The sequence below is a fragment of the Ochotona curzoniae genome, unplaced genomic scaffold, assembly GCF_017591425.1.
Source record: "Ochotona curzoniae isolate NIBS_2020 unplaced genomic scaffold, NIBS_Ocur_1.0 scaffold_3208, whole genome shotgun sequence".
Classification (NCBI taxonomy): Eukaryota; Metazoa; Chordata; class Mammalia; order Lagomorpha; family Ochotonidae; genus Ochotona; species Ochotona curzoniae.
This window is the reverse complement of record NW_024467106.1, coordinates 487,644-609,873: the sequence shown is the minus strand read 5'-3', so window position 1 is coordinate 609,873 and position 122,230 is coordinate 487,644. Positions and strand designations below refer to the sequence as shown.

General features: G+C 68.1%; 17 protein-coding genes across 42 annotated transcripts in view; 9 read left to right on the top strand and 8 right to left on the bottom strand.

The window, feature by feature from the left end:
- Nucleotides 1-1,870: 1,870 nt before the first annotated feature.
- AJM1 (apical junction component 1 homolog) lies at nucleotides 1,871-4,809 on the top strand. The gene has a single exon (XM_041004657.1). The coding sequence runs from the start codon at nucleotides 1,871-1,873 to the stop codon at nucleotides 4,781-4,783; it is 2,913 nt and encodes a 970-aa protein (XP_040860591.1). The 3' UTR covers nucleotides 4,784-4,809.
- Nucleotides 4,810-5,860: 1,051 nt separating this feature from the next.
- PHPT1 (phosphohistidine phosphatase 1) lies at nucleotides 5,861-6,893 on the top strand. Of its 2 annotated transcripts, none has more exons than XM_041004663.1 (3): nucleotides 5,861-6,035; nucleotides 6,265-6,407; nucleotides 6,731-6,893. In XM_041004663.1, exons 1-3 carry the CDS (start codon nucleotides 5,879-5,881, stop codon nucleotides 6,821-6,823), a joined length of 393 nt encoding a protein of 130 aa, XP_040860597.1. In that variant the 5' UTR covers nucleotides 5,861-5,878; the 3' UTR covers nucleotides 6,824-6,893. The 2 variants fall into 2 exon arrangements, with proteins under 2 accessions (XP_040860597.1, XP_040860596.1); XM_041004662.1 differs by having other exon boundaries at nucleotides 6,283-6,407; nucleotides 6,731-6,892.
- Nucleotides 6,894-7,606: 713 nt separating this feature from the next.
- MAMDC4 (MAM domain containing 4) lies at nucleotides 7,607-14,780 on the top strand. Its single transcript, XM_041004601.1, has 28 exons — nucleotides 7,607-7,652; nucleotides 7,768-7,875; nucleotides 7,958-8,131; nucleotides 8,201-8,326; nucleotides 8,436-8,566; nucleotides 8,634-8,718; nucleotides 8,801-8,926; nucleotides 9,024-9,161; nucleotides 9,637-9,725; nucleotides 10,343-10,516; nucleotides 10,664-10,985; nucleotides 11,063-11,191; nucleotides 11,279-11,410; nucleotides 11,537-11,661; nucleotides 11,758-11,869; nucleotides 11,982-12,098; nucleotides 12,172-12,306; nucleotides 12,390-12,520; nucleotides 12,635-12,851; nucleotides 12,911-13,048; nucleotides 13,126-13,244; nucleotides 13,326-13,416; nucleotides 13,501-13,647; nucleotides 13,763-13,897; nucleotides 14,007-14,131; nucleotides 14,205-14,313; nucleotides 14,444-14,667; nucleotides 14,745-14,780. Exons 1-28 carry the CDS (start codon nucleotides 7,607-7,609, stop codon nucleotides 14,778-14,780), a joined length of 3,741 nt encoding a protein of 1,246 aa, XP_040860535.1.
- Nucleotides 14,781-15,526: 746 nt separating this feature from the next.
- Nucleotides 15,527-18,044, bottom strand: EDF1 (endothelial differentiation related factor 1). Of its 3 annotated transcripts, none has more exons than XM_041004659.1 (5): nucleotides 17,886-18,044; nucleotides 16,429-16,480; nucleotides 16,102-16,262; nucleotides 15,872-15,965; nucleotides 15,527-15,720 (listed from the first exon to the last, which is right to left on the bottom strand). In XM_041004659.1, the coding sequence occupies exons 1-5, from the start codon at nucleotides 17,961-17,963 to the stop codon at nucleotides 15,659-15,661; spliced, it is 447 nt and encodes a 148-aa protein (XP_040860593.1). In that variant the 5' UTR covers nucleotides 17,964-18,044; the 3' UTR covers nucleotides 15,527-15,658. The 3 variants fall into 3 exon arrangements, with proteins under 3 accessions (XP_040860593.1, XP_040860594.1, XP_040860595.1); XM_041004660.1 differs by having other exon boundaries at nucleotides 16,156-16,262; nucleotides 17,886-18,021; XM_041004661.1 differs by having other exon boundaries at nucleotides 16,165-16,262; nucleotides 17,886-18,021.
- Nucleotides 18,045-26,593: 8,549 nt separating this feature from the next.
- Nucleotides 26,594-39,350, top strand: TRAF2 (TNF receptor associated factor 2). 6 transcript variants are annotated; one of them, XM_040962756.1, is made up of 10 exons: nucleotides 26,594-27,564; nucleotides 27,678-27,756; nucleotides 27,909-28,007; nucleotides 31,342-31,503; nucleotides 33,402-33,476; nucleotides 33,744-33,818; nucleotides 35,726-36,007; nucleotides 36,211-36,388; nucleotides 37,159-37,307; nucleotides 38,763-39,350. In XM_040962756.1, exons 1-10 carry the CDS (start codon nucleotides 27,299-27,301, stop codon nucleotides 38,979-38,981), a joined length of 1,584 nt encoding a protein of 527 aa, XP_040818690.1. In that variant the 5' UTR covers nucleotides 26,594-27,298; the 3' UTR covers nucleotides 38,982-39,350. The 6 variants fall into 6 exon arrangements, with proteins under 6 accessions (XP_040818690.1, XP_040818693.1, XP_040818692.1 ...); XM_040962759.1 differs by having other exon boundaries at nucleotides 26,596-27,543; nucleotides 31,372-31,503; XM_040962758.1 differs by having other exon boundaries at nucleotides 26,596-27,543; nucleotides 33,750-33,818.
- Nucleotides 39,351-41,459: 2,109 nt separating this feature from the next.
- Nucleotides 41,460-45,888, bottom strand: FBXW5 (F-box and WD repeat domain containing 5). Of its 3 annotated transcripts, XM_040963430.1 has the most exons (9): nucleotides 45,862-45,888; nucleotides 45,548-45,771; nucleotides 45,322-45,479; nucleotides 43,917-44,091; nucleotides 43,687-43,835; nucleotides 43,094-43,514; nucleotides 42,548-42,695; nucleotides 42,267-42,479; nucleotides 41,460-41,941 (listed from the first exon to the last, which is right to left on the bottom strand). In XM_040963430.1, exons 2-9 carry the CDS (start codon nucleotides 45,738-45,740, stop codon nucleotides 41,695-41,697), a joined length of 1,704 nt encoding a protein of 567 aa, XP_040819364.1. In that variant the 5' UTR covers nucleotides 45,741-45,771; nucleotides 45,862-45,888; the 3' UTR covers nucleotides 41,460-41,694. The 3 variants fall into 3 exon arrangements, with proteins under 3 accessions (XP_040819364.1, XP_040819362.1, XP_040819365.1); XM_040963428.1 differs by lacking the exon at nucleotides 45,862-45,888 and having other exon boundaries at nucleotides 45,548-45,792; XM_040963431.1 differs by lacking the exon at nucleotides 45,862-45,888 and having other exon boundaries at nucleotides 45,576-45,613.
- A 152-nt stretch (nucleotides 45,889-46,040) lies between these two features.
- On the top strand, nucleotides 46,041-47,702 carry C8G (complement C8 gamma chain). Its single transcript, XM_040963516.1, has 7 exons — nucleotides 46,041-46,470; nucleotides 46,562-46,698; nucleotides 46,773-46,843; nucleotides 46,919-47,026; nucleotides 47,352-47,453; nucleotides 47,522-47,560; nucleotides 47,632-47,702. Exons 1-7 carry the CDS (start codon nucleotides 46,333-46,335, stop codon nucleotides 47,643-47,645), a joined length of 609 nt encoding a protein of 202 aa, XP_040819450.1. The 5' UTR covers nucleotides 46,041-46,332; the 3' UTR covers nucleotides 47,646-47,702.
- Nucleotides 47,703-49,464: 1,762 nt separating this feature from the next.
- Nucleotides 49,465-51,702, top strand: LCN12 (lipocalin 12). The gene is made up of 6 exons (XM_041004592.1): nucleotides 49,465-49,578; nucleotides 49,816-49,952; nucleotides 50,547-50,626; nucleotides 50,664-50,807; nucleotides 51,135-51,239; nucleotides 51,630-51,702. The coding sequence occupies exons 1-6, from the start codon at nucleotides 49,465-49,467 to the stop codon at nucleotides 51,656-51,658; spliced, it is 609 nt and encodes a 202-aa protein (XP_040860526.1). The 3' UTR covers nucleotides 51,659-51,702.
- A 7,829-nt stretch (nucleotides 51,703-59,531) lies between these two features.
- On the top strand, nucleotides 59,532-61,757 carry PTGDS (prostaglandin D2 synthase). Its single transcript, XM_040963151.1, has 7 exons — nucleotides 59,532-59,689; nucleotides 60,009-60,148; nucleotides 60,232-60,308; nucleotides 60,922-61,038; nucleotides 61,109-61,210; nucleotides 61,381-61,406; nucleotides 61,638-61,757. The coding sequence occupies exons 1-6, from the start codon at nucleotides 59,576-59,578 to the stop codon at nucleotides 61,404-61,406; spliced, it is 576 nt and encodes a 191-aa protein (XP_040819085.1). The 5' UTR covers nucleotides 59,532-59,575; the 3' UTR covers nucleotides 61,638-61,757.
- A 4,383-nt stretch (nucleotides 61,758-66,140) lies between these two features.
- Nucleotides 66,141-67,408, top strand: PAXX (PAXX non-homologous end joining factor). 5 transcript variants are annotated; one of them, XM_041004604.1, is made up of 7 exons: nucleotides 66,141-66,258; nucleotides 66,335-66,389; nucleotides 66,475-66,521; nucleotides 66,601-66,791; nucleotides 66,876-66,947; nucleotides 67,024-67,108; nucleotides 67,187-67,408. In XM_041004604.1, the coding sequence occupies exons 1-7, from the start codon at nucleotides 66,155-66,157 to the stop codon at nucleotides 67,383-67,385; spliced, it is 753 nt and encodes a 250-aa protein (XP_040860538.1). In that variant the 5' UTR covers nucleotides 66,141-66,154; the 3' UTR covers nucleotides 67,386-67,408. The 5 variants fall into 5 exon arrangements, with proteins under 5 accessions (XP_040860538.1, XP_040860542.1, XP_040860539.1 ...); XM_041004608.1 differs by having other exon boundaries at nucleotides 67,183-67,376; XM_041004607.1 differs by having other exon boundaries at nucleotides 66,172-66,258; nucleotides 66,606-66,791.
- Nucleotides 67,409-67,554: 146 nt separating this feature from the next.
- Nucleotides 67,555-69,313, bottom strand: CLIC3 (chloride intracellular channel 3). Its single transcript, XM_040963107.1, has 6 exons — nucleotides 69,278-69,313; nucleotides 68,696-68,805; nucleotides 68,493-68,618; nucleotides 68,306-68,412; nucleotides 68,049-68,224; nucleotides 67,555-67,972 (listed from the first exon to the last, which is right to left on the bottom strand). The coding sequence occupies exons 1-6, from the start codon at nucleotides 69,311-69,313 to the stop codon at nucleotides 67,814-67,816; spliced, it is 714 nt and encodes a 237-aa protein (XP_040819041.1). The 3' UTR covers nucleotides 67,555-67,813.
- Nucleotides 69,314-70,305: 992 nt separating this feature from the next.
- On the bottom strand, nucleotides 70,306-92,841 carry ABCA2 (ATP binding cassette subfamily A member 2). Of its 2 annotated transcripts, XM_040962975.1 has the most exons (49): nucleotides 92,776-92,841; nucleotides 90,355-90,448; nucleotides 90,239-90,241; nucleotides 89,725-89,836; nucleotides 89,476-89,639; nucleotides 89,221-89,348; nucleotides 88,868-88,978; nucleotides 88,470-88,679; nucleotides 88,034-88,389; nucleotides 87,786-87,945; nucleotides 87,431-87,559; nucleotides 87,177-87,344; nucleotides 86,072-86,168; nucleotides 85,720-85,893; nucleotides 85,406-85,508; nucleotides 83,816-83,930; nucleotides 82,928-83,118; nucleotides 82,465-82,615; nucleotides 82,181-82,385; nucleotides 81,911-82,075; nucleotides 81,654-81,834; nucleotides 81,362-81,574; nucleotides 80,891-81,087; nucleotides 80,642-80,824; nucleotides 80,295-80,479; nucleotides 79,945-80,065; nucleotides 79,619-79,855; nucleotides 79,238-79,441; nucleotides 79,008-79,110; nucleotides 78,559-78,857; nucleotides 78,268-78,481; nucleotides 77,653-77,758; nucleotides 77,461-77,572; nucleotides 76,506-76,566; nucleotides 76,259-76,433; nucleotides 75,967-76,082; nucleotides 74,738-74,885; nucleotides 74,297-74,420; nucleotides 74,088-74,220; nucleotides 73,487-73,604; nucleotides 73,234-73,412; nucleotides 72,989-73,130; nucleotides 72,780-72,914; nucleotides 72,590-72,693; nucleotides 72,429-72,521; nucleotides 71,924-72,026; nucleotides 71,708-71,845; nucleotides 71,118-71,324; nucleotides 70,306-70,904 (listed from the first exon to the last, which is right to left on the bottom strand). In XM_040962975.1, exons 1-49 carry the CDS (start codon nucleotides 92,839-92,841, stop codon nucleotides 70,869-70,871), a joined length of 7,269 nt encoding a protein of 2,422 aa, XP_040818909.1. In that variant the 3' UTR covers nucleotides 70,306-70,868. The 2 variants fall into 2 exon arrangements, with proteins under 2 accessions (XP_040818909.1, XP_040818908.1); XM_040962974.1 differs by lacking the exon at nucleotides 90,239-90,241.
- A 273-nt stretch (nucleotides 92,842-93,114) lies between these two features.
- Nucleotides 93,115-97,039, bottom strand: FUT7 (fucosyltransferase 7). 5 transcript variants are annotated; one of them, XM_040963255.1, is made up of 3 exons: nucleotides 96,347-97,038; nucleotides 94,489-95,515; nucleotides 93,115-93,345 (listed from the first exon to the last, which is right to left on the bottom strand). In XM_040963255.1, exons 1-2 carry the CDS (start codon nucleotides 96,357-96,359, stop codon nucleotides 94,500-94,502), a joined length of 1,029 nt encoding a protein of 342 aa, XP_040819189.1. In that variant the 5' UTR covers nucleotides 96,360-97,038; the 3' UTR covers nucleotides 93,115-93,345; nucleotides 94,489-94,499. The 5 variants fall into 5 exon arrangements, with proteins under 5 accessions (XP_040819189.1, XP_040819190.1, XP_040819192.1 ...); XM_040963256.1 differs by lacking the exon at nucleotides 93,115-93,345 and adding an exon at nucleotides 93,883-94,129; XM_040963258.1 differs by lacking the exon at nucleotides 93,115-93,345 and having other exon boundaries at nucleotides 93,883-95,515; nucleotides 96,347-96,431; nucleotides 96,891-97,038.
- Nucleotides 97,040-99,229: 2,190 nt separating this feature from the next.
- On the bottom strand, nucleotides 99,230-102,962 carry NPDC1 (neural proliferation, differentiation and control 1). Of its 3 annotated transcripts, none has more exons than XM_040963347.1 (9): nucleotides 102,757-102,962; nucleotides 101,132-101,278; nucleotides 100,377-100,487; nucleotides 100,130-100,336; nucleotides 99,974-100,040; nucleotides 99,812-99,896; nucleotides 99,661-99,740; nucleotides 99,476-99,572; nucleotides 99,230-99,371 (listed from the first exon to the last, which is right to left on the bottom strand). In XM_040963347.1, the coding sequence occupies exons 1-9, from the start codon at nucleotides 102,866-102,868 to the stop codon at nucleotides 99,309-99,311; spliced, it is 969 nt and encodes a 322-aa protein (XP_040819281.1). In that variant the 5' UTR covers nucleotides 102,869-102,962; the 3' UTR covers nucleotides 99,230-99,308. The 3 variants fall into 3 exon arrangements, with proteins under 3 accessions (XP_040819281.1, XP_040819279.1, XP_040819282.1); XM_040963345.1 differs by having other exon boundaries at nucleotides 100,130-100,300; nucleotides 100,371-100,487; nucleotides 102,748-102,959; XM_040963348.1 differs by lacking the exon at nucleotides 100,377-100,487 and having other exon boundaries at nucleotides 100,130-100,300; nucleotides 102,748-102,960.
- Nucleotides 102,963-104,029: 1,067 nt separating this feature from the next.
- ENTPD2 (ectonucleoside triphosphate diphosphohydrolase 2) lies at nucleotides 104,030-107,752 on the bottom strand. Of its 2 annotated transcripts, none has more exons than XM_040962745.1 (9): nucleotides 107,633-107,752; nucleotides 106,639-106,756; nucleotides 106,036-106,186; nucleotides 105,749-105,908; nucleotides 105,433-105,660; nucleotides 104,973-105,221; nucleotides 104,765-104,884; nucleotides 104,384-104,515; nucleotides 104,030-104,307 (listed from the first exon to the last, which is right to left on the bottom strand). In XM_040962745.1, exons 1-9 carry the CDS (start codon nucleotides 107,750-107,752, stop codon nucleotides 104,104-104,106), a joined length of 1,482 nt encoding a protein of 493 aa, XP_040818679.1. In that variant the 3' UTR covers nucleotides 104,030-104,103. The 2 variants fall into 2 exon arrangements, with proteins under 2 accessions (XP_040818679.1, XP_040818680.1); XM_040962746.1 differs by having other exon boundaries at nucleotides 104,384-104,446.
- Nucleotides 107,753-115,695: 7,943 nt separating this feature from the next.
- SAPCD2 (suppressor APC domain containing 2) lies at nucleotides 115,696-119,436 on the bottom strand. 4 transcript variants are annotated; one of them, XM_040963213.1, is made up of 6 exons: nucleotides 118,884-119,436; nucleotides 117,653-117,762; nucleotides 117,240-117,386; nucleotides 117,052-117,159; nucleotides 116,884-116,979; nucleotides 115,696-116,794 (listed from the first exon to the last, which is right to left on the bottom strand). In XM_040963213.1, exons 1-6 carry the CDS (start codon nucleotides 119,434-119,436, stop codon nucleotides 116,666-116,668), a joined length of 1,143 nt encoding a protein of 380 aa, XP_040819147.1. In that variant the 3' UTR covers nucleotides 115,696-116,665. The 4 variants fall into 4 exon arrangements, with proteins under 4 accessions (XP_040819147.1, XP_040819146.1, XP_040819145.1 ...); XM_040963212.1 differs by having other exon boundaries at nucleotides 117,246-117,386; XM_040963211.1 differs by having other exon boundaries at nucleotides 116,884-117,159.
- Nucleotides 119,437-121,128: 1,692 nt separating this feature from the next.
- The window catches only part of UAP1L1 (UDP-N-acetylglucosamine pyrophosphorylase 1 like 1), a 3,666-nt gene continuing 2,564 nt past the window's right edge, over nucleotides 121,129-122,230 (top strand). The window contains exons 1-3 of the mRNA XM_040963209.1: nucleotides 121,129-121,452; nucleotides 121,544-121,748; nucleotides 121,857-122,032. Of these exons, the coding sequence (XP_040819143.1) occupies nucleotides 121,164-121,452; nucleotides 121,544-121,748; nucleotides 121,857-122,032 (670 nt within the window). The 5' untranslated portion in view covers nucleotides 121,129-121,163. The remainder of the gene's footprint in view (nucleotides 121,453-121,543; nucleotides 121,749-121,856; nucleotides 122,033-122,230) is intronic.

The window sequence follows — 122,230 nt, the reverse complement described above, 5'->3', positions numbered from 1 at the left end:
CGCTGTCGCCATGGAAACCCCTGGGGGCGGCAGAGCGCTGTTGGTGCCACAAGCAGGGGGAGGGGTGCTGTGCCCAGATCCCCAGGCTGGCCACCATGCCAGGCCCATGAGGACCCTGGGAAGGGGAAGGTCACGCGGGGCGGCTGGCCACACCGGGGACCCAGGAGCCCCAGCGCCCGCACCACCAGGCTCTGCCCGCCCCCAGGCGGAAGGTTCCAAGGCAGGGTGCCCAGGGACGCAGGGTTGGGGCTTGACCAAGGAGTGGGTCACGTGTGCGTGGCCACGCAGACCTGGACCTGGGTGGCCATCTGCCTGGTAGCCACGGGGAACTTGGCGCCTTGTGCGCGGGGCCATCGCAGGGCGGCCATCTGCTCGGCCTGCGTCCGCAGGGCTGCACCCCGCGGCCCTGGCCAGGCCGGCAGCTGCTCGCGCAGGTGTCCGGAGGTGAGCCTGGGCAGCCGAGCCGCGCCCCCACGACCCCCGCAGCCCCCCGCAGCCCCGCAGCCCCGCAGCCCGGCGCGGCGCCTTTAAGCGCAGCCCCTCCAGCCGCCGCCGCCGGGGGCAGCACCGAGCCCGCACCGCGCCTGGAAGCTTCTGCCGGTGCGGGACGCAGCGCAGCCCACCGGGGCTCGGCCGGGAGCGCGGCGCAGGTGAGGGGCCCGAGCTGCCCACCTGCCCACCACGCGGGGCCGCGGCCCCGGCCATCCCGGCGTGCCTCCGCGTCCAGGCCTCTGCCGGCATCCCGGGCAGCGCGGCCGGGCGGGGCAGCGGCGGGGGAGGGGGCGCCGGCCACCCACGTGGGCTCCGGAAGGTCGCGGGGCCGAGAGGGCCGCCCCTCCCGCGGGCAGGGGCTGTCGCGAGCCGGGGAGGCCGGCGGCCACCTCCCGGGGGCGGGGCCTCAGCCCTGTCACCGCGGATGCCGGCCTGGCCTTGTGGGGCGGCTAACGGGGACAGCTGGGGGTGGGGGCGAGGCTGCAGAACCGCAGTGGCCCTTGGGGTGCACGGGCGTGGGCTGGCCGGCGCAGCAGGTGAGGGGCCTGGCCCGCACTCACCCCCGCGCCCAGCGTGCAGACTGAGTGCGGGGTGGGGGTGGGGCTGTCAGGGCGCTGAGCCCCTTCCCCGCCCGCCCCAGGCCCTGGGGACCGTCGCTGCGTGGCCCACATCTGAGCAGGGGCCTGAGGCCTGGGGTGGGCTCCGCCCGGCCCCGCAGCCCCGCAGCCCCGCAGCCCCGCAGCCCACGTCTCCGCGGGGCCTTCGCCCCCACCCTGCTGCTTCCCGCTGCGGTTGGCACAGTGCGGGAGAGTGGCACCCGGAGCCCCCCACGTGGTCCTGGCCGCCGTGCGCACGCGGGGTGGGGGTGGGTTGGTGTGTGGGCTGCCCTGCCGCGCGCCCCCTCCCCACCCTGCGGCGGCTCGGGCCAGAGGATGCTGAGGGGAGCAGCTCCAGGCTCCGTGTGCTCCTGGGGGGCCCCCCGGCAGCCGGGAGGAGAGGCCGGTGCAGCGGTGGCCGTGGACTGGGCAGCGGGCATGTCCCTGGGGTCTCCCCGACCCTGCTCAAGGACCCGGTGAGCCCTCGTTCCAGCTGCGGGCACCAGAGGGCAGCAGCCCCCGGCCCGCAGCCCCTCGCCCAACCCTGCGCGTGGCTCCCTCCCGCAGGTGCCTCTGCCGCCGGCATGGAGCGAGCGCCAGAGGCTGAGGCCTGCAACCAGGGCCGCTGCGCTCCAGGTAAGCAGGGCCGACGCGGGAGGAGTGCGGGGCCTGGGCTGCACAGGGGGTCGCCCTGACCCGTCCTCTCCCCACCCACACCCCCAGGGCAAGAGCCCCTACAGGCCGAGTGAGCTGGGGCCGCCAGCCTGGTGACTTGGTTTAAAATGACCCGCACGGACCCACCAGACCTGCTAGTGTCAACCGTGTACCAAGACATCAAGGCGGCGGCCCCGGGGCCCGCATCCCGGCGCCAGGCATGTGAGCGGCCGCCGGCCCGGCCCGCCGCGCCCTTCAACAAGCGCCACTGCCGCAGCTTCGACTTTCTGGAGGCGCTGGACGGGCCAGCCATGGAGCATCGGCCGGAGCCGCCGGCCCCGGAGCCGGCCCCGCCGCGAACCCGGCCCCGGGACGGCGAGCCCCGGCGGCGGGCCCGCTCCAAGAGCGCGCCCCGCGCGCCCCCCGGCCTGGCGCCCGCGCCGGCCTCGCCGCCCGTGCTGCCCCGCCGGGGCCGGGAGCCACAGCGCGCGGCTGGGGCGGATGGGTCGCCACGCAGGGAGCCCGCGTACCCCGCGCTGCGCGCCCTCGCCAACGAGCTGCACCCCATCAAGCTGCAGCCGCAACGGGGCGGCTCCGGTCGCGTCGCGCCCCTGTGCGCGGTCCCGGGCCGCTGTGCGCCGCCCGAGCCCCCCGCAGGGCCCGCCCCGCACGTCCGCTGCCGCCTGGACATCAAGCCCGACGCCGCGGTGCTGCAGCACGCCGCGCGCGGTTCCCGGCCCTGCGGGCCCAATGACGGCCCGCCCTGGGCCCGCGGCCTGCAGGTCCACGGCCTCACGGTCCCGGGGCCGCGCCGTGTGGCGCTGTCGCGCATGCCCACCCCCAGCGACTTGTACTGCACCGACCCACGGGCGCTCTACTGCGCGGACCCGCCGCCCCCGGCACCGCGGGACTGCGTCGAGCGCCGCGGCCCGCACTTGGCCGCGCCGCCGGGGCCCACCCAGTTCTTCTACACAGAGGAGCCCGACGGCTACGCGGGCAGCTACGTGGCCAGCCCCAGCCACGCGTTCGACGGCTACGGGCCCAGGCCCTACCCATCCGAGGAGCCTCCGGGACCCAGCCCGCGGCGTGGGGCCGCCTACTACCCCGGCGAGGCGCGCACGTTCCCGATCCAGGAGCCACCCGCCCGCTCCTACTACGGGGAGGACCCGCGGGCCTACGGGCTGTCCAGCGGCTCCTGGTACGTCCCGCAGGAGCCCCGGGCCCACCTAGCAACCCGTTCCTTTCACGCGACCGACTGGGGAAGGTACCGTGAGCGCGAAGCCATGACTCGGACTTACCCCCACCCGCGCAGCAGTCCGGCCTGGGCCGACTGGGGCCCGCGCCCGTACCGCACCCTGCAGGTGGCACCTTCCCCGGACCCGGGCCCCTTGCTGGCCTCGTGGCACGGAGGCACCGGCACCAGCCCGCCCAGGCTGGGCACCGACAGCCGCCACTATTCGCGCTCCTGGGACAACATCCTGGCGCCCGCGCCGCGCCGGGACGACCCCCTGGGCCGCGGCCGCAGTTACGAGAACCTGCTGGGCCGCGAGCCCCAGGGCGCGTCGCCGGAAGGTCGGCGCCCGCCGCCGGTCGTCCTGAACCTGTCCACCTCTCCCCGGCGCTACGCCGCGCTGTCGCTGTCCGAGACGTCGCTGTCGGAGAGGGGGCGCTCGGGCGAGGGCCTGGGCCGGAACTGGTACGTCACCCCCGAGATCACCATCACGGACAACGACCTGCGCGCCGCCGAGCGCCCGGGCGCCAGGGGCTGGGAGCTGCCCGGGTCCCGCGCGTGCGCGCCCGCCGTGGGCACCGCCGCCACCCCGGGCCGCCAGCGCAGCCTGGAGCAGCTGGACGAGCTCATCACCGACCTGGTCATCGACTCGCGGCCCGCGGCGGCCCAGGCGCCCGAGCCCCCGGCCGACGGCCTGGGCCGCCGGCTGCGGCGCCTGCTGGACGCGCGGCCCGCGGGGGCCGGGGCGCCCGGCCCGGGGCCGGCGAGGGCGTCGCGCTCGCCCCCCGCCTCGGCCGGCAGCGCCGAGGAGCCGGCGGGCTCGGGGGAGGCGGCCGACGCGTCCCCGGAGCCCAGCGCCGAGGAGGACGACCTGATGACCTGCTCGAACGCGCGCTGCCGACGCACGGAGACCATGTTCAACGCCTGCCTCTACTTCAAGTCCTGCCACAGCTGCTACACCTACTACTGCTCGCGCCTGTGCCGCCGCGAGGACTGGGACGCGCACAAGGCGCGCTGCGTGTACGGCCGCGTGGGCAGCGTGTGCCGCCACGTGCTGCAGTTCTGCCGCGACAGCGGCCCCGTGCACCGCGCCTTCTCGCGCATCGCGCGCGTCGGCTTCCTGTCGCGCGGCCGCGGCGTGCTCTTCCTGGGCTTCCCGAGCCCCGGCTCGGCCGACAACTTCCTGCGCTTCGGCCTCGAGGGGCTGCTGCTGTCGCCCACCTACCTGTCGCTGCGCGAGCTGGCCACGCACGCCGCGCCCCTGGGCAGCTACGCGCGCGAGCTGGCGGCCGCCGGGCGCCTCTACGAGCCCGCCGAGTGCTTCCTGCTCAGCGTGTCGGTGGCCGTGGGCCCCGCCGCCGGGACGCCCGCCCGGCCCGCGCCCGCGCCGCGCAGCCCCGGGCCCACGGTGCGCAAGTTCGCCAAGGTGGCGCTGGCGGCCGGCAGCCCGACGCGCCCGTGCCCCGCGCCCGGCCGCGAGGCCGACATGGAGACGCTGATCCTCACGCCGCCGCCGGGCACGGCGGGCCTGGACCAGGAGGGCGAGGCTGGCCGGCGCGCGCGCCAGGTGGCCTTCGTGCACATCCAGCGCGAGCTGCGTCTGCGCGGCGTCTTCCTGCGCCACGAGTTCCCGCGCGTGTACGAGCAGCTGTGCGAGTTCGTGGAGCACAACCGGCGCTTCACGCCCACCACCATCTACCCCACCGACCGGCGCACCGGCCGTCCCTTCATGTGCATGATCATGGCCGCCTCCGAGCCGCGCGCGCTCGACTGGGTGGCCAGCAGCAACCTGCTGGACGACCTCATGTGAGCCGGGCCGGCTCGCCCTCGGTGCTGCCCGCCGGGCGGCGGGGTGGGCCTGAGGACCGCCCGGTCGGGCTGCGGGGCCCCACGGAGGCCCAGGCCCCGCCGCTCCCCCGCCGGCCCCGCTTCCCGCTTGTCCCCGCCGCTGCCGCGACCCCGCAATGGCCGGCCAGCCTCGCCCTCGGGCTGCGAGCGCTTGGAGCCAAGTAAAGCCGCTGGAATGGAGCCGCTGCCGCCTCGTGTTTGTGGGATGGGAACCCGGACGCGGGGAGGGGTCAGCGGACACGGGGAGGGGGTCGATGTACACCGGGAAGAGTCAGTGGACACAGGGCGGGGTCGATGGACACGGAGAAGGGTTAGTGGACACGGGGTGGGGCAGGGTGGATGAACATGCGGCAGGGGCTGATGGACACGAGGGGAGGTCAGCCCCATGGGGGTCAGCGCGCACGGGGAGGTGTGGATGGACACGGGGAGGGGCCAGGGTGGATGAACATGCGGCAGGGGCTGATGGACACGGGGGGAGGTCAGCCCCATGGGGGTCAGCCCGCACGGGGGAGGTCAGCCCCATGGGGGTCAGCGCGCACGGGGGGAGGTCAGCCCCATGGGGGTCAGCGCGCACGGGGGGTGGTCAGCCCCATGGGGTCAGCCCGCACGGGGGGTGGTCAGCGGACACAGGGAGGTGTGGATGGACACGGGGAGGGGCCAGGGTGGATGAACATGCGGCAGGGGTTGATGGACACGCGGGCTTGATAGACACAGGAGGGGGGTCAGCCCCATGGGGGTCAGCCCGCACGCGGGGTCGTCAGCCCGCACAGGGGGTGGTCAGTCCGCACGGGAGGAGCACACACCGTGTCCCGCCGCCCGCTGTCCCCCTCTGCCCCGCAAAGCCCCGTCGCGTTCCACTGGAGCCACCCGCTCTCCCGGCGCGTCTCCTTTAAAAGCGCCTGCGCGGCCCAGGCTGGCCGTGATTGGCCCGCCGAGCCGCGGGTCGGCGCCCATTGGCTGAGGTCCCGGGCTGCGTTCCCCGCCGCGATTGGCCGCGGCGCCCCCGAGCCCGCCCCGCGCGGTGACGCCCTGGCTCGCGGGGCACGCTGGGCGCGACATGGCGGCGGCGGCCCTCGCGCGGGTCCCCGACGTGGACATGGACGCCGACGGCGTCTTCAAGTACGTGCTGATCCGCGTGTGCTCGGCGCCCTCGGGGACGCTGCCGGGCGAGAGCAAGGAGGTCGTGCGCGGCTACAAGTGGGCCGAGTACCACGGTGCGCGGGGCGGGGCTCCGGGGGTGGGCGGGGCTTCATACTAGTGGACCGGGCTCCCTGCGGGGGTGGAGCGTCTTTTGGTGGGCGTGGCCTCTCCCTGGGGGCGGGGCGTCTCGTGTGGGCGGGGCCCCTGCGGGGGCGGGGCGTCTCGGGTGGGCGGGGCGTCCTCCGATGGGCGGGGCCCGCTGTCCAGCCCGGGCAGCCTGGCCACGGCCGCCGCTGACCTGAGGCCGCCCTCCCGCCGCAGCCGACATCTACGACAAGGTGTCGGGCGAGCTGCAGAAGCAGGGCTACGAGTGCGAGTGCCTGGGCGGCGGGCGCATCTCCCACCAGAGCCAGGAGCGCAGGATCCACGTGTACGGCTACTCCATGGTGAGACCCATGCTGACCCGGGTGGGCAATGCCCGGGGTCCGACAGGCGGCCCACGCCTGCCAGGCCCGTGCTGGCCCGGGTGGGCAATGCCTGGGGTCCGACAGGCGGCCCACGCCTGCCAGGCCCGTGCTGGCCCGGGTGGGCAATGCCTGGGGTCCGACAGGCGGCCCACGCCTGCCAGGCCCGTGCTGGCCCGGGTGGGCAATGCCTGGGGTCCGACAGGCGGCCCACGCCTGCCAGGCCCGTGCTGGCCCGGGTGGGCAATGCCTGGGGTCCGACAGGCGGCCCATGCCAACCGTGCTCTCTCGTGCTGTCTCCCCAGGGCTTTGGCCGCGCCCAGCACTCCGTCACCACCGAGAAGATTAAAGCCCAGTACCCCGACTACGAGGTCACGTGGGCGGATGATGGCTACTGAGGCCTGGCCCCTGCCCCCCAACTACACTGAATAAACGTGTTGTTGAGCCGGGCTCTGTGTGTCCTGTGGTTCTGCGCCCCGGCCCCTGGTCGCCCCGGCCCCTGGTTGCCCCAGCAGGCTCCCCACACCCTGGCAGGCTGCCCTGGGGCCCCAGGGAGGGCCCTGCATACTCAGCTCTTCCGGCCTGATAAGCCCCCTCCCCCCGGGAGGCCTCTGTCCCCAGGGACACCTGGCGGGAGGCCCACCTGCTTCCTGGGGGCCTGCCCACACCCCAGGGTGCCCCCCCCCCCCCCCGGCAGCCCTGGCTGTCACAGGACAGGCCCCTTAGCACCTGAGGCTCTCCGCGGCTCCCTGGGTACAGCAGGGGCCTGAGCTCTGCCACTCCCAGCTGAGTCCCCGTGGTCTCCCAGCAGCAAGTCCTGGGCTGACCCAAGTGCTGACCAGATGCCAAGGCTGGGGCTGGCATGGCTGGGGCTGGCATGAAGGGGGCCTGAGGGGAGACAGCACCCACAGCTGGAACGGCAGGTAGAGGAGCCCCCCGCCGGGTGCAGCCAAGACTGACCTTTGGTCTGAAGTGCCAGAAGGGTGGGGACGCCGCCTGGGGCCCCTGCTGGAGGGGCTGCTGCAGCCCACAGCTCCGGCTGCGTCAGCACTGGGCAGGGTGAGGGCCCCAGGGCAGAGGGGCCAGCATCGTCAGCCCGTGTCCCCACGCCCCTGGCCCGTGGCTGATAACTGCCCCAAGTCCTGGGCGCTCTGCCACTCGGCCTCTCCCTGAGCCTCAGCATGCCTCGGCCTGGCCCCCTCCTCCCTGTCCTGGTGCTGCTCCTGGGTGAGTCGGGAGGGGGACCCCCGCTTCTGGCACACCTTGCCTGCCTCTGTCTGCCCTCAGCCCGGCTCTGCAGGGGGCTTTCTGTGGGGCGGCCCACAGCGCACTCTCACGGCAGCAGGGTGCCCGAGTGAGGCCTGGGTCCCCAGCCAGTGCAGCACCCCGGGCGAAGCCGTGTGTGACTTTGTGTGCGACTGCGCGGACTGCTCGGACGAGAGCCAGTGCGGTGAGCAGGGGCACGGGGCCTGGCCGGTCTGACCCCCACCCGTCCAGGGCTCCGCTCACTCTGGCTGACCCCGCTCCCCCAGGCTACAGCAGGCCAGCGTCCACCCTGGGCTCCACCTTCACCTGTGACTTTGAGCGGGACCCCTGTGGCTGGCAGGACATCAGCACCTCTGGCTACAGCTGGCTCCGTGACCGGGCAGGGGCTGTGCCCAGGGGGGCAGGGATCCGCTCAGACCACACGCTGGGCACTGACCTGGGTGAGGACCCCACCCCCCACCCCCCACCCCACGCCCTGTGCGCATCCTCTGACCCCTTGCCCTGAGCAGGCTGGTACATGGCTGTGGGAGTCCACCGCGGCAAGGAGCCGGCCACAGCGGCCCTGCGGACACCCATGCTGCGAGAGGCCGCGCCCACCTGCGAGCTGAGGCTGTGGTTCCACGCAGTGGCTGGGGGTGAGCCAGGGCGGGGCAGGCGAGCCCGAGTCAGGGCGGGGTGGGCGAGCGGGCAGGCGGCCAGGAGAGGCAGGGTGCAGCTGCCTAGGACCCCCACCTCACATGGCAGATGTGGCCGAGCTGCGGCTGGAGCTGACGCACAGCACAGAGACTCTCACCCTGTGGCACAGCGTGGGGCCCTGGGGCCCAGGGTGGCAGGAGCTGGTGGTGGTCACCGGACGTGTGCGTGGGGACTTCCAGGTGAGCCAGGGGCGCCGGTGCCCAGGGCCTGGGCTCAGCCGCAGCCTGAGCGACCCTGCACCCTCAGGTCACCTTTGCTGCAGTGCGCAACGCCACGCACAGGGGCGCCGTGGCCCTGGACGACGTGGAGTTCCGCGACTGTGGGCTGCCCAGTAAGCCCTGCTCTCCCACCCCCCTGCGCCAACCTCGAGCCCTCGCAGCTCTGACGCCCGCTCCTGACCCTGCCCGCCACAGCCCCCCAGGCCAGCTGCCCCCTGGGGCACCACCGCTGTGGGAACCAGGCCTGCGTGGAGCCCCACCAGCTGTGCGATGCAGAGGACAACTGCGGGGACCACTCGGATGAGGACCTGCCCACCTGTGGTAGGTGGGCAGGCTGCCACCCCAACCTCAGACCCTCCCCAGCGTGGGCAGGGCCCCTCCCCACCTGCGCCTGGGCCTGCAGACCCTCCCTCCCCAGGCCACCTGCTGACCACGGACTTCGAGACCGGACTGGGCCCGTGGAGCTTCTCTGAAGGCTGGGCACGGAATCAAAGTGCAGGCAGCCCCAGGCACCCCACCTGGCCACTTCGAGACCACAGCAGGAACAGCCCCTGGGGTGAGGCTCAGGGAACCGGACCTGCCTGTCTGTGCCCCGCCCTATCCATGCCCTACCCTGTCCCTGCCCTGCCTTGTCCATGCCCCGCCCTGTCCCTGCCCTGCCTTGTCCATGCCCCGCCCTGTCCATGCCCCGCCTTGTCCACATCATGTTCATGGCCCTGCCTGATCCCTGACCCGCCCTGTCCACGCCCTGCCCTGTCCACGCCCCACCCTGTCCCTGCCCCGCCCTGTCCATGCCCCGCCCTGTCCACTGCCCTACCCTGTCCACTTCCCTACCCTGTCCACACCCCACCCTGTCCACACCTCACCCTGTCCATGCCCTACCCTGTCCACGCCCCGCCCTGTCCATGCCCCACCCTGTCCATGCCCCGCCCTGTCCACTGCCCTACCCTGTCCACGCCCCGCCCTGTCCACTACCCACATCACAGGCCCCCACCCACCACCTGCAGCCCTGCCCACACCTGCTTCCCCAGGCTCCTTCCTGATCTCTGAGGCCCAGCCCAGTGCACCTGCCGTCCTCTCCAGCCCCGAGTTCCAGGCCTTGGGCCCCCACAACTGCTCGGTGAGCCTGGCGGCCGGGCCAGGGGCTATGGGCTGCGGGGACTGCGGGCTGTGGGGGCTGCAGGCTGTGGGGGCTGTGGGGACTGCGGGGGCTGCAGGCTGTGGGGGCTGTGGCCTGTAGGGGCTGCGGGCTGTGGGGGCTGCGGGGGCTGCAGGGGCTGCAGGCTGTGGGGGCTGTGGGGGCTGCAGGCTGTGGGGGCTGTGGGGGCTGTGGGGACTGCGGGGGCTGTGGGGACTGCGGGGGCTGTGGGGGCTGTGGGCTGCGGGGGCTGCAGGCTGTGGGGGCTGCAGGGGCTGCAGGCTGTGGGGGCTGTGGGGGCTGTGGGGGCTGCAGGCTGTGGGGGCTGTGGGGACTGCGGGGGCTGTGGGGGCTGTGGGCTGCGGGGGCTGTGGGGGCTGCAGGCTGTGGGGGCTGCAGGCTGTGGAGGCTGCAGGGGCTGCAGGCTGTGGGGGCTGCAGGGGCTGTGGGCTGTGGGGGCTGTGGGAGCTGCGGGGGCTGCAGGCTGTGGGGATTGCAGACTGTGGGGGCTGCGGGCTGTGTGGGCTGCGGGGACTGCAGGCTGTGGGGCTGTGGGCTGCGGGGGCACCACACTTCTTTGACCCATGCCGATTCCACAGTTGGTTTTCTACTTTTACCTGCACGGCTCGGAGGCCGGCTCCCTCCAGCTGCTCCTGCAGACGCAAGGACCCAGAGCTGCCCAGGCCTCTACCCTCCTGCGGAACCGCCGTGGGGATCTGGGGGCAGCCTGGGTCCGAGACCGGGTGGACGTCTGGAGTGCCCACCCTTTCCGCGTGAGGCCTGGGGCGGAGGGAGCCGTGGGAGGGCCCCTCCTCCACAGGCTCTGAGGGTGGGAGGGCAGATGGACGAGCAGGGAGTCCCGGGGCACGTCCAGGAGGCCCAGCAGGGCCAGCTGGGTGCTGACCACCCACTGCCCTCAGATCCTGCTGGCTGCGCAGACAGGCCCCGGGGGCGTGGTGGGCCTGGACGACCTTATCCTGTCTGAAAGCTGCAAGCCGGCCGCAGGTGACAGCCCGAGGTCCTCGCTGCTGATCAGGGGGCCTGGGCCAGCCCAGCACCCCCTGACCCACTTCCACCCCACAGAGACCAGGCCCCCAGTCACCCTCTCCCCGCCATGGGACCCGCAGCCCCGAGGCCTGTGCGAGCCAGGTCAGCTGGCCTGTGAGGACCTATGCGTGCCCCCGGAGCAGCTCTGCGACTTTGAGCAGCAGTGTCCGGAGGGCGAGGACGAGCGAGGCTGTGGTGAGGGCAGCTCGGGGGGGCAAGGCCCGGGCACCAGGCCAGCAGACTAGGTCTCTGAGCCCTGGCCCTTGTCACAGGCACCACAGACTTTGAGTCACCCAAAATGGGTGGCTGGGAGGACGCCAGCGTGGGCCGGCTGCAGTGGCAGTGGCTCATGGCACAGGAGAGCCCAGGGCCTGGCGTGGATGTCAGCGGGGCCCCCTCTGGTGAGCGGGTGGACCCAGGTCGCAAGTGGCATCCCCCGCCCTGCCAGGCAGGAGGGCACCTGTCCTGAGCACCGCCTTCCCGGCCAGGGCACTTCCTGTCTCTGCAGACAGCCTGGGGACAGCGGAGGGCTGCAGCCCGACTCCTCTCGCCTACCCTGGGACCCTCAGGTCCTCACTGTGAGTTCCAGCTGGCGTACTACTTCCAGAGCCACCCCCAAGGTATGGTGGGCAACGGTACCATGCAACCCACCATGCTCTCTGCATCCCCTGGTGCTCCCCTGTGGCCCGCCATGCTCCCGCCATCCCCTGGTGCTCCCCGCCATCCCCTGGTGCTCCCTTGGCCAGGCTTCCTGGAGCTAGCTGTGGTGGAAGGCAGCTCCCGAGAGCTGGTGTGGCAGGCCCCGAGCGGCGGCAGCAGGCACTGGACGACCGACAGGGTCCTCCTTGGGGCCAGGCGTCGGCCCTTCCGTGTGAGTGTGAGCAGCCGCCGGGGTGGGGGCCGCCAGGCGACTGGGCCCAGCTAACCACGCCCTTAACCACGCCCTTCTCCACCACCCGCCATGCAGCTGGAGTTCCTGGGGCTGGTGGACCCAGCCGGTCCTGGGCAGCAGGGGGCGGGGCTGGATGAGCTAACCATGAGACACTGCAGCGCCATGGCAACCACTGAGCAGGACAGAGGTGCCCCACCTACGTTCCGAACCCCAGAGCACCCTGAGGGCCCCTGCCTTCTCGGACCTTGGAGAGATGTGGGGGTGCTACAGGGTGACTGAGCCCTGCTCCCTGCCCTCAGAGGTCTCCTGCAACTTCGAGAGGGACGCGTGTGGCTGGTACCCAGGACACTTCACAGACGCCCACTGGCAGCGGGTCCAAAGCCGCGGCCCCGGTTACGACCACACCACTGGCCAGGGTAGGGGGCTTCCCTGCTGGGAGGGCCCTGTGCCAGGGGAGACCCACGCCACTCAGCCCTGCTTCTGCCCCAGGCTTCTTCATGCTCCTGGACCCTGCTGACCCGCCGGCCCAGGGCCAAGGTGCCCACCTGCTCACGGGGCTCCAGACGCCCACAGCCCCAGTGCAGTGCCTCAGCTTCTGGTACCACCTCTATGGTCCGCAAATTGGTGAGCGAGCCAGCGTGGACATCGGAGGCCTCCAAGGTCCTGGGTGTGGGAAGGGGCATCCTCCAAAGCTCGCCTGCCCCTAGGGACGCTGCGACTGGCTCTGAGACGGGCAGGGGAGGACACCGAGCTGTGGTCCCGATCGGGCACCCATGGCAACCGCTGGCACGAGGCCTGGGCCACCCTGTACCACCAGCCAGACTCGGGCGAGTACCAGGTGAGGCGTGACCAAACAAGGATTTAGGGTGGTTGTGCCCCCTCATGCCCCCACCCAGGTGCTGCTACACTCCCAGGGGCCCCCAGCCAGCAGACCCCGTGTGCCTCCCCCCAGCTGCTGTTCGAAGGCCTCCGGGACGGGTACCAGGGCACCATGGCGCTGGACGACGTGGCTCTGCGGCCGGGTCCCTGCTGGGCACCCAAGCGCTGCTCCTTTGAGGACTCACTGTGTGGGTTCTCGGCTGCCGGGGAGAGCTCCTGGAGGCACCAGGCTGGGGCCTCGGCACACAGCTGGGGCCCCAGCACAGACCACAGCACTGGGACAGCTAAAGGTACGGCCCGGCGGGGGCGGGGCCGGGCCAGAACCGCCACTGACGCCTTTCCACCCCAGGTCACTACATGCTGGTGGACACGAGCCAGGCTGCCCTAGCGCGGGGCCAGGTGGCCACCCTAACCTCGGGGGAACACAGGGCCCTGACGCAGCCTGGCTGCCTGACCTTCTGGTACCAGCTTAGCCCCCGCAGCCCAGGTGAGGGGTGCCCGGGGTTGGGGACGGGACCCACGGGCTTCCCCGCCTTCCCCCGGCTGACCGGGTGGCCGCGGCAGGCACCTTGCGGGTCTACGTGGAGGAGGGCGGGAGGCGGCAAGTCTTCAGTGTGAGCGCCCACGGGGGCTTCGCCTGGCGCCTGGGCAGCGTGGACGTGCAGGCCGAGTGGGCCTGGAGGGTGAGTGACGTCACGGTGAGGGGTTCCTTGCGTCTTGGGAGTTGCTGGGCCCGGCTAAGGCCGTCTCCGGCGCCCTGCCAGGTGGTGTTTGAGGCCATGGCCACAGGCGAGAAGCACTCCTACGTGGCGCTGGACGACCTGCTCCTTCAGGACGGGCCCTGCCCCCAGCCAGGTGCAGAGGGCCGGGCCAGCGCTGGGGCCGGGCAGGGGCCGGGGTGGGCAGTGGGCAGCTCCGCTCACATCTCCTCCCTCCCAGGCTCCTGCGACTTTGAGTCTGGCCTGTGCGGCTGGAGCCACCTGGCCTGGCCCAGCCTGGGCAGGCCCAGCTGGGACTGGAGCAGCGCTGCCACCCCCTCCCGCTACCCCCAGCCCCGCACGGACCACACCCTGGGCACGGCCGAAGGTGAGCAGCGGCTGGGTGGGGACGGGCAGGCAGCGGCCCCTGCAAGGCAGCTCGGCCCACCCGAGCTCACGGGGCCGGCTGGGGTCAGCGGGGCACCGCCCTTTCTTGTCCCCAGGCCACTTTACCTTCTTTGAGACCGGAGTGCTGGGGGCCGGGGGCCGGGCGGCCTGGCTGCGCAGCGAGCCGCTGCCGCCCACGCAGGCCGCCTGCTTCCGCTTCTGGTACTACCTGGGTCTCCCCGAACACTTCTGTGAGTCGGTGGGGCCGGCGTGGCGGGTGGCGGGCGGGCATGCCATCTCGCACCCCTTCAGGCACGCACACGCTCCCCGCCTGACCCCCGCTCCGGGGTCTTCTCTCAGACAAAGGAGAGCTCCGCGTGCTGCTGAGCAGCTCCCAGGGCCAGCTGGCCGTGTGGAGCCAGGGCGGGCCGGTGCAGCAGTGGCAAGAGGCCCAGCTGAACGTGGCCAGCACCCAGGAGTTCCAGGTGAGCCCCCCGGCCATAGCCCAAGCCCTCGCCCACCCTGGGGCCCCTGGCAGCCCTTTGCCTTCCCCGCCAGATGGTATTTGAAGCCACTGCAGACGGGCAGCCGGCCCTAGGGCCCATCGCCGTGGATGACGTGCAGTATGTAGAAGGGGAGCCCTGCCAGCAGCCTGCGCTCAACCAGGGTCAGTGCCCAGCGGCTGGCCCTGCCCGGCTCTACACACACGACCGGAGACCCCCAGCCCGCCACTGCCCTACCTGATGGGGGAACCCTGGAGCAGCCTGGGCATCCCCTCACGTGCCCCATGCCCACAGGGAATAGGGCGACGCGTGCCCTGGTGCCAGCCGTGATCGGAGGCATCCTATTCTTGCTGCTCCTCGTGTTGCTGGGGCTCGGGGGGCTGCACTGGCTGTGCAAGAAGGGCGTCTGCCCCTTCGGGGGCCATGAGGGCCCTGAGGCCGCCAGCGGGGCTGCTGGGCCTGAAGCCACGGGCTCCGCAGCAACCGCCTCCAACTTCGACAACATCCTCTTCAATGAGGTGGGCCCCACGGCCAGGGTTGGGGGCAGCCTGCCCTCTCCGGCAGGGCTCCCAGACGAAGCTGTCCTTTGCCCTAGGACCACATCACCCTGCCGTCCAGCCTCAACCTGTGACTGCACCCCAGGCCTGCTGGCCCTCCACCATGGCCAGGAGGCGGCAGGGGACAGGAGCCCGCACGTCCTCCACCCCCAGGACTCTGCCTATGAATAAATGCTATGTCCTTGAGGCAGCCCCAGCTCTGGCCACACTCCACAGTGGGTACAGTGTGCAGGTGGTCTCTCTGGAAAACCTTCCTGCTTCCCAGGGCCCCAGCAGGACCCAAAGATGCTGTCCCAGTGAGGTAGCCCCCAGCGCACCGGGTGGGGGAAGGGGCAAGCCCAGGTACCCAGAGCTGCCCCATGGGACAGGCCCCGCACCCACAGCACTGCAGTTGGGGGCCCCCACCTGTCCCCTGGGTGCACTGCCCGTGATCGGGGCCTGAGCAGCCTGCAGAGAGGCGCAGAGAGCCCCACCCCACCAAGGCCTAGGGGTCCCTCCAGGCAGGGCAGAGCTGGGCGTGCAGGTGCCAACCTAGGTCAGGAGGCTGACCTGCACCCCCACTACAAGAGCCATGTGTGGGCTCAGGGTTCTGGTGCAGTGGGCCAGCCCCAGTGGAGTCCCGGCTCCCACAGCCAAGCGCCTGGTGTGTATCCCAGCTCCTGCCCCTGGGAGGCAGCTGGGGGAGAACAGAGGCCCCTGGTGGCCCCAAGGACGCTGGCCGGGAGGGCTGTCGCTGTGTCCTTCCTCTCTCCGGAGACACCCCAGCCCCGCCCCGACACCCCCGCCCCGAGGCCTGGGGGGACAGAATCAGGAGACGGAAGCCTTTGCAAGGTTCTGTTCTTGTTGCACAGCAGGTGTGGGTGGACAGGCCTGCGGGCCCAGCCCCGGGGACTTCAGCAGGGCCCTGCCAGGACCGAGGGCCCGCGGTGGCCGGGATTTCGAGGCTTTGGGCTCACTTTGCCCTCGGACCCTTCTCGATCGGCTTCCCAATGTCCTTCCCCCGGAGCTTGAGGCCTGAAACGAGCAGCGGGCCCCCAGAAGCCCTGAGCGCGGCCCCGGCCTGGGAGGCTTCAGACACCCTGCCTCAGGCAGCCAGCCAGCCCCGCAGGCCACGGGGAGGGCCGCCCCCGCCCTGCCCAGCCCATGGTGGCCCCAAGACGCTCACCAATGGCTCGCTCAATCTTGCCCAGAACCTGGTTGTTGGGAATCGCCCGTCCACTCTCGTAGTCCGCAATGACCTGCGGCTTCTCGTTGATTTTCTAAAAGGAAGGACTGCCTGATGCCCACCACTAGAGCGCAGGCCACGGGACCACGCCGGGCAGCCGGGCCGCACCCTCAGGAGGCCTCGGCCCGGTGCCGGGGGCCCGCCCCGCCCGGACGGCCGCCGAGCCTCACCGTGGCCAGGTCCTTCTGCGTGAGGCCCTTGCTCTGCCGGCCCTGCTGGATGACCTTGCCCACCTCCAAGGTCACACGGTCATGGTGCAGCTCCTCTGTCTCGCGGTCCAGCTTGGCTGTGTTCTTGCTGATTGAATGTTGCTTGTTCTGGCCGGCGGCCCCTGCACAAGGGAAGGGGGATGAGCCCAGACCCAGGGACGCAGGCTGAGGCTAGAGTGTGGCCGTCTTCCCGCCCCACCCTCAGCCAGGGCCCCAGGGCCTCCCCCACCGCAGGAGTACCCCACCCCGCCCCACTTGGCCTCTGGGGGCGCAAACCCAAGAACCTACACTTCTTAGAGGTCTCCACATCCTCTCCCCGTCTCTGAGCCGCCAGAATGGCCTGTGAAATCAGACAATGCTTTTGATCGGGCAAGTGGGGCACTGTGAGTTGCCAGCCCGAGCGAGGGCCAGACACGCAAGGTGGCACTGCAGGCGCCCCCTGCCCTACGAGCTAACGGAGGGGCCCATGCACCAGCCCCAGAACTTCAACCCCACTTCCCATGGGAATGGAGGGAAGGTGCCACACTTCGGTGCGATCCCAGGCAGGAATGCGGCTTCTGAGGCCTGCTGTGGCCTCACTGCACCCAGCTCCACAGGAACCTGGATCCCTGAGCAGCAGGCATGCCCAGGAGGAGACGCTGGCCACGGGGACTAACTGCCTGCGGCTTTGGGCGGCCAGCAGCCAGGAGTGGTTAGATCCTGTCCCCCCGCAGAGGAAGGAGGGCCATGGTACCTCCAGCCTCCTGTTCCAAGATACCAGCAATTGGCAGCCACACACACACACACACACCCCAAAAGGGACACTTTGTCTCCAAAGTCTTACTGCCTCCCTGCTCCCCTCCAAAAGCAGGTGCTTTAAAACTGGAAACTTTGTGCGCACACTCTTAACTCCTAGAACCACCCCCAGGGCTCTAGTCCCTGCCTCACCTCCCACGCAGCGCCCAGCCCACCACCGGGAAAACAGTGCTGGGGCCTCTGCACACACAGGGGAGGCCCGCATGGAGCCCCTGGCTTGTTTTCATTTACTTATGATAAAGAATTACAGAGCAAGGGAGAGAGAGCTTCCATCTGCTGGCTCACTCCCCAAATGGCAGCACTGTCAGAGCTGGTTCAAGCCTCAGCCACGGCCCCCTTGTAGGTGCACAACCCAAGCATTTATGCCATCCTGCGCTGGTCTGGGCAAGTGGGGGCAGTTGGGACTTGAACCGGCGCCTTTATGGGATGCAAGTAGGTGGCTTTCCTGGCTAAACCACAGCGCCAACCCCAATAAGTCATCAACACACACACGCAGCTGTGAGGCCCTGGGCCGGTCTGGCTGGAGGAGGTGTCAGGGAACAGCGAGGCTACAGGGACAGCGACGTCCAGGCCTGGCCGTGGCTGGGGCTCCAGCTCCTCACAGGTGGCTCACTGCTCTGCGCCAGATGCGCCCCTCAGCCCTGGGGACCTGCAGGTGACCCCCCCAAGCGCGCAGGCAGCGGAGGACCTCGGGGAAGCCTGTTTCCCACACTCGCAGATGGGGCACGCAGGGTCCACGCGCGCGGACGCTCAAGTCCAAGTCGCCCCGGACCTGGCACAGGCGCCCTGCCGCGGACCACGCGCCTGGCGGGGCTCCCGGCCGCACGCAGCCCACTGTGCGAGCCCAGGCCAGAGGACACCGGGCCGCGGCCCACTCCCCGAGGCCTGCCCCGCTCCTCCGCCGCGTCCCCGCCCGGGCCCGCGATCCCCGATCCCGATGGGCCAGGCACCTGCTTGGACTTGGCCTGCGCGGCCGTGGGGCCCTTCTTGCGCAGCACCGTCACGGTGTCCCAGTCGCTCTCGGCCATGGCGCGGGGCGGCGGCGGCTCCGCAGCGACTCCAGACCCGGCGCGGCGACGACGTCCCCTCGGCGCCTCCCGCTTCCGGCGTGCGCCGCGCCCCGCCCCGGTGCGCACGGGCCGCGGCCGCTCGGAGCCAATGGGCGCGCGGCTCGGCCGGGGGCCTCCCGCCTGGGCGCGGGCCGGGATCGCCGCTCCGCCCGGCCCCGAGCCCCGCGCGCGGCGCGCCCTGCTCCAGCGGCGCCCTGTGCGCGGTTGGGCCTGTGCGCGCGAGTGGCTGCGCGGGGCCCGCAGGTGCGGGTGGCTGCGCGGGGTCCACAGGTGCGGGTGGCTGCGCGGGGCCCGCAGGTGCGAGGGGCCGCGCGGGGTCCACAGGTGCGGGGGCCGCGGCGCCCTGGCCCGGCCCTGTGCGTGCGGGGTCCACAGGTGCGGGTGGCTGCGCGGGGCCCGCAGGTGCGGGGGCTGCGGTGTCCTGGCCGGGTCGCTGCCCGCGCTCCAAGCAGGCCTCGGCCTGGGGAGGAGTGATTGCCGGGGACGGGGCGGCAGCGGGTTTGCTGGGAAACGCTGGCCTGGAAGAGAGGGCAGTCCAAGGAAAAGGGTGCCGGGCTGCGGGGGCTGCGGTGCATGTGCTCAGCGCGGTAGCCTAGTGGCTAAAATCCTTGCCTTGCCTGTGCTGGGATCCCATATGGCCGCCAGTTTTTTTAATTATTATTATTATTTATTGGAAAGAAGGAAAGACAGAAAAACCTTCTGTTTGCTGGTTCAGTCCCCAAGTGGACACAACGGCTGAGCTGAGCCAATCCAAAGCCAGGAGCCAGGAGCCTCTTCCGGTTTTCCCTTGTGGGTGCAGGGTCCCAAGGCTTTGGCCAGTCCTCCTCTTCTTTCCCAGGCCACAAGCAGGGAGCTGGAGGGAAAATGGAGCTGCCAGGATTAGAACTGGTGACCATATGGGATCCTGGCGTGTTTAAGGAGAGGACTTTAACCACTAGGCCACCGTGTCGGGCCCAACTTTGTCAGTTTTATTTGAGGCTCCTGGCAAAGTTTGTCTCCCAGGGCACCCAGGGGGTGTGTGACCACCAAGATGTCCTGCCCGACCTGTCCCGGGAGCTGGTGCTGCTGTGTGTGACATTGCAAGCACCCAGAAGTGGCTTTCCTGTGTGGACTGGAGTGGGGAACTGGCAGTCCAGCCGGCCTGGCCCCAGCTGTCAGTCTCAGGCACTGTGAGCCAGAGCGCCCGCTGTCCTCCACGGACACAGGGAGCAGAGCTGGGACCACAGCCAGGCACTCCGCGCTGGGCTGCAGCGTGGGACCCTGACGCCGGCACAGCCTCTCCACGCCCCCGGGCTGAGAGAATGCAATGGCGGTCCACCATGCGGGTGGAGGCTTCCGTGGAACTTGCAATTTTCAACAGCAGAGCTGTCTCGGAAACAGAAATCGGCCTGGAAGATTGGCCCCCATGGATGGACAGTGTGTGGGCACCCCGACTTAGTCGTCTGGCTCTCTGGGGAACTCATCAGCGTGACCACTTCTTCCCCCTCCTTTATCCTGCATTTGCTTCTTTGTTGCTGCTCTTGCAGAGTGTCGGGGTGTGGAGGGCACTGATTTGACATCCCCTGATTCACTGCCCAGAGGGCTGCAACAGCAGGGCTGCGCCAGGCCGAAGGCAGGAGCCAGGAGCTTCTTCTGGGTCTCTGACATGGGTACAGGACCCAAGCGCCCGTATCTACCACTGCTTTCCCAGCTACCTTAGCAGGGAACTGAGTGGGGACTCCTGTGGGCGGCCACCTGGGACATGGGTGCTGCACACTGGCCTGGCCTCTGCATGCTCCTGCTGGGAGGGAGACAACGGGCCGGCCAGGGACACTCTCACAGAATGGGGCAGGGCCGTGGCCCAGGGCCAGAGGTCACAGTTGTGACAGCTGGGGCAGGGGTGGTGGGGCCCTGCCTGGGGTCACCTGGAGCATCCTAGCCTGGCGCCCACAAGGTCCAGGCAGGTGGATACAACAGGGGGGCTGCCCGGGATCCAGCCGGTGGGAGGCATGCCGTGTCCTCCATCCCGCAGTCCCACCAGGTGGGCTGGTGTGGGGTGAGGGAACAGCCACATCAGGCAAGACTTCCGGGAGATGCTGGCTTCCTGTCACAGGTTCCTGGCAGACCTGCCATCTGACCGAGAGGCCCCTAGCTCTAGGGGCACCCCTGTGTTTCCGCTGCTGTCCCATCGCCCCAGGCTCACAGGACGCGGAGCTGCAAAGCCCAGGGAAGTGTGGCTGTGTGCGCCCCCAGGCCTGAGTGTCCCTGCCTCCCACTGTCGGGGACACCCAGGGACACCCCAGGCAGCCCGAGCAGAGGACACCGGGGACACCACCGCCCTGCCCTTGGTGGCTGAGCTGTGAGTGACTTCTGCTTTCTCTTTGGCAGGAAGGAGCCCGGTGGAACCCTGAGGGGTGAGTCACTGCCCACTGGGAGCTGCTGGGCCTGGCTGCCCCCCACACCCTGCTCCGCTTCCCCCGTGCTGGGCTGTGAGAGGAGACACCTCAGGACATGGGGAACCATGTGCTTGGGGGACCCCCAGTGGGGTGACCACGAGGGGCGCTCCTGGCTGCTGTGGGATTTGGGGGTTGATGGTCACCACGGTAACGGGGGGAGGGGAGATTGCTTCCAACCAAACCTGGAACGGATGGCGAAATTCTGGCTGTGAAGCCACCGTTGCAGCAACGAGGGGCGCAGACCCATATCCCCTCACCAAATAAGGGCTGAGGCGACCCCCGTTTTTGGCATCCGTGTCAGGGAGAGTTTGAAAAGCCCCTTCCGGGACCAGCGCAGTGGCCTAGTTGCTAAAGTCCTCACCTTGAACACGCCAGGATCCCCTATGGGTGCAGGTTCTAATCCCGGTAGCTCCACTTCCCATCCAGCTCCCTGCTTGTGGCCTGGGAAAGCAGAGGAGAACGGCCCAAAGCCTCGGGACCCTGCCCCTGTGGGGGAGACCTAAAGGAGCTCCTGGCTCTTGGCTTTGGATCAGCACAGCATCAGCCATTGCAGTCACTTGGGGAGTGAATCATCGGACAGAAGATCTTCCTCTCTGTCTCTCCTCCTCCCTATATCTCTGACTTCGCAATAAAAATAAATCTTAAAAAAAAAAACCCTTCCCTGTCTTTTCCGCGCTCCTCCTCTGCAGCCCATTCCCCAGTCTGTCCGCTGCACGGGGAAGCGAAGCCTGTGACCGTGGCTCCCTGAAGTGAAGGCCGTCTCAATTCCTTCCATTCACTCGGCTGAGTTATTCTTTCCCTGGTGGTTGGCGAATCTAGCAGGGGTGAACCCGCACTCAGAGGGTGGAGTGCCCTTCCCAACTTGTGAATAAATACATCTTGAAAAGATTACCAAAAACCAGGTGCTGCCAGTGGGAGTGCCCAGCCCCGGGAGCGAGCGAGGAGAGCAGGGCGGAGCAGGTCCCCCCGTGAGGACGGGCCAAGCTGGACGCAGGGCAGGGGCGCGGGCATGCACGGCGGAGCAGGTCCCCCCGTGAGGACGGGCCAAGCTGGACGCAGGGCAGGGGCGCGGGCATGCACGGCGGAGCAGGTCCCCCCGTGAGGACGGGCCAAGCTGGACGCAGGGCAGGGGCGCGGGCATGCACGGCGGAGCAGGTCCCCCCGTGAGGACGGGCCAAGCTGGACGCAGGGCAGGGGCGCGGGCATGCACGGCGGAGCAGGTCCCCCCGTGAGGACGGGGCCAAGCTGTGTGGACTTGACCCCTCGTCCCAAGCAGAGGCAGCATGGGCGAACGTGGAAAGTTCCAGGAGTGAGGCCATGTGTGTCCCTGGTGCAGAGTGGGTGGGCCGCCCACGGTTGTAGTCTAGGCCTCTTACTTAAAAAGCATTTTATTTTAAAGATTCTTTTTTAAGTCAGATATACAGAGAGGGGGAGAGACAAAAATCTTTCATCTGATTCACTCTCCAAGAGGCTGCAATGGCTGGAGCTATGCTGATGCAAAGCCAGGAGCCAGGAGCTTCTCCCGCGTCTCTGACATGGGTGCAGGGTCTCAAGGCTTTGGGCAATCCTCAACTGCCTTCCCAGGCCACAGGCAGGGAGCTGGATGGGAAGTGGGGTCCCAGGGGTTAGAACTGGCGCCCATATGGGATCCAGGCCTGTGCAAGAAGACTTTAGCCACTAGGCCACCGCGCCAGGCCCTTAAAACGCATTTTAAGCGCAGGCCCCCACAGGCCATAAGCAATGGACTGGTCCATTCAGAAGTAAGAGGGAGAGAGATTGCCACGTGGAGTCCTGAGGGATGGAGCAGGGAGACAGAGAGGCCCAACAGTGCCAGCTGCGCCTCAGCTGCCCAAGGCCACGCCAGCCCCCTGCGCGGGCAGTGACGGGTCTCCTTGCAGGTCCTGGCCCAGCCCTGCCCGAGGTGGGAGGTCGGCAGCCAGGCGGGGCCAGCCGTGAACCGGAGCTGGGGGTGGCTCGGCCAGCGCGGCCCGGGCCTGGCAGCACCGGCTGGACACGGCCCGGCTCGGCCTGGACACGGCCCGGCTCGGCCTGGCAGCACCGGCTGGACACGGCCCGGCTCGGCCTGGACACGGCCCGGCTCGGCCTGGACACGGCCTGGCTCGGCCTGGCAGCACCGGCTGGAGGCGGCCTGGGGTCGCCCTGGACACGGCCCGGCTCGGCCTGGCAGCACCGGCTGGACGCGGCCTGGGGTCGCCCTGGACACGGCCCGGCTCGGCCTGGCAGCACCGGCTGGACACGGCCCGGCTCGGCCTGGCAGCACCGGCTGGACACGGCCCGGCTCGGCCTGGCAGCACCGGCTGGACACGGCCCGGCTCGGCCTGGCAGCACCGGCTGGACACGGCCCGGCTCGGCCTGGACACGCCCCGGTGCGGGGACCGCCGGCCAATCGGCGCCCTCTCCGGCTCGCTGCGCGCCCCTGGTAGGCTCCCGCGCCCGTCCGTCAGACGCGCGGCGCCGCGGCCGGGCAGGTCTGGCCAATCAGCGCCCGCCTCGGGCGTCTCCCCTCTCGCGGTAGGCTCCTGCGCCCGTCCGTCAGCTGGGTCGGGGGCGGCGGCCGGGCGGGCGCCGAGTTCCGGACGCGCGGCGACCGCGGGGTGAGTGTGGCGGCTCACCGGGCCGGGGCGCGGGGCCGGGGCGGGCGCGGGGCCCCGGGGAGGCCGCGGGGCCGGGGCGGGCGCGGGGCCCCGGGGAGGCCGCGCTGCCCGCCGGCCGGGAAGGGGCCGGCCCCGGGGGTGTCTCCGCCGCGCGGAGCCGGAAGCGCCAAGTCGGAGCGGGGCGGGCGCCGGAAAGTTCGCGAACTCCCGGGCGCCCGCGGGGCGGCGGGGGGACCCGAGGCAGAGCCCGGGCCGGGCCGGGCCGCAGGGGGCGTGTGTCCGGCTGGCCCCGGCTCGGGTCCAGCGGTCCTGCAGCCCCGCTGCTGGGGGTGCTGAGGGAGCCCCAGGCCCAGAGCGCGCACTTGGGGTCGGCCAAGGGCAGCGTGGGGTCCGGTGGCTGCGTCCTCCCCTCGTCCCGCATGGGCGCCGGTTCTAATCCCGGCTGCTCCACTTCCCGTGCAGCTCCCTGCCGGCTCGTGGCATGGCTGGGGGGGGAGTGGAGCAGCCGGGATCTGAACCATCGCTCCTGTGGGACGCTGGTGCTGCGGCTGAGGCTTAGTCCGTCATGCCGTGGCACTGGCCCCCAGCCGTTCTCAGTTGATAGTCCTGGCTTGGGAAAGGGCCTTTCCTGGGTGTGTGCTTGCCTAGCCCGTGGCCCCGGCGTGCCCTCCCAGCTGGACCTGAGCTGGGCTGTGCCATCAGCATGCCCCCTGGGGCTCCGTGCAAGTGGGCTCGTGCGTGGGCGCCCAGGGGCCAGCTTCCTGCGCGGGGTCAGGATGGGCTCAGCCACGGAAACTGTGGTGGAAACCCAGGCTTCGACCGGGACATGGGATTGAGGGCTCCTGGTGGTGGCCTGCCTGGGCAGCTGGGGGGGCTGGGTGGGGCAACTGGCCTTGTCCTTGCCCCTGCCCTTGGCTATCTTCCGCTCCACTCAGGCTGCTGTGTCGAAGCGCCATGCTCTCGCCCACTTGGGCCTGTACCCTCTGCGTGGCTGCTAGCCACGGTGAGGCCTCCTCTCCCCGACTCCTGGGGCCTGGCTTCTGTGTTTGCTGCTTGTTTTTTAGAAATTTATTTTTATTGCAAAGGTAGGTTTGCAGGGGGAAGGAGAGAGAGATTACATCCACTGGTTCATTCACCAAGTAGCTATGATGGCTGGAACTGAGCCGATCCGAAGCCAGGAACCAGGAGCTGCTTCCGGGTCTCCCACGCGGGTGCAGGAGCCAAGGCCTGGGCTATCTATCCTCTATTGCTTTCCCAGGCCACAGGCAGGGAGCTGGATGGGAAGTGGGGCTGCTAGGACAGGTCTGCCTGTGTGGGATGGTGTTTGCAGGCGGTGGATCAGCCTGTGAAACTGCTCCACTGACCCCGGCCTTGGCCGTTTCTGCATGCATGGACTGCTGTGCAGGACGTGGCACCCATCCCCGGGGCAGGGTGTTGGCGTGCTCTGAGTTCCAGGGTTGTTTTTACTTGAAAGATGTAGAGGGAGAGATTGGAACTTGATTGCCTGGTTCACTCCCCAAGGCTGCACCAGCTGGGGCTGTGCCAGGCCGGGGCTTCCCTCCCGTCGCCCACGCGCGTGCAGCAGCCCAAGAACCTGGACCAGCCTCTGCTGCTTTTCTAGCGGGCAGTTGGATGCAAAGTGGAGCGCTGGGACTTGAACTGGTGCCCACACAGGGTGCTGGCTCCACAGGCCTGTGAAGTGGGTGTCCCATTGGGACAGGTGTAGGGCGTGGTCAGGGAGCAGAGAGCTGCCCAAGGCAACTCCACCTCAGCCCTGCTGCGTGGCCAGCTGTCTCTCACACACACTCGCATGGTACGACACAGCCCTGCTGCATGGCCAGCTCTCTCTCACACACATACACACACACGGCACAGCCCTGCCACGTGACCAGACACACACCCCGTGGCCTGGAGGGTGTGCTAGGATCTGTTCCAGGTTGGATGGCTGATGACCTTTGACCTGGTATGGTCCAGGGTGGGGCCAGCAGGCCATGGGGCCACGCACTGGTGTCCACATGTGATCAAGGGTCCTTTCTCCTCCACCATGCCTTGTGTGGTTTCAGAGAGCGGCTCGGTGCGGCCCCTGCCCTGGCGTGGAGGACTTGAAGGCTGCAGGGTGGTTTCGGTTGGCACAGTGTCAGCCGAGCAGCCTGGAGTCATCATGGTGGTTTGCATTAAAGAACTAGGAACGCAGATGGGATTAGATGTAGTATTCAACTCAAGCACTTGAGGACCTGCGGAGCCGACAGGGTGTTGGTGGGACTCAGGCCTGCCACGGCATGCTGTGAGGCTGTCACCTTCCCTGGCTGGCGCTGTGGACACCAGAACACCCTGAGATCAGAGAGATACACAGCCCTGCTTTGTGGCCAGGACGGACACACACACACACACACGCACACACACACGCTCACACGCTGCGTGGCCAGGACAGACACACACACACACACACACAGCCCTGCTGCGTGGCCAGGACAGACAGACACACACACACACACACACACACACACACACACACACCCTGCTGCGTGGCCAGGACAGACAGACAGACACACACACACACACACACACGCACGCTGCGTGGCCAGGACAGACACACACACACACAGCCCTGCTGCGTGGTGTTTCTTCTCAAGGACAGGCCCGTCTCAGGTGTCAGCGCCCGTGGGGTGTTACCAGGACGGTCCTTGTGCCGTGAGCTCTGAGGAGTGGGGTGGCTGGGCAGGTCGGAGTCAGATCCGCCTGCTGCTGGCTGCTCGCGCGGGCTTGGCGTCGGGCTCTGCTGACAGCGGAGCGGGAACCAAGCTGATTTAACTGTGACCCTTGCTCCCTGTGACACCTGGCAGTGTGACCGGCCCCCTGTAGCGTCGGGTCAGCTTGGAGCCCTCCAGGACAGCCCTGCCTCTGGACGGCCGCTGCTGCCGTCCTGGCCTTGAGCACACCTGCTGGCAATGACTTTCTGAGGTACCAGGTGAAGCTGCCAGAGGCCAGTGGACACCAGGAGTGAGGGACTGGGTGTCAGGATGGGCCTGGCCACCCGCCAGTGCCCCAGGCACTGTTGGCCCTTTAAATGTCTTCAGGATTGGCACACTGGACGTCACTCTGTGGGAAGCCCCGGCTGGCTGTGCAGGGTGGGCACCAAGGGGCGGCTGGCGTGGTGTGGGAGGTGGTGTCGGCGGGGTTGGCGGGCGAGCCATGCGAGGGAGGGCCTCGGGTGTGTCCCACTGCCTGGGCTGCCTGTGAGGGGCACGCAGGCCCTGCTGCTGCATTTGGGCTGCCGTCTCTCCATCCTGACTGCCAGAGAGTGTGGCCCCAGGGTTGCAGGGGCCTGGGCCCTGGCAGGAGAGCAGGGGCTGCCCCTTCGTTGGCCCTCCCGAGCTGTGAGGAGACCTGTGCCCAAGGCTCTGGCACCTTCCTGGGCTCTGCCCTGGTGGGAGATCTCAGGAACCCAGCCCTTCCCGCTGGACCCTCCTTGAGGGTGGCAAGGCCCCTCCCAGGTCACCTGCCTGCTCCTGGGGCATGGCCATGTGCCGTGGCTGGTCCCCTGGGTGAAGGCAGCCTGGGCCTTCAAGCTGCAGGGGGGTGCTGGGCCCGGTCCTGCAGGACGGGGACAGGTGCCCGGGGCCAGCTACGGAGCCGCTCAGCCCGTGTCTCCTGCCCAAGCTCCGTCCTGGGTCTCGGGCTGCTGTCTGCAGGTCAGGGAAGTGGCCTGGTCCTGACGTGCCCGGCATGCCCGGCAGGCCTGGTCTGACTCTACTTCAGCCAGAGCTTGGGGTGCTGAGGCTGCGGAAGCGGGCAGTGTCCTTCCCTCCCCCAGCCCTGCCCACTTGTCCGCTGGTCCCCCACAGGGAGGAAGATTGGGATAATTGATCTGTCTCCAATCCCAACTTTCCCAAAAACAGAAGAGCTGGACACGAGAGGTCCAGGTGAAGCCCTCGGAGGTGCCCGGCAGGTGGTAACTGAGGGCAACTGCTTTCTGTAGCATGGGCCTCGAGGCTACTCAGTCCGGAACAAGCTTCCAGGGGTCATGAGGAAGGCAGACGGGGGGCACTGACCCCAGCTGTTAGCTGGAGGTGGCCAGTGCCCAAGCCGGGGCATGTGCTGGCAGACGGTGCCCGGGTGGCCCCAGCTGGTTTCTGAGACCCCGAGTGTTCCTGGGCACGGCATGTCGCGTGCCTGGCCCTCTCGGTGGCTGCTGCTGTAGGGCCCGCTGCACTGCCTTCCCACGAGGGGCCCCCGAGGCGCCATGACACGTGCTGTGTTCTTCCTCAGGGGTTCCTGGTGCACGGGGGTCCCAGCTCCCATGGCTGCAGCCAGCGTGACGCCCCCCGACTCCCTGGAAGTGCTGCAGCCGGGCTACTCCACGAGCCTCCTGGGCACCAAGTTGGAGGCCAAGTACCTGTGCTCGGCCTGCGGGAACGTGCTGCGGCGGCCCTTCCAGGCCCAGTGCGGCCACCGCTACTGCTCCTTCTGCCTCAGCGGCATCCTCAGGTGCGGCGGGCGCCGGGTGAGGCAGCGCGCAGCGTGCCCTGAGCGCCCGCGCTGTCTGGGGGCCCTGTGGGTGCAGGCCGAGCATGCTGGTTCCCCGGGCGGGTCTCACCGGGGCTGCTTCTGTCCCCCACCAGCTCCGGGCCCCAGAACTGTGCCGCCTGTGTCCGTGAAGGCATCTATGAGGAAGGCGTTTCTGTCTTAGAAAGCGCTTCAGTAAGTCGGATCACTGCCTGAGGGGGGCGCGAGCCAAGCGGGCAGGCCAGGCCGGCGGAACCCTCCCTCCAGGGCCACCAGGACGGGGTGCACTGGGGGGCTGCGTGCTGCAAGCTGGGCAAGGCCTCACCTGAGGGCTGTGGGCTCCTCAGGCTTTTCCAGATAACGCTGCCCGCAGAGAAGTGGAGAGCCTGCCGGCCATCTGTCCCAACGACGGGTGCACCTGGAGGGGCACCCTGAAAGAGTACGAGGTGAGGGTGGGCCTCCCTCGCGGCCTGGCGTCCGGGTGGTGGCTGTGTGTCCCGGGGCCGGGGCCTGACTCCTCTGCTCCAGGGACCAGGTCTTGGCCCTGGATGAGGTGGGTGTGGTGAGGGCCTCGTGCCCAGGGGAGCCCTCCCTGCCCTGGGCACAGGCTGGCCTGGCCATGTGTGACGTCGGGGTTTGGGTCCTGTCTCTTGTTCTTGGGGGCTGTGCATCAGGTTCTGCTGGCCTTATAGGACCTGTGACCCCACAGGGGCTTCTGGGGCAGAGACGGCTCAGCACCTGATGCCCGTGGCCTTTGTCGGGGCTGGGCTGGGGACTCCACTGTGTCCCCTGTACTCTTAGGCACCTGGCAACAGGGCCTGAGTGCCAAGGCTGTGCTAGAGACCATCTGGAGGGTCCACCCCTCTGCCAGTCAACTGCGTGGCATGGGGGTTTACCGCAGGTAGCACTGGTCGTGAGCCCAGAGTGGAGGTGGCATGTGTCCGCTGGCACTGCTGCATAGCTCTGTGGTCCCACCCTGGCCACTGACATGCTGAGCTGTGCAGGGCCGGCCCTGGGGGATCGGCCCCCTGCGCTCCGGGGGTCACGTTCCTGGAGCAGACAGTGGCCGTGGAGGCATTGCTAGGAGTGCCCCCCAGCTGCCCCAGAGCTGCTGCAGCCCCGGCTTCTTTGCTGCACTCCACCTGGGAGGTGGGCCGGCCTGAGTGGCAGGCTGTTACCTGTCCTCCGGGCCAAGCTGCCTGGGCTCTCGGGCTCTGGGTTTTGGCTTCTGCCCATGGGCAATCTTGGCTGGACTTCAGTGAGCAGGGTGGGGGTCGGGGGTTGCTTGCCCTCTCCCTCCTCCCTGGTGACACCAGCCTGTGCTCGGGGCACTGTTCCATAGGGAGTGCCCTGAGGCCCAGGCTGCCCACGCACATGCCCGTGGCAGCGTCACCCACGCCGTACTGCCGGTTGTTGTCTGTGGAGGGCACACGCTGGGCTCAGGATCTGACCTGGGAGGCTGGGAAGCAGTGGCCCTGTCTGTTGAGGGGATCCTGGGGGCCTTGGGGGTCAGGAGGGTGGGAGGAGTGTCCCCAGCTCTGCCTGCAGCCCCCTGGTGCTGGGGTGGTGGCTGTGGCTTCCGCCGAGGGCCTGGGCCAGTGGGCACCGGCTGCGGCCCTGCGTGGCCCTGCAGGCATGCTGTTCGGAAAGTCCCTGGCTGTGCCCGGGAGACTGGAAAGCCCCTGCCAGGAGGGGCAGCGTGGGGGAGGCGGCTGCCTGGGAGCTGGCTGACAGCCCGGAGCCAGGCCTCGGGCGGAGGGGGCCTGCACCAGGCGTGCGCCAGGCATGCCTGGGGACCCTTCCCGAGGACACGGCCTCACTGCCCTGGCAATCTGAGCTCTGGGGAAGTGGGTAGTGACACGGCCCTGTGAGAACTTGGCCAGCAGGCCCTGTGGGGAGGCGAGGGCTGGCACCCACATGCCTGGGGTGTTATGGGGGCTGCTGCAGGGCACCATCCGGGAGACTTGGGACCCCAAGTGAGAGGTGGGGGCTTTCTAAGGAAAGATTCATTTGAAAGGCAGAGCACGAGACAGGGCTCACCATGGGCTGTTTGACTCCGCGGTGGCTGCCACAGCCCGGTGAGGCTGGGCCATACAGGATCCAGGCCCTTCCTCGGGTATCCACACGCCCGGGCCGTGGTCCACTGCTTCTCCAGGAGCGTGGGAGGGCGGGGGTGAGAACAGCCAGCGCTCGGCTGCGGGCGGAGTCTGAGGCCACAGCCTGACCCGCTGGGCTGCTGCGCTGGGCGGCTGGGGAGTGCCCACAGAGAGCCAGCTTCCACCGCTGGCATCAGGAGTGTGGCTTCGTACTGTCCTGCTGTGCGGCAGGCGATTCAGCCCCCCGGCTGTGCACGCGTACCCCCTGCCCTCTGTGGGCCGGGTTACTCACCCCTCAGACTGCCCTCCCTCGGGGTCTGCTGGAGTGTGGGGGCCGTGAGACACCATGGCTTCTGAGACGAGAGTGGGTGGCCACATGAGCCACGCAGAGCCCGGCCAACACCGGCCACGGGGGCTCTTAATCCTGCGGGTGCTGGCAGTGCTGACCGGGGACAAGGTGTCAGCTTCTAGCTGAGCCCCGGACCCTCGTGGGGTGGGGCTGCCCGGCTGTCCTGAAGGCCGCTCCTGCTCTGGGCCTCCACGCACCTGCTTGCGTGAGCTGTGGGTTCCCAGCTGTGCCTGGCGTGGTGTGCCCTGGGGTGTCTCAGAGCTGGGCGTGGGGGGTGGGAGGGCAAGGTCGGGGGAGAGTGGGGGTGCCAGGCGAGGCGTCTGTGGGGGCAGTTTCAGGGAAGAAGATGATGAGGTTCTGGATACGGGGGTGTCGGCTGTCCTGGGGTGCAGGGGTGAATTCTCGGGGTCTCTTTCCCAGAGTCTGGGAGCAGCGTTCTGGCCTACAGTGCAAGAGCTCTCTCCCCCTGCCCAGCCTTGCAAATAAATCTTTGCTTTTTAAATGTTTTTGTGTATAAGTTTTGCTGCCTTTTTTTTTTTTTTTTGAGATTTACTTATTTGGGCCAGTCCGAAGCCAGGAGCCCCATCCAGGTCTGCCTTCCCAGGCCACGAGCAGGGACCTGCACGGGAAGTGGGGCAGCTGGGCTCAAGGCGGTGGCTTAACTCGGTGCAGCACACACCAGCCCCTTTCTGGAGAAGGTAGAAGGCTGGTGTGAGAGCGAGCTGCTCCCCTCTGGCTGCTGCTAAGGGCCTGGGAAGAAGCACCAGGCCACAGGGACCTTCCACCCGCGTGGGAATCCCGCTGCAGCTGCTGGCACGGGGTCTCTTCCCCCTCTGTCCTCTCAGTCTTTCAAATGAGTGAAAACCTGTCAACTCGGGTGGCTGTCGTGCCAGCAGGCTGAGTCGGCACCGAGGAAGCCACATCCCGTCTGCTGCGCGCTTTTGCTTGTGCGGCCTGCAGGAGAGGCTTCAGTGGGCTCCGAGCCGTGGCCCGGCTTGCCCTGCACATTGAGGGTGCCTGGGGCGTGAACCAGCAGGTGGGACCGTCTGTTAGCCTTCCTTTCAAATAAGTAAGGGCAAGTGAGAAGCCAGCCACAGCCCTCGGACTGCCCGTCCCTGGGCTGCAGGCAGAGTCCCGCAGAGCCCTGCTGCGGCCCAGGGCTGGCCTGTGCGCCCACACTGCCTCCCGCACCCCTCCTCGGGCGACCCTGGCTCTGCCCGCTCTCCTGTGGTGTGTCTGACCCAGGGGTGCAGCCCCCCTGGGCGGGCACGGGGAGGCATCCAGTGGCTCTGAGCCCTTCCCTGTGGGCCCCTCTGACATCTCCCGTGTTAGCAGAGCTGCCACGAGGGACAATGCCTGTTCCAGCTGACCGAGTGCCCCGCCTGCAAAGGCCTGGTCCGCCGCTGCGAGAAGGAGCGCCACGCCCAGCACGAGTGCCCCGAGCGGAGCCTGAGCTGCCGGCACTGCCAGGCCCCCTGTGGCCGGGCCGACACGGAGGTGCGCAGGGTGGGCGGAAGGCCAGGAGTGGGCCTGGCTGTGGCCAGAGCTCCCTTGGGGTGCCTTGGGTGGCTTTCCCATGGCATCAGCAGGGAGCTGGATCAGAGGTGTCCACATGGAATGCCGAGGTCACGGCCACTGCGTGACCCACTGTGGTGCAGAGTGCCCACGCCACAGTGTGTGTCATTCTCACATCTGAAATTTAATATTGGAATGAGTGGATTTTAAAAAAGATTTCATGTAGGCCAGGTGCGGTAGCCTAGTAGCTAAAGTCCTCACCTTGAATGTGCCAGGATCCCATATGGGCGCCAGTTCTAATCCCAGCTGCTCCACTTCCCATCCAGCTCCCTGCTTGTGTCCTGGGAAAGCAGTCGAGGATGGCCCAAAGCCTTGGGCCGCGTGGGTGACCTAGAAGAGGCTCCTGGCTCCTGGCTTCGGGTCGGCTCAGCTCTGGCCATTGTAGCCACTTGGGGAGTGAACCAGTGGATGGAACATCTTTCTCTCGGTCTCTACATTTCTCTGTAAAGCTGACTTTCCAATAAAAATAAGTGAATGTTTAAAAAGATTTAATGTATCTTAAGGACAAATTTATAGAGGGGAGGAGAGCGATCTTCCATCCACTGATTCACTCCGCAAGTAGTCACAGCAGCTGAGACTGAGCCGATTCAAAGTCAGGAGCTCCATCCGGCTGTCCTGCATGGGTGCAGGGTCCCAGGTTCTTGGGCCATCCTTCACTGCTTTCCCAGGCCTTCAGCAGGGAGCTGCGTGGCAAGTGGAGCAGCCGGGACTTGAACTGCTGCCCGTGTGGGGCACCCTGGACTGGGGACTGGCAGTCAGGGTGTTCATGGCTCTCCCGGGAGGACTGGGTTGAGCCCCTGTTCTGGCTCCAGCTCGAGCTTCCGGCTAGTGCGAGCTGTGTGTGCAGCAGGCGATGCTGCCCTGGGGAGAGCTGGGTGGGTTCAGCCTGGGGAGCTCTGGCCCAGCTCGGCTGTGGCTGTGGGCAGGAGAGGAGCGCCATCCTGCGTGTGCCTCGTGGCACTGTCTCTGGACTCTGGGCCTCAGTCGTCCCCACTGCTCTTGCCCTCTTGCCCACGTGCTCGTCCTAGGTGTTGGGTGCGGCATGGTGGCACTGTGTGCCCCTGGCTTTCAGCACCCTGCCCAGGGTCTCGGCTCGCCCTCTCACAGCCTTGGACTGGGTTCTGTTTCCTAGAAGCTGCAGGGCAGCTGGGGCAGCGTACACACAGTGGGCTCAACTTTTGCCTGTGGTGCCAGCAGCAGACACGCGCACCAGCTTGAGTCCTGGCTGCCCACTTCCCTGCCGGCCTCTCCTTTGTGTTGGGGAGGCAGCAGAAGGTGGCACAGGAACTCGGAGCCCTGCCTGCCCTGCCTGCCCTGCCTGCCCTGCTAGGGGAGACCTGGAGGGAGGCCCACGTCCCAGCCGTGACGGCCACTGGAGAGTGAACCAGGAGGTGGGGGCGCTCTGTGTCTCCTTAGAACCGTCCTGTGCTGTCTCCAGGCGCTGGCAGGAGCAGCGGGGTGCACACTGGCGTCCGTATGGGATGCAGGCGTCTTCACCTGAGGTGTCGGGGTGCTGGGTTGTGCAGTGTGACCCCCCACTCTGACTCCTGACCCTGAGAGGTGGCGATGTGGTCAGCACTGGGATGCCTCCCTTCTAGTGGGAGCCCCGACTGCTCCTGGTCATCAAGGCCGTCTGGGGGATGAACTGGGGGCCCGGGGGCTGTCCCTCACTCTGCTTAAGGGAACCTGTGAGAAGGGGCCGTCCCTGGGCTGCGGGTGGGCCTGCAGGGTCCTGCCAAGAGCTGGCTGCTGCTGCAGGTGGGTGGAGGGTGTCCCAGGAGCACTATGTCCTGCCTCATGCCATGCTGCTTGTCTGACAGGCACACCATGCCATCTGCCCCAAGTTCCCCCTGACCTGTGAGGGCTGCGGCAAGAAGAAGATCCCCCGTGATAAGGTGCGCTGTCTGGGCATCTCAGCAGACTCGGGACCCTCGTCCTGGCAGTGGGGCAGGCGTCCATCCTATCAGTGGGGCAGGCGTCCGCCCGACTCTGGCTGGGCCCTTGTCCTAGCAGTGGGGCAGGCATCCACGCGGCTCTGCCTGGGCCCTGGGCGGGCTCCGGTGGGGGGGGTCAATCCAAGGGCCCCTGCCTGAGGTGGTACATGGGTTTGCAGGGTGGCTTGGGCAGGGCGTGGCTGGCTCTCACGTCAGCACTGCTTCCAGTTACAGGAGCACGCCAAGACGTGTGGCAAGTGCCGGGTCCCTTGCAGGTTCCACGCCATCGGCTGTCATGAGGTGGTGAGCGCAGGGCCCAGAGGTGGGGTCCGATGTGCTGGCCTGGATGCATCTGCCTTCACCCAGCTCTCTTCCCTGGCTGCCCCCCTCCAAGCTCCCATCGCACCCACCCTCCTCAGCCATCAGGTGTCTAAGACCCCTGGCTCTTGCCGCCCCGTCTCTGAGAATGCCTTCACGTGGGCATAGCAGCAGGTTGCTGGTGACACCTGTCAGCTGGTACACCCTCACTTGGGCCAGGGCAGGGCCTCTGGCGGCTTCCAGTAAGGGGCTCACAGCTCTGCCTTTCAGGGTGCCCAGGCTGAGGGCCTCCTGCAGGCCCCACGTTAACATAGAACTGGGGTTGGTGCCTCTGTGTGGGTTTGGGGGGCCCCACTTGACACTCTGGGGTCCTAGCATGTGCTAGGCTCTGCTCCTGGGTGTCTGGCAGCACGGCTGTTTGGGGGTGTGGTTTGCTTTTTAACTTACAATCCTGAAACAGGAACGTAACCAGGTTTGTGTTCTGTGTGCAAGTTTGGAAATGGCTCATTCGCAGCATCAGCTCTTGGTGGGGCTCTTGGTGCCTGCTGCCACCCTGTGCCCTGAGGCGGCCGTGCCCTTGATGCCTGCTGCCACCCTGTGCCCTGAGGCGGCCGTGCCCTTGGTGCCTGCTGCCACCCTGTGCCCTGAGGCGGCCGTGCCCTTGATGCCTGCTGCCACCCTGTGCCCTGAGGCGGCCGTGCCCTTGATGCCTGCTGCCACCCTGTGCCCTGAGGCGGCCGTGCCCTTGGTGCCTGCTGCCACCCTGTGCCCTGAGGCGGCCGTGCCCTTGATGCCTGCTGCCACCCTGTGCCCCGAGGCGGCCGTGCCCTTGGTGCCTGCTGCCACCCTGTGCCCCGAGGCGGCCGTGCCCTTGGTGCCTGCTGCCACCCTGTGCCCCGAGGCGGCCGTGCCCTTGGTGCCTGCTGCCACCCTGTGCCCTGAGGCGGCCGTGCCCTTGGTGCCTGCTGCCACCCTGTGCCCCGAGGCGGCCGTGCCCTTGGTGCCTGCTGCCACCCTGTGCCCTGAGGCGGCCGTGCGGAGGTGTTCAGCTTGCGACAGGGCCGGCGTCACTGGGCCAGGGACAGGCTTGCTCTCCTTTCCATTGGAAATACTTTCAGAATGTATTTTATTTATTTGAAAGGCAGAAAGCTGCTGGTTCATTCCCCAAGTGGCTGCAGGGAGCCAGGCACGGCCGTCCTCAGGCAGGTTCCCGGGCCATGAGCAGGGAGCTAGAGCAAAGGTGGAGCAGCTGGGGCTTGAACTGGCGCCCATGTGGGCTGCGGCACTTGCAGGCAGAGGTGCTCCTGTTGAGCCACCACCCCAGCCCCTCCTTTTCATTTTTGTTTATTTATTTTTGCCATTTCTTTTTATTTTATTTTTAATTTTGAAGGATGCACGCCCATGTGGGTCTCTACTTCCTCTTTTTTTTTTCAGATTTACTTATTTTTATTGCAAAGTCAAATATATAGATAGAGGAGGAGAAACAGAGAGGAAGATCTTCCATCCAATGATTCACTCCCCAAGTGAGCGCAATGGTCAGAGCTGCGCCGATCCGAAGCCAGGAGCCAAGAGCTCCTCCAGGTCTCCCACACGGGTGCAGGGTCCCAAAGCTTTGGGCTGTCTTCGACTGCTTTCCCAGGCCACAGGCAGGGAGCTGGGTGGGAAGTGGAGCAGCTGGGATTAGAACTGGCGCCCATATGGGATCCTGGTGCGTTCAAGGAAAGGACTTTAGCTGCTAGGCCACTGCACCAGGCCCCTCCCTCTTTGTTTTTAATGAAGTGTGTCTTAAGTGACTCAGGTGACAGCATTGCTGCAGCTGAGGACGAATGTGCCGGTGGGCCTGAGGGCCGGGGCAGGTGGGGCCTGTGCCCTGAGCCCTCCGCGTGTTCCAGGTGGAACTGGAGAAGCAGCAGGAGCACGAGGCCCAGCGGCTGCGGGAGCACCTGGCCCTGCTGCTGGCCTCGGTGCTGGACGCCAAGCCCCTGCTGCGGGACTGCTGCCCGGAGGAGCCCGAGCTCCTGCAGAGGTGCCAGGCGCTCGAGAGCAAGACGGCCACCTTCGAGAACATCGTCTGTGTCCTCAACCGGGAGGTGGAGAGGGTGGCCATGACCGCCGAGGCCTGTGGCCGACAGCACCAGCTGGACCAGGACAGGATTGAAGCCCTGAGCAATAAGGTGTGAGCCTGCTGCGGGAGCTGCCCCGTGCTCGGAGCCGGCTGCAGCCCACGCCCCTCCCCTCCTGCGTGTACCCAAGGCCCTGGCTCAGGGAGGTCACAGCGACCAGCAGGGGAGAGGGGAGGGGCAGGTGCAGGGCGAGCGAGGGTGTCGGGGTGTGCGCCCCACGCCGGCCCGTGCGTCGTGACGGTTGGGGCTCACAGGTGCAGCAGCTGGAGCGGAGCCTGGGCCTCAAGGATCTGGCCCTGGCCGACCTGCAGCAGAAGGTCCTGGAGATGGAGGCATCGACCCACGACGGAGTCCTCATCTGGAAGATCTCAGACTTCGCCAGGAAGCGCCAGGAGGCCGTGGCTGGCCGCACGCCCGCCATCTTCTCCCCAGGTGCTGTGTTTTGAGCCCTCGTGGAGCGGTCCCGGGGACAGGACAGGAGGGACGTCTGAGCTCCTGTCCCTGCGGGTGGGAGTCGTGCCGCCTGTCTGCTCCCAGGACAGCACTAGTTGTTGGCATACAGTCCTTCCCTGGTGACGAGGCTGGGCATAGGCAGAGGGCCCCGGGTGGGCGTGGGAGGAGCACGGTCAGGACAAGCAAGACCGTGCTGGTGCTGCGTCTCAGCCACAGGAGCCGCAGGGCTGCTGCTCGTGCTCCCACCCGGGGCCCTTGATGCTGTCCAGGGAGGCCGTGAGCTTCGTCCCCCGCGCTTGTCCACACGCCTTGCCATGGGCCGGGCAGCAGGACGGCGCTTGTGTGACCTGGGGGAAAGCTGGCACTCAGCACCCAGGCTGTGGGCGGCGGGCCCTGGGGGGGGTCCTAAGCCAGTCTTCCCTGTCCTTTCTGGGCTTGCCCTGGAGGGTTGGGCAGGGGACACCCAGGCTGGACCTCACTGGCCGTGGACACGTGGCTCTGCTAGGATGCCCCTCGTGTCTGGTTCAGCATGCGGGGCTTGGGCTGAGCCAGGCAGGTGCCCCCAACTCCCAGCCAGCTTGGTGGTTCACTGTAGATGACTCAGCCCACAGCAGTACTGCTTGTCCTCAGGGGACGGGTCGCCTCATTAGCAGCCGGGTCACGGGGTGAGGTGGCCAGCCCCAGCACGGGGTAGTGCCTGCCTCCCCGCAGTGCCACGCCCGCGGCTCACCGTGCCCGTGCTGCCCCAGCCTTCTACACCAGCAGATACGGCTACAAAATGTGCTTGCGCATCTACCTGAACGGCGACGGGACCGGACGGGGCACACACCTCTCGCTGTTCTTCGTGGTGATGCGGGGCCCCCATGATGCCCTCCTGCGTTGGCCCTTCAACCAGAAGGTGGGCGCTGACCCAGTGCCGGTACCCGGCCCAGGGCCACAGGCCCCCAGAGTGTCAGAGGGGAGCCCTTTTGGTGGAGTTCACATCCCGGTTGACTCGGCCTGGGCTGGAGGGGAGCCAGCACTGGGGGAAGCAGGGTGGGAACTGCACAGGCACCCTGGGGCCTCGTCCCGTGAGTTGCTCGGGGTCCCGGGTGACAGCCAGCACTTGAGGCCTCCTCCAGCGACGGCCACGGCCCAGGCAGGAAGGCCGGCCTCAGCTGCCGGCTGCTGTTTAAGCTGATGGAGTGGAGTGCAGGGCAGGGAGGGCTCTTCTTTGGTTTATTCCCAGATGGCTGCCAGAGCTGCTTCCGCGTCCCCCACGCGGGCACTGAGGCTCACGGCTTTCCCACTGCTTCCCCGGCCATGAGCAGGGACAGGTGTGAGGGGGAGCCACAGCCTGAGCCGGCGCCCATGTGGGCTCCCGGTGCCGCTGGCTTGGCCCGCAGCCCTGCAGGAAGGCCAGCTCTCTGTACTGTCCTGGCCAGGCAGCGCTGGCCTCTGCCCGGCCCTGCCCTGCTGTTCAGGGCATTTGGGGAGTGAGCCAGTGACTGTAAGATCTCTCCCTGTCCCTCCCCTTCTAACTGCCATTCAAATTAAAACTTTGGTTTTTTTTAAAGATTTATTTTATTTTTATTGGAAAGGCGGAGAGACAGAGAGGAGAGACAGAGAGGAAGATCTTCTGTCTGATGATTCACTGCCCAAGTGAGCACAACGGTCGATGCTATGCCCGTCTGAAGCCAGGAGCCTCTTCTGGGTCTCCCACGCGGGTGCAGGTTCCCAAAGGCTGTCCTCAACTGCTTTCCCGGGCCACAGGCAGGGAGCTGGATGGGAAGCAGGGCTGCCAGGATTAGAACTGGTGCCCATATGGGATCCCAGGCGTGCAAGGCGAGGACCTTAACCACTTGCGCCACCGCGCCGGCCCCCAAATGAAAAATGAACAAATGAATCTCAAACAAAAAGCTGTGAGACATGTACGTGAGGGCCTGTGTTGTGGCTATCACGTAGAGCTGTCCCTGCCGTGATGGCATCCCGCCCGGCAGAGGGCACCCAGCTCTCAGTGGAGACATGGTGGGGGGGAGCAGGGAGATGGTCCAGTCGCAGTCCGGGCCCAGGTGTCCACAACAGCCAGGAACTCCGGGCACGCTCGGACCTGACTGCTGGGGGCCCAGGGCTTGGGTCTCATCTGCTGCCCCTCGGTGCCTCAGGGAGCAGCAGGTGGCCCCTGTGCTGACCACGCACGCCTGCTGCAACAGGCTGCCATGCTGGGCTGAGTGGAGGTGGGTGTTCCCATTTCGGGCAGAGAGCAGCGGGCACAAGGTGCGCTGACCCCGAGGGCCCGGACCTGTGCCGGGCGTGGTGCTGCCCCGTCCCGGGCCCGCGCTGGGCCTGTGCTGACCTGTCCCGCCCTCTGCAGGTGACCCTGATGCTGCTTGACCACAACAACCGGGAGCACGTGATCGACGCCTTCCGGCCAGACGTAACATCTTCGTCCTTCCAGAGACCCGTCAGCGACATGAACATTGCCAGCGGCTGCCCGCTCTTCTGCCCCGTCTCCAAGATGGAGGCCAAGAACTCGTACGTGCGTGATGACGCCATCTTCATCAAGGCCATCGTGGACCTGACAGGCCTCTAGGTGCCTCCCGCGGGAGGCCAGGCAGCTGGGCGGGCGTGCTGCAGCACGAGCGAGCAGGGCGAGCGGGCCGGGCGGCCAGGGAGGGCCTCGGCCCAGGGCCGCGCACGGCGTCCCTCGGCAGCCGATGCGGTGGGACTAGCTGAGGGTCCCCCAGCACCCCAGGAAGACGCCCAGAGGAGAGCGAGGCTTCCAAGCAGCAGGAAGGGGTGCTGTGTGCCCCGAGACCCGGGCCCCAGAGCCGAGAAGCCAGGAGCCGCCCCTGGGGAGCAGGTGCTTGGAGCCAGGCCGGCGTCTGGGGGAGTCTGTCCACAGGGCCCAGCAGGCGGGCTGGCTGTGGGCGGTCAGTAAACCGTGAATGTCTGAGCCTTCCTCCGGGCCTCCTGGTTTCCTTCCTAAGTGCTCAGAGCAGCTGGGGCTGTGCCATGAAGCCAGGAGCCTGGGTCGCAGTCTTGGTCCCCTTGAGGGGGAGGCAGGAAGCCGAGCTGGGGCTCGCACCCAGGAACAACAGGTGCCAGGCTGCCCTGAGGGCTCTGTGGGCGTCTGTGTCTTCAGTGGGACTGCACAGTGGCACACGTTGGCCTCGATGGCTGCAGGGGAGGCTGGCCATGGACCCGAGCCAGCGCTGGGGCGTGTGCCGAGCGAGGGGCGGGGCCATGTGTGGCCTCTGCGTCCTGGCCTTGGTGGGCTGTGCTGGTGGGGGGCTGCTCGGGAGGGGGGGTGCCAGGGAAGCCCCCGGCAGCTTTGTGGGGCCCCATCTGGCAGGGAGGGGCATGGGTGGGCGGTGCCCGCCCCCAGGTGTGCCTGTGCAGGCCACGGGCATCCCAGCTGCTCGCCTGCCCGCCTTGGTGTTTGACCTTACCGTGTGGGATGCCCTCAGGCCCTCCAGCGGTGCAGCTTCTCAGACGCACACCTGAGCATCAGCATGCCACGAGGGCACCAGTTCAATTCCCGGCCACTCCACTTCCCATTCAGCTCCCTGCTGTCGCCCAGGTCCTTGGGCCCTGCTCCGTGTGGGAGACCAGAAGTTCCTGCCCCTGGCTTTGGCCCAGCCATGCTGCTGTGTGATCCTGTGAGGAGTGAACCAGCAGGTGGAAGATCTCTTGTAACTAAACACATCACAGTGGGGCCCAGCGCTGGCCTAGTGGCTTGAGCCAACAGGATGGCATACAGGCACTGGTTCATATGCTGGCTGCCCCTCTTCCCATCCAGCTCCCTGCTTGTGGCCTGGGAAAGCAGTGGAGGACGGCCCAAAGCCTGGGGACCCTGAGCCTGCGTGGGAGACCCAATAAAAGCTGGCTTCAAATAAGTTCAGCTCCAGCTGTTGTGGCCAGTTGGGGAGCGAATCAGCAGTCAGATCTGTGTAAATCTGCCTTTCCAATAAAAGTAAATCTTTAAATCCAGAAGAACCACAGTGGGCACTTACACATTCATATGCCTGTTTTATGGGCAGGAGACACTGAAAGGCCAGTGTCGTCAGCGGCCAGTGCAGGGCCAGAGCCCGGCCGCCCCCGGAGTGGCCGGGACCCCCTGCAGTCGGCGGGGAGTGGCCGGCTGCGGGCATCTTGGGGCAGTGTCAGGATGCACTTTTATTTTTTCTGATTGTTTTTTTTTCACTTGAGGGAGAGGAGAGATCCGTTTGCTGGTTCTCCCCCTCCCTAGGTGGTGCTCCACCCCGTGGGTGCAGGGGCGCAGTGCTGGGCTGTCCTCTGCTGCCTTTGTGGGGCATCTGCAGGAACCTGCCAAGTAGGAGCAGCTGGGGTCTGAACTGGTGCCCACATGGGCTGCTGGCAGCTGATGGTCCAGGGGGAGCGTTTGGGGCTCCCTGTGAGCGTGGGGATCAGGGCAGGGCTGGCTCTGCCCGCTCTTGCAGCCATTAGCTTCAGGCCTGATTGCTGGCAGAGAACACGCTGTCTGAGCCTGTCACTGGCGTGCCCGAGCGACTGCACGTGGGCATCCAAGGATAGGCCCTGTGGGCAGGGCTCACGTGGGAGGCCTGGCGTGCAGTGCTGTGGGCACAGCCCACCCTGCGCCATGGCTGCTGTGACTCAGCACGGAGACTATGATCCCCACCCCTCCTGGGTCGGCACAGGATGGGCACGGGTCAGTCAGCAGCCCTGGGCTCCTCCCCTTCAGCCTGGCCCTGCACAGGGCACCCAGCTCCTCCAGGCCACCACCCCTCCAGCTGGGGTCAGTGCTGCTGGCCACACCCCCAGGCCTTCTCCATGCGTGCCTACCGGTGGTGCCCTCAGTGTTTGTACCAAGGGCCACGAGGGAGCCCACCTGTGGGCAGGAAGCACTGGACAGCTGGCCTCAGATGCCAAGAGTTGCCCCCACCTCCCCAGGGACCCCAGGCTCTGCCCATGCCCTGCCCCTCCCCCACCCCCAGGTCAGGACGCTGTGTGACGGGCACACCTGGCGCACCTGGGTGCCCTGCCCAGGCAGAGGGCGGGGCCAACCCCTCCTGCAGACAGACAGCAGTGGCTATGACAGCAGTTTATTCAGTGTTCCGAAGCAGCCGCCTGTGGCCCCAGCGGGCACCAGGGCGTGGCCCACAAGCAACTATCCTGAGTGGCCGGGTGCAGGGCCACGGGCGCCCGCAGCCCGGAAGGAGGGGCGCCCGCCGAGCGAGTGTTGTGAAGGGTGTGTATGTGGGGGTCCGGCTGCCCCCCGAGCATCGCTGCTCCAGCAAGGCCTCGCCTCCCCACCCCCCACCTCAGCGCCTGTGGCTGCCGAACCAGGAGAAGAAGGGCCGGGGGCGCAGGCGCGGGGCGGCCTGGAGGAGGCGCACGGCGCGCGGGGACCGCCAGGCCTTGATGGTGGCGTCGTCGCTGGCCGTGAGCAGCAGCTCCTGCTCGCGGGGGCTGAAGACCACCGAGTTGACCACATCCTCGTGCCGCAGCTTGGCCAGGCAGATGTTGTAATGCCGGTCCCAGATGTAGCCGTGCCGGTCCTCAGCCCCGCTGCGGGATGGGGTGGGCAGGACAGGGTCGGTCTGGCTGGAAAGTCGCTCCTCCAGGCCCCTGGCTCACTGCACAGGCCCCGCTAGTCCCCACCCCTACCCCATGCCCCCCTGCCCCTACACCTGCTGGGCCCCACCCCCTGACCCTACACCTGCCGGGCCCCGCCCCCTGCCCCCACCCCCTGCCAGGCCCCGCCCCGTGCCCCCTACACCTGCGGGGCCCCATCCCCTGACCCAACACCTGCCGGGCCCCTAGCCCCCTCCCTTACACCTGCCGGGCCCCGCGCCCCGCCCCACACCTGTCCGCCCCACCCGCACCCCTGCACCTGGCCACGAAGTCGCGGCTGACATCGAGGAAGATGAAGAAGCACTCGTCGTTGGGCGTGTAGGCGCGGTGTGCCCGCAGCGCCCGCTTCACCTCGCGCATGGTCTTGAGGTCGAACACCAGCAGGTCGATCTCCTCGGCGATGGGCGGCGGCTGCATGGGGTCGGCCACCACGGCGCCGCGCGGCCAGGCCCGGCTGTTGACGTACAGGTACCTGCGGAGGGCGGCTGCTCAGCACCGCACCGCCAAGAGCCCCGCCGCCCCCGCCCCGCCGGGGCCCACCGGTGGTCGGGGGACAGGCCCATGCCGATGATGTGGCCGTGCACGTCGATGACGTGGTCCAGCGCGTCGAAGAAGGCTTCCGAGCCGTGGCCCTCGCCCAGCACGGGCCCGGCCGTGGTCATCTGGTGCGGCAGGATCTGCTTGATGCCTGCGGGAGGCCTGCGTGAGCCCGCCTGTGGCTCGCCCCAGGCTCCCCTGGCCAGCCGGGACCGGCCGCCCTGAACCCCAGGAGCCCCACACGCTTCACATGTGACCAGGCTGTGTCCCGGAGCCAAGGGGTGACCCCACCTGCTTGTGGGTCCTGCCAGAACCCCAGGGTCTCTGGGACTGCGGGAACCTGAGCCAGGCCCGGCCCCTGCATGCCCAGCCACCGCACGTGCCAGGACCTGCCATGTCCCAGGCCCCACCCCACGTGCCAGACCCCGCCATGTCCCACCCCATGTGCCAGACCCCGCCATGTGCCAGGCCCCACCCCATGTTTCAGGCTCCTCCCCTACATGCCCAGGCCCCTCCACGTGCCCCGCCCAGCCCCGCCCAGCCCGTTACCGATCTGGTGGGGCGAGTAGGTGAGACAGCCGGTGGTGAAGATGAGGTACTTGGTGCGGGCGTCGGCGGCCCCCGGCTCAGGCGGCTTGGTGTGGCCCTGGGCCAGCAGCTCGGCCACCCTGGTCTCCAGCACGCGCTCCGACAGCGGCGCCTGGGTGTCCAGCGCACCGTTCAGCAGCCGCCGTGGGCCCCGAGGGCGGACAGGCCCAGGCGCCCGGCTCGTGCCCTCCTCATCGCTGTCACCATCAGCGCCCAGGTCGAAGACGCGGGAGGGGCCGGCGGCGGGGCCGGCGTCCAGCAGCAGGTCCGGGCTGTCGAAGCGGCCACAGTCGGCCACCATCACTGTGCGGATGGTGCTGGCGTTCAGGTTCTGAATCTTGAAGAGGCGCTTGACAACATTGACGTTCTCCGACTCCACATCCTGGGGGTGGCGGCCGGTGGGCAGGGGCAGCGGGTGGCTGGCAGTGCGCCCTGCCCTCCTCTGCCCTGCCCTCCCCCCCCCCCCCCCGTGCCCTGCCCTCCCTCCCCCCCCCCGTGCCCTGCCCTCCCTCCCCACCCCCCGTGCCCTCCCTCCCGCCCTCCCCTGCCCACACCTGGAAGGCATTGTTAAGCCACAGCACAGAGCAGGAGGTGATGTCCCCGATGCGGTGCAGGTTCCCCGAGATGAGGCACGTCTCAGTGAGCCAGCAGCCGAACACGTCGTAGGGTTTGTTGCGCACCCGGGACAGCAGGGCGAAGGTGTCTGTGGGGAGGCCACGCCTGGTTGGGCACCCCAGACGGTTGGGTGCTGCGGACCGGCAGGCACACGGGTGCCCACACTCACCTAGGCTGATGACGGCAATCTCCCCGGAGGAGGAGTTGTGCGGCCCCAGGAACACGCCGGAGGCCAGCAGCAGCGAGTCGTCGCGATTGAACTGGGAGAACTGCGTGTAGCTCCAGTTGTACGGTCGCATGTCCGCGCTGTGCAGCAGTGAGATGGCCAGGCCATTGCTCCAGATCTGGGGGCAAAGGCGGGCAGGTGGGCGGGTGGGCCAGGGCAGTGGGAGGCATGTCCCTACGCCAGAGCTGCAGGGGGGCACAGGTGCCCCCCCCACATGCTTGGGGAGGCACTTGGGTCATCACTCCTGCACACACTGCACACCTGCTCCCCTCCAGCCCCACACACACTGCACACACCTGCTCCCCTCCAGCCCCACACACACTGCACACACCTGCTCCCCTCCAGCCCCACACACTGCACACACCTGCTCCCCTCCAGCCCCACACACTGCACACACCTGCTCCCCTCCAGCCCCACACACACTGCACACACCTGCTCCCCTCCAGCCCCACACACACTGCACACCTGCTCCCCTCCAGCCCCACACACACTGCACACACCTGCTCCCCTCCAGCCCCACACACACTGCACACACCTGCTCCCCTCCAGGCCCGCACACACTGCACACACCTGCTCCCCTCCAGCCCCGCACACACTGCACACACCTGCTCCCCTCCAGCCCCACACACACTGCACACACCTGCTCCCCTCCAGCCCCACACACTGCACACACCTGCTCCCCTCCAGCCCCACACACACTGCACACACCTGCTCCCCTCCAGCCCCACACACACTGCACACACCTGCTCCCCTCCAGCCCCACACACACTGCACACACCTGCTCCCCTCCAGCCCCACACACACTGCACACACCTGCTCCCCTCCAGCCCCACACACTGCACACACCTGCTCCCCTCCAGCCCCACACACACTGCACACCTGCTCCCCTCCAGCCCCACACACACTGCACACACCTGCTCCCCTCCAGCCCCACACACACTGCACACCTGCTCCCCTCCAGCCCCGCACACACTGCACACACCTGCTCCCCTCCAGCCCCACACACACTGCACACCTGCTCCCCTCCAGCCCCACACACACTGCACACACCTGCTCCCCTCCAGCCCCACACACACTGCACACACCTGCTCCCCTCCAGGCCCGCACACACTGCACACACCTGCTCCCCTCCAGCCCCACACACACTGCACACACCTGCTCCCCTCCAGCCCCACACACACTGCACACCTGCTCCCCTCCAGCCCCACACACTGCACACACCTGCTCCCCTCCAGCCCCACACACACTGCACACACCTGCTCCCCTCCAGGCCCGCCCACACTGCACACACCTGCTCCCCTCCAGCCCCACACACTGCACACACCTGCTCCCCTCCAGGCCCGCCCACCTTCACCGTGCAGTCCTTGGAGCAGGACGCGAAGCGGCCTCCGGAGTGCGCGAAGCTGAGGTGCAGGACCTGGTCCGTGTGCGCCGTGAGCGTCTGCACTTCCACGCAGGGCACCGCGTCGTAGAGCCGCCGGAACTCGTCGTACCACGACGTGGCCGCTGCGCGCAGGCCGGGTCAGACGGCCGCCCTGCCCGCCCTGCCCGCCCGCCGCCCGCGGGGCGCGCACCTGGGTGCCGGGGCACGTCGCGGGCCACCTGGAAGTAGCGGTAGAACTGCTCCCGCCACAGGAACTCGTCGCGGGCCACGGCGCGCCACTGGCGGCACACGAGGCCGGCGGCCAGCACGTCGGCGGGGCCCAGGCTCAGGAAGATGTGGTAGAGCAGGCTGTCGGGGAGCAGGGGCGCGCCGCCGTCCGCCATGGCGGCATGCTGCCGCGAGCCCGGCCCGGCCCTGGCCCCGAGACTGACCCCGTCCGCTCCCCGACCCCGCACGGACCCCGCACCGACCCCGCACCGGACCCGTCCGCTCCCCGACCCTGACCCGGCCCCGTCCGGCCGCTCCCTCCGCGCCCGCGTCTCTATGGTCCGGTCCGCCAGGCCCGACGCCTCGAGCCCCGAGCCATCGATGGCGCGCGGCGCCCGGAGGCTGGGCTTCTCGGGGTCTGCGCATGCGCGCGCCTGGAAGCCTCCGCTCCGGCTCCCCCTAGCGGTCTGGAGGGCGACGGCACGCGCCCTGGCACAAAGGTTCGAGACCGACCTCGACCCTGGAGCAAAGTGACCGGCTCAGTGCTCCAGGCCGTGAGGACAAGGCCAACTCTTGGAGACTCTCGGGCGTTCAGTGTGCCGGAAGTCAGCTGGGACCTGGGTCAGAGCCATGCCTGGAGGCCCTAGCGGGGAGTGCAGGTCCAGGCGGTGACCTTGGCCAGAGCGGGGGCGGGCTGGGGGCCATTGGACTCCGACCCCGGACCTGCTGCTGCAGCCCAGCGCCTCCCCTGGCCTCCCTGCAGCCACCATGGTGCTCCCTGGGTACGCCGTCTTCTGGGCTGTGCTGCTGGCAACGGGCACGCTGGGCCGCAGGGTTCAGAAGCCGGCGGGACCCACGTCCCTCATCACCACGGTCCAGCCCAAGGCTGGCTTTGACGCTCAGCGGGTAGGGCATGTGGAGCAGGTGTAGGGGAGGCGGCTCGGATGCCCCCGTGCCCTGCAGCGGCTCCGTGCCTCCCCTCGCTCCTCTGCCCCAGTTTGCAGGGACCTGGCTGCTGGCGGCTGTGGGCTCCGCCTGCCGCTCCCTGCAGGAGCAGGGCCACCGGGTGGAGGCCACGACACTGCACGTGGCCCCCCAGGGCGCAGCCTTGGCGGTCAGCACCTTCCGCAAGCTGTGAGTCCTCCCGCGTGGCTCCCCTCCCTGTCCCGCACCCCAACCCCGCTGCCCCCTACCCACGCCCCTCCCAGCAATGGGATCTGTTGGCAGGTGCGCCAGCACTACGGGGACACGCGGGTCCTTGGCCGCTTCCTGCTGCGAGGTGAGGCCGGTGCGGGGGCAGTGTGGGACCGGGGCGCGGCAGGGCTGCGGGGCTGACTTCCCTGGCTCTGCCCAGGCCAAGGACCCCGGGGTCCAGTGCACGTGGTCGTGGCTGAGACAGACTACCAAAGCTTTGCCGTCCTCTACCAGGAGCGTGGGCGGACGCTGTCGGTGAAGCTGTATGGTGCGTGGGGGGGTCTGTCCGAGCCCTGCATGGGGGGTCTCTCAGAGCCCTGCGCCCCTGCGTGGGGGTCTGTCCGAGCCCTGGCCCCTGCGTGGGGGTCTCTCAGAGCCCTGGCTCCTGCGTGGGGGTCTGTCCCAGCCCTGGCCCCTGCATGCTCGGGGGGTCTCTCTCAGCCCTGGCCCCTGCATGCTCGGGGGTCTGTCCGAGCCCTGGCCCCTGCGTGGGGGTCTCTCTCAGCCCTGGCCCCTGCGTGGGGGTCTCTCTCAGCCCTGGGCCCTGCATGCTCGGGGTCCCCACACGCTGACACCGCCCCCTCGGCCCGCAGTGCGCTCCTTTCCTGTCAGTGGCTCGGCCCTGGATGAGTTTGAGAGGCGAGTGGCCGAGGCCAGCCTCACACAGGACAACGTAATCTTCTTCCCCACCTACGGTGAGTGTCCTGGCGGCGCCCCGCCCCGCCCCGCCTGCGCCCCCTCACCCCTGCGTGTCCACCTCTAGGCTTCTGCGAGGCGGCCGACCAGTTCCATGTCCTGGACGGTGAGTGGGGGCGGGCAGGGATGGGCACCCCCTGGAGATCCGTGACTGACGCACCCACCCCTGTGCCGCAGAGGTGAGGCGTTGATGGCCCACAGCAGAAGCTGGACCCTGCGCTTGGAGCCGCCTCCACCCTGGAACCTGCCTGACGCGGAAGGCACCCTGTTCATTAAACTTTGACTGAGGGCTCCTGGCTCATGGCTCCCCTGGCCAGGTGCAGGGGTGGAGGTGGGGTTGACCTGAGTGTCCCCACGGGGCAGGGCCGGAAGGGGTGGGGGCGCGCAGGGGCTGCGGGCATCCTGACAGGCGGGCTGGAAGGGGAGCTGGCTGGAGGGAGGCCTCGCCTGGGGCCCCAGGGCAGGGCAGTGGCTGACCCTCCTCTCCGGCCCACCTGCCTGCCCCCGTCAGGGGCCCGGGAGCACGGACAAAGTGCTCTCAGAGAGGGGTGGGAGAACTTGGCATGGAAGGAGCTAGAAGCAGCAGCAGGCGGTCTGCAGTCCCACCCCACCCCCCTCGGGTCTGCAGGGAGAGGGGCTGCCCTCTGGCCCTCGCCACACTCAGCCAGACCTGAGTCAGCCAGCCAGGCGCTGGACGCCCCACCCGCATGTCAGCGGCAAGTGTGACCTGTGCCCGTCCCCAGGTGGCCAGTCACTTGCTGTGGGCTCAGCGGTTTGAAGCCACAGCAGTCCTGGGACCCTCTGTGCCCTGAGGCACGGGGAGCTGGGAATCCAGGCCGTGCCCACCCAGTCTGAGGGGTCTGGACCGGAGCACCCGTGGAGGCAGCACCCCAGGATGGAGAGCAGGACCTGACTCCAGGCACTGGCCTGCTTTTCCCCGGGGCAAGGCCGAGGCCCCGCCGGGCTCTGGGCTGGGACAGCTGCTCTGTTTGCACAGGTGCTGGGCCGGCCCAGGCACAAACACGGGCCTCCATGGGCACTCCCGGCCTCTAGCTTACTCATTGCTAGCTCCCCCGGGGTGGGTGAGGACAGCGGGCAGGCTGCAGCGGGGTTCCGGGCTGCCGGTCTGGCCCCTCCACCTGGCCAGCACCGACTCCCACCTCGCAGGGGCTCACGGGCGGTCTTGACCTTCCTTGCCCAGGGGACCTGGAGACAGGAGGGGACGGGGCGGGACAGGCCAGGGAGGAGGGCCGCCCCCCTGCACCCCAGGCGGGGGAGAGCCCACCTGCAGGGAAGCAGGTCACAGGTCTCCCCTTGCGGCCCCCAAGGGCCCTAAACACACCTGTGGGGCCCTGATTGGGGGCCGTGGTCACGTGCGCGCTCCCTCCAATGGTACCTCGGTGGGAGGGGCACCCAAGTCGGCCAGGGTGACCAGGGCATGGCGTCTCTGGTCCGGCTGTGGCCGGTCAGGGAGCGGGGGTGTGGGGCTGGGATGGGTGCTGTGGGGCAGCGTGACAGGGTGCATTCAGGGGCCAATCCACCCACCCACTACAGGGGTCAGGAACGCGGGGGCCGCCTCCCCTCTCTCAGGACCTCCTACCTGGGGGGCAGGACCTGACTAGCCCCTGCCCTGGGGGCCCCAGCCCCCCTCTTCCACCCCTGGGTCCTGGGCCCATCCGCAGGTGGGTCAGTCCTGGGGATCGCCCAGTCCTGGGGTCGCAGGGGGCTGGCAGGTGGGCTCTGAGAAGGGTCACAGCAGCATTCCTCGTGGGCAGAACACTGGGTCCAGCAGAGAAGCCCTGGTGAGTGGGCAGCCATCTGAAGGGCCCTGCCCCGTCCATCTGCCCCAGCCCTCCCTGGGCCCTGCCCCGTCCATCTGCCCCAGCCCTCCCTGGGTGCAGCATTTCTGCCAGCCTGATGCTGCAGGCCAGGCGGCAACCCCCCTGGGAGGGCCCCTCTGGGAGGCCCATAAGCCCCAGCCAGCCGCTCCACCCCACGGCAGCTGCCAGCATGGGGCCTTGCTGGGCCCTGGGGCTGCTGCTGGCCCTGGCACCCATCCTGCTCGGCCTGTCCCCAGCCCGCCAGCCCACCCTGCCCCAGTGGCAAGGCTTCCAGGCGCAGCAGGTACAGGGTCTCTGGGGCCAGGAGGGGATGCACACCTCCCAGGGGACCAGCCTGTTCTCAGGGTTCCTATAGGAGCCCCCCAACCCGTGGCAGGGACCGGCAGCCCCCCTTCCCATAAGCTCTGCCCGTCATCCCACTGCTGAATCCAGGGCAGGCTCCGTCCCCAGCCAGCACCATCCAGGCAGGCCCCGCCAGGGAGGGCCGCCCCTCCTGCCCGTGTGTCACCTGCGCTCGCAGTTCCAGGGGGACTGGTTGGTCCTGGGCCTGGCGGGCAACAGCCTGACAAGGAAGGACCGGGCCCTGCTCAACCCCTTCCTCATCACCTTCGAGCTCAACGAGAAAGGCCAGCTGGAGGTGTCCAACGCCATGACCCGGTGAGGGGCACACTGCCTGGGGGAGGGTCGCTGGACCAGAAGAGGGGGTGCTGGCAAGCTGTGGGGGGCTACGCCTGGCCCACCCCCCCCGGGCCTGGCCTCTGGTTGGCCTCCTCCTGAGCCAATCATTGCACCTGCTGGGCTCCTTGAGGAGCCTGCCCTGGCTGGCCACCTGTCCTGCTGCAGGCAGGGGCCTCTGGGGTCCTCAGGTGCCCTGAGTGGGGACACTGCAGTGTTCAGGGGTCTGCCCACTCCGGAAGCCCCCGAGTCGTGGTTTCTTGGGGCTGGCGGGGAGCAGGGATCCAAGAGCAGGGCCTGGGTGTCCCTCTTGCCAGCCCTGCAGGGGCGACAGCCCTGGCCACCTTCATGCCAAGCTGCCATCTGCAAGCACTTTTGCTCGGCCATCCAGGCCTGGCCTCGGCTGAGGGGGCAGGCTAGTGACTGCCCACGGCTCCCCAGGGACAGGCCATCCCGTGCCCATCCGTCAGAGGATGGTCCGGCCTACGGAGGGTTAGGGGCAGGCTGTGCCTGGGACACCCCCAGCAGGCCTGGCCAGTTTCCGGAACATTCCCCTGCTGCTCCTCGCCCCCGCAGGGGCAAGCGCTGTGACACCTGGAACTACGTGCTGACGCCAGAGTCCCAGCCAGGGCACTTCCGGGTGGATGGCCTTACAGGTGAGCAGACATGGGGGGGTCTGGGCTTTCCTGGAAGGAGTCTCACTTTGGTGTCCTCCACCCCAACCAGGGCCGGAGAGCGAGGTTGTCCAGGTGGTGGAAGGCGACTATGAGAAGTTTGCCCTGGTGGTCTCCCAAAGACTCACTGGCACCCAGACCATCCTGCGAATCAGCCTGCTGGGTGAGGGGCGTCTGGGGCATCTGGGGCAGGGCACCTGCCGGGGGAGGGACGTCCAGGCCCCACCTGCCGGGGGAGGGGCACCCAGGCCCCGCCTGCTGGGGGAGGGGTGTCCAGGCCCCGCCTGCCGGGGGAGGGGTGTCCAGGCCCCGCCTGCTGGGGGGAGGGGCGTCCAGGCCCCATCTGCCAGGGGAGGGACGCCCAGGCCCCGCCTGCCGGGGGAGGGGCACCAGGCCCCGCCTGCCGGGGGAGGGACGTCCAGGCCCCGCCTGCTGGGGGAGGGGCGTCCAGGCTGGGGTGCGAGTTTCACACACTTGCTTCCCTGGCCAGCAGTCAGGATCTGGCAGTTGCCATCAGAGGTGAAGAACAAATTCTTTTGCCTGGCCCGCAGCCAGGGCCTCAAATGGGACAACATTGTCTTTCCAGATCTGACCGGTAACTGTCCTGGGGAGCGGCCGGGGAGGAGGGGCCTGGACCCCGAGGTGCTGCACCGCACGGGGTCACCCATGGGTGGGGGCAGCTCCCGACCGGGTCCTCCCTCCCCCTGCCCTGCCTTTGGGGTGCCTGGGCTGCCCCAGGGCCCGCGGGCCTGGCCGGTTCACTGCAAGCCTGTAGTCCCACCTCTGCCTCTCACGCATGGCAAGCCATCGTGCTGTGGGCCAGCCAGCCCGGCCCAGCGCTGCCCACACGCACCCACGCGTGTGCACACGCCCACCTTGGCAGGCTGCCACGGCTCTGGGGGACTCGGGGCCAGCAGGGGAGGCTCAGGTCTCAGCACCCCCGGCCACAGCACTGTCCCCACCGCTCTCCCGTTCCTGCCCTCAGAGTGGTCGCCTGGCCCGCACAGCTGCTGACGACAAAGCGGCCCCTGACTCCGTGCGCCCCTTCCCTCCACCTGAATAAAAGTGCCCGAACCCGAGCGTGGCTGTGGGGACCGTGGGGTGCTGGGCAGCTCTGGCTCCACCCCGCAGAGGGTCCTGTCAGGTCACTCCCAGGACACAGCCCCTCCTCTGGGGCCCACTGTCCGGGCACAGCTGGCCGCAGGCACACTGCCCTATCCCGCTGCGTTCAGGGAGCCCGGGCCTGGGTGAGAGCACACACCGGCCGAGGCCCAGCACCACAGGGCCCCAAGACCCACGTTCAGTGGCCGGCCCTGACCCACAAGTGTCACTCAGCTGAACTGCCTACTGGGCGGAGAGAGGGGCCTACAGGCGAACGAGCAGGACAGGCCGGCTCCCTGGAGCAGCAGACTTGCCCTACCCTGGCCAGAGCATCCCCGGGCCTGGGGGCCGTCAGCGGGCGTGGGAGCAGGTGGGTCGGGGATGCAGCGGCTGGTCCAGGAGGCCTGTCGCAACACTAGCTGCTGTGTCTGCTGGTGACAAGGGACAGGCTGCTGTGGCCCTGGACGGCGCTGTGGCAGGGTGGAGCCTCGTGGTCCCCTGTCCCACCATCCCCTTCTCACCTCTCACGCTGGCAGCCCAGAGCCTGGACAGAGGGGAGGGGTCAACAAGGACCTGGAGGGTGGGCTTGCTCCAGCACCGCCCATTTCACACCCTTTTTTGCAATTATCGGGAATGTCACAGCATCAGATGCATGGTGGGAGTTTAAAGATTTACAGAGAGGAAGATGTTCCATCTGCTGGTTCACTTCCCAAGTGGCTGCAACAGCCGGAGCTGAGCGAGTCTGAAGCCAGGAGCCAGGAGCTCTTCCAGGTCTCCCATGCAGGTGCAGGACCCCAAGGCTTTGGGCCATCCTCGGCTAATTTCCCAGACCACAGGCAGGGAGCTGGAAAGGAGGTGGAGCAGCCAGGACTTGAACTGGTGCCTGTATGGGACCCCGACATGTGCAAGGCAAGGTCTGTAGCCACTAGGCTACCATGCCGGGTCCTAAAACTTTTCTTTCTTTTTTTAAATTAATTTATTTATTTAGCGTTGGAAAGGCAGATGAGGAAAAGGAGAGAAAGAGAGAAAGATTTCTGCCCACTGATTCACTCCCCAAGTGGCCGGAGTGCCAATCCGAAGCAGGAACCCCACGCAGGTCTCCCACGCAGGTGCAGGACCCCAAGGCTTTGGGCAGTTTCTCCGTTGTGTTCCCAGGGCATAAACAGGATGGGAAGCAGGGCTGCCAGGACACGAACCAGTGCCCATATGGGATCCCAGTGTGCAAGGTGAGGACTTTAACTGCTAGGCTACCTCACCAGGCCCAAAAAACTTTATTTTAAAAATTTTGTTTGAAAGGCAAAATTACAGAGAGGAGGAGAGACAGAGAGAGAGATCTTCCATCCACTAATGAACTCACCAAATGGCTGCAGTGGTCAGTCAGGCCAAGCCAAAGCCAGCTTAGAACTCTGGGCCACAAGTCGACCTGGACCCACCCTGCAGCCATGCGCGATCAACCACTGGGACCACTTAGAGGAGCAAGGCGCCAGCACGAGGCGCAGCCGCACCCGTGCTAGCATGTCACACGGCCCACCCTCTCCCGGCTTGCATGCTGCACTGCCCGGGGCTGAAGGCTTCGCGTCCTCGCAGAATTCCTCCCGTGTGGTCCCGGGGCCGCCCAGCGCAGCCCCCGGGCGTCCACCTCAGCCAGACCAGGAGCCCCCCGTGTCGGGGCCTGCCGGGGCAGCTGGAACGCCTGGGAAGCACAGGGCCCGCCCCACCCGGGTGCAGGCCTTACCCAGGGCAGACAGCCGCTGGCCTCGGCCCAGCCCGGGGGGTGGGGATGGTCACACTGGGCCGGCCTCCCCGATGCCTTCAGCAAAAACAAGCAGAAGCCCGTGGAAAGTTCCAGATCCTGACCCAGTTTTTGCTTACCCAGGTGCCTGGTGGTGGGGGGCTCTGCCCCGCTGTGCCTGCACTGCCTCCTGGCCGGATCTCGGCAGGTGCACACAGGCCAGCCCTGGGAAGCAGGTCGAGGGATGGTCCGGGGGCCGCCCTGGCAACAGACCCACTGGCTGAGCCGAGGCCAGCGCCTGGCTGCCAGACCCCAGATGCAGGGTGATCAGCGGGTCACCCACGGGGGACAGCATACCAGGACCCCACCCCATGGCATGAGTTCCAGTCCCAGCTGCCCCACTTTCCACCCACTTCCTGCTGGAAAGGCAGGAAGGTGCTTGCGACGCGGCACCCCACGAGAGACCTGAAGCTCCGTGTGGGCAGTGACCCCGCGGAGGGGAGACCTGCCTCCCGCTCTTGCTCTGTGACTTTCCGACTGTGGTCACTTGCACTGTCGGAACCAAGAGCTTACGAGGGAGCCCCCAGGCGCCAGCGTGTTCTGAGCAAGGATACTTTGTGTCAGAGCGAGAGCGCTGGAGGCGGGCAGCCCCCAGAGGCGCTGCCAGGGTACGGGCAGCAGTGAGAGGGCAGAGAGCTTCCCTCTGCCAGGGCACTCCCCAGATGGCTGCAATGGCCGGAGCTGGAGTTCCATCCGTTTCCTGCTTGGGCGCAGGGTCCCAAAGCCTTGGGCCGTCCTTCCGGGCTTTCCCCGGCCACAGGCGGGGAGCTGGATGAGCTCTGGAGCAGCCGGGACTTGAACTGGGCAGTCTGACTTGGATGCCAGCCTTACGGGCAGTAAGCCCACCGAGCACTCTTGGTGGGGGGGAGGGATGGCCAGCGTCCGCAGGTGACCGCGCTGAGAAGCCCATGGAGCTGCAAGGGGCACCTTCACCTCTCACAGGTGGACAAGAGTTTCACCCTGGGCCTGGGGTGGTAGCCTAGTAGCTAAAGACCTCACCTTGCATGCACTGGGATCCCATATGGGTGCCAGTTCTAATCCTGGCAGCTCTGCTTCCCATCCAGCTCCCTGCCTGTGGCCTGGGAAAGCAGCAGAGGACGGCCCACAGCCTTGGGACCCTGCACCTGCGGGGGAGATGAAGCTCCGGGATCCTGGCTTCGGACCATTCCAGCTCCGGCCATTGTGCTCACTTGGGGAATGAATCAACAGACGGAAGATCTCCCTCTCTGTCTCTCCTCCTCTCTGTATATCTGAATTTCCAATTAAAAGAAAATAAATCTTTAAAAAGCTTTACCCCTGGGGCAGCTGTGCCAGAGGTGAGCTCCTGGGTTCGCGACCCCTTTTGGTCAGCCCACACCGGGGACAGTGTCCACGCACTGTGGAAGGAGAGCCTGGGGCAGGGGCCCAAGGACCTGGGAGTGTGGCCAGGCCTGCGCCTAGATCCTCGACCGGGAGGAGCTGTGGGAGCCGTGTGGGAGCCCGTGGGGTGGCCGGCCTGTCTCTGGCTTGGTGTGGGATGGTGTGCAGGGCCGGCAGCTGGGCCCACTGGGCATGGACGGCACCCGTCCTGGGCCTTTGAGTTGAGCTGCCTGTTCTCTGTGGGACAAAGTGGGTGCGGTGGCGAGAGGGCCCCAGGGTCAGCCCAGGGCCAGAGCCCCTGCACCCCACACCAGGCCTCCACTCCCCTGACCACGGCGTCATGGCAATCTCCTCACCCCTGCCCAGCCATCACACCTCAGGGCCAAGTCCTGAGCCCCTGCCTGGCCTGCACCCAGCCCCTTCCTGCCTGGGCCCAGGCCTGAGGAGCCATAGTCAGCCCAGGTCAAGCCAGGACCGTGTCCCCCGTACCACTGCACACAGCACAGTCCGAGAAGCAGGGCTCCTGGCAGCGGCCGCCTCAGCTCTGGGCCAGCCCTCTGTGCCCTTGTGCAGAGCAGGCAGTGAGGCCCCTCTGGGCTGGTGACCTGGGTGAGCTGGGATGCCCCAGGAACAGTGTAACCTCACCTCCACCTGTGTGCACAGACAGCCCACATGTGCACGAACAGGGTTCAACCACACATCCACGTGTGTCATACCAGAGAACAAACTGCATACAGCAGGGACAAGGTGCACACACACAGGGACAAGGTGCACACACACAGGGACAAGGTGCACACACACGGGGACAAGGTGCACACACAGGGACAAGGTGCACACACACAGGGACAAGGTGCACACACACAGGGACAAGGTGCATACACAGGGACAAGGTGCACACACACAGGGACAAGGTGCACACACAGGGACAAGGTGCACACACACAGAGGGACAAGGTGCACACATACGGGGACAAGGTGCACACACAGGGACAAGGTACACACACAGGGACAAGGTACACACACAGGGACAAGGTACACACACATAGGGACAAGGTGCACACACCCAGGGACAAGGTGCACACAGGGACAAGGTGCACACAGGGACAAGGTGCACACACACACAGGGACAAGGTGCACACAGGGACAAGGTGCACACACACACAGGGACAATGTGCACACACAGGGACAAGGTGCACACACACACAGGGACAATGTGCACACACAGGGACAAGGTGCACACACATGGACGGGACGTGCACAGCTTCGGACACACACGGACGGGACGTGCACAGCCCGGACACACACACACACACACACACACACACACACACACACACACACACACGGACAGGTCATGCACAGCCCCAGACACAGGTGCACGGCCTTGCCATGCAAGGACAGAAAGGCAGGCAGCTGCCCCGTCCGGCTCACCCCATGCCCCGGGGCACAGGGCCTTTGTCTGGAACACACTGTCTCTTTGTGTCCAGGAAGCTCTCTGGGGTGCTGAGTGGAATGTGGGCAGGAACTGCTTTGTTTTGCAGAAGTCCTCCCAGCACTCAGTCTGCCAGAATGCAGAGGGAGCAGAGTTCCCAGCCCTCCGCGCCTCCGTGGGAGTGGGGGCTCCTGGCCCTGGCCCCAAGCACCCCCATTGCCCGGACAAGGGTCTTGAGCTGCCCCAAAGGGGACGCAGGTCTGAGGGAGGGTGAGGGGTCCCCACCCTGGCCAGGCTGAGGGCATCAGGATGGATGGGGCGGGTGGCACAGCCCCAGTGGCCTGCCCTCCTATCTGCTGACTCCACAGGCCAGGCGGCTGGCAGCTTTGTCCCTGGGTCTCAAGGCCGCAGTGCTGCAGGCAGCACGGGGATGCCAGAGGGGCCACAGTGGTCGCATGTGCCACTGTGAGGGTAGACAGACCAAGGTGCCAGCCCATGAAGAGTCAAGGAAAGTAGCCATGGTGGCACTGTGCGGAAGGGGCCAGGCAGCTGGGGTGTGTTTGTGAAGCATGTGGCATGAGGCGTGAGGTGGAGGTGTGAGCTGGGAGGTGTGAGCTGTGAGGTGGAGGTATGAGCTGTGAGGTGGAGTTGTGAGTTGTGAGGTGGAGGTGTGAGCTGGGAGGTGTGAGCTGTGAGGTGGAGGTGTGAGCTGTGAGGTGGAGGTGTGAGCTGTGAGGTGGAGTTGTGAGTTGTAAGGTGGAGGTGTGAGCTGTGAGCTGTGAGCTGTGAGGTGTGAGTTGGAGGTGTGAGCTGTGAGCTGTGAGGTGGAGGTGTGAGCTGTGAGGTGGAGGTGTGAGCTGTGAGCTGTGAGGTGTGAGGTGTGAGCTGTGAGCTGTGAGGTGGAGGTGTGAGCTGTGAGGTGTGAGCTGTGAGGTGGAGGTGTGAGGTGGAGGTGTGAGCTGTGAGCTGTGAGGTGTGAGCTGTGAGCTGTGAGCTGTGAGGTGGAGGTGTGAGCTGTGAGCTGTGAGGTGTGAGCTGTGAGGTGGAGGTGTGAGGTGGAGGTGTGAGCTGTGAGGTGTGAGCTGTGAGGTGGAGGTGTGAGGTGGAGGTGTGAGCTGTGAGCTGTGAGCTGTGAGGTGTGAGCTGGGAGGTGTGAGCTGTGAGCTGTGAGCTGTGAGGTGGAGGTGTGAGCTGTGAGCTGTGAGCTGTGAGGTGGAGGTGTGAGGTGGAGGTGTGAGCTGTGAGCTGTGAGCTGTGAGGTGGAGGTGTGAGGTGGAGGTGTGAGGTGTGAGGTGTGAGCTGTGAGGTGTGAGCTGTGAGCTGTGAGCTGTGAGGTGGAGGTGTGAGCTGTGAGCTGTGAGCTGTGAGGTGTGAGCTGTGAGCTGTGAGCTGTGAGGTGGAGGTGTGAGCTGTGAGCTGTGAGCTGTGAGGTGTGAGCTGTGAGGTGGAGGTGTGAGGTGGAGGTGTGAGCTGTGAGCTGTGAGGTGGTGGTGTGAGCTGTGAGGTGGAGGTGTGAGGTGGAGGTGTGAGCTGTGAGGTGGAGGTGTGAGGTGGAGGTGTGAGCTGTGAGGTGGTGGTGTGAGGTGGAGGTGTGAGCTGTGAGGTGGAGGTGTGAGGTGGAGGTGTGAGCTGTGAGGTGGAGGTGTGAGCTGTGAGGTGTGAGCTGTGAGGTGTGAGCTGTGAGGTGGAGGTGTGAGCTGTGAGATGTGAGGTGTGAGCTGTGAGCTGTGAGGTGTGAGGTGGAGGTGTGAGCTGTGAGGTGTGAGGTGGAGGTGTGAGCTGTGAGGTGTGAGCTGTTTGGTGTGAGCTGTGAGGTGGAGGTGTGAACTGTGAGATGTGAGCTGTGAGCTGTGAGCTGTGAGGTGTGAGGTGGAGGTGTGAGCTGTGAGGTGTGAGCTGTGAGCTGTGAGCTGTGAGCTGTGAGGTGGAGGTGTGAGCTGTGAGGTGGAGGTGAGAGGTGGAGGTATGAACTGTGAGGTGGAGGTGTGAGCTGTGAGGTGTGAACTATGGTGTGTGGCATGATGCATGAGGTAGAAGGTTGCCGACTTGGAACCCTGGTGAGTATGAGTCTAAGGGCTGCGGGAACGTGAGTGGTGGAGCCCAGGCCCTGGTCACTTAGCTCTCTATTCACTCATTGAAGGGCTGGCCACACAGCTGGCCATAAAACTGACCATAGATCTGGCCACAGACTGACCGTGGATCTGGCCACAGAGCAGGCCACACAGCTGACTCCAGAGGAGGCGTGAGGACGGGCCCCGCTCTGCCAGCCTGAGCCCCTGCAGGCAGAGTCCCTCCAGGTCGGTGTGTGCTATGAGGGTCCTTGCCCTGGCAGACTGAGTCCACTGGTATCCTTGCTCGGTCAAGACCCCTGGGGACACCCTCAGGACACCGGGGCTGCTGGGAGAGCTGCGTTTCTAGGTGAGTTAGTCATGGGCATGTGACCTGTGGGAGGCTCCTGCCTTTGCGACCGCTGTTTCCTGTGAGACGGCGAGCTCGCGCCCCCAGCTCTGCCCCCACATGCCCAACTCTGCCCAGGCCAGGCTGGAACTTAGGGCCCCCACCTGGCAGCCATCACTGCTGCCCCCAGCACTGCCCCGGGCTGGAGTTGGACCCGAGGTAAACCCCCTGAGAAGGGGACCTGGGGCTGGGGCTGGGGCTCAGGCCTGGGGCACCCAAGGGCATAGCTGAGGCCAAGGCGGCCCAGGCCCGTGCTGGGCTGCTGGACCCCAGGGTGCTGGAAGGGGCAAGGGCAGCCCATGTGGCCCCTGACAGGTGGGCCCCCGGAGGTCAAGACCCAGCCCCCAGGGACAGGACGGAGCCCCAGCAGCTCGCACCCCCCTCCCCCGCTTGCTGCCTTGTGCCCCCACCCCCACCCCTTGCCAAGAGGGGGCTGGGGGCAGCTGCAGCCCCCTACGTCTGCAACTCCTGCAGGGTACAGCAGAGCTCTGAGCCCGAGGCTGAAGCGGCAGGCTGAGAGGGACACCGGACACCCATGGTCTGGCCACGGGGTTCACCCAGCTGGTCCCCGTTCTGAAGGCACATGGGCCGGCCAAGCCCTCCCCCACCCCACCGACAGCTGCAGGGCCGGCCCTGTGGGGCCTCTTGCATAAGCTGCGGGCCGGTGCCGCCCCCTCCCCCGCATCACGAGCCCGCAGTGGGCAGTGCTTGGCCTGGGTACTCGCCAAGGCCGGCGCATATAAGCAGGGGTCTGCCCAGCGCCGGGTGCTCGTCAGATCCACTCCGCAGGAATGGCTGCTCGACGCACGCTGTGCTTGGGGTTGGTGCTGCTGGCGGCCGTGGGAGTGCTGCAGAGCCAGGCCCAGGCCCCGGTCCCGGTGCAGCCCGATTTCCAACAGGACAAGGTGAGGGCCCCAGCACCGGCCCAGGACAGGACGCTGCGGGTCCGCGCGGGGCTCGGTGTGTGCAGCTCCCTAAGTGCGGGTCACAGCGCACGAACCCGGAGTGCGCCTCGTGCCCACGCGCGGACACAGGGCGCTCCGGGGCTGCCTGCAGGGCGCGCGCCCCTCTCCGGCCCCGGGTGCCCGGTGCTGCCCAGTGCTGCCTAGCGGCAGAGGGTGCGATGAGGGCGTGATGAGGGCGCGAGGAGGGCGCGAGGTGGGCGCGGCCTGCCGGGGAGGAGGGCTGGGGGTCCCCGGTCAAGCCGCGGGTCGCTCGCCGCAGTTCCTGGGGCGCTGGTTCACCGCGGGCCTCGCCTCCAACTCGAGCTGGTTCCGCGAGAAGAAGGCAGTGATGAGCATGTGTCTGTCGGACGTGGCCCCCATGGCCGAGGGCGGCTTCAACATCACCACCACCTTCCTCAGGTGGGACGCGGGCGGGCTTGCGGGGGTCGCCCTGGGCCCGGGGCGGGGGCACGCCTCTGACCCTGAGCGTGACCTGCTCGCAGGAAGAACCAGTGCGAGACGCGGAGCCTGCTGCTGCAGCCTGCGGGGAGCCCCGGCAGCTACAGCTACATCAGCCCCCGTGAGTGTCCCCACGCGGAGGCCGCTGGCCGTGACACTGACCGCCCAGCCAGGGCTGTAGGGAGCTGACCCTGCCTGGGCCCCACTGGGCCGATCACCTCCCTGCCCCAGGTTTCCACCACCCAGGGGCTACCCTGGCTTGACCCCTCCCTCAGGATCCCCTCCCCATGAGAGGACGCCCCCAGCCCACCTGACTCCCCAGCAGGCTCCCCCAGCCCACTTGGCCCCCAGCAGGCTCCCCCAGCCCACTTGGCCCCCCAGCATGCTCCCCCAGCCCACCTGACCCCCAGCAGGCTCCCCCAGCCCACCTGACCCCCCAGCATGCTCCCCCAGCCCACCTGACCCCCAGCAGGCTCCCCCAGCCCACCTGACCCCCAGCAGGCTCCCCCAGCCCACCTGACCCCCAGCAGGCTCCCCCAGCCCACTTGGCCCCCCAGCATGCTCCCCCAGCCCACCTGACCCCCCAGCAGGCTCCCCCAGCCCACCTGACCCCCAGCAGGCTCCCCCAGCCCACCTGACCCCCAGCAGGCTCCCCCAGCCCACCTGACCCCCAGCAGGCTCCCCAGCCCACCTGGTCCCCCAGCAGGCTCCCCAGCCCAGGTGGTCTCTTGCAGACTGGGGCAGCACCTACTCAACCTGGGTGGTGGAGACAGACTACCAGGAATTCGCGCTGCTGTACAGCGAGGGCACCAAGGGCCCCGGGCAGGACTTCCGCATGGCCACGCTCTACAGTAGGTGCCCTGGCTGGGGGGTGGGGGGCCTGCGGCCTGGCCCTGCTCCAGCCCCCTGTCTCTACCCCAGGCCGCAGCCAGACCCCCAAGGACGAGCTGAAGCAGAAGTTTAGCACCTTCTGCCAGGCCCAGGGCTTCCCCGAGGATGCCATGGTCTTTCTGCCACGCAACGGTGAGAACTCCACCCTGGGCACCCTGGGCACAGCACCCCTGCGTGGTGTGAGGGCGGTGGGCAGCCAGGGCAGGGACAGGCACCCCTGGATGGGAACAGTTGGGGGCCGCTGAGCATGGGGACGGGCTGGGACCAGGGACACCGACCACAGCTCTCACCCTTTCTCACAGACAAGTGCCTCAAGGAGCAAGACTAGGTGAGCCGGGCGCCCCACCATGCAGCAGGCTCTGCTGTTAACCTGTGAGGGGCCGCGCATGGCCAGGTCCCAGCTGGGCCAACTGGCAGAGGCCTGGGGTGGGAGGGTGGGACCCTTGGATGGAGACGGGTAGGGGGAGAGGGTGGGGACCCCCTGGAAGGGGTGTGGGGAGACTCACAGAGCCAGGCAGCCCGGGCTCGGCTGTGCTGACACTGCTGCTCTCGCCGCCAGGACACACCTGCTGGGCTCCTCCTCGGGCCTGGAGACGCCCCCTACCCCCTGCCTCTTCCACAAAGCGCTTCTGGCCCCTCGGGTGCTCCTTGATGCTAAGAAATAAACTGAGCAAAGTTGGCTCCGGCTTGTCCATTAGTGCCCTGGGAGCGGGCCCCCAGCAGGGGGTCACCCTGGGAGCAGGCACGGGTCCCATGCTGCCCTCAGTAGGGTCACCTTTGCTGCCCCTCTGCCCCTCACCCTGTAGCCGGCCGGCTGTGCCCTGCACCATCCGTTCACAGGACAGGAAGGGGTGCAGGCCCCGCCGTGTGTGGGGGAATTAGCCCGGCCCTCTGGGCAGAGGCGATAAGGGCCGGGGACAAAAAGGCACACTTGTTTAGAAGCCACAGATGTGTCCCTGCCCCCTTCCGCCCTTCTTCCGCAGGCTGGGGGTGGTCCAGGGCCAATCCACTGCTCCCTCCCTGCCCCCGAGCACCCCGATGCCAGGGCAGGGCCCTGGGTGTCCACACAGCAGCCTTGTCCCCTCCCAGAGACCTGCCACCACAGCCATGCTGTGCCTGGCCAGACCGGACCTTCCCAGGGCTCTGGCTCCATCCCAGCACACCAGGCAGGTCCAGAGGGGAACATGGCATTCCAGTGGCCATCTTGGAAGAGGCAGCCATGCCTGGCTGAGAGCTGGGGGGGCCAGCATCCCAGGGAAGTGTCAGGAGCTGCACCTGGCTCTGGGCCCAGGCCAAAGCTCTGGGGGTGGGTAGAGCTGGGTGGAGGAAGTGGGCTTTCTGGTCTGGTCTGGGGGTCCCTGGTCCAGGCTGGGGGTGTGGGAGAGACACCTCCCTGGAGCCCAGCTGGTGCCCTCTGCGCTGCAGGCTGGGTCAGACTTCACCCGGGGATGGGAGAAGGGCCATTTGGCCCCAGCCTCCCTGGGCACTGCCCCCAGGTGCCTGTGGGAGCCACATTGGGTGGCTACATGAAGACGCTTGCTGTCTGCTGACCCCTCTGGCCAGCAACAACTTGGCCCTCAAGTTCAGGCACCCGCCGAGACCAGGGCCAGCATGGGGCTGGAGACACTGGGATGCGGGGTGGTCATGTAGGGGCTGCTGCTCAGGGGTTGGGGTCTCTGCAGACCCCCTGGCAGCTGTCAGCACACGACCTTCACCAAGGACTCGGTGAAGCAACATGGTGAGGGCAGCTGACCCTGGACACGCACGAGGGCGCTGTGTGCCGAGTCCAGCTGCAGCTCTGCAGTGGGCTGAGGCCCCGGGACACAGCTGGCCCCCCAAGAACCCGCAGGCTGGTGGGGGACTTGCCTGGAGTCCCTCCCCTCCTCCTCTCCCCTCCCCTCCTTTTCTCTGTTCACAGCCTTCCTGTTCCTGCCCCTGAAGGCCCACCAGAGTTGCAGCCCAGCCAGAGCGCTCTGTAGCCCAGGAGCAGTGGGTGCTGCTACCGCCCCTGCTCAGGGAGTAGGAGGCTGGGGGGCACCCCAGCAGGAGGGCACCGGCAGGCACCCCAGCAGGAGGGCACCGGCGGGAGGGTCTTGCCGTGTCCTCTGTGGGGCACAGGAAGTGACGGCAGAGTGGATACTGTAGCCCCCCTCCCCAGCCCGCCACAAGCCAGGGGAGCGGGGTCGGCAGGGACCTCACTGGTCCTGTGGGGCGACTGCCTGGGAGGGGCGGAGGGGGCGGACTTGCTGAACTGAGGGGGGCGGCAAAGGGGGACGCCGCACTCCTGAGGAATCTGGCGGGGGGGGTGGGGAGCCTCAGCCTTTGTGCCTCGGATCCTCCTAAGCTGCACCCCGGTGCCCCCCAGGCAGCCCTCCCAGGGCCCTACTTCTCCTCCGACGGTTGGGGATTCAGACAGAATGGGGGCAGAGGAGGGGGCACCCCAAAGCATCTGTGGGAGCTGGGTGCTTGTGCCTGCCACCAACCCAGGGTATGTGGTCTGGCTGACCTAAGAACCTTCTAGAACCTGCAGGCAGAGTGGCTGCTGTGTGTGAGGTCAACGGTTCAGGCAAGCTCCTGGGTGGCCACTGTCCGGCTGCCCCCCAGGGCCTTGGGCTGGGGACGGCGGTGAAGAGCCGTGGGGAAGTGGCGCAGTTGAGGCTAAGATGTCTCAGCTCCCTACGGTGCCCGTCCTGGTCCCTCCCTGCCGCCCTCGAGGGCCACCCACATACTTGCACGCACAACACAACAGATGCACGCCATACATGATGTATACATGGCACAGAAACACATACATGTACAGGCACTTGCCCCGGGGGGACCCCTGTGCCCCGCAGCACCACTCCTCCCTGCTCGGGCAGGTGAACGCCCCAAGGCTCCCGGCTCCTGGCTTCAGCCTGGCCCAAGTGTCCAGCCGGGCACTCCCGGCACCCTGCACTACCCGCCACTGGCCACACAGGGGCAGCCTCAGCCAGCTTCCCGTCTCCCCAAGCCTGGAAGAGGCGCTGGAACCTGCCCACGTGCCACCTGAGAGCCAAGGCCCCCAGGCCCTGCTGGGCTGACCCCTGACCTTATGCTCCAGCTGAGCTCACCCCCTCACCCCTGCACTGTGCCGGCTCAGCCCTGCGCGCTCCCTGCTGTCCCTCTGCAGGGTCCCCCAAGGCCAGGTGTGGGGAAGCGTGTGTCAGAGCCACGGCCACGCCATGTTCCCCTGTGTCCGAGCCATGGCCACACTGCAAATCTGCCCCCGGGTCCAGCGTTTCCTGGATGGTTGTGTCCTCTTGGGATGGGGAGAAGGCATTTATCTGAATGACAGAAAGAGCCTCCATCACTGGCCACACCCCAAATGCCCAGAGCAGCCAGGGCTGGGCCAGGAGCTCCTCTGGGGTCCCCACGTGGATGGCAGGCACCCAAGGCCTCAAGCCGTTGCCGCTGGCTCCCAGGGTCTGTGTCAGCAGCAAGCTGGTGTGAGAGGCCAGAGGCAGGCATGGAGCCCACAGGGCCCTGGCAGGGCTATGCGTGCCACCGCTGGAGTAGATGCCCACTGCACCTGGCTAGCACTCAGCCCTCCTGACCCCCACCCGCCCTCTCTCTGTGCTGGGGTGCTCAGAACCCCTCCCCCCTCACCACACTCAGCTCCCACAGCTCAACAGCTGCAGCTGGGCCAACCAGCTCCCACCAACCTTATCTAGGGCCCGGCACCCCCTGCTGCTCCCCCAGGCGGCTGCAGCACTGGGCAGCTCCCCTGCCTGGCGCCTCCCTCCAGTTCCCACTGCCCACGCAAGGCCCCCTCCGCAGCAGCCAGCCCCACTGGGGTCTGCGGCCCTGTGTTCAGCCCCCCAGCCTGTCCTGCCCTGCCCCCTGGAACCACGAGGGCTTCATACCCCAACGGTGTCACTCACCCCCGACCCTCGCAGCTCACTCAATCCACATGTCTTTAAAATGCTTATTCTTGGGCCCGGCACGATGGTGCAGTGGTTAAGGTCCTCGCCTTGCACGCCCGGGATCCCATATAGGCGCCGGTTCTAATCCTGGCAGCCCTGCTTCCCATCCAGCTCCCTGCCTGTGGCCCGGGAAGGCAGTCGAGGACGGCCCAAGGCTTTGGGACCCTGCGTCCAAGTGGGAGACCCAGAAGAGGCTCCTGGCTTCGGATCAGCATAGCATCGGCCGTTGCGCTCACTTGGGGAGTGAATCATAGGACGGAAGATCTTCCTCTCTGTCTCTCCTCTCTGTATATCTGCCTTTCCAATAAAAATAAAAATAAAATCTTTCAAAAATAAAACAAAATATTTTTTTTTAAAAAAAAGCTTATTCTTTGCGTGGGGAATGCTTATTTTTTGCCTGGGGGGGTGAGGTCTCCCGCCCCCGGGGACACGCCCTGGTGGCCCAGGCAGCAGGGGCTGGGAGTTCCTCCAGCTGCCCCACGAGGCTGATAAGGACGCGGGCACCTCCGGAGGTGGTATAGGCACTCCTTGTGTGTCCCCGGGGGTCTCCGAGACCCACCCAGAACGGTGTTTAAGGGCTCCGGGGCTCGATCCAGGGGCAGGAGAGAGCCACAAAGGGGTGCCCTCGGAGCCTCACCAAGTGCCATGGTCCCTGGTCCAGCTGAGGGAGCAGGTGTCAGCGGAGGTGCGGATGCCCGCCTGCTGCCGCGGCCCCGGAGGCCCAGGAGGCCGCGGTGTGCCTGCCTGATGCAGGGTCCGCCGGGGCGCAGGGGCACGGCTCTTTCGGCTCAGCCTCTGTGCGGGCCCTGGCGTCAGGAACAAGTGCCCGGCCCGGGGACACCGAGTTGCCAGCGGTGCGGGATGCTGGGGCGAGCCGCGATTCGGGTCGGTCCGGAGTGGCGAGTGTGCGCCACAGCGGAGGGCGCGTGGGCAGCGCGCAGGGCCGGGAGCGCCCGAAGGCGGCGAGGAGGGCGCAGCTCGACTCGGGGGCACCGCGCGCCCCTCCGGGCAGCACAGGGCCGCGCCGGGCCGCGCCGGGGACAGCCGGAACCCAAGGCGGGCCGGGCGGGCCAGGCGGCCCCGGGCCCGCCCCTTCCTGCCCGGCGGCCGCCCCGCCCCGGCGTCCCGACCCGCCATGGCGCCGCCGCTGTGCACGCTCCCGCCGGGCCCGGGGCCGCCCCGCTTCGTGTGCTTCTGCGAGGGGGAGCGAGACGGGCCTGCGGGCGGCGTCCACGTCTGGTGAGTGAGCGGGCGCAGCGGGGCGGGCGGCGCGGGCAGCCCGGGGGCCGCGGCCTGACCGTCCCTCCTGCCGCAGCGTGACCGATGGCGTGCAGCTGTGGAGCACCTGCTCGGCGCCGCACGGCCCGGCCGTGGGTAAAGGGGCCGCCCCGAGGCCGGGCTGGGGCGGGGGGCGCGGGGCCAGCCCGCGGGTGACGCCTGTGCGCCCCGCTTTAGGCGCACGCCGGCCCGAGCGCGGCCCAGGACACCGTCGCCCTCTTCAGGTGAGCCCGGGGCCGGGCGGGCGGACCGGGGCGCTGGGGCGGGCGCGCGGCTCAGCTGGCGGCCTGGCTCTGTTCGCAGGGCAGCCTGCCAGCAGCAGGCCGTGACGCTGACCCTGCAGGAGGACGCGGCGGCCCTGACGCTCTCGGGGGTCCCTCCCGCCCTGACCTTGGACCTGCGCAAGGTGCCCGCGGCAGAGGCAGCCCCCAGGCTGCAGGCGCTGACCCTGGGCCTGGCCGAGCGCGTCTGCAGCCTGGAGCGGCGCCTGGCAGGTGGGCTCCTCCCTCCCCACCTCCCCCGGTCGGAGGGTGCCTGCGCGCGCCCCTTCCCCTGGCAATGGCGGTTTCCTTCCTCAGCTGTGGAGACGGCCGCGGCCCCCAGCCCTAGGAAGAGCCCTAGGCCGGCAGGGCCTGGACCCTTGCTCCCAGGTGAGGTGATGTGAGGGGCGGGGCCGGGCCCCAGAGGGGAGCTGGGCTCAGGGGTGCCCGTCCTGTGTCCCCCCAGATGTGGAGCCCCAGCGAGGCGGCCCCGGGCAGAGGGTCAGGAGGCGGTGTCCTGGGGAGTCCCTCATAAACCCCGGCTTCAAAAGGTACCTGTCCCCCGCCTCTCCTTGCCCTGCCTGGCCCATTTGGCCGCGCCCGCCTCACCCGTCTTCTTCCCCAGTAAGAAGCCAGCGGGCGGCGTGGACTTCGAGGACAACTGAAGTGGCCACGTCCTGGGGACTGTCCCGAGTGGGGATTGGCTGTGCGCAGCCTAGACTTGGACACCTGACATGGTCACGCCTGGGGGTGGGCTTGCGGTCACACAGCAATGGCTACTGCCCTGCACCCCCATCCAATAAAGGCCCCTTGAAGTGGAGGTACTGACCCGGCTTGGTACCTGGGGGTTGGCCAGGGGCAGCAATTCGGGGACTCCTTGGGTCCCGCACTTTGACGGGGGGGGGGGGGGGGTCGAGGCCTCCGTTCCCTGCCCCGAGGCTCAGGCAGGCAGTGCCCCTGCACACGCATCCAGGCATCCTTTCTGGCCGGCCCAGGAGCCAAGGGGGCACAGCCAGGGCCCCAGGCTTGGGTCCCAGCTGCAGAACACAGCCCCCGCACACCCCAGAAGAACACTCACAGGTTCGGAGCACACACGTGTTTGGGGGTCTCGGGCACACCCCTGGCCTGGCCTGGGCTGGCAGGCTCAGCACCGCCCCCTTGAACGTCAGGGCGCCCTGCCTGACTGGTTTGGGAACCCCATCGAGGCCGCTGCACGGCTTCCTCGCACAGTCATTCTGGCTCTTGGGGTGCGGGTGCTAGCGGGGGCGCACGACAGGCCGGTAGGCCGCCAGGATCTCGGCACTGGGCGGACACGTGTACTTGAACTCCTTCTCCTGCTGCGCATTGTCCAGGTAGCGGCGCACGGCCCGCAGCTCAGCCGGGATGGGCACGTGGCGGAAGTGCGCACACACGGCCTGCGGGGTACACGGGGCGCGGTGAGGGTGGGGCCCGTGCTGCCCCCCCATCCCCACTCCCCGGCCCTGCGCTCACGTCCACAATGTGCAGCTTGGGGAGCAGCCTGCAGTCAGCCAGGGTGAGCTGGTCGCCGTCCAGGAAGCGGCGGCTGGACTCCCGCAGCTGCGGCTCCCGCGCCAGCTCATGCTCCAGGGGCGCGCGCAGGTAGCCGTCCAGCCGGGCGAGGGCGCGCAGCAGCTGCTGGTACAGGGCTGGGGGCGCGAGCGCCATGAGGCCTGCCCAGGCGCTTCAGCCCGAGCCCGGCCCCGGCCCCCGGCCCCGACGCCCCTCACCTTGGTCTTGCGCGGGCGCAGGGTTCTTGATGAAGGCGGAGAACTTGTGGAAGACGTCGTTGCCCGCCGTGTTGGACTCCCGGTACCGCGGCGCCAGGCTGGGGAAGCTGCGAGGGGCGGGAAGTGGACTGAGGGCGGAGAGCCTGGGGCCACCCCCACCCCCGCAGCACCAGCACCCCAGGCTCACTCGGGCGGCCCCAGCGTCTGCTCCAGGAACTCCTCGATCTGCAGCGTGTCGGTCTTGGCCTCCCCGTCGTACAACAGGATGGGCAGCTGCGAGCCTGGCGCGAAGTCTTTGAGCACGTCCAGCGACCTGGGGGCGGCGGGCGGAGGGGGCGGGCTGGGGCGGCGACCGGGCGGGCAGGGCCCAGCCGCGTCCCGGGGTCTTACCTGTGAGTATCCACTGTGGTCAGGGTGAAGGGCACGCCCTTCAGGAGCAGGACCATGAAGAGGCGCTGGCAGGACGGGCAGTGGCCCACGCTCTCACCGTCCTCGCTCGCCTGGGTGGGTGGGGCCAAGCGAGCCGGCTCAGGAATCCTGCCACCCAGCTGGGTGGAACCCACCTCTCCCTGCCGGGGCCCTGGAGCCCGGCCAGGGCGGGCCAAGTGTCAGCCGAGAGCTCTCGATCTGGACCCAGGGAGGGAGGTGGCGGCGGGCTTCCAGAACTTGGGCAGGGGCTGGCCCTGGGGCCAGGTGAGAGGGCGAGGTGGCCCGGGCCTGCTGGGCCTGCTCTGGCTTCAGATCCTGGATCCCCAGCGTGGGGAGGGGCAAGGTCTGGCTGCCCACCCCGATGGAGCTCCAGATGGGTCCCCGCCCCCTCCCCTCTGGGCATACCAGCCCCCTGAGAACTGAGCCCCTCCCAGAGCCACCCTGGGTCCTGGGGCTCCCTCCCCCCCCTCCCGCCCTCTGCCTCCGTGGGACCCCCTGGGCCAGGCCCCAAAAGGGGTGCGAGCAGACCCCGCCCTCGCCCACCTTGACGAACAGCTGCAGCGTGGAGGTTTCAGCCATGGTGGAGCCGGCGCTGGGCGCGGGGTGCGGCCCGCGGCTCTTAAAGTCCTGGGTGCTCCGCCCTCCCTGGCCCAGCGCCGCCCTCCTTAGCTGCCCGGCAGGCGGGAGGCCTGGCCCAGAAGTGGGCTCCCCCGTGGCTGTGTGGGCTGGAAAACTGGGCGTCCTGGGCTGGCCGTGGCTGTGACCCCAGCCAATGCTGCGGGAGCACCCTCAGCCAGAATGCTTGGCGTGGGGGAGCCTTGGGGACAGCTCAGGGCCAGGCTTTCTGCTTGGGGACCCCAATCCTGAAGGCTGTGGGTGGGGCAGCAGACTTGGCTCCCCTGGCCTCAGCCCCACCCCCACCTGTAGTCCTGGGGTGTCACGGGGTGACAGAGAGGGGAGACGCCCTCGGGGACCTGGCTCGCTCTGCCAGGCGCCGGGAGGGGCTGCGTTCCTGGCATGCCCTGTTGGGCAAGGAGGGAATCTGGGCTCTGGTGCCAGGCCGGGAGGGGCCCTGGTGGGTCTCCAGCTGCTGCAACCCTCTCTGGGTGCCGAAAATGGAGCCAGGGGTCAGCAGCCACAGCCCCCAGCCCTCCTGGGGCCCAGCTCAGTATCCACCGGGCTCCTCACTGGTGGGGTCCACTCAGGTGTCCACCGGAGCTCCTGTGCCCCCAGTGGCCATGAGCGGGACTAGCCCCACTGCCTGGGGCTGCCCAGGGCCGGGTGGTGCCTGGCTGTCCCATGGCTGGGCCTGGTGGCGCCGCTCACGCCCACTCGGCCGCCAGCCTGCTAGCCAGGGCGTCTGTGCCCATCAGGCCCCGAGGCCCCAGGCGGTCTCTGTGGTGCACGCCCCAGGCAAGCCCACCCCCGCCTGCTTGGGATCCTGCTCTCAGGCAGAGCCGAGCAGGGGATGCAGACCTGAGGGGCTCCAGCAGCTGGAGTCCCGAGCCCCACTTCCTCCACGCCGGCCCCCATGGCAGGCCCACACCCAGCCCCACGCACGCAGGCATGCACAGCTTTTCTGAGTTTATTGAAAACAAACATCTGTGCGCTATGTACAGGCCCCACGCCCAGGTGGGGGTCAGCAGAGAGCCAAGCTGGGCCGACGAGGGCGGGAGGAGGGCAGGGGCTGACCTGGCCCGCAGCACTGGCTTCTGCCAGGGCAGCTTCCTGGGCGGCCGCCTGCAGGGCAGGGCAGGGCAAGACTCCTCCCACGGGAAGACCACCAAGCCTGGGGAGGGACTGCCCCGAGTTCAGTGTCCGAGGAGCCAGTGCAGATGGCCAGGCGTCAGAGGGTCAGGGAATGCCCGGTGAGCCCACCGACCTAGGACAGTGGGCAGCACTGGGCAGGCAGGTGGGGGCTGGGTCAGACCCCAAGGCTTTAAGGCAAAGCAGGGCGAGGGTGTACGCAGCCCGGGGCTGGGCCAGCCTTTGGCACGACAGGGAAGGGCCTTGGTGACCGCCTGATGGGCGGAGGATGGCGCTGGGCTGCGGGGTGAGGTCCCCCAGCCTCCAGCTCCAGGTCCTGGCAGGTGGCACTGGGGACGGGTGGCCCTGTCCAGGCTCCTGAGGCCGATCAGCAGAGCGTGTCTGTGCTGAAGGATAGCTGAGCCTGGGGGTGGGGGGGGACAACGATGGAGGCTAGCCATGGGGAGGGCCTGGGACCCAGCCCAGGACTTCCAGGCTCCCCTGCTCACCCCGGGGGGAAGGCCGCCCAGTGCCTCTCGGTCCTGCCCTGTCCTTAGGGCTGGTCCTGTCCCCCACCCCTGTGGACAGATGCTGCCTGGCTGTCGGCACCCCCAGGGCGCTGGGGCGGCCAGCTCACCCGCTCCTCCTCGAAGCTGATGAGGCCCTCGTCCTCCGTGTCCAGGTCCTCAGGCTCATCGGCCGCCAGTGCCCGGAGCTCCGTGGGGGCTGACCGCGGCCGCAGCAGGCTGAGCAGGCGGCCCAGCGGGGACTGCAGAGCTGAGGGCGGCTCCGCCTCCTGCTGCTCCAGGCTGTCGCTCTGCTTCTTGGCGAAGTTCACGAACACCTGGGGGGCGGGTGGCATGGACAGCTGGTGGGCGGCATGGGCAGGGGGTGGGCAGCATGGACAGCCAGCGGGCAGCGGGCGGGTGACATGGACAGCCAATGGGCAGCGGGCGGGTGGCATGGACAGCCGGCGGGCAGTGGGCGGGTGGCGTGGGCAGTGGGTGAGCACAGGCAGCGGGCAGGCAGTGCAAGGGCAGTGGGCAGCACTGGCTGTTGGAGAGTGAGGGCGGTGGGTAGGCAGTGTGTAGGTGGATATGGGCCATGGGCAGCAGGTAGTGTGCTGTGGGTGGGTGGGCACAGGCAATGGTTGGGCATGGGCGGGTGGGCGCAGGCAGTGAGTGGACATGGATGGGCGGGCATGGGCAGCAGGCAGGGGGCACTCACGTTGTCCAGCGTGGTCTGACTGACCGAATAGTCCTCAATGCCCAGCACGCCCACCACCTGCTCCATCTTGCTGAACACCTGGGCCAGCGAGATGTGCTCCGACTTCAGCTGGTACTGCACCTTAGTGTGGTGCCGCTCCTGCGTGGGCAGGGGGCAGAGGTCAAAGGTGAGATGGGGTGGGGCCGGCCCCTCGCCTCCCCGGCCCGTCCTGCCCACCTTGAGCACCGCCTCCGGGAAGTTGCGGCTGAAGAATCGTACAATGTCCTTGACGTTCTGGCTGCTCTTGGCACGCACCGTGATCATGTAGCCGTCCCCAAAGCTGGCAGCACCGGGGGGGGGTGTTGCAGTGGGCACAGCCCTGCCGGCTCCTGCACCCCCGCCCTCCTGCGGGCTCCTACCCGCCACCCGGCCTCCCCCCGCGTCTGCCCCCCCGCCTCCCCCAGCGTCTGCCCCCCCAGCCTCCTGCCGGCTCCTACCCGCCCCCCGGCCTCCCCCAGCGTCTGCCCCCCCCCGCCTCCCCCAGCGTCTGCCCCCCCGCCTCCCCCAGCATCTGGCCCCCCGCCTCCCCCAGCGTCTGCCCCCCGGCCTCCTGCCGGCTCCTACCCGCCCCCCCGGCCTCCCCCGCGTCTGCCCCCCCGCCTCCCCCAGCGTCTGCCCCCCCCCCGCCCTTCCCCAGCGTCTGCTCCCCCCTCCAGCTGGCCCCCTGCCCCCCCGCGCTCACCGGTTCTTGAGGTGCTGGATGCTGCCCAGGCAGCGCAGCCGTCCGTTCACCATGATGGCCAGGCGTGTGCACAGGGCCTCACACTCCTCCATGCTGGGGGGACACACAGGGGCTGGCATGGGGAGCGCGGGGCTGGGGCCCCGGAGGGGTGGGGGTCTCACCTGTGCGAGGTCAGCACCACCGAGCGGCCCGTCTTGATGAGGTCCAGGATGAGGTTCCAGAGGAAGCGCCGGGCCTTGGGGTCCATGCCCGTGGTGGGCTCGTCCTGCAGTGGGCGGCAGGCTCAGCCTCACCCAAGCGGTGTGACCCCCAGAAGACACGGGCAGAGCAGATGGCGAGGGCTGGGCTCACCAGGAAGATGAAGGCGGGGGAGCCGATGAGGGCGATGGCGGTGGACAGCTTGCGCTTGTTGCCGCCGCTGTAGGTGCCGGCCGGCTTGTCGGCGTACTTGGTCAGCTCCAGCTTCTCCAGCGCCCAGCGCACCACCTGGCCAGCGGGGCAGTCAACCCGGGGCCCCGCAGCCACGACCCGCCAGCCACACCACACCCGCCGGGCCTCACCCGCGCCTCGTCCTTCCAGGGCACGCCGCGCAGCCTCGTGTACAGCTGCAGGTGCTCCCGCGCCGTGAGCTCATCGAAGAGCGCGTCGAACTGCGGGCAGTAGCCCACGCTCTGCTGCACCTGGAGTAGCTCCCGCAGCACGCTGGGGAAGGAGGGCGAGCTGGCAGGGGTGGCCCACACAGAACCCCACCAAGCGCAGGCCCCGCCTCCAGGGCCACCCGCCCGCCGCCCGCACCGCTGCCCACCTGTGCCCGTTGACGAAGGCCTCGCCTCCCGTGGTGCTCTCGTCCCCCGTCAGCATCTTGAAGGTGCTGGTCTTGCCCGCGCCGTTGACGCCCAGGAGGCCGAAGCACTCGCCGGGCCGGACGCCGAGGCACAGACGGTCCACGGCCAGGATACGCCCAGTCTTGCGGGACTTGTACACCTGGCGGGGACGGGGCCTGACTGGTCAGCGAGGCCCGGGCCCATCCCGCCTGCCCACGCGCTGCCCACGCCCACCTTGGTCAGGTTTTCAATCTTGACCATGTCGTTGTCGGCATCCCCCCGCAGCACACGCTGGCGTTCAGTGGCCACGTCCACGTCATCCTCCACCGGCTTGGTGGATACGGGCATGCGCCTGCAGGACAGGGCGCACAGTGGGGCCTCGTCCACCGGCTTGGTGGACACGGGCGTGAGCCTGCGGGACAGGGCGCACAGTGGGGCCTCGTCCACGGGCATGCGCCTGCAGGACAGGGTGCACAGTGGGGCCTCGTCCACCGGCTTGGTGGACACGGGCATGAGCCTGCGGGACAGGGCGCACAGTGACACCTCGTCCACCGGCTTGGTGGACACGGGCATGCGCCTGCGGGACAGGGTGCACAGTGGGGCTGCAGGACAGGGCGCACAGTGGGGCCTCGTCCACCGGCTTGGTGGACACGGGCATGTGCCTGCGGGACAGGGCACACAGTGGGGCCTCGTCCACCGGCTTGGTGCACAGTGGGGCCTCGTCCACCGGCTTGGTGGACATGGACACAGGCATGTGCCTGCAGGACAGGGTGCACAGTGGGGCCGTCCCAGCCCCGCCCGGCCTTGGGCAGTGGTGCCCGCCCGGCTCACTCACTGTGGCTGGCGTAGGAAGTTGTACTGGCACATGAGGGTCAGCAGGAAACCGACGAAGCCCTCGGCCGTCATGGCAACCAGCCCCCGCGTGACAATGTCCCACTCGAACGGTGACTTCACCTTGTCCCACTGGCCTGTGTGGGTGGACGTGGGTGTCAGGCCGCTGCCCGGGGCAGGGGGGCACAGGCAGCCGGCCTCTCGCTGGCTCACCGATCTTGGCGTAGTACTCGTTGATGTATTCATTGTAGGCCATCTCCATCAGCCCGTGGCCCAGGTTGTAGTTGGGGAAGATGAGGAAGCAGCTTTTGAGGTAACTGTTGACCACCTTCAGGTCCTGGGGGTCAGGGGTCCGGGGGTCACAGGCTCAGCCTCCATGCCAGCTGGCCCCGCCCACCCACCATGAGGCCCCGCCCACTTACCAAGGCTCTGCCCGCCCGCCCAGGCCCCGCCCACCATCCTCAGGCCCCGCCCACCATCCTCAGACCCCGCCCAGCCACTCCAGGCTCTGCCCACCACCATCCTTAGGCCCCGCCCACCCTCAGGCCCTGCCCAGCCACTCCAGGCTCTGCCCACCACCATCCTTAGGCCCCGCCCACCACCAGGCCCCGCCCAGCCGCCCAGGCCCCGCCCAGCCGCCCAGGCCCCGCCCACCTTGTCATGCTCGAAGAGCTGCAGCAGGAAGGTGGCCACGGTGGCCGTGATGCCGATGAAGAGGTTGATGACGATGAGGAATACGTAGGCAGAGCTGGGCACCTCGAACCAGAAGGAGGCAGGGTACATGATGGGTGTGATGGACCACCTGTGGACGGCAGGCAGGCGGTCAGCAGGGGGCCAGCCCGCCAGCACCCCTCCCACCAGCACCCACTCCTGCACTCACTCCTGCCAGCACCCCTCCCGCCAGCACCCACTCCTGCACTCACTCCTGCCAGCACCCCTCCCACCAGCACCCACTCCTGCACTCACTCCTGCCAGCACCCCTCCCACCAGCACCCACTCCTGCACTCACTCCTGCCAGCACCCCTCCCACCAGCACCCACTCCTGCACTCACTCCTGCCAGCACCCCTCCCGCCAGCACCCACTCCTGCACTCACTCCTGCCAGCACCCCTCCCACCAGCACCCACTCCTGCACTCACTCCTGCCAGCACCCCTCCCGCCAGCACCCACTCCTGCACTCACTCCTGCCAGCACCCCTCCCACCAGCACCCACTCCTGCACTCACTCCTGCCAGCACCCCTCCCACCAGCACCCACTCCTGCACTCACTCCTGCCAGCACCCCTCCCGCCAGCACCCACTCCTGCACTCACTCCTGCCAGCACCCCTCCCGCCAGCACCCCTCCCACCAGCACCCACTCCTGCACTCACTCCTGCCAGCACCCCTCCCACCAGCACCCACTCCTGCACTCACTCCTGCCAGCACCCCTCCCGCCAGCACCCCTCCCACCAGCACCCACTCCTGCACTCACTCCTGCCAGCACCCCTCCCGCCAGCACCCACTCCTGCCAGCACCCCTCCCGCCAGCACCCCTCCCACCAGCACCCTTCCCACCAGCACCCCTCCAGCACCCACTCCTGCCAGCACCCCTCCCGCCAGCACCCCTCCCACCAGCACCCCTCCCGCCAGCACCCCTCCCGCCAGCACCCCTCCTGCACCCACTCCTGCCAGCACCCCTCCCACCAGCACCCCTCCCACCAGCACCCCTTCAGCACCCTTCCCGCCAGCACCCCTCTCACCAGCACCCACTCCTGCCAGCACCCCTCCCACCAGCACCCCTCCCGCCAGCACCCCTCCCTCCAGCACCCCTCCCACCAGCACCCACTCTCGCCAGCACCCCTCCCACCAGCACCCCTCCCGCCAGCACCCCTCCTGCGGGCGCTGACCCATAGAGCAGGAAGAGCGAGAGCACAGCTGGGAAGTTGGTGGGCGACGTGTAGGCCGGCAGGTCGAACACGAACAGGATGATGACACAGCAGGTGGCCGGGACCAGGTAGTTGAGCTGTGCGACAGGTGGTAGGTGAGGGGCCTGGGTGGAATGGAGCCTGGGCAGCAGTGGGCGGTAAGGACAGCCAGGCAGCATCTACCCACCACCCTGTCCCACACCGCTGGCCCCACCCACCTGCCCACACCGCTGGCCCCGCCCACCTGCCCACGCCACTGGCCCCGCCCACTCACCATGTCCCACACGTAGTTGGCGAGCCAGTAGATGACCGGGTTGCAGCCGCTCACAAACTGCAGGTGCTTGGCCTTGGTGGACTTCTCTGCCACCAGGAAGACCACGAAGCTGGCTGGCACGAAGGACATGGCCACGATGATGAAGATGGCAATGACCACATCGGTGCCCTGCAGCCTGGGGGAGGCGGCACTGGGCTCAGCCCCGAGCGGCTGCAACTGCCCCGGGCGCCCCGCCCACCTCACTTACAAGTAATCCAGAGAGAGGCTGGCGCTGGTCTTGTTCATGGGGTGGTTCGTGACGGTGATGCCTGCGTGAGGAGCTGGATCAGGCCCTGCCTGCCCCTGGCCACGCGGGGAGGGAGGACGCTCCTCCCAAGGGGATGGGAGCTGGCCCTGCCCACAGGTGGTGGTGTTGCCTGCCCCTCACCCTCGCCGTAGGTCACCGAGGCACCCCCCCACTGTGGGTCACCAAGTCACCCCCCACCGCAGGCTACAGGGTTGTCCCCTCTCCCCTTCCCTGTGGGCCACCCCCTCTTCCCCATCGGTCACCCCACCCCCTCCCCATAGGGTCACCCCTGCCCCTCACCATGGGCACCCCTGCCCCTCACCATGGGCGCCCCTCCCCCTCACCATGGGCACCCCTGCCCCTCACCATGGGCACCCCTCCCTCTCACCATGGGCGCCCCTCCCCCTCACCATGGGCACCCCTGCCCCTCACCATGGGCACCCCTCCCTCTCACCATGGGCGCCCCTCCCCCTCACCATGGGCACCCCTCCCCCTCACCATGGGCACCCCTGCCCCTCACCATGGGCACCCCTCCCCCTCACCATGGGCGCCCCTGCCCCTCACCATGGGCACCCCTCCCTCTCACCATGGGCACCCCTCCCCCTCACCATGGGCGCCCCTGCCCCTCACCATGGGCGCCCCTCCCCCTCACCATGGGCACCCCTCCCTCTCACCATGGGCGCCCCTGCCCCTCACCATGGGCACCCCTCCCTCTCACCATGGGCGCCCCTGCCCCTCACCATGGGCACCCCTCCCTCTCACCATGGGCACCCCTCCCCCTCACCATGGGCGCCCCTGCCCCTCACCATGGGCGCCCCTCCCCCTCACCATGGGCGCCCCTCCCCCTCACCATGGGCACCCCTCCCCCTCACCATGGGCGCCCCTCCCCCTCACCATGGGCACCCCTGCCCCTCACCGTAGGCCGCAGGGTTGCCTTTACTCTTGGGCAGGTTGGCACGGAGAATGGCGTTGTTCAGGCTGTTGAGGTAGGTAGGCATACTGTGGTAGCCCTTGTTGTTGTAGAACACCTGGGAGGGACACGGGACATGGACGTGCGGCCCGGAGGGCGGGCTGGGCCAGGAGCCCCCACGCGCCCACCTGCACTCACCTGGGCTGCCCGGCGCACTGCGATTTTGCGCACCATGGGCGGGGCCCGCGCGCCGAACGACGCCGGGATGGACTTGAGCACGTTGCCAAAGGTGATGGCTCCGTACCTGCAGTGAGGCGGGCGGTGGGCAGCGGTGAGGTGGGTGGCGTGGGCAGCGGTGAGGTGGGCAGCGGGGTGGGCGGTGGTGGGCAGCGGTGGGCGGTGGTGGGCGGCGGTGGGCAGTGGTGGGCAGTGGTGGGCGGCAGCGCTGGGTGGCAGTGGTGGGTGGCAGTGGCAGCGGTGAGGTAGGCAGCGGTGAGGTGGGTGGCGTGGGCAGCGGTGAGGTGGGTGGCATGGGCAGCGGTGAGGTGGGCGGCGGTGAGGTGGGCGGTGGTGGGTGGTGGTGGGCAGTGGTGGGCGGCAGTGGGCGGTGGTGGGTGGCGGTGAGGTGGGTGGTGGTGGGTGGCGTGGGCAGCGGTGGGCGGTGGTGGGCGGCGGTGGGCGGCGGTGGGCGGTGGTGGGCGGCGGTGGGCGGCGGTGGGCGGTGGTGGGTGGCGGTGGGCGGTGGTGGGCGGCAGTGGGCGGTGGTGGGTGGCGGTGGGCAGCGGGCCCGCCCCCTCGTGCCCAGCCCCTCACCGGTGCAGCCGGAAGCGGTCGGAGGTGAAGAGCAGGTACTCTGAGACGTTGTGTCCCGTGATGTCTGTGAGGATGTCGCCGGTGACCGCGCGCATCTGTGGCGGGTGGCCGCCCACGCTGCTCGGGCAGGAGAAGCCGGTGCCCTGCGCAGAGCAGGTGCACCGCACGGGCTCCCGCACCAGGCGTGGCAGCGACGGCGCCGACGTCCACGGCTCTGCGGGCACGAGGCTCCATGAGCGCCCAGGGCGCACGGGGTCCCCGCGCCCCGCAGCCCGCGGTCCGACGCCGCACCTGGCCCTGCCGTGGGCGGCTGAGAGCTGTTGCGGGCCTGCAGCAGGTCCTCGTCCGGCGCGGGCGAGGGCGGCGGCGGCACGAAGTTGGAGAGCGGCAGCCCCTGCGTGAAGGACTCCAGGCACATGCTGTCGAAGAAGCGTGCGGCCAGCAGCCGTGACTCGCCGCTGCTCAGGTTCAGCAGCGGGCCCAGGGACCCGTTGGCCGGGGACTTGAGCACGCAGGTGGCGCCGATGCCCGACGGCAGCCTGAAGGTGCCCACCAGCTGCTGGGGGCTGGCGTCGGGGGACAGCCGCAGCCTGGAGCAAAAACAGCACAAGCTGGGTCCTGCCCGGCCCCCACCCAGGTAGCCCCGGCCCCTCACCTGCCGGCCCCCACACCCCCGGCTCCACTAAGGCCTTGGTGCCCGCCCGCCCGCCCACACCTTGGCACCCCGGCCTTGGCCTCACCGATACTCCCGGCGCTCCTCATTGGCGTAGGGGATGAAGTTGCCACGGGGCTGCGTGTAGTTGTGGTACTGTGAGGGGGACAGCACGAGCGGGGGCAGGTCCCCTGGAGTGGAAGCAGGAGCTGGTTGGTGCCGGCTCTGGCCAGCAGCTCTCCCAGCCCAAAACCCAAGGCTGAAACGTGGGGTGCAACTCAGGCGCCCAGAGGGGCCACGGCCGGGGGAAAGCCCTACCGATCTCGGGGACAGACAGGGCCACGGTCATGGCCACGGAGACGAAGAAGGCGGGCAGCAGGATCTGAGAGCAGAGCGCCTTGGAGTTGCGGCGGGCACAGTGGAAGCGCTTGACCAGCAGCCCGTGAAACTGGCGTGCCTTTAGCCACCAGCCCTGCAGCCTGCGGCCCTGGCCCTCCTGCAGGGGGGCGTCCGCCTCGGGCTCTGCGCAGACAGGCAGGCCTGGGCTCAGGCAGCACCCACAGCCCCGGCTTCCCCAAGGGGTCCCCCGAGCCCTGCAGCCTGCGGCCCTGGCCCTCCTGCAGGGGGGCGTCCGCCTCAGGCTCTGCGCAGACAGGCAGGCTGCCCCCGGGGCCACCCAAGCTGCCCTCAGACGCCCACCTTGCAGGCTGACGTTGTCAGGGTCCTGCGGGTTGTCGAGGAGTGGGCGGTAGTCACCGCAGACATCGGCATAGCCAGCCCCCTCGTCACCCCGCACGGAGCCCACAGAGGACGCCGAGTGCAGGGAGGCCTGGGACCGAGCCAGCTCCGCGCACTGTGCCAGGTTGCCAGCCTGGCCCTCGCCGGACGCCAGGCCCTCAGCCCCGGGCAGCACGTCCTTCCGCGACTCCTTCCCGTCTGCCGGCAGAGGAGCAGTGGGCTGAGGCCTGCTGGGACGCCAGGCTGCACCCCGCCCGCTCGGACCTCCATGGGGCCCGCGAGCTCACCAGCCTCGCTGTTCTCCAGTGACTGGTCCTCCTCCGACACCTTCAGGAACACTTCCTCCAGTGTCGTGTCCATCAGCCCGAAGCTGCTCAGGTGCAGCGACTCAAGGCTGCACTCCAGGCTCTGGGGGTTGGGGCTCAGCATGCCGTGCCTGCTCCCACCTTCCCCGCCCCCAGCTGAGCCCCACCCCACCTCCCCTGTCCCCGTCCCCACCCCTGGCTGCGCCCGCTCCCACCTTCCCTGTCCCCACCCCTGGCTGAGCCCATCTCCTCTGCTCCGGCTGTGCCCGCTCCCACCTCCCCAGCACCCGCCCCGGCTGCCTGTTCGGTACCTTCCCTGCCCTGCCCGGTACCTGGAAGAGGCGCTCGAAGGCCCCCTTCTTGGTGGCCTCGCTGGGCAGCATGTAGGAGAGCTCAGTGCTGGTGTCCGACACCAGCAGGCAGGAGGCCACGTGCTTGCGGATGAAGCGAGACACCAGCGGCTCCGAGCAGTTGCTCAGCGGGGCTCGGCCGGAGGGGCTGGAGGCCAGTCCTGGCTCTGGGAGGGAAGGGGACAGCGGGGACTCACTGGGGGCAGGAGACCCGACAGGTCCAGGCGGGGCAGGAGGAGACGGAGAGAGAGGTTGGCCGCGGCCCCACGGTGGGGACACGGGTGGCCCCTCCTGGAGGGGTCCCAGGGCAGAGTGGCCTCAGCACAGACCTTGGGGACCCCCAGGCTCGGCAGGCCGCTTAACCAGCGTGAGGCGGTACCCGTCGCCGTAGGCGCCCTTGAGGAAGAGCGGGGACCCACAGCACTTGAGCTTCCCGTGGGAGATGATGGCGATGCGGTCACCCAGCAGGTCGGCCTCGTCCATGTGGTGAGTGGACAGCAAGATGGTGCGGCCTGCGGGGCGGGGTGGTCAGCGAGGCCTGCAGGCCAGGCCGGCGTCTCCGGGCGGCCCCCACTCACCAGGCTTGTACTTCAAGATGAGGTCCCAGATGGCACGCCGGGCGTAGGGGTCCACGCCGGCCGTGGGCTCGTCCAGGATGACGGCCCGGGAGCCACCCACGAAGGCAATGGCCACGGAGAGCTTGCGCTTGGTGCCACCCGACAGCGTCTGCACCAGCGAGTGCCGCTTGTTGGACAGCTCCAGGTCTTCGATCATCCTGCACACGGGCAGCGGGCCGTGAGGCCGAGGGCACAGCGGAATCCGGACCAAACCAGGCCCAAGCAGCACAGAGCCCCGCCCACCAGCCCCAGCCCCACCCACCAGCCCCACCTGGCTGCAAGCCCCGCCCACCAGCCACAGGCCCCACCCACCAGCCCCACCTGGCTGCAAGCCCCGCCCACCAGCCCCATCTGGCTGCAAGCCCCACCCACCAGCCCAGCTGGCTGCAACCCCCGCCCACCCACCACAGGCCCGCCCCGAGCCCCGCCCACTTGTCCATCTCCTTGCGGATCTCGGCCTGCGCCATGCTCTTGAGCCGTGAATAGAACCACAAGTGCTCCTCCACCGTGAGGCGGTCGAACAGCACGTTGTGCTGCGGGCACATGCCCAGGTTCTTGCGGATCTCGTCCATCTCCGTGCGGATGTCGTGCCCGTAGATGGTGGCCGAGCCCGACGTGGGCGGGAACAGGCCGGTCAGGATGGACCTTGGAGGCAGAGGAGGGATCGGTCACCCAGCCGGGGCCCTGCGGACACGCCTGACCCCTCGCCCCGCTGGGCACTCACATGGTGGTGGTCTTGCCGGCCCCGTTGTGGCCCAGGAAGGAGACCACCTGGTTCTCGTACAGGTTCAGGCTCAGCTTGTTGAGCGCCAGCTTCTTGTCATTCTTGTAGACCTTGGTCAGCCTGTCCACGCACACCACCAGCGGCAGGTGGCCGGGCTCCTCCTCCATGCCTCGGGTCTCCTCTGCGGGGGGAGCTGGTCAGCAGGCTCGTGGGGACTGCCGGGCCCACCCCGGCCTACACCGGACTCCCTGCCTCACCGAAGCGCCGGCTCTCCATGGCACAGGCCTGGTCCTCCTCCATGACGCTGAGGCGGGGGGCCCGGGCCCACGGCCAGCTCCACTCCCAAGCCTCGGTCCGCCCACTGCCCAGCCAGTAAGACTTCTGCAGTGGGAAGTACCAGGGCCGGGGCAGCCCATACATGCCTGGGGGTGAGAGGGAGGGCAGGCTGACCCGGGGCCAGCCGAGTGCCCGGCCCCTGGCCGGCTGGCTGGGCCCGCCTCCCCTGCCCCTCCAGGGCCGGCGGGTACCTGGGTGCACCGCCTCAATGTACCAAGTGAGCACGCCGTACACCAGGGCGTCCACCATCAGCATGGTGACGGCCAGCAGCAGGTTGAAGTCGTCTCCTTCCACGGGGGACTGGCTGAACGTGTGCCACTGGATGCCCACGCCGGCCACCTCGTAGAGCGCGAAGTACTTGGAGCCCAGGCCGAAGGCCGTGGTGGACATCAGGGACTGGGTGGGAGCAGCGCAGGGTCAGCGGGCAGCACGTGCCCACCTCCCGCCCGGCCCTGCCGCCCGCCCGCCCGCTCACCGCGATGCACTTCTCGAAGGCGGTGATTTTATCGTGGGCCACCTCCTCCCGGATGGCCACATACATGTAGGGCACGTAGCTGAGGAAGTAGATGATACCGCCACAGGCCGAGGCTAGCTTGGCCTTGGAGTACAGCACAGACACCAGGAAACTGGGAGACAGCGGGTCGGCCGTCCTGCACCTGCCAGGAACCCTGCGGAGGGCAGCTCCACCCACCCCAGCCCAGCCCCGGGCCTGGGCACTCCACGGCTGAGCAGGAGCCCAGCAACAGCCCTGGGCTCACCCCTGGGCGCTCCACTACCCCGCCCGAGCCCAGCAACAGCCCTGGGCACTCCATGGCCGCCCCTGAGCCCAGCAACAGCCCTGGGCTCACCCCTGGGTGCTCCACGGCCTCTCTATGGCCCTGCCCCCAGGCTCATCCTGACCCCACCCCCTGGCCCGCCCCTCACGCGCTCCTGCTCACCAGAACATGATGGTGGCCACGGCGTAGACAGCCAGGAAGAGCCAGATGATGAGCACGTGGCTGTGCAGCAGCACCTGGCCGTACTTGAGGATGGCTGTGAGCGCCGTCACCGAGATGGACAGCTGCACGAAGCCGGTGATGAACCAAGCTACCCAGTGCACCGCGTTGTTCAAGCCCATGGTCTTCATTACCTGCGGGCAGGGCTCCGGGTAGGCCCACTGCCCTGCCCTGCCCAGGCTCCGCCCCACTGCCCAGGCCCCTGCCCTGCCCAGGCCCCTGCCCTGCCCAGGCCCCCTGCCCTGCCCAGGCCCCCTGCCCTGCCCAGGCTCCGCCCCACTGCCCAGGCTCTGCCCCACTGCCCAGGCCCCCGCCCTGCCCAGGCTCTGCCCCACTGCCCAGGCTCCGCCCCACTGCCCAGGCTCCGCCCCACTGCCCAGGCTCCGCCCCACTGCCCAGGCCCCCCGCCCTGCCCAGGCCCCCCGCCCTGCCCAGGCCCCCTGCCCTGCCCAGGCTCCGCCCCACTGCCCAGGCTCCGCCCCACTGCCCAGGCCCCCTGCCCTGCCAGGCTCCGCCCCACTGCCCAGGCTCCGCCCCACTGCCCAGGCCCCCTGCCCTGCCAGGCTCCGCCCCACTGCCCAGGCCCCCTGCCCTGCCAGGCTCCGCCCCACTGCCCAGGCTCCGCCCCACTGCCCAGGCTCCGCCCCACTGCCCAGGCCCCCTGCCCTGCCCAGGCTCCGCCCCACTGCCCAGGCTCCGCCCCACTGCCCAGGCCCCTTGCCCTGCCCAGGCTCCGCCCCACTGCCCAGGCCCCCCGCCCTGCCCAGGCTCCGCCCCACTGCCCAGGCTCCGCCCCACTGCCCAGGCTCCGCCCCACTGCCCAGGCCCCACCTCCTTGAGCCGCTGCTCCTTTTCAGCCACGATGTGCTGGATGGTCATGGCCACCGAGTAGACCCAGGAGATGACCATACAGAGCGGCATCATGTGCTCAATGACAAACAGGAAGCTGCAGGGGGACAGCGTGAGTGGGGGACAGCGTGAGTGGGGACAGCATGAGTGGGGGACAGTGTGAGTGGGGGACAGTGTGAGTGGGGACAGTGTGAGTGGGGACAGCATGAGGGGGGAACAGCGTGAGTGGGGGACAGCGTGAGTGGGGACAGCATGAGGGGGGACAGTGTGAGTGGGGACAGCGTGAGTGGGGACAGCGTGAGTGGGGGACAGTGTGAGTGGGGACAGCATGAGGGGGGACAGCGTGAGGGGGGACAGTGTGAGTGGGGAACAGCGTGAGTGGGGACAGCGTGAGTGGGGACAGCGTGAGTGGGGGACAGTGTGCGGGGGGACAGCGTGAGTGGGGACAGCGTGAGTGGGGGACAGTGTGCGGGGGGACAGCGTGAGTGGGGACAGCATGAGTGGGGACAGCGTGAGTGGGGAACAGCGTGAGTGGGGACAGCGTGAGTGGGGACAGCGTGAGTGGGAACAGCGTGAGTGGGGGACAGCATGAGGGGGGACAGCATGAGTGGGGACAGCGTGAGTGGGGAACAGCGTGAGTGGGGACAGCGTGAGTGGGGACAGTGTGCGGGGGGACAGCGTGAGGGGGGACAGCATGAGGGGGGACAGCGTGAGTGGGGAACAGCGTGAGTGGGGACAGCGTGAGTGGGGACAGCGTGAGTGGGGGACAGTGTGAGTGGGGACAGCATGAGGGGGGACAGCATGAGGGGGGACAGCGTGAGTGGGGAACAGCGTGAGTGGGGACAGCGTGAGTGGGGACAGCATGAGGGGGGAACAGCGTGAGTGGGGACAGCGTGAGTGGGGACAGCATGAGGGGGACAGCATGAGGGGGGACAGCGTGAGTGGGGAACAGCGTGAGTGGGGACAGCGTGAGTGGGGACAGCGTGAGTGGGGACAGCGTGAGTGGGGGACAGCGTGAGGGGGGACAGCGTGGGGGGGCAGCGTGAGGGGGGACAGCGTGAGGGGGGGACAGCGTGAGTGGGGGACAGCGGGAGGGGGGGCAGCGTGAGTGGGGGACAGCGTGAGGGGGGGACAGCGTGAGGGGGGACAGCGTGAGGGGGGGACAGCGTGAGGGGGGACAGCGTGAGGGGGGACAGCGTGAGTGGGGACAGCGTGAGGGGGGGACAGCGTGAGTGGGGACAGCGTGAGGGGGGGACAGCGTGAGCGGGGACAGCATGAGGGGGGACAGTGTGCGGGGGGACAGCGTGAGGGGGGACAGCGTGAGTGGGGGACAGCGTGAGGGGGGGACAGCGTGAGTGGGGGACAGCGTGAGGGGGGGACAGCGTGAGTGGGGGACAGCGTGAGGGGGGGCAGCGTGAGTGGGGGACAGCGTGAGGGGGGACAGCGTGAGGGGGGGCAGCGTGAGGGGGGACAGTGTGAGTGGGGGACAGCGTGAGGGGGGACAGCGTGAGGGGGGAGAGTGTGAGGGGGCGTCCCCGGGCCTGCCCCGCCCCCACCCAGCCCAACACTCACTCATCACGCGTGTAGCAGGGGTACGGGAACACCTGCACGTAGCTGCCCGGCTCCACCACGTCGTGGCCCACAAACGTGTTGATGATGGCGCGTTCCATCATGTCTGTGGAGGGCAGGGTGGCCATCAGCACCTGGTCCCCCAAGGCGGCACTGGCCCCGCCCCCAGGCAGCACTGGCCCCGCCCCCAGGCAGCGCTGGCCCCGCCCCCAGACAGGGCTGGCCCCGCCCCCAGGCAGCCCTGGCCACACCCCAGTGACCACACCCCACTAGTGGGCCCTGGCCCCACCCCCATTGCCACGGAGTGGGCTGCCCACCCTGGATCCAGACGAAGCCGTAGAGGAAGTAGAAGCGGCCTCCCGTGTTGGGGCCCGGGCGCCAATAGGCCCGGCGGATCTCGTTGGTTTTCTCTGTGAAGCTAGAATTCTGGCGGATCTTGTAGTGGACATGGGGGGGAAGAGAGCCATCCTTCCGGGTCTGAAAGATGACACCTGGGGACAGAAACACACACACGGTGGGAAGGGGCAGGAGGGAGCCACATCCGAGCCTGGCGCCCGTGCCAGGGGAGCCATGTCCGTGCCAAGGGAGCCACGTCCGTGCAAGGCGCCTGTGCCAAGGGAGCCACGTCCGTGCTGGGCGCCCGTGCCAAGAGATGAGAGGGGGACTCACTGGCAAACACTGTGACGTTGTCCTGGTAGGCTTGGTTGAGCGTGTAGTTTACGATGCTCTCCTCATCTGGAAAGCCCTTGAAGATGTCCACACTCACCTGCAAGGGAAGGAAATCAGTGCAGCCTGGGCGCCAGTGGGGCCTGTGGGGTGCAGGGGAGGGTGCCGGCTGAGGAGGAGGTGCAGGGGAGGGTGCCGGCTGAGGAGGAGGTGCAGGGGAGGGTGCCGGCTGAGGAGGAGGTGCAGGGGAGGGTGCCGGCTGAGGAGGAGGTGCAGGGGAGGGTGCCGGCTGAGGAGGAGGTGCAGGGGAGGGTGCCGGCTGAGGAGGAGGTGCAGGGGAGGGTGCCGGCTGAGGAGGAGGTGCAGGGGAGGGTGCCGGCTGAGGAGGAGGTGCAGGGGAGGGTGCCGGCTGAGGAGGAGGTGCAGGGGAGGGTGCCGGCTGAGGAGGAGGTGCAGGGGAGGGTGCCGGCTGAGGAGGAGGTGCAGGGGAGGGTGCCGGCTGAGGAGGAGGTGCAGGGGAGGGTGCCGGCTGAGGAGGAGGTGCAGGGGGAGGGTGCCGGCTGAGGAGGAGGTGCAGGGGGAGGGTGGTGGCTGAGGAGGAGGTGCAGGGGGAGGGTGCCGGCTGAGGAGGAGGTGCAGGGGAGGGTGCAGGCTGAGGAGGAGGTGCAGGGGAGGGTGCAGGCTGAGGAGGAGGTGCAGGGGGAGGGTGGTGGCTGAGGAGGAGGTGCAGGGGAGGGTGCAGGCTGAGGAGGAGGTGCAGGGGTCGGGTGGTGGCTGAGGAGGAGGTGCAGGGGAGGGTGCAGGCTGAGGAGGAGGTGCAGGGGAGGGTGCAGGCTGAGGAGGAGGTGCAGGGGAGGGTGCAGGCTGAGGAGGAGGTGCAGGGGGAGGGTGCAGGCTGAGGAGGAGGTGCAGGGGAGGGTGCCGGCTGAGGAGGAGGTGCAGGGGGAGGGTGCCGGCTGAGGAGGAGGTGCAGGGGGAGGGTGCCGGCTGAGGAGGAGGTGCAGGGGGAGGGTGATGGCTGAGGAGGAGGTGCAGGGGGAGGGTGCTGGTTGATTAGGGGGTGCAAGGGGAGGGATGCTGGCTGGGCAGCAGGTGCCAGCGGGGCCACCTTGGACATGAACTGGATCCAGCCGCAGGCCGCGTTGTCAATAGTGTCCAGCTGCTGTAGGAGGGCAGAGCCGTTGGGCAGCGAGAAGTTGTCATGCCGCAGGGCAGGAGGCAGCTGGTCCAGCGACAGGTTCATGGCCTCGGGCCGCAGTCGCAGTTCCGCCACATACTGCAGGGGCAGAGGGAGCAGGTGCTGGCTCCAGGGGCCGCAGCATGCCCCTGCCGCTGCCCTTCCCTGCCCGGCTCGCCCCACACCTGCTGCAGCCAGTGCAGGTGCTGCTGTAGCCGGCCCTGCTCCAGGAAGCTGCGGATCTCAGCTGAGGTGTTGAGCCAGACCTGTGCGTAGTGCGTCACATTGCCCACCAGAGCAAACGTCTCGTTGGCCTGCGGAGGCGGAGAGCGTGGCCATGAGACCAAGGACCCCGGCTCCCAGCCCCTCTGGTGAGCAGCGAGCCCCTCGCACAGCCCCCGGCCTCGCCCTGCCTCCCCTGGGGCACCCTGCCAGCACAGGGCCTGCTCTCACCAACTCCCCATTTGGGCCCAGCTCTGGCCCCAGCACCAGCACCGCCCCACCCAGGGTGGGAGCCTGTAGGGAGCAGGGCAGCCGCACCTTGAGGATGACACGGTCGGCCTCGGAGCCGGCCGGCGCATACAGGATCTTGGGGTTACTGGTCATGAGGTGCACCAGAAGGCCCAGGTTCCGCTGCTCCTTGCTGGTGAACCCCAGTGAGCTCATGTTGCCTCTGCGTAGTGCCTCGGGCTCGATGGTGCTGGGGCAGGGGCAGAGGGGTGAGGGGCAGGGCTGGGCACCCCCTGCCAGCTCCTATCCCCCAGCCCAGGCCCGGCAGCGAGCAGTACCGGTTATTGCCACAGAGGATGGGCTGCAGCCCGGCCCAGAGCTGAACGAAGGCCGAGCACTGGCCTTGGAGAGCGTCCGTGGTGGCCGGGGCTGCGGCGGCCGGCGTGCCCTCCTCGGCTGTGGCGTTGGCGCCTGGCCCTGTGCCGTTGGCTGCCCCGCCAGGGCTGCTGGAGGGTGAGGCTGATGCGCGGCCAGCACAGGCACCCTGGGGAAGCAGCAGGGCCAGCGCCGACAGCACGTCCACGTCCTGCAGGGCTTTCTGGGCGTCCAGCAGATCCCCGAGCAGCGCCTGCAGCCTCTGCGGGGACGGCACCGGCTGCTGGGGGTCCGAGCCATTGGGAGCAGCCAGGCCCAGCTGGGGGTGGGGGGAGGACAGGTCACGATGTGGCCCACAGCCCGGCAGGCCCACTGGTCAGCTGCCAGGCAGGGCCTCACCTGCTGGGCGATCTTGGCTAGGTCCAGCTGGCTCCGGAGCTCGGCGGCCAGCCCGGAGAAGCGGCGAGCACGCGCCACCGCCTGCCCACTGCACACGGTGTCCCGGTAGCCCTGCAGTGTTGCCTGCTGGTTCGCGGGCAGCACCAGGAGGCGGCCCAGCTCCCCAGAACACGTGAGCCTCTCCAGCAGAGCAGGGGCCAGCAACAGTTCCTGTAGCAGGGCCAGGGGACAGCTGGGGCCACAGCAGAGGGCCAGGCCCACCGACCTTGCGTCCAGGCCTGACCCACCCTGCAGCCAGGATGAGGAAGGGGCCGTGCATACTGCTCCCTTGCTCCCTTCTGGCCATGACCTCCCCCAGGACGCAGCCCCCCACCCAAGCCAGCGACAGCCCCCCTCACCTCCATCCGGAACAGGGGGCTGCCTCCCAGGCGGCTCCAGGGCTCCCGAGCCCCAGGGAAGGCCGATTCCGCACCCAGGGCAGGCCGAGGGCCTAACAGCAGGCGGCGGACCTGCCATGAGGGGGTGTCCAGCTCAGCAGCGCCCAGACCCCCTCCCTCCAGCCTGCAGTGGCAGCCGGTGAGCGGGGCTGTGTCAGGGGGCATGGCCAGGGTGGGTGGGGAGAGGGTTACACATCGGGGTGTGGCCAGGAAGGGTACCCAGCAGGTAGGGGGCTCAGCCACTGGTGCCTGGCAGGCAGGGGCGGTGGCCAGGCCCAAGGTGCTGCTTCCAGGCTGCAGACACGCCCCCTCACCTCCGGCGGGTCCACCCGGGCAGCCAGCAGGGCCTGGACCGTGCTGTTGGGCAGCGACAGGTTCTGCACCAGGAAGTGTGAGAGTTCCCTCGGGTCCCTGGCCACCGAGGCCAGCGCGAAGCTGGAAGCTGGACAGGCAGAAGGACGGCACTGAGGGGCCAGCTCCCCCCTCCGGGGGCACAGACGGGCCTGCGCCCTGCGGCGGACATGGGAGTGGACCAGGGTCACGGCCCAGCGCTCTCCACCCAGACACACCTGCAGATCTGTCCGAGTCGCTCTCCCAGGCACCCTGGCCGGCACCGAGGGCCTCCAGGCGCTCACGCAGGGCCTCCAGCTCCGAGCCCAGGCTGGGCCGCGCTGGGTCAAACAGGTCGCTGTCCTCCACCACGCGGCTGAGGCGCTCCAGCAGCTGGGTCACCCTGTTCCGGCATAGGTGTCACACGGGCAGACGGGGAGGCGGGGAGCAGGCAGTGGGCAACTGCCGGGGGCAGGGCGGGCACTCACGTGGAGTTGGCATACTGCAGGAAGCCAAACTCATCCCGCTGGCCGTCTGGGCACAGTGACTGCATGACAGGCAGGATGCCAGCCGAGGTCAGGGGCGCAGCCGAGTAGAAGGCTGGTGGGCAGGGGTGTGGGGAGCGGAGTCAGTCGGTCCGGGGTCAGGGTCAGAGAGGGCTGGCCCCCGGAGCCACAGCCCAGGAGCCGTAAGCACCGACCCAGCAGGTAGAGGTCAAAGGACCAGCACCTCCCACACACACCAGCCCCTAAGGATCCCTCTCCCCTCAGCCAGGGCAAGGCCAAGGCGCCTGGCACTCGGGTCAGCCCTGGACAGTGACCTCCGACCCCGGCCAGCCGGTCAGCAGGGTGAGTACAGAGGCCAGGACGCACAGGCTTATGAGCTGAGCAAGCAGCCGGCCCCACAGACACCCTCACGGCCCCCACCCCGGGGAGAGCGAGGGAGGCTGTGAGCGCGAGCGGGGACGGCCGACGGGCCGGCGAGGGGGCAATGCTCACTTACACACTGCATGCAGACCGACCGGCGGGCGACCATGCGGGGAAGGGACAGAACAGGGGAGCCCGGTGAGTGCCGGCAGCGGGCCCGGGGGCCTGGGGCGGGCGCCCGCCGACCCTCACCTTCCTTCACAGAGATGGTGGGCTTCTTCTGCCGCAGCCCCAGCAGGATGAAGAAGAGGACGAGGGGGATGAAGAGCTCGAAGGCCAGCACCCACTGCAGAGCACCGGCGGTGAGGGCCGACGGGCAGGCACGCACCTCTGCCCGCCACCCCAGCACAGCCCGGGCACGGACCACCGGTGGTACCCAGCCTCACCGGCTGTTAGCCCAGCCCAGGCTCTGCTGGCCACCCCGGATGCCCAAGGTGAGCTGGCTGGGAGGGCACGGGCACCACGCGCGTGCCCAGCCGACTTCCCCTTCAAGGTTAGCCCGCTCGACTCCCAGCTGACCACACACCTGCCTAGCCGCCACCCTCCACCCTGCAGGAGTGCAAAGACACCCCATCTCCCAGCTGCCTGACAGAACTCACACCTAGAGGCACCCTGGCCTGCTAGGGCCCCAGCTCCCTGCCCCCTGGCCCCACGCCACAAGCCCAAGGCTCTACCTCCTGGGGCAGGGTGCCCCCCCTGCACTTTCCCCTCAGGGTCACCCTGGGCGACCCAGAGCTCCAGGAGGCTGAGGGAGACGCCCTCTGGGGGTCCTGCAACCCAGGCCCAGGGAGACCCCTGCCTGGCCAGGCCCTGCCCCACCACCAGCCCCCAACCCCACCATCAGGTCCCGCCCCCCAGGTGTCCCTCACTCGGCCCCGCCCCCACCAGCAGCCCCGCCCCCACCATCAGGTCCCGCCCCCCAGGTGTCCCTCACTCGGCCCCGCCCCCACACCAGCCCCGCCCCCACCACCAGCCCCGCCCCCCAGGTGTCCCTCTCCCTCCTTGGCCGCCTGGCAGACACTGGGCACTGTTTACTGGGCCCTGACAATGGGGCTCTGTGGCCGGGAACACACGCCCAGCCCGTGCCAGCCTCCACCCCCTCCCCAAGCTGAGACGCAGCCCAGAGACAGCCCAGCAGGCACTGTGGGCACGGTGCTGGGCATAGGTGGCAGCAGGCAGGAGGGGTCACGCCCAGCTGCCAGCCCTGCCGCCACCCGGGCACCTGGGCTGCAGTAGCCACAGCAACAGGCCAGGGCTGCCTCCCCTCTCGCCATGGCAACGGCCACACCCGCTGCCCGGAGGAGGGAGGCATCTGGTTACAGGCGGATGCCTCAGGTCGGGCAGCACCTGGGGCCCCACACGGGTGCCTCGGGTAACCCAGCACAGTCATGCCCGACCTGCCCGCTGACGCTTCCGCCTGAGTGCCCACTCTGGGCCACAGCCACTCCCTGCACCTCCTCCGTGCCCTGGCCAGGGGGCAGACAGGCCTGCTCATCGGTGCCTAGCCAGGGGCGGTGGTGACGGCTGGGTCCCTGGCCCTACGAGGGACACTAAAGCATCCAGGGCTCGGGAGGGGACAGCAGGCACGGTGCGTGTGGGCCAAGCCTCCAGCCGTCCAGCTCTGAAGCCAAGACCCTGCCCAGGAAGGGGTGCAGCCAGTGATAGGGGGAGGACCCCACCCCATGGGGGCAGACCTTCGCACCCTTAGCGGCCACAGGTGAAGGCCCTGCCTGGGGCCTCTCTGGCCAGGGAGGCCATCCCGAGGACAGAGCAGCGGGCAGTTCCTTGCCAGGCGCCCACAGGCCCCTGCGCCTAATCGGAGCCTTGGGGGTCACCTCAGCTGCCTCTGCTTCCCTGGACTCATAGCAGGGTGCACTGCCCCCTCAGCCACAGAGCCCCAGGCACTCCGGGCAGGGACTGTGCTGCAGCCTGGGCCAGGTGCCTGGGGACACTGTCCATCCTGGCTGCCCACAGCCTTCGGTGCCAGGTGGTCCCCTCCAGGCCCCTCTCTGAGTGGGATGCAGGCTGCAGCCCCTGCACCCTAGGGGTCCCAGGGCCAGGCCGGGCGGGAGGGCGCCTCCCCCACATCCCCCTGCGGGCACTGCCCTGCAAAACATCAAGGGGTTGGTGCCCTGGGCCCAGGCGCGTTCCTGCCCTTCCTGAAGGAAGGCCCACAGCCGGGGGACCGCAGCACCCAGCCCAGGCAGGCAGGGCCTCTCCCACCACCTCTCAGGTCACCTGGTGTCCGAGACACGGCCCAGCCCCCAGCGGAGCCCTGGCAGGGAGTGGCTGGCACAGCGCCGCGGCCTGGGGGCGACCCGGGCCCTGCGCACCCAGGGGCGCCCGAGCTGCCCCAAGGGCCATCGCAGCGACAGCCTGGGGCGCCTGGGAGGAGGGGACCGCGGGGTGCCGGAGGTCACCTCGGTCAGGCCCCGGGCAGAGGGCAGCAGGAGACAGGGATGCGCCCCCCGCCCCCGCCCCGGGCCGGCCCCCCGGTCCCCGCCCGCCGGCCGCCCCGGAGGGCGCGCTGCGGAGGACGGCGGGCGCGTGACTCAGCCCCGCACGCGAGCCCCCTCCCCCGCGCCGCACGTGTCGGGGCGCGCGGCCCCTCACCGGGCTCCGCCGCTTGAGCGTCACGTTCTTCCAGAGCAGCAGCTGCAGCTGGTGCAGGAAGCCCATGGCGGGCCGCGCTCGGGCCCCTCAGCGCCGGGCCCCGCCGCCAGCCGCGCCGCTCGGCATCGCCCGCGCAGGGGAGCGCGCTCGGCGACGGGCACCGGCGCGCCTGGCTCCGCCCCGGCGGCCCGGCCCGCGCCCCGCGCCCGCGCCCCGCGCCCCGCGCCCGCCCGCGCTTAAAGGCGCCGCGCCCGGCTGCGGCTGCGGGCACCGTGCCGAGGGACCCCGCGCCGCCCCGGCCCGCCCCCGGCGGATCTCGCTCAGGTGCTGGCTGGCTGCTGTGTTTTAAAGGCTTTTATTTATTAGGGCGGCAGAACTGCAGAGGAAGGAGAGGGGTCGAGGGAGATCTTCCATGTGCTGGTTCACTTCACAAATAGCCAGGTCCCCCATGCGTACACGGGAGCCCGAGCGCCTGGGCCATCCTCCACACGTTTCCAGGCCATCAGCGGGGAGCGGCACGGCAAGTGGAGCAGCTGGGACTCGAACCAGCATGTATATGGGATGCCAGTCCTGCAGGCAGAGGATTAGCAGGCTACACCACTGGCTGACCCCCAATTTTTATTTTTCTTTAAGCGGGTAGGCAGATCCACGGGGGTGTGCAGCGTGGTTGAGGGGAGTCCTTGCCGCATGTGCAGGCGATGCTGGACAGACAAATGGGTGGGCAGGACTGGGAGCCGGGACGGGGGACCCAGCTCTGCACTGTATTCAGCTCGTCGTCAGAGTGGACGCCAAGGGGGGTCCACTGTAGGGACCGTGGGCAGCGTGAGGCTGGCCAGCCCTGCAGGGCACGGGGAGCAGCCCCTGGCTGCCTGTGTCCTGGGCAGGGCACTCGGGTCGGCGGGCACGGGGAGCAGCCCCTGGCTGCCTGTGTCCTGGGCAGGGCACTCGGGTTGGCGGGCACGGAGAGCAGCCCCTGGCTGCCTGTGTCCTGGGCAGGGCACTCGGGTGGCGGCAGGAGCAGCCCCTGGCTGCCTGTGTCCTGGGCAGGGCACTCGGGTTGGCGGGCACGGAGAGCAGCCCCTGGCTGCCTGTGTCCTGGGCAGGGCGCTCGGGTCAGTCTGCCAGGCCCAGGAGGCCCTGCAGGGCAAGGAGGAACACCTCACCGTCTGGCCGGCAGAGGGCAGGCGCCCCAGGTTGAGGGGCCACCTTCCAGCCTGCCCTTCCTGCACCCACCTTAGGGTCGGCCTGTCCTGGCCCCCCGGGGAGCCTCCCCCTCCCTGCACCTGGCTGGCACCAGGGCTCTGGGTAGTCTGAGGGGCGTGGACAGTGAGCAGGATCCAGGCAGGGCGCAAAGCTGCAGCGGAGAGGGGAGGACACAGCTGACAGGTGAGCCCAGCTTCCGGCCGCAGGCCCCACTCGAGCCCCTTTCCTTCCTCTCTGGCTGCTGGCCCTCGTCCTGTGTGGTGGACCGTGGCTTCCCATGACGCAGGTGTGCCCTCTAGGGCTGGTCCCGGGTTCTCCCCACCCACCTTGGGCAGGCTGTCCCCCAGCCCCGAGGGCCTTGCCTCCACGCCGGGTGGGCCAGGCCTGGACTCAATCAGTTCTCGCTCCAGGGGAAGAGGGAACTGGCTCCCTGGGGTCCGGCCTCTCCCTGCAGACACCTGCTCCCCCCTTTCCACCCTCTGCGGCTTCCTGGCTCCAGCCCCAGCCTACCTGTGGGTGGCTCAGCCCCGGAACCAGCCGTCCAGGTCCTCGTAGACCTGGTCGCGGGGCAAGTGGGGGAGACGGGCACAGATGGCGCAGAAACGCTCTCGCCAGTCAGCAAGCAGCTGCACGCGGAGCTGGCCCCGCCAAGCAAAGAAGCGCTGGTAGTGGCTCTCGTTCATGCCAATCAGAAAGGTGGCCAGCTCAAGGGCCGAGCCAAAGTCGTCCACATGAATGAAGGCGTCCCCGGGCACGAAGGCCTCATAGGTGGCACGCGGGGGCCCCAGGACCACGGGCACGGCACCAGCTGCCAGTGCATTGCGCCAAAACTTCTCGGTGATGTAGTCACGGTGCTGTGAGTTCTCGAAGGCCAGATAGAAGTGGTAAGGGGCCAGCGTGGGCAGCAGGCAGCTGGGGCAGAGCGGCCGCCGGCTGGCACGGCCGAACACGTCCACCCGCAGGTGCGGCGCCAGCTGCCGGTACAGCTGCACCCGCCGCTGCCGCTCATGGAAGTTGCTGATCACCCAGGCGGCCAGGCGGTTCTTGGCGGGCAGAGGTGGCGCGGGCCCCTGGCGTGGCTCCAGGCGACCATAGGGCACAAAGATGTCCGAGTCTCGCCGGTAGCTCAGCACCCAGTTGAAGATGCCACGCAGACGGTGGAGGCCGTGTGTGTGGCTGGGGGACTCCATGGAGGCCCACACCCAGGGCTGCCCACGGGGCCGCTGCGCCAGGGGCAGGTAGCTTCTTCGTGTCTCCAGCTCACGGTGATGGAAGACCACAACGTCAGCGCTGGCCAGCAGGCTCCGGTTGGTGCTTAGGTGGCAATGTGCCAGGCCATAGGGAGCACAGGTGTCTCGGGACAGCTCCGGGGGCTGGGCTGTGAAGGGCCAGTGCCAGACCAGGATGGTAACTGTAGGCTGGGGTGCTGGGGCACGCCCCGGGGCCAGCTGCAACAGCCGTGCAAGCCAGAGGAGCAGGGTCAGGGCCACCCCAGCCAGGCCCCTCCAAGCCCATCGCCTCCAGGTGGAGCTAAACACTGCCGGGGGAGGAAGAGAAGGCCGGTATCCCGGGGGGGCACAGCCCCCTGGGCCCCAGCACCCCATATGGGTCAGCCCACGCTCAGACATACACAGGCCCCAGCACACACACCCTGGTTCGCCCGGGCTGGGGGACACCCCTGGGCCCCAACATACTGCCCATGGGTCAGCCGGGCTGGGGGGACACCCCTGGACCCCAGCATACTGCCCCCTGCATCATCCGGGCTCAGGGATACCCCTGGACCCCAACACACAAGCCCCTGGGTCCAGTGCCCCATATAGGTCAGCCTGTGCTCAGACATACACAGGCCCCAGTACACACCCTCTGGGTCACCCGAGCTGGGGAACACCCCCGGACCCCAGCACACCACCCCCGGGTCAGCTGGGCTGGGGAACACCCCTGTGCCCCAGCACACCGCCCCCTGGGTCACCCAGGCTCAGGGATACCTCCGGGCCCCAGCACACGGCCCCCTGGGACACCCCTGGGCCCTAGCACACCGCCCCGTGAGTCAGCCAGGCTAGGGGACAACCCCAGGCCCCAGCACACTACCCCCTGGGTCAACTGGGCTGGGAAACACCCCTGGGCCCCAGCACACCTCCCCTTGGGTCACCCAGGCTCGGGGACACCCCTGGGCCGTAGCACGCCGCCCCGTGAGTCAGCCGGGCTAGGGGACACCCCCGGGCCCCAGCACACCACCCCCTGCGTCACCCAGGCTCAGGGATACCCCTGGGCCCCAGCACACTGCCCTGTGGGTCAGCCGGGCTGGGGGGCAGCCCTGGGCCATCATATAGCTGCTCTCCAACCCATGGTTTCCCCGAGGCCCACTCACCAGCATGGCTCATTTGTTGCGCCCAAAGTCTAAGATTCTCAAATCACAGCACAGCAGCCGGGTGCCCGGGCAGTCAGTGTCTCATCTGTGCAAGGTTAGGGAGCCACGGCCTTCCTGCCCCGCCCGCCCCGCCCCGACCACCACTCCCCGCCCCCAACCCTCTGTCTCCAGACCTCAGGCTGCTGGGAAGCAGCCAGGCCCAGGGCAACAGGCCAGGGTGGGGACCTTGGCCTAGGCCACCCCGGCCCCTGCTGCCCCTCTGCTGCCCCCTACCCACCTGCGCCACCTCCAAGAACCGCCTGGTGCCTAGGGCCCAGAGACCCTGAGAAGGAGCTGACGCTCCATGGGTGGGGGGCTGTGGGTCACGCCCCAGACCCCCTCCCCGAGGCTTCAGCATGAGGGGCTTTCCAGGGTGGAAGGGGAAGGGGTCGCCCTGTCCCTGACACAGCCGGTGGCGGGCGGGGGCAGGCGCCAGTGCTGGGGACAGGAAGGTCGTCTGGCTTGCTCTGCGGCCAGCCTGGAGCCTCAAGGGCTGGGGCCTCACCCTCCTCTGGCTGCTGGGAGCCAGGGTGCAGCCGCCAGGAGCAGTTGGGTCCGGCAGCCCTGCAGAGTTCCCCTCCTGGCTCAGCAACTGCCGGACGACTGGTGTGGCCCCTGCCCCCCACTCCCCTGCCTGTTCCCCGTCGACCGTTTGGCCACCTCACGGCACTGCATAACCCCAGCCTGCGGTGACTGCTTGTGCAACGTCCAGGGCGGGGAGGGGGCTGTGGGAACAGTGGGGCCCATCCGGTACAGGGCGAGCTGGCACCACCCTGGGAGGGGGCAGTCACGGTGGCACCTGGAGGTGGGTGTGGGGACCCCAGAAGACTCCACCCCACCCCCATCCCCCCAGGCGGTGTGCCCAGCAGGTGGCAGGGGCCTGCCGGAAGGAGGTGACCCAGCTGCAGCCTGGGTGACCCGGCCTTGGGCTGCCAGAGCCTGCCATCCTTCCTGTTTGTGCTGCCAGCCAAGCTGGAGCCCGCCACAGGCCTCCCCCACCCCCCACCCCCTGTCTCCCACACAGCCCGCTCCCTTCCTGGGTGGGCTCACGGAGCCACGCCACCCCCGCCCAGGACTGGCTGTCTTATCACAGAAGTGCCAGCTCAGCCTGGCAGGGGGAGGGGGCGTGGGAACCTGCAGGCTGGCAGATGGGGCTCTGAGAAGTGGGTCAGAATGAAAGAAGGAAGAGCTGAGGTGAGAGCATGACTCAGATGGAGAGCCGGGGTGGGGGGCTGGTGGAGCACAGGGGCACACTGGCACGGGCGGGTACTCGACCCAGCCCTCACGGGGACGCTGGCTGAGGGCCCCACGTAAGGGCTGTCAGGACTCCTGGGGCACCAGGTGAGTGCACCCCTGTCCAGGTCCCCCCAGGACCCAGGCACAGCCGGGCTGCTCGCTCTTCCTGCCGCTTGGGCCGGGCCAGGGCCAGACGTGGGTCGTGAGGGCCCCCTGGTGGCTATGGCCGACGCTGCCCACTGGACCCTTGGGGAGGTGGGTGCCTGGAGGCTGCGGGGCGAGGCGGTACAGGTGCAGTGTGCTGGCGCCAGCAGGTGAGGTGGTCCCCTCCCACCAAGCCTGGGGAGGGTCTCCAGGGATCTGCAGCGACACCCTGGCCCTTTCGGGTCTGCACCAACACCCCTCCCCCGACCCTGTGACACTCAGCTGACATTCTGGGACCCCAGCCAGCACCCCAGCCAGCAGGACTGGGCCTGCAACACTGGGGGCCCACACCACCTAGGGACTCGCTGCCTCCGCCATCTGTTGCCTGCATTTGACTGGGCTGGAGACATCTGAATGGCCATGCATCCACCAGGGTCGGTGCCAGGGTGCTAGGAGCAGGGAGATGGCCGAGGCCCTGGTGGGAAGCAGCACTGCCCACTGGGCCTGCTTTGGCCAGGGACTCAGCCACGGGGCGACAGAAGGCTTCCTCCTGGGCAGGAGCCCTGGGGCCGGTGGTGAGCTTCTGGGCTTCAGGGACAGGCACCTCTTGCAGGGTCTCCAGTCACTGCCAAGTTCAGGCAGGGTGTCCCAGAGTGGGCTGCCCCTGCCCTGGACAGTCCCCTCCTGGCCAGGCTTCCAGGAGTGGGCAGCCGGAGCCCTGGTATGCACTTGAGGCCCCATGAGACGGGACAGACTGGAGGGCGCCATGCCAGGCTGTTGCCCTCGGCCTGGGGGAGGGGCTCTGGGCTCTTGATGCCTCCTCCTGCAGCTCAGGTGAGTGGCAGGGCGCTCGCATGGGCAAGGTGGGTGGTGGGCACCTTCCCTGCCCTTCTTCCAGTCTCCCGCAGCAGCCAGGGGCCCATGAAGGCTCAAATCGCAGCAACAGAGCAGGGGCATAGGAAGCGGGTCCCCAGATCTGGGCTGGCCCCCAGACGCTGCTCAGGGCAAGCCAGGGCAGGACTGCTGCTCCCAAGTGGCTCAGACCTCCAGGGGCAGTAGCCCCCCACAGCCAGCCAACAGGGGGCTGGCCCTGCACCTCTGCCCACTCAGTGACCCTGGCCAGATGCGGGAAGGGCAGCCCCCAGCTCCAGGTGCTCCAGGCCCTGCGAAGCCCACCCTGCCCCACCCCTGCCTGCTGTCCCCCAGCGGGCATGGAGTAGGCCCGGCTTCTGTCCTCAGGGCAGGGCCCTGCCAAAATGTCCTGGGGTCCCCTGTGGAGGCAGCGGCTTCTCCAAGGGTGTTGAGTCTCTCAGCAGGAGACCCTGGCCCCCATGAGGGATGGGGCACACAGGCAAGGTGGGCACCTGGCCTCTACTGGCTCCACAAACCCTACAGTGCCCCAGCTGTGCCTGTCCCCGCGGGTCCCCGCACCCGGTTCCCCCACACAGAACACACACACAGGCGCACCGTCCGAACCTGGTTTTTTAATGGGAAACGCCAGGCCCGCCCCACCCGTGGGCCCCGCGGGACTGCCTCGGTCGGGTCACTGCGGCACGGGCGGCGAGGTGGGATCGAACAGCGGGTTGCGCACTTCCATCTCCCCGGTCTGCGGAAGCCAAGGGGGCGTCAGGCGGCTGCGCACCCAGGGGCGCCCGGCTGCCAGCGCCCCCGGCTGCCCGCGCCCCCGGCTGCCCACGCGCCCGCACTCACCGGGGCCAGCCCCGGGCACTCATACACCGTGAAGTCGCAGTCTTCGTTCTCCTCGTCCGACGAGGCCGAGTCCAGCTCCTTGGCCGGCTCTTTGTGCCTGGGTGGGTGGGGGGGTCGCTGGGTCCCGAGTGGGGGCGGGCGGGGACGGGGGAGGCGGGCGGGGCAGGGGGCTCGCGGGCGCTCACCGCTCCAGGCTGAGCATCTGCTGCCGCTGCCGCTGGAAGTGGAAGAGCTCGGCGCAGTGCGCCAGCCGCTGGTCACCAGGCTGCGGGAGAGGCGCGTTAGGGTGGGCGCAAGGGGCCGGACGCGCGGGGGCGCAAGGGGCGGGCCACGCACCGAGATCCGCGGTGTGGCGGGCGAGCCCGGCGCCTTCGTGGCGGCGTAGTCCACCTTCTGAGCCAGGCGCATGTCCCGCTGCAGCCTGTGGACACACAGCGCAGTGGGCAGGGCGACCTGGAGCCCGGTGGCCTCCACCAGCCCCGCACGCGGCCTACTTACCTGCACCAGCAAAGGGCAGCCATAGCGAGCGCGGCCACGCCTGCCACGCAGAAGCCCACGACCAGCACTGCGGGGGGTAGTGGAGAGGTGGCTCACCTTGCACACACACCTCCCCTCTCCCGCGGACCAGGCGCCCAGCCCGTCTGTGTCACCTACCGAGGGCCAGCGCGTCACCCCGCTGGCCGGGGTGCTCCAGCCGGGACACCTGTACAGGCCCAGAAGACGCAGGTGGGCCCAGGGAGCTATGCGATGCAGGGGTGGGGGCTGCAGGCGTCACGGGCAGGCCGGGCCTGGGCCCTGGGGCCAGCTCTGAGAAGCCCGGGGTGGCTGCAGGGAAAGAACACTTAAGGAGACGCTCCAGGGTCGAGGGGGCGAGGCAGCAGGGCTAGGGTCTCACCAGGCTCCTCTGACAGGGGTCCACCCGAGGCCCTCGGGGGCCCCGCCTCCTTCCGCGCCAGCTCCTGGGCCAGGAGGTCAATCTCATCTTCTAGTCGCGGTGGGAGTGGTCCCTCCCCTGTGGGGTAGGGGGTGTCAGGGGCCATCTCTCCCAGGGAGGGGGAAGTGGACCCGTCCCTGTGGGGTAGGGGCTGTCAGGGGCCACCTCTCCCAGGGAGGGGAGGCGGACCCTCTCCTGCAGTGTGGGTGGGCCGTCAGGGCCCATCTTTCCCCAAGGGTCTTCCACAGCTGAAGTGCTCTGTGAGGGGGCAGCCCTGGGCCTGGCTGCTGGCACTGGTAGCCCTAGCCTGCAGGCTGCTGGGCATCCCAAGCCACCATGGGGGAACCTCCCAGGGAGACTGGGGGGTATAGCAAGGGGTGGGGGCACAGGGTCCGCAAGGGACAGCTGCCTCCCCGCCTGGGGGCCACCTAGCTTCCACCACTCCTCAGGAGGGCAGGGTGGGGGCCTTCCAGGTAGACACAGCATAGCTTCCAGCACCTTCCACCAAGGCCCCCTGCCAGGACTCAGGGGTCCCTGGGGGCCACACACACCAGGCACCTCAAGGTCAGCCCCCTGACTCCTGGAGCCCGTCCCATGAACCACAGACCCAGAGGAGGGGGTTCCTCTGCTCCTGCCCGCTGACACCCTGGCCCAGCCTTGAGCCTGATCACCCCACAACACACTGGGGACCCACTGGCCCCTGCCGAGGCTGGAGCACATACCAGGGGGGCGGTGCGCCCGGGACACGCATCGGCCCTGGGAGTCCTCGTGGAAGGGTTGCAGGCAGGGCCCACAGGCGTGTGCTCCAGGGGGACACCGCGCACGCCTCTTGAGGGTGCAGTCCAGGCTCCGGGGACAAGTGGCCGCATCTGGGGAGGAAGCACAGGTCACACTCCGTCTGCCTGGCCACAGGACTGGCCGCCCAGGCCCCACTCCAGCCATTGTCCTGGGCAGGCCCCTCCTCTCCACAGCCCGCCTGAACCAGGAAGCCAACAGCGGCCGCCTGTGGAGCCGCCCAGGTTTCCTTGCCCAAGTCCTCCCTCCAGCCTGGGCCAGGCAGGCCCCAGCGGCCCTCCAGAACGGCGCCTAGCCACTAAGTGCCCGGAGCAAGGCCAGTGTGCCCGTGCCGTGGGCCCAGCTCTCCCTCTGGCTCAAGATGAGAGGTGACACATGCCTGCTCACCCTTCCCCCCACACCAGGGCTCCCCAAAGCCCACCGGGCCCTGGTGGAGTCCATTGTACCAGCCGGCTGCCACCCCCATGCCTACAAGCCTCTGGTAGAGCCCAGGGCAGGCCGGGGGGGCTCACCCGCTGCCAATCTAGGGCCCAAGCTGGGGGTCACCCCGCCGCCACAGCACCAGGACCCTGGAAGCCCTAACCCTAACCATACTCCCATTCCTGGAGACACCACCCCACTCCTCTGGGGTCCAGCCTGCCACAGGCGGTCGGGGGCACCCTGGGGACCACCAGGGCCTTTTTTCCCAGGCCCCCCACTGGGGATGGGATGCCTGGTTTCCTGGATGCCTGGCCTGCTTGGTTTCCTCGGAGACTTGACACTGCACAGCCCCCGGCTGTAGGCCTGCCAGTGGGTGGCGGGCACAGGCCCTCAGGCCGGCACCTGCCCTCCCCAGCCTGGGTCACTAGTGGGCCGGGCCCAGGGTTCCGGCAAGTTAAACATTAAGCCTCTGCGCACAGACCCACCTGGACCCCACCCACCAGCTGGGCCCTCCCAGGTGCTGACAACCAGGAGTTCCCCAGGCCCGGAGTGGGGGCTCCATGGAGATAAGCAGCAGCGGCAGCCACTGCCCTTTCACTGCGGGCCCCACGCAGCCACTTTGTCCACAGGGGCCTCGGTTTTCCGCTCTCTAAAGGTGGGCCAACAGCCCCTCCTTTGGGCGAACAGGCACCATCCCCAGGCCTGCACCTGGGGCAAAGGCGGGCGTGGTCCTGCGGACCCTGGCTTGGCTTCATCCTGAGGGGGTGCCCTCCCAGGCAGGAAGCAGCCCTATGAGTGGGCGGAAGCTGGCACAAGACCCCCGAGGCAGGGGCAGGCTGCGCAAGGCGCCCTCGCAGCCCTCAGACCCTGCCTGCCAGCACGGCCAGGGGCGCCCGCATCCCGACCCCAGAGCAGACGTGGGCGTCTGGCCAGCGAGCGCCCAGCCTGGGAGGCCCACAGCGATGGACCCCCGGCCCCAGACAATGCCCGCTGGCAGCCGAGAGAGGGCCCAGCGGCAGCACCCCTGCGCGGCCGGGCCGCTGTACCCGCTCATCCCGGGCCTGCGGGGCCGGGCCCGGTGGCAGGGCCGCCGCGCACCGCGTCCCTGGGCGCGCTCGCTCACCCGCGCGGCCGGCGGCGGCTGCGGAGGCCCCGCGCAGGGCCGCGCCGAGGACCAGGCCGGAGAGCAGCAGCCGCAGCAGCCGCAGGTGCCGCGAGGAGGGCGGAGGCACGGGCGTCGCCATCGGTCAGCGCCGCCGCCGGGGCAGCATGGCACCGCGCGGCCGGGGCTCGGCGCGCCTGGGGGGCTGCGTCCGGAGAGGCCGAGGCGCGGGAGGAAGAGGAGGCGGAGGCGCTGACGCTGCGGCAGATCCGGGTGCGGGCGCGCGGAAGTGCGCCTGCGCGCTGCACCTGCGGGGCGGGCTGGCCGATGGCTGCGCCGCCCCCTCTCCCGCCGGCTGCGCCCCTCTCCCGCCGGCTGCGCCCCCTCTCCGGGGCCGCCCCAAAGGCCGGCGCCGGAGTCCCGTCCCGCACCGCCTCCTCGCGCCCCTGATGTCTGGCGGGGTCCTGGCGCCGGGTGCGCCCCCTCCTCGGCTCCGCCTCCACCGGCGCGCGGGCCGAAAGTGTGAGACCCCCCAACAGCAGGTGCGCCCCGGTTCTGACGTCATCCGGGCGGGGTCCTCGGCCGCGGCGCTCTCGGGGGTGCCGCCAGAGGGCAGGAGTGACGCTGAGAGCTGGGAGCTGTCCAAGGTGGCCCTGGTCCCCGGGGAGCTGACCTCGCCCCTGCGCCACCCCTGCTGCTCCGCACGCCGGAGACCCCCGAAGTCCCCAACTCCAAAGCTGGGGCCGCACGGGCAGTGGCAGCCCCTCCCCAACACTCACCATACACCACAGGCTTCTCCCAGGAAACGGGGGGTAGGGGAGAAGCAACGGGACCCCCAGCTCCCAGCCTGGAGCCTTCTAATGGTACAGAAGGCTGAGCAGGCCCCTTTGGGGGTACAGGAAACCCAGGACACGAGGAGGACAGGGTGCTGCCCTGCGTGGGGTGGGAGCCCAATTCTGATCTCACCCGAGCAGCAGCCCCCCGCCCACAGCCTCACTCCTGTGTGGGCCTGTGAACGGTGGGGGCCAGCACTGCCCAGGGCCCCAGAAAGGCAGCAAGCAACACGAGCCACAGTGGCACCCAGGGGACCCGCGCAGCTGGAGAGACGGGGCGGTCCGCGGCGCTCGACTGGAATGTTTTATTAGCAAACTCTGGAGGCCCCGCCCCAGCCCCAGGCCGAGGGGTCCTCCCCCACCCCCCGGGAAGAGGAGAGCCGAGTCTGAGGCCAACGGGGCCTCCCCGCCTACTCCGGCGTCCTGCCAGCGGGGAAGGGGGTCCCGGCCCGCGGGCGGCCTTGGGGGCTGGTCGCTGCAGGTGCGGTGCAGTGCGGGGACCCCCAAAGCCCACCCCGGCGTTCCGCCAGCGGGGTCCCCGACCCTAGAGGGCGCTTGGCGACTTGGCGGCGCGCGCCTGGCGCAGCCCCAGGACCAGCGCGGCCAAGAGCGCGGCGGCGAAGAGCAGGAGGAGAGCGACCCAGGCGCCGGGAGCCGTGGCCTTGCGCAGCACCGGCGCGTCGGCGGGCACCAGGTTGGTGAGGTTCAGCATGTAGCCAAGCGCCCAGCCCACCGCTGTGTCCGCGGCCTGTGGGCGGGGGGCGCGGCCTCAGCTGCCGGGAGATGCCACCCCCGCACGCCCCTACCCTGGCCCCGGCGCTCACCTGCTTCTGGAAGGCCAGGCCGCCGAAGGAGCGCTCGTCGAAGCCGTAGCGGCTCAGCAGTTGCTGCACGAACGTGGCGACTGCGCAGTAGTCGGCCAGGCGGGCACGCTGCCTGGGCGCCCGGGTCTGCAGCTGAGACGCCGCAGGGATACCGTGGGGCTGCGGGCCTGCTGTGCACCCCATGCCCACGTGCCATGGCCTCCCTCAGGGGTGGACAGCCTGCCACGTCGAGGGCAAGAGTGGAGGAGTGTGCGCTCCAGACCTAGGTGGTGGGCCCCAGGGGTGTCTCCCAGGTTCCCTGATGTGGCCCACGCCTTCTGGAACCCAGGGTGTGGCAGCCAGGAGCCCTGGGCCCTCCCTGTTGGGAGCTGACCCCCTCACCTGTGGCCAGGTCAGGTTGCAGGTCGTCTCCACCGCGGCCTCCAGCTGCTGCAGGGTTGCCAGCGGCAGCCCCAGCTGTGACTTCAGGAACTCCACGGTGTAATAGAAGGCTGAGAAGGCCTGGGAGGCAGGTGGAGGGGAGGGCACAGTCACGCAACAGCGGCTGCCTTGTCTGGGGCAGCTGCCCCAGCCCGCGGCCTAGACTCACTATGAAGTTACCAGCCACAGGGGGCTGGAAGACGCCGTCGAAGGAGCAGCGGGAGAAGCCGCAGGGAGGGGAGCTGAAGAGCCGGGAGACCAGGGCGCGGCAGAGGGCCGGGCTGCCGGAGCCCTGCAGGACCACCTCCTCGCTGGTGTTGAAGGGCGGGGGCTGTTGCACGCAGGGCGCTTGAAACACGTCCCCCACCAGCACACGAGTGGAGTAATCGCGGGGCCAGCAGGGGTGCAGCCTGTGGGTCTGGGGGAGACCGGCTGCATGCGGCACCGCTGACCCCAGTGAAGACCCCCACCCGTGATGCTCCGGCACTGCCCAGTGTCACGTGGGCAGCACCACTCGGTGCTCAGGACACACGGGGCACCCCCACCCCAACCTCACCCTGGGCCAGTGCTCATGAGGGCTCCCTCCACTCCCAGGATGGCCATGGTCGGGGAGCGGCGTGGGCGGGCACCTGGAGGGCATGGGCCAGCAGCCTCCGCAGGACCTGGTCGCGGCCATAGCACAGGTGACTGTGCGTGTAGACTCGGTAGTGCTGGCCGTAGAGCCTCAGGTGGACCTCACCAGCAGGGTCCTCCACCGGGCCCGCCGTCTCGAACGTGATCTGTGTGGAGGCCCCGCCCAGGTCCAGGGCCCCCAGCGTCCCCTTCCGGGGCCGGAACCAGCGGCCCACCCAGCCGTACTGCCAAGGAGAGCGCAGCAGGGTCAGCCAGGGCAGGTGCCCAGGTTGCCCGGGGACTGCCCAGATCGGCTGCCTGCCTGCCACCCACCTTGATGAAGTTCTCCAGGAGGTAATTGGCTGTCACCCAGCCAAACACGCCCTCGTCCTGGCCAGAGAGGATGCGTGCCCCGCGGAAGTCAAAGGGGAACCGTGCCAGCACCTGTGACACGGCGGCTAGCACCTGGGCCGCGACCTCCGGATGGCTCAGGCTGCAGAATGCCGTGGCTGTGAGGGCCTCGCCCTGTGGCCCATCTGTCCCGGGGTCTGCCTGGCCCAGGGGTGTGGGGAGGGCTTCGTGGGAGCCAGGGTGCAGCCAGGGGCAGGGGGCACACTCACTTGAGCAGGCGCATGCCGGCCGTGGCTCCCAGATAGAGGGGTGTGCCCGCGTGACTCTCCCGGGGCACATCACGCAGTGCCTGCTCCAGGCATCCCACAAGGCTCTGGCCGGCCCCGGCGGGGTTGTCGGCGTAGCTGGAGATGCCCCCACCTACGGGGAGGCAGAAGGTCCCTCCCGGTGGGTGGAAGGCCAGGACCTGGCCAGTGGTAGTTGGACTCAGCTCAAGCTCACAGAGGGACCCAAGTGCCACCAGTGTTCGATGCTGCTGTCGGCCTGGGCGCGTGACACAGGTGCCAGGACAAAGCACTGGCCTCATTCTCCTCACCGTCCAACTCCGCTGGGCGGGCTGCCTGGGGCTCCCTCTCTGGAAGGCACCAGTGCCCGCAGCCCTGCCTGGTCCCACCAGGAGTGGGTCACCAGGCTCAGTGGCATCAGATGGGGGGCTTCACCTGGAACATGGCAGGAGCTGTGCTGGCTCACAGCTCAGGGCCTGGCTGCGGGGAGGGCCCTGGCTGCGGGGAAGGCCTGGCTGCGGGGAGGGCCTGGCTGCGGGGAGGGCCTGGCTGCGGGGAGGGCCTGGGGCGGGCGGGGGGAGGCTTCACCTGGAACATGGCAGGAGCTGTGCTGGCTCACAATGCCGGTGCCATTCTCCTTGTCCGCTGGCCACTTGTACACGAACATGGACGTGTGGGAGGAGCCAGCGTCCAGGACGATGCCGTACTGGGGGCGTGGTGGGGAGTGGAGCGCAGTCAGCCCAGCCCGACCCTGAAGGTTCCCACCCATGCCACCAGAGCCAAGAAGGCCTGAGATGGACATGGCCACCACACAGAAGCGCCGGGAGAGGCTGCAAGCAGGGGATGGGAGCCTGGGCAGAGTAGCTCCCAGGCCTCAGGCTGTGCCCTGCCCAGCACAGAGCATGGGCGACCACATGTGGGGCTTCCTGGGGCAGGAGGTGATGGCCTGCCCTGACGTCTAGGAGCCCACCCCGAGCGGGGATGTGGCCGGGCCCAAGGGGTGGCTCTACAGAGCGCAGGCTGGGCAAGCTGTTGCACGGGTTGCCCCGACATTAGGACTCCGGGGAGGGGTCGGCTGGACGGCTGCCAATCCCACTGCTGGGCGCGGCCCTCCGGGCACCGCTCCCCTGCGCCCCGCGAGGGAGCCCGGAATTTGCAGCTCTGAACATGCTGGGTTCTCCGCGCTCCCGCCCACACAGCCCTCACGGCGCGCTCCGCACAGGCATAGTAACGGGTTAAAGCAGCGGCCCGCCCGGTAGCGGGAGGCTCCCGGGCTGCAGCCAGGCCACCCCTCGAGGACAGCTCGCGTCCAGCAGGCGGGGCGGGGTCCCTGGGCCCCGGCCCCTGTCGTTCCCCATCCGGTCAAACTGCAGAGGCACAGGGCAAGGATGGCACCCACGCGCGGGCTGCGTCCCGGGGGCAGCGGGGATGGTGCCCGCGGGTTCTCGGGATTTGGGCCTCGGCTCCGCGTCGCCCCAGAAGCGCCACCACCCCGTGGGCCCAGCCGGGAGCGGAGCGCCGCAGCCCCGAGAGCCCACCCGGCCCGGGCTGGCGGCTCCCAGGGCGCGTTCCCCGCGTGCACCTTGAAGGCTGCAGGCTCCTGGACGTCGCGGGTGGAGACGCACAGCAGCAGCAGGCCAGCGAGGCCCGCGGCGGCCAGCAGCAGCCACGGCAGCAGCAGGGGCAGCACCTTCCCGGCCATGGGCGGGCGCGTGGGAGCGCAACGCGGGGAGCTGGGGGCTGCGGGCAGCGGGAGGCCGAGGCTGCCCGCCGGGGTAGACGCCCGGGGTGGGGCGCCGGCGGGTTCCGCCCCCCGGATCCCGCCCCGAGCGCCGCCCCCGTCACGCAGGCAGGTGCGGGGCGCCCCGCGACCGAGTCTCGCGCGCCTGGTCTGGGCGCCCGAGGCGGGGAGGGGCAGGACTCCCGAGGCGGTGGGCCGCGCGGACTCGGGGCCTGGACGCCCCCACGTTTCCCCCGGCTAGCTCCAGGCTTGTGAACAGCTCCTGGCCGCTCGGGCCCCCGCTCCTTGCGCGCCTCCCTGGGCGAAGTGGAAATTCCAGCACAGGGCGCGCCAGCGGGCGGTGGGGCCGCGCGAGGCGGGACCACCAAGGGGTGCTGGGGGCGGGGGATGGCCTTGGCTGGGGGCAGAGCCAGGCAGTGGCGGCCGCCTGGGACCGCTGCCCGGCCCGGGGGTCTGGTTCCTCGCAGGCCTAGCAAAGGCGGCTTTCTTCTCGCTAGGACCCCGCGGGGAGGGATGGGCGCCCCGAGAGGCCACTCCGCCTGCTCCCGCCCCACCCAGGGCTCCGGGCCCCATTTTCCACCAGCATGCCCTCCCCCACCGGGCCCGGCCCTGTCTGTAACCCTGAAAGTCCAGACAAGGGACAGACCCGGGTCCCCCAGGGTCAGCAGCCCCCGCCCCCACAGCTGTGTACGAGGGGGTGGCTCCGGGCCACTGTGTTCTTGGAGGGAGCACGAGGCCCGGCTCCCAGGACCGGGCAGGAAGCGGGCTGGGCCTCGGGGAGCGGGATTCTGGCTGAGCGTGCAGCGGGGCCGCTGAGAACGGCCCTCCGAGGCAGGGAGGCATTCTGCAGGGGGCCAAGGGAAAACCCTGACTCCAGGCGGACAGGTGCAGGGCGTGGCCCTCTGAGCAGACTCTGGGCTGGGCCACGCCACTGCCAGCTCGTTGGGGAGCCCTTGCCGCGGCCCCCAGCCATGGGGTCAGGATGCTCCTGGCAGCCCCCTGAGCCCTCTGGGTGGCCTCAGCCCTGGGCGGCCACTCCTTTGCACTGTTTGCGTGCTGGGCGTTGAGCTGGCGTTGCACGCTCACAGACAAGGCTTGTTTACTTTGCATTTGAAGGCAGAGCATCAAAGAGCTTCTGCGGTTTTCCTTCTAAATGGCTCCAACTCCTGAGGAGCCGGGAGCTTCCTCCTCGGCCCCAGCACTTAGCCCAGCAGCCGCGGCTTTCCCAGGCCGTCGGCAGGAAGCTGCTTTGGAACTGGAGCACGGAGGACTCAAACCAGCGCCCTTATGGGATGCCGACATGAGCAGTGGCTGAGCTTGCAGCGCCACGGTGCAAGCCCACAGGCTGTATTTGTGAGCTTGGCTCCTGCTGACATGGGGCAGCCGGTGTCACGCATGCTGGGGCCTCTGCTGCATGCCGCGTGGGACCTGGGGCCAGCTGGGACACATGTGCCTCAGCCCTTCCTGCAGGCGCCAGGAGCAGCTGCCTGTGCTCCACCCTCGCTGGCAGCTGCCAGCTTTCCTTCTAGCTGTTAGAGAGGGATACTCCGTTTGCTATTCACACCCTAAGCACCCATAGCAGCCGGGGCTGAAGTCGGGAGCTTCATCCGGGTCTCCGCTGTGGGGGCAGGGGCCCGTCCTCTGCTGCTGTCCCGGGGTATCAGCAGGGAGCTGGAAGGGGAGCAGCTGGGGGGCTCTGATGGGGGTGAGAATGCTGCCTGCGGTGGCCTAGCTTGATGCACCCCAAGGCATGTGTGAGACCCAGAAGAAGCTCCCAGCTCCTGGCTTCAGATCAGCTCAGCTCTGGCATTGTGTTCAGCAGATGGACGGTCTTTCTGTCTCTCCTCTCTGTAAATCTGCCTTTCCAATAAAAATTTGAAAAAACGAACCCAAATCCGCTCCATCTGAACACCAGCCCCCTGGCAGACACACCCGGGGTGGGAAGGCTTTGTCTGTGAGCCCTACCCACCACTCCCTGGCAGGGACCCGGCCCACCCCCTCCCCCGCAGGGACCCGGCTCACCCCCTCCCCCACAGGGACCGCCCGGCCTCCAGGCAGCCTGGGTGGATCCCCCCCAGCACCATTGTTGGCTGTTTGGGGACCAGATGAGTCATGTTCTGTGATGTCACCCAAGCATCCGCGGGCTTTGCGCCCAGCCCTGCGGCCACCTGGCAGTGGAGTGTGTGGAGATGAGGTCAGGGCCCCAGGACCCTGCTCTCACTGTCCCCTCAGCCCCCTGTCCTGGGCACTCAGCCAGAGCCCCAGGCCCATTCCTCATCTGCCTCAACTCCTCCACTTTCTGGAATGTTCTAGGCTCTTCGTGCTCCCACTGGCATTTCAGAGCCATTTTCCAGGAAAAAAAATCGACGGGGCTTCCCGCAGGGATTCCATCAGTCGACTGCAATGAGTGAGAAAATCCTGACCTCTTTAAAAGACTGAGCCTTTACCCAAAGTACACGAGTACGGCCTACCTCTGCTTCTTTACAAGATTTATTTATTTTCACTAGAAAGTCAGATTTACAGAGAGGAGGAGAGTCAGGAAGATCTTCTATCTGGTGGTTCACTTCCCAAGTGGCTGCAACAGCCGGAGCTGAGCTGTGATCTGAAGCCAGGAGCTTCTGGGTCTCCCCGTGAGCCACGTGCCGCCCGGGGTGCAGGTGCCTGCTCCTGGCCTTGGCCTGGGCCCCCGTGAGCCACGTGCCGCCCGGGGTGCAGGTCCTGGCTCCTGGCCTCGGCCACGTGCCGCCCGGGGTGCAGGTGCCGGCTCCTGGCCTCGGCCCAGCCCCAGCTACTGCAGCCACCTGGGGAGTGAGCTGACAGACTGCTTGGTCTCTGTCTCTCGCTGTGATCTGAGCAAGTGGGGCTGACTGGGAGGCCTTGCTGTTGCTGCTGTGCCCTAGTCATGTCCGAGGCTCACACCATCGATCACAATGTTTGCTGAAGCTGCTTCAAGTGGATTCTCAGTTTCCAACAATTCTTTTGAGGCAGACATTGTGGTGTAGCAAGTTAAGCTTCTGCCTGTGGCACCAGCATCCACGTGGGCTCAGTCCCAGCTGCTCGACTTGGCATCCGGCTGCCTGCTCACAGCCTGCGGGGACAGTGAAGGCCAGTCTAAGTGCTTGGGACCCGGAGAGAACGCCTGGCTTTGGCCTGGCCCACGCGACATCTGGGGTGTGAGCCAGCAGATGGAAGCTCTCTGTCTCCCCAGCCTCTCATCTGTCAACTAAATGGGGAACCTCAAAAAAACGGGGAGGCTGACAGTTCTCTGCAGTCTATTCTTTTTTTAAGATATGTTTATTTTTGTTGGAAAGTCAGATATACAGAGAGGAGGAGAGACAGAGAGGAAGACCTTCTCTCTGATGACTTACTGCCCAAGTGGCCGCAATGGCTGGAGCTGCGCCAATCCGAAGCCAGGAGCCAGGAACCTCCTCCAGGTCTCCCACATGGGTGCAGGGTCCCAAGGCTTTGGGCCGTCCTCGACTGCTTTCCCAGGCCGCAAGCAGGGAGCTGGATGGGAAGTGGGGCCATCAAGACACAAACTAGTACCCATACAGGATCCCAGTGCATGCAAGGTGAGGATTTTAGCCACTAGGCTATTGCACCAGGCCTTGGAGTTAATTCTTTAAAAAGCAGATGCAGGGGCTGGGCGTGGTAACAGGCACCTCCACTCCACTGGTTGCTTTTGGCTGGTGGGGGCGGGGGCACAGCCTACTTAGCCTGACTACTTAAAAGCAAGTGGCACCGCCCCTGGTGGCATGGCCTAGCGGCTAAAGTCCTCGCCTTCAATGCACTGGGATCCCATATGGGCGCCGGTTCTAATCCCAGCAGCTCCACTTCCCACCCAGCTCCCTGCTTGTGGCCTAGGAAAGCAGTCAAGGACGGGCCAAAGCCTTGGGACCCTGCACCCACACGGGAGACCCGGAAGAGGCTCCTGGCTCCTGGCTTCTGATCAGCGCAGCACAGACCATTGTGGTCACTTGGGGAGTGAATCATTGCATGGAAGATCTTCCTCTCTGTCTCTCCTCCTCTCTGTATATCTGACTTTGTCATGAAAATAATTTTTTTTTTTTTTAAAAAAAGCAGGTGGCACCATTTTGACTTGGGCAGCCGGTGGGTGAGTGCTGAGCTCAGGGGACTTGGGGGTGTGGAATTACTGCCTAGGGACACAAATGGATAAGGCCACCCTGTGTGTAGGTGAGGGTTAGGGGTGAGAAATGAATCCCGAGGGACTCCCAACGACAGGACCACTCTACTTGCAGGTAGGTGAGGGGACGGAGACCTGGTGGTTCGGAGGGGAGACACTGGAGGATCTGTATGGGTCAGACCGATGCCACAGCCCACGTGGAGTCCCGAGATGTGCTTGTTGGTGAAGATCACCACTCGTTGGCCCATATGCAAGCTAGGGCAGGATCCCAGTACCTGACTGAGAGTTGGAACAGAGCCATGACACTGTCAAAGCAAGAGAACCAGGTCCAGGGGATAGATGCTGTGGGGGATGTGTGGCCCTAGCCCTGAGATATACAGGTCCCTCTAGTTGGAGTAGTGATGGGCTGAGCTAGGTGTGACCATGGAACCTGCCACACTCACGGGTACTGGGGCTAAAAATAGTCAGGGCAGGTCCAGGCTGCAGTGCCTGCATGTGCACCCTAAAACGGTGTGCAGTGGGTCAGGCCACACTATTCACCAGCTTATATAGAAGGCCACGATGGCAGGCTATGCCAGGCAAGGGCCTGGCACCTGCTGGCACATGAGATCTGGGTCTTGGAGTGGGTCATAACTGATGATCACGGGGTCCAGGCCTGGGGGTCAGGCAGGCTGGGCAGGGCTGCTCCATTTGTTGGCAAGAGTGTGAGTTGGTTTTATAAGGGGGTGGACCGGGCAGGGTCAAGCAATCTTAGGTCACTAGCAAGCACAGAAACCAAACTGGAGCGCAGGTCTTGCTGGGCTAGGCTGTCATACCTGTTGGTTTGCATGAGCCAGGGAGGACAGCTAACTGAGCGGGTCAGGTTCCAGCACCTGCCAGCGAAAGTCAGGACTGGGGTCAGGCCGGGCCAGGCCAGAGCATCCAAAGGCAAAGGCCAAGACAGGGTAGGGGCTGTGCCAAGCTGGGTCAGAGCAACCACTGGCACGTGTGCGATCTATGGCTGGGAACAGGCTTGGTCGTGGAGCTAAGGGGCCACCCTGGCTGGGTTGGGGGTCCACTGTTGAGCGCAAGGGCAGGAAAGGGGGCTGCGTTCTGGTCTGGATATGCTGCGGTATTCCTCAGCACAAGTGTGGACTGGGTCTGGGGTACATCAGACTGGGCTAGACTCCAGCACCCACTGGTGCTCGTGAGAACCAGGGCAGGTGTAGGACAGGTTGGACTGGGTCTCTGCCCCTGCTGAGCCATGGGTGTGGACCAGGTTTGGTTGGGTGAATGCCAGTCAGGAAAGGCCACTGTTCCTGCCAGGACAGGAGGTGGACTAAGTAGGGCTGGCCCATGGACCCACCGGTGTGCATGAGATCTGGCACTGGGAGAGGTTCTGATGGAGGAGCTTGGGCAACTCCTCTCTCAGGACACAGTCCCAGCAGGTGAGCGCAGAACAAAGACAGGAAGCAGCCCAGACCAGACCAGGGAAAGGTACCCAGCGGCATACATTTGGCTCAGGTCGGGGGCGAACCAGGCTGGGCCAGCTCATATCATCTGCTGGTGAATCTGAGCACCAGAATGGAGTATGGGTCAGGCCAGGTTGGATCACCACACGGCCGTGCATATGAAGGCCAGGACTGGGGGCCAGCTGGGCTGGGCTGGGCCCAGCAAGGCTACAACACCCACTATGATGAGTGGGCCATGCCAGACTGGGCCGCAGTACCCAACCAGCACACCAGAGACCCGGGGGATAGGGAGCAAAGCCAGTAGGAGGCTGCATGGGGCTCCCCTGCTGGACCACCACTGCACTCCCACTGGTGAATGTGAGGGCTGGGATGGGAGGTCTAGGCCGGGCAGGGATACATCTGCTGGCCTCATGTGAGCTGGATGAGAGCCAGGCTGGGTGCATGCATGTCAGAGTGTGGGCTGGTTGGGCTTTGCCGCATCAGCTGGCAGATGCTGGCGTGGGGGAAAATTCTGTCAAGTTAAACTGCAAAACCATGTGGAGAGCGGATGACCCAGGAATGGATGTGAGCCTAGTAAGGAAACAGCGGGCACCTCTCTTGGGTTGCCACTCCAGCCGGTAAGTACAAAAACCAGGACTAGGGGCAGGCATGGCTAGACAGAGTGGCACCACTGGCAGGTGTGCGGGCTGGATAGTGGAGCTGGTTGGGCTGAACTAGGCTTTAATGTCCATTGACATGTATGAGAGCTGAATGGGATGTGGGACAGACTGGACCAGCCTGCTGTAATACTGGTAACATGGAACCAGTGAAGGGGACGGGCCCGGTGGGGGTTATTGTGGGTCGCCCCAACCAGGCTACAGCTCCCACTGGTGTACATGAAGGCTGAGTGTGTGCTGGGCAGGATCGGGGTGGGCTGCAACACCCATTGGTCTGTGTAGAAGACAGGGCTGGGGATAGAACTGACCCAGCAATTGCAACCACCAGCATGCGCATAAGCTGATGGGGCGAGGGACTGTGCTGGATCCTATACTGGCACGCACACACAGAATCAGGTCTGGGATCCCCCCACTGAACTGCCGGACTCAGAACCCCAACCATGGAGAGAATTGCAGGTTCCATGATCTGACCATGGAATGCGTGTGTCAGAGCTGGGCCTCCTCAGAGGCTTAGACGGAGCAGTGGACAGCGTATGCGGGTGTGCATGGAGGACATGGCAGTCCACTGGAGCCTGAGGAGGACACGTAGCACCTCAGCAGAGGACGGAGGACAGAACCAATCAACTACCCCAGCCAAGTGTTGGCAGTGAATGCCCAAATGGACTCTGGGGGGGCTCTGTCAGCCAGTGGATTCTGGAGAGATTTCAGCAGGTTTGGAATGGGGAGATCGGCAGGAATTCAGACTGTTGAACTACCAAAGCCACTTGAGCAGGACCCTAGGAGCCCATCGGGGACCCTGGGCTGGCGTCCTCCATCCCAGGACATGGAGGCGGTTGGGGGGCTGGTGTGGCTTCTCCTCTTGGCTCCCCTCTTCCTCCAGAGACAGGAAGCAAACGGAGAATGTGGAAATGGCCTGACTCACCTTCCTGTCGCCCTCGACCCTTTGCACCTGCTATGTAAAAATCATCAAAACAGATAAGGGCCTAGCGGCTGAAGTCCTTACCTTGAACGCGCTGGGATCCCATATGGGCACCGGTTCTAATCCTGGCAGCCCCACTTCCCATCCAGCTCCCTGCTTGTGGCCTGGGAAAGCAGCGGAGGACAACCCAAAGCCTTGGGACCCTGCACCCACATGGGAGACCCGGAAGAGGCTCCTGGCTCCAGATCAGCTCAGCTGTGGCCGTTGTGGACAATTTGGGAGTGAACCAGAAGATAGAAGATCTTTGTATAAATCTGCCTTTCTTGAAAGGGTTAATTATAATAGCAACTAGAGATTAAAGTCATCTCACTGGCCTTAGAAGATTCATTGAACCCCAACACTTTCCAATAACAATTTTTAGCACTTTAAGGCAGATTGTGGCTCACAGAGAACCAAGCCTGGGGCAGAGGCTGGGGACCCGGTTGGGGGTTCCCATTTCATCCCTTCCACCAGCTCCCCTCCACCCTGCACCCGGCTCTCCTGGAAGCTGGGATGTGGACCCAGCAATGCGACTTGGGGTTGGGGTGGCGGGCAGGGCAGGGACTCAGATGTGTGGTCAGGCTGTGGCCACCCAGGTGCCCAGTTCAAGTGTGACTCAGGGAACGGCCCTCTGGCGACAGGCCCCCATGTCGGTCACGCTCACCTGTGACTCCTCACAGCATGGGCGATGATGCTTGTGGCAGAATCCTACCGGTCCACACACTTTATTCCTGCGGGCAGAGGCCCGGTCCCCGCAGGCCCTGTGGCTAGCTGGCAGTGTCGCCCGAGGGGCAGCCATTTCCCTCCATTCCTGACCTATGCAGAAGCTGGGGATGGGGGCCCTGGGCCACAGACCCTGTGACATGAACTCCACACCGATGGCCGCTGCGCCCTCCCCCGCCTGCCGGCCTCATGTGGCAGGACACGGCAGGACACGGCAGGATGGCCCTCTCCAGTCACACACATCACGTGGAGCAGCCACGCTTACTCCTGCCCCTGGTAGCTGCTGACTGCTGCACGCCCAGGCCGAGGGCCACCCTGCTGTGTCAGCGCCACGGGAAAGACGCTGACTTGGCCTCTTTTAGTGGGACGGCCACTGCCTGTGGGAAGGGCTGACCGCAAGTTCCCTCTGCTACCCCCCAGTACCGTGCGCCCACCCAAGGGAGCTCATTGGGCCCCAGGCAGTGGAATAGCACACGCAGAGCTCTGGGCCAGGCTGCAGGGGCTGGCTCTGCCCTGTTTGGGGGCAGATTTGGGGTGTGGGGAGGAGCAGACAGCCGGGTCCCAATGCCAGTGGGGTCCCCAGGGCTGCAGCCCACCCCGACCTGATGGCCACTGGGTGTGGTGCCAGAGACACGTGCTGCACGGCCCCTGCTGGCCACAGCCAGGAGTGCAGCCGGAGTGATCCGGAGCCCAGGGGTGATGGGCAGCCAGGGTCCCCAGCATCCCAGTGTTCACTGCCAGGCCAGGACACAAAGGCGTGGCTGCCACTGGTCCCACAGGGTGGGTCCCCAGTGTCCACTGCCAAGTGGGGCAGCCAGGAATGCAGGGATGCGGCAGCCACAGGCCCCACCAGGTCCCCAGTGTCTGCAGCCAGGCCAGGACGCGGGGCGCGGCAGCCACAGGCCCTGCCAGGTCCCCAGTGTCCGCTGCTAGGTGGGTCCACTAGATGAAGGTCGAGTCCAGGGCTGCGCTGTCCTGCTGGCTGTGTGCACGGGCCTCGAACAGCTGCTTGATGAGGGCCGACTTTTCCTGCTCCAGCTGCGTGATGCGCTCACTCTTGTGGCTCACCTCCTGGGGGCGGTGAGTCAGGGGCGGTCAGAGTCAGGGGCGCACACCTCCCCGCCACCCCCTGCACGCACACACGCCGCCTCCCCGCCCACCTGTGTCAGGAGGCGGTTCTGCTCCTTAAGCATCAGGATGATTTGCTGCTGCCAGCTGGGCGAGGGCGCGGCGCTCGGGAGCCCGGAGGGCAGGGCCTGTGGGAGGGCCGGGTCAGGCGCAGCCCCTGGACCAGGGCCGGCGGGCAGGGCCGGAGCGGGAGGACTCACCCTGCCCACACAGGCGGCGGCCAGCAGCTCCCCCAAGCATCGCACCACCTCCTGCGCCTGGGGCAGCAGCTGCCCCAGGGGGCGGGGACTCCCTGCAGCCCCAAGGTCCTAGAGGGAGGCGGGGGAGGGATGGTCAAGGTCGTGGGCCAGCCCCAGGTCCCCCCCACCTCCGTCAGGGAGCCGGGTGCACTCACAGCTCGGCCCCGGCCCAGGCGGCACTGGCGCTCCTGCAGCTGCTCCAGCTGCCGCTGGTACCAGTCGCGGCCCCGCGCCATCATCTCCAGGCCCCGCAGCAGCACTTCCTTCTCCTCCTCCAGCTCCTTCATCTGCTGCAGCTGCAACCCGGGCGCGCACGCTGGTGAGCACGCGCATCCGCACCCACCCACGCGCACCTGTGCAAAGCCGGCGGCCACCCACGCACACCTGTGCAAAGCCGGCGGCCACGCCAGCGCAGACAAGGCCCTGTGGCTTCCCGCAGAGGTGCGGTGTGCCCCGGAGCCCTGCCCTGCTCCTTCTCCCAGGGACCTCATGCCCTCCCTCCGTCACCCCAACCAGGCAGGGACAGTGAGCTGCACCTGTCCACCGAGCTGGCCGCACTCACCAGGCCGCAGTCCACGCCGTCCGTGATGGTATGCCTCCGCCGCTCCCCTCGGGCTCGCGGGCGGCGCGAGTCCCAGGCTCCTCCCTCCGACGCCCCACAGGCTGCTGCACCTGCATGCCACAGGCCTGGTTTAACCCCAGCCCAGAAGGGGCAGGCTGGGCAGGCCCCAAGACGCTCGGCTGGTGCCCTGTGCCCCAGCGTTCCTCACAGCTCTGCAGGCCCCGAGTGTGGCAGGGGCTCCCCCCACCTTTCTCCTGTACTCCAGTGCCCTTCTGGAGGTTGCAAAGGCTCCTGGCTAAGGAGGCACACAGGAGCCAGTGCGGGTGAGAGGCTGACTGCCCCCAGAACGTGCCAAGGCTGGGCATGGGGCCCGCGGGACTTTCGTGCTGCTGGCCCCATGCCCAAGGATCTCCGCCCCCAGGAGGGGGAGGTGAGCAGCCCCCCCATGTTCACCCCGTGCCCAAGGAGGGTGTGGGCCTGGCAGGGAGCCCTGCCCACAGCCCGCAGGTCCCAACGGGCCGTGCCGCTCTGGCAGCTCCTGTGAGACTGCCGCCTGGAGGGAAGGCATGGGAAGCAGCAGGTGAGGGAGATATGGGGCCCCAGGGATGGCCACAACCGTGGGGTTCCCTGGGCACATACAGCCTCCCAACCAGGTGCCCCAGCGTGGACTCTGTCACTCAAGCAGCGCCGCCCCTCATCACAGCTGAGGCCCCCTGTGCGGACACTGCTCCCCGACCCCGGCCACTGGGGCAGCAGCCCCGCGGGCACAGGGATAAGGCCAGGCCACGGTGACTCTGAGCACCACTTATGGGGTCAAGTTGCTGAGGCCCGTGATGGGCGGGGACCACCAGGGACAGGCTGGCTGGGTGAGGGACAGCCCCAAACTCCAGCCATAACTCGGCTTTTGTTCCCCGGGTGGCCATGCAGCTGTGCCCTGTCTGCCACCAGGACCAGAAGCCAGGAGGAGCCTGCCTGCCTCCATGTGTCCCCTTAGCAGGCTGTGTCCGGCCCAGATCCGCGGTGGGGAAGGGTACCAGGGATCCTGGCAGAGCAGCCATAGCAACAAGGCTGGGCACTCAAGAGTGGGGCAGATGCTGGGGCTGGCGCCTCTCCCTCTCCACTCACAAGGGTCCCTTTGCCCTTTGCGGTCCTGGCGCGGGGTAGGGTCCCCACCCAATACCCAGGGGGGCAGGGAAGGGCGGCCTCCGCGGGGAGGTGCCCGGGTCCTCACCGGCGTCCGCACTCGGGCTCCGCTCCAGCGCTGCGCCCTGCGGCCGCTCGGGCTCCGCGGGGCAGGGCGCCGCCTCGGCCGGGCCACACGGCCCCTCGGGGCTGAGGGCCGCGCCGCCGGGGCCGGCCGCCGGGGGACGCGCGCCCAGCGGCAGAGGCTTCCTTTCCAGCAAGGTGCGCGGCTCGTCGGCCGGGGCGAAGGCCAGGCGCTGCGGCGGCGGGGGCGGCCGGGGCTGACCGCGCGCGGGGCCCCGCGGGCCGCCATCGGCGCTCAGCAGCGAGGCGCGCAGGCCGGCCACGAAGCGCTCGAAAGTCAGGTAGCCGCTGGCCGGGGCCACCCGGCGCAGGCCCTCGAGCACGCCGCGGGGCAGCTCGCGCGCGTCGGCGCCCTGCCAGCGGGACTCGATCTCCCGCAGGTGCACGCAGCCGCGCCGCCGGTCGTCCAGGATGTCGAAGAGCGTGCGCAGGCTCTGCAGGAAGGCGCGGGGCAGGCCCTCGGTGCCGGGTGCGCCGGGCGGCTCTGCGCCCCGCTCGGCCGTCGCGGCCCCGGCCATGGGCGCGGGCTCCGTCCCCGCGCGGCCAGCGCGCGGCCCGGGCCACAATGGCGGCTACTTTTTGAACGGGGCCCGCCTCGCGCGGCCGCCCCATTACGACGCGCGGCCTCCATTGGCCCGAGCGCGGCCCGTCTGCGCCGCGATTGGCTGCGAGGCGGCCGGCCCGGGTTTGATTTTCCGGTGCCGAGGCGCACGGAGGCCCGGGGGGCCCCGGGGCGCGCCGGTCCTGCTCCCCTGGGTCCCTGCTGCCCGGGCTCTCCCGCCGCTCACAGAGGCCCCTGTGTCCCCGTGGCGGCCAGCACCGCCTCTGGTCCCTCGGGGCTGTCTGGGCTGGTCTGCAGGACAAAGCCACTTTCTCCCGTGTCCTCGGATGCCCATCTGTGACCAGGTCTCCTCGGCTACCCTTACAGCCCAGCCCACCTTCCCAGCCGGCGTGTCCTCTCTCAGATCACCCCGGGGCTGTCCCCTCCCACCCGTGACCTTCTCGCAGCTCTGGGGGCTGTGTCCCCACAAGGCCCGCCCCCCTGGATCTGGGAGCAGGGCAGGGGCCACCCCACTGACTGGTGCTCCAGGCCAGGTGGGGAGCCGGGTGTTGGGGTGCATTCAGTGCCGGCCCTGAGCCCCACACGCTGCAGCCTCATCCTGGGGCAGGTGGCCCTGAGCCAGCACTGGCCTGTGGGCCTGCCAGAGGTCAGAGGTGCTGGGTGCTTCCTCTCCCAGGCTTTGCTGTCGCCCCGCAGGCGGGGAGCCCCGACATGGCCCGAGGGCCCCTTGCCAGGCCAGTGCGTGTGGCCTGGTTCCCAGGTCATCCTCCCCCCTCGGTGGTCCCGACAGACCCCCGTGCAGGGCACTGCGCGGGGATTGGCCCTGCTCCTTTTTAAAAATGATTTATTTTTATTGGAAAAGCAGATCAGTTTTACGGAGAGACAAAAAGATCTGTCTGCAGCTTCACTCTCCATATGACTGAAGTAGAGAGCTGAGCTGAGCAGAAGCCAGGAGCCTCTGCCAGGTCTCCCACGCGGGTACAGGGTCCCAAGGCTTTGGACCGTCCTCCACTGCCTTCCCAGGACACAGCAGGATGGGAAGTGGGGCAGCGGGGACACGAACTGGCGCCTGTGTGGGATGCTGGCACTTGCAGGGGGCAGATTAGCCAGTTGGACCTTGGTTCTTTTCCCCAGGGAGTGCCGGGTTTCTGCCCCTGCATCCAGGGGCCTTGGGGTCAGCAAGGTGACAGGCGACCACAGCCTGGGGCAGGGGCTGGCTCCCGCCTGCAGGGCACCCTGAATGCACACCCCAGGAGTTTGCACCTGGGGCCCTGGGCTCGCCTCTCCAGCTTCCCGCTCGGGCCGCCCTTAGGCTAAACAGCAAGAGGAGCAGCTTCCACAGGCGCTCGGTCCCCACACACGGCCAGAACTGGCCTTCCCACATTCCTCCCGGGGCGGATTCCAACAGGAACAAGTCCGACATTGTTCATTTTGGTGGTGGAGCAGCGGCGCTGGGAGGTGCTGGGGTGTGGCGGCTCGGGCTCTTCCTCTCCCGCCTCCTCCTTGGGTCCCCGCCCCCGACGGCCCGGCGCCAATGCAGACCCTGTAGGGCCAGAACCGGCCTCCCCGGGGCGTTCCCGCTGTGCAGCCTGCCCCTCGCCCTGGGCCGGATCCTCCGCCCACGGAGACGGCCCCGCCCGGTGGTCCCGTGACGGCCGGAGCGCGGGTCACGAGCGCGGCGCAATGGCCTCGGAGCGGGACGTGCGCGCCCGGCTGCGACAGGCCGGCCAGGAGCACCTCCTGCGCTTCTGGGACGAGCTGGCGCCAGGGCCCCGCGCCGCGCTGCTGGCCCAGCTGGCCGAACTGGACCCCGTGGCGCTGCGCGAGCACTGCCAGCGGGCGGCGGCGGCCTGCGCGCGCCCTCCGGGCCCGTGCCCCGAGCTGGCCGCGCGCCTGCGGCCCCTGCCCCCTGAGCGTGTGGGCATCGCGAGCCGCGGAGACCCCGAGGCGCGGCGGCGCTGGGAAGAAGAGGGTAGGGCGACCAGCGGTAGAGGGAGCTGTGAAGGGTGCTGACGGGTCCCTGGGGCGCGCTGGCGTCCCCCTCATTGGCCATGCGCCCCCAGGTCTCCGGCAGATCGCCCTGAACAAGGTGGCGGTTCTGCTGCTGGCCGGCGGGCAGGGCACTCGCCTGGGCGTGGATTACCCCAAGGGCATGTACCGCGTGGGGCTGCCCAGCCAGAAGACCCTCTACCAGCTGCAGGCCGAGCGCATCCGGAGGGTACAGCAGCTGGCCGGGGAGCGCCACGGGGTCTGCTGCACTGTGCCCTGGTGTGTCCCCTCCCCCTGGTGCCCAGGCTGTTCTTGGGGCTACCCTCATCCACCCGTTAGGCTGTGACCATGACTGTGACCCGAGCACTCACCCACTGCCCACTGTAGGTACATCATGACCAGCGAGTTCACACTGGGACCCACGGCCACCTTCTTCCGTGAGAATGGCTTCTTCCAGCTGGACCCCTCCAACGTGGTCCTGTTTGAGCAGCGTATGCTGCCTGCCGTGAGCTTCGAGGGCAAGGCCATCCTTGAGCGCAAGGACAAAGTTGCTCTGGCACCAGGTGTGTGCAGTCCAGGGCTGAGTGCAACCCCAGGAGCCAGCCCCAGGGAGCCAGCCCCAAGGTGTAGCCACATGGATCTAGCCACAAGGAACCAGCCCCTGGGTGCAATCCCATGAATCCAGCCCCAGGGAGCCCGCTGCAGGGATCCAGCCCCAGGATCCAGCCCAGGATCCAGCTCCATGGTGCAGCCACAAGGCG

Bases quoted from the DNA above. Each gene is read 5' to 3' on its own strand.
- ABCA2 (XM_040962975.1), bottom strand. From the start codon at position 92,841: ATGGGCTTCCTGCACCAGCTGCAGCTGCTGCTCTGGAAGAACGTGACG. The intron at 74,421-74,737 runs GTGGGCGGGGCC...CCTGACCCCCAG, and splicing joins AGCTCTTCGAGCATGACAAG to GACCTGAAGGTGGTCAACAG. The intron at 73,413-73,486 runs GTGGGCGTGGGC...CGTCCCCGCCAG, and splicing joins AGATTGAAAACCTGACCAAG to GTGTACAAGTCCCGCAAGAC.
- NPDC1 (XM_040963347.1), bottom strand. From the start codon at position 102,868: ATGGCGACGCCCGTGCCTCCGCCCTCCTCGCGGCACCTGCGGCTGCTG. The intron at 100,041-100,129 runs GTAGGTGACACA...TACCCCCCGCAG, and splicing joins GGGTGACGCGCTGGCCCTCG to TGCTGGTCGTGGGCTTCTGC. The intron at 99,573-99,660 runs GTGAGCGCCCGC...CCACCCACCCAG, and splicing joins CAGATGCTCAGCCTGGAGCG to GCACAAAGAGCCGGCCAAGG.
- PTGDS (XM_040963151.1), top strand. From the start codon at position 59,576: ATGGCTGCTCGACGCACGCTGTGCTTGGGGTTGGTGCTGCTGGCGGCC. The intron at 59,690-60,008 runs GTGAGGGCCCCA...CGCTCGCCGCAG, and splicing joins CCGATTTCCAACAGGACAAG to TTCCTGGGGCGCTGGTTCAC. The intron at 61,039-61,108 runs GTAGGTGCCCTG...TCTCTACCCCAG, and splicing joins CCGCATGGCCACGCTCTACA to GCCGCAGCCAGACCCCCAAG.
- CLIC3 (XM_040963107.1), bottom strand. From the start codon at position 69,313: ATGGCTGAAACCTCCACGCTGCAGCTGTTCGTCAAG. The intron at 68,413-68,492 runs GTGAGCCTGGGG...CGCCCCTCGCAG, and splicing joins CAGACGCTGGGGCCGCCCGA to CTTCCCCAGCCTGGCGCCGC. The intron at 67,973-68,048 runs GTGAGCGCAGGG...TGTACCCCGCAG, and splicing joins CCAAGCTGCACATTGTGGAC to GCCGTGTGTGCGCACTTCCG.
- LCN12 (XM_041004592.1), top strand. From the start codon at position 49,465: ATGGGGCCTTGCTGGGCCCTGGGGCTGCTGCTGGCCCTGGCACCCATC. The intron at 49,579-49,815 runs GTACAGGGTCTC...CTGCGCTCGCAG, and splicing joins AAGGCTTCCAGGCGCAGCAG to TTCCAGGGGGACTGGTTGGT. The intron at 50,808-51,134 runs GTGAGGGGCGTC...TTCCCTGGCCAG, and splicing joins CCTGCGAATCAGCCTGCTGG to CAGTCAGGATCTGGCAGTTG.
- FBXW5 (XM_040963430.1), bottom strand. From the start codon at position 45,740: ATGGCGGACGGCGGCGCGCCCCTGCTCCCCGACAGCCTGCTCTACCAC. The intron at 45,480-45,547 runs GTGCGCGCCCCG...GCCTGCGCGCAG, and splicing joins CGACGTGCCCCGGCACCCAG to CGGCCACGTCGTGGTACGAC. The intron at 43,515-43,686 runs GTGTGGGCAGGG...CGCCACCCCCAG, and splicing joins GGCTTAACAATGCCTTCCAG to GATGTGGAGTCGGAGAACGT.
- PHPT1 (XM_041004663.1), top strand. From the start codon at position 5,879: ATGGCGGCGGCGGCCCTCGCGCGGGTCCCCGACGTGGACATGGACGCC. The intron at 6,036-6,264 runs GTGCGCGGGGCG...CGCTGACCTGAG, and splicing joins CAAGTGGGCCGAGTACCACG to GCCGCCCTCCCGCCGCAGCC. The intron at 6,408-6,730 runs GTGAGACCCATG...CTGTCTCCCCAG, and splicing joins ACGTGTACGGCTACTCCATG to GGCTTTGGCCGCGCCCAGCA.
- AJM1 (XM_041004657.1), top strand. From the start codon at position 1,871: ATGACCCGCACGGACCCACCAGACCTGCTAGTGTCAACCGTGTACCAA.
- C8G (XM_040963516.1), top strand. From the start codon at position 46,333: ATGGTGCTCCCTGGGTACGCCGTCTTCTGGGCTGTGCTGCTGGCAACG. The intron at 46,699-46,772 runs GTGAGTCCTCCC...CGCCCCTCCCAG, and splicing joins GTCAGCACCTTCCGCAAGCT to CAATGGGATCTGTTGGCAGG. The intron at 47,027-47,351 runs GTGCGTGGGGGG...CTCGGCCCGCAG, and splicing joins GCTGTCGGTGAAGCTGTATG to TGCGCTCCTTTCCTGTCAGT.
- SAPCD2 (XM_040963211.1), bottom strand. From the start codon at position 119,436: ATGGCCGGGGCCGCGACGGCCGAGCGGGGCGCAGAGCCGCCCGGCGCA. The intron at 117,763-118,883 runs GTGAGGACCCGG...TGTGGCATGCAG, and splicing joins GAGCCCGAGTGCGGACGCCG to GTGCAGCAGCCTGTGGGGCG. The intron at 117,160-117,239 runs GCACCCGGCTCC...GCCTCCCTCTAG, and splicing joins GCCGGGGCCGAGCTGTGAGT to GACCTTGGGGCTGCAGGGAG.
- PAXX (XM_041004604.1), top strand. From the start codon at position 66,155: ATGGCGCCGCCGCTGTGCACGCTCCCGCCGGGCCCGGGGCCGCCCCGC. The intron at 66,792-66,875 runs GTGGGCTCCTCC...TTCCTTCCTCAG, and splicing joins CCTGGAGCGGCGCCTGGCAG to CTGTGGAGACGGCCGCGGCC. The intron at 67,109-67,186 runs GTACCTGTCCCC...TTCCCCAGTAAG, and splicing joins ATAAACCCCGGCTTCAAAAG to AAGCCAGCGGGCGGCGTGGA.
- EDF1 (XM_041004659.1), bottom strand. From the start codon at position 17,963: ATGGCCGAGAGCGACTGGGACACCGTGACGGTGCTGCGCAAGAAGGGC. The intron at 16,481-17,885 runs GTGCCTGGCCCA...CTGATTTCACAG, and splicing joins CGCAGGCCAAGTCCAAGCAG to GCCATTCTGGCGGCTCAGAG. The intron at 16,263-16,428 runs GTAGGTTCTTGG...TCCCTTGTGCAG, and splicing joins TGTGGAGACCTCTAAGAAGT to GGGCCGCCGGCCAGAACAAG.
- TRAF2 (XM_040962756.1), top strand. From the start codon at position 27,299: ATGACACGTGCTGTGTTCTTCCTCAGGGGTTCCTGGTGCACGGGGGTC. The intron at 27,565-27,677 runs GCAGCGCGCAGC...GTCCCCCACCAG, and splicing joins TGCGGCGGGCGCCGGGTGAG to CTCCGGGCCCCAGAACTGTG. The intron at 33,819-35,725 runs GTGAGCGCAGGG...CGCGTGTTCCAG, and splicing joins CCATCGGCTGTCATGAGGTG to GTGGAACTGGAGAAGCAGCA.
- MAMDC4 (XM_041004601.1), top strand. From the start codon at position 7,607: ATGCCTCGGCCTGGCCCCCTCCTCCCTGTCCTGGTGCTGCTCCTGG. The intron at 10,986-11,062 runs GTGAGGGCAGCT...CCCTTGTCACAG, and splicing joins CGAGGACGAGCGAGGCTGTG to GCACCACAGACTTTGAGTCA. The intron at 12,307-12,389 runs GTGAGCGAGCCA...GCCTGCCCCTAG, and splicing joins CCTCTATGGTCCGCAAATTG to GGACGCTGCGACTGGCTCTG.
- ENTPD2 (XM_040962745.1), bottom strand. From the start codon at position 107,752: ATGGCCGGGAAGGTGCTGCCCCTGCTGCTGCCGTGGCTGCTGCTGGCC. The intron at 104,885-104,972 runs GTGAGTCTAGGC...CCTGCCTCCCAG, and splicing joins CTGTGGCTGGTAACTTCATA to GCCTTCTCAGCCTTCTATTA. The intron at 104,308-104,383 runs GTGAGCGCCGGG...CCCCGCCCACAG, and splicing joins GCCTGGCCTTCCAGAAGCAG to GCCGCGGACACAGCGGTGGG.